General features: G+C 41.5%; 1 protein-coding gene across 2 annotated transcripts; it reads right to left on the bottom strand.

Annotated features, from left to right (window-relative positions):
- Positions 1-27,176: 27,176 nt before the first annotated feature.
- On the bottom strand, positions 27,177-99,452 carry Rai2 (retinoic acid induced 2). 2 transcript variants are annotated; one of them, XM_045140570.1, is made up of 2 exons: positions 99,267-99,452; positions 27,177-29,160 (listed from the first exon to the last, which is right to left on the bottom strand). In XM_045140570.1, the coding sequence occupies exon 2, from the start codon at positions 29,134-29,136 to the stop codon at positions 27,547-27,549; it is 1,590 nt and encodes a 529-aa protein (XP_044996505.1). In that variant the 5' UTR covers positions 29,137-29,160; positions 99,267-99,452; the 3' UTR covers positions 27,177-27,546. The 2 variants fall into 2 exon arrangements, with proteins under 2 accessions (XP_044996505.1, XP_004667978.1); XM_004667921.2 differs by lacking the exon at positions 99,267-99,452 and adding an exon at positions 98,672-98,910.
- Between the last annotated feature and the right edge of the window lie 44,727 nt (positions 99,453-144,179).

The raw sequence follows: 144,179 nt of genomic DNA, 5'->3' as shown, positions 1-144,179 counted from the left end.
ATTGAGTCACTCACTCTTGTATTCACAGTGTATACCTGTAAGAAAATGGAAATGATGAAGCCACATGTTACTCCTAAAAAGCAAGATTGGCAGGCAAGATTTCACTAATCTGTGAAGTATTATGTAGTATATGAATATGCCTGACTTCTAGATGTATTTTACCATTGCAACATCTTCAGATTCTGTGAGGTATGATTATTAGTGGCTTGGGCATGCTTTACCTCATGATTTTTCCTTCTTCCAAAACACCTAATAAACTCTAGTAAGGAGGAAAAGGAAACTGTAGGAGTTTTTGGAAATGAAACATGGGGTAGGGGACATGCATCTAGCCCCTTTAAGCAAGTAGTTCACTATGAGTCGAAACTAAAGCAGCACAATCTCTGCCAGGGGAAACAGCTTTACTGTGAATTTTATTTTTTTCAAAAAATGATCATGTCGGGCTGGAGAGCTGGCTTAGTGGTTAAGTGCTTGCCTGTGAAGCCTAAGGACCCCGGTTCTAGGCTTGATTTCCGAGGACCCACATTAGCCAAGTGCACAAGGGGGTGCACACATCTGGAGTTTGTTTGCAGTGGCTGGAGGCCCTGGTGTGCCCATTCTCTCTCTCTCTCTCTCTCTCTCTCTCTCTCTATCTGCCTCTTTCTCTCTGTGTATGTCACTTTCAAATAAATAAATAAATAAGAATAAAAAAAAATTTAAAAACGTGATCATGTCAAGTAACTAGGAAGTTAGGTAGAAAAAAACCCTCCTCTCTAAAAGTGTAAATAATTACAGGCACTTAGCATAAAGAAGTAAACGAGATACATTAAGCCCTGACCTCAGGAAGCTTGTAGTCTATCTAAGAAGATAGTGTTAAAGCTAAAGATGCCTAAGTCATAAGCATTGAAAAAGTAGCAAAAGTGAAGTGGCCAACGAGTGATACATCAAATGACAGTTGCCTGAGTGTACCTGAGGAAGTGTTTCTGCCAACACTTAAAGGATGACAGGCAGTTGTAATAGAGGTATATGTAGAAGATAAATGACACTTAGCAAGATTGAGATTTGATACTGACCTGCATCTCCTCTAATAAGCGTGCAGGGTTCCTTTTAAAATGTCATAAGCATAACTAGTGATCTTATTGAAAAACCTGTATCATTTTCCCTGTGTTAAGCCAATTGTTCCATTGACCAAATAATCCATCTCTTCCTAAATAGTAATGTTATCACCATTATTCTATATTAAATCCTTACAAAATATTTCCAAAACAAAGTGTATTTGCTATTTGTATGGAACAAAATTTTTCCTTATCTTAACATAAAAGAACCAATACTTGTGATCTCAAATGGTGCTTTTGAAAATTTTGTTAACAGCTTCCATAAGTATAGACAATAAAACTATGATAAGTCCCTCCCTACATTGCCATTCCTCCCCTCTCAAATCTACCTTACATTGAATCTCCTACACCTTACAATTAATCTCTCTTTCATTTTGATGTCATTATGGCTAGAAGTCTTTGAAACGCTTAGTTGGTTGGTGCTACCCAAGGATATTTATAAAAGCTTACATGTACTATGTCAGTTAGTACTGTAGTAATCTGAAGGTGTTGTCTATGACTGAATGATATATTCCCAAGATGGCACTCTGGAGAGTGACCAATTCATCCCAGTTTGCCTAGGATGTTACTGGTGTTAAGCACCTAAGTCTAGAATCTTAGATAGCCCTTCAGTCTCAGGGTGATTAGTCACTCTAAACACATTGCACTCGCTATTGACAGGAGGCTACAGTTATTCTCATAGAGCTGTTCTCTCATGATGATAGCTAATTATCTCCAGAATTGAGGCTACAAAGTCTGAGGTGACCGAAAAGAGGAGTGGGACATCTCAGAATTTTTCACAAAATTGCATGCACTTTAAGTTACAAAGAATATATGACTTACACAAAGCAAGTCTCTTCTATCATTAAGTATGAGGCCACAGATAGTTACATCTGTCATATTCTATTTGTCATGCAGATCAACCTTGATTCTTCAGCAGAAGATTATACACACTGTGACCACCAGCAAGTCCAGACCACTTGATGTTAGCTTAGCAGTTGATGCCATACATGAAAAATGTTGAGGGCTGGAGAGATGGCTTAGCAGTTAAGCGCTTGCCTGTGAAGCCTAAGGACCCCGGTTCAAGGCTCGGTTCCCCAGGTCCCACGTTAGCCAGATGCACAAGGGGGCGCACGCGTCTGGAGTTCGTTTGAGTGGCTGGAAGCCCTGGCGCGCCCATTCTCTCTCTCTCCCTCTATCTGTCTTTCTCCCTGTGTCTGTCGCTCTCAAATAAATAAATAAAAAATGAACAAAAAATATTTTTAAAAAATGTTGAACAGAACCAGTAACTAAAGAAATTCAACATAAGGTTACTGGGAAAATTGTTCAGTGGTTAAAGGTACTTGCTTGAAAAGCCTGTGGGAATTCAATCCCAAGGCAATCATGTAAGCCAGACAGAAAAAGTGGCACAAGCATCTGGTGTTCATTTGTAGCAGCAAGAATATCTGACATGCACACACACACACACGAGAAGAAAAAAATATAAATAAATTATTCATTATATTGGCATGTTATAATATACATGTTTGCTTTCCTTTTACAAATTTAGTGCAGGTTAAAAGCTCATACTACTCATGCTAATAGGATATACATTTGGTATAACACATCTAGAAGATAGTTTGACATTACATGTATAAAGCCTGGAAAATTGCCTATGAATAATTGCACTATTTCAAGTTTATCCTAAGGAAATACCTAACTGCTCAAAGATTAAAGATTTAGTAGGTCAATTTGTCACAATATTGTTCAGAATAACAAAGAGTTAATAAGTTATTCTACAGTAAAGAAATTGCATAAATTGTTACATTCATTCAATGGGATACATTACAACTTAAAAATTACATAGCGGAAAGTCATTTACATGGAAAAATATTCATATTATATACTGAACAAAGCAAGTCACAGATGAGAATTTGTAGCATTACCTCTCTAGAGTATTGTTGTATGTTTATATACATATATCTACATATCTTAAGGATATTCTAGCCAGGCATGGTTGTACACACCTTTAATTCCAGCACTCCAGAGGCAAAGTACGAAGGATTGCCAACTTAGAGGCCACCCTGAGACTACACAGTGAAATCCAGGTAATCTTGGGCTAAAGCAAGACCATACCTCAACCCCCCCAAAAAAAAAATTCTAGAAGATACACATAACCATGTTTATAGTAGGTATCCTGGGGCAAATGGGATTCTGGGTATATATCACTTTATTTTATTTATCTTTGCTTTCTGATTTCTCAGAAGTGTATTGCTTTTATAATAATTTAATTATAAAAACACAGCTACATCATCTCTAAATCACTGTGTAAGATAAAAGAATATAAAATATGGCCATTTAGCAGGAAACAGGAAGAACAAAAACAGAAAAGCATGGTATATGAGAGAAAATTAGTTTAATGATTTTAATAATTATAAGTAATTAAATGCCTACATTAAAAAATTCAAAGGTTGATTTTTAAAGCAATTATACATTTGTACATACATTTTCATTTGCCTTAAACATTAAAAAAATAAAGGGATCAACAAAAATAAATTGCAGGCAAACAAAACGAGGTTACAGTTACACTACTGATCTAGGCAAGGTAGTATTAATCACAAGCAAAATACAAGCAGTGCAGTAGGACATGGTAAAAGGTTCATGTAAAGGATCATGAACTTGTGTACAATGAAATACACAGAACCAAAAAGGAGAAAGCAAAATCATTTAGACCATATAGAGAATTTGATAGAAATACAATAGGTATGGAACATTTTTAGTTTTGGCCTCTAACAGAAAAAAAAAATGCAGATATTGATATAAAGACAAAGTATTAATAGATCTCAGATTAAACTAAAGAATAGACTTCATCAGGTATAGTGGCCCATTCTTGTAAACCTAGCACTTAGGCTGAAGCCTGAGGACCATGAGTTCCCATAAAGCCTGGACCATAAAGTGAGTTGACTCCCCCTCCAATAAAGAACTATTTATGAGTCCCTAGAACTTTCACAATTCGGAATGTCTGTTTTGTTATAACAACCACTGTGACTAACAGAAAACACAGGCTACAGTCTGAAATATTCATCTAGAAGTTAATGAGACTCTTCTGAGGGACTAGCAACAAAAAGATTGTCATCACCACTACCTTTCTAGCCAAAACTTCCTTCCTGAACTTTTGGAGTACCAGACGTGTATTCAGCTGTTGGCATTGTCCAACTTCATGTCCTCAGACAATTCTTCAGCATCATTCTTGGATTCTTTCCCATATTTGCCTTTCCAGCTCATCCCTTTCCAGCCCATGCTCTCCAATTGACAGCACCTTCACCTACTCATACATCTAGTGTTACAAAAGAGTGACTGCCAGTATCTGCCATTGCCCCACAATACTGAAGTCACCAGGACTCAGGCAGTCCACCTGCAATTGAGTACTCTGGGTTTCTATACTTCTAGTACTCTCTTCCTGATCTTAGAGCCAAGTAGACATTTCAGAAATGTTAAGTCCTACCTCATGAGCACATCCAGGGGCTCTGTATTTGTTAAAGTTATCTAAAGGAACAGAACTGATACAGTGAACATTGATAGATAGATAGATAGATAGATAGATAGATAGATAGATAGATAGATAGATAGATAGATATATGGTCAAAGGAAATTTATTAGACAGGCTTACATGGTACAGGTTAGATAATCCAAAATAGCTGCTTGCATGTTGGAGAAGCTAAGCAGCTAGAAACTGCTCAGTCCATGAGGAAGGATGTCTTAGCAACCCCAATCTTGTTTGGAAGGCCTGGAGGATTCCTGAAGAGCCATTGCTTTTCAGTCCAGGTTGGAAGGCTGAAGAAACTGTGTTCCAGTGTCCACAAAGGAAAGCAGCAACAGGAGAGAGGCACTCACCAGCAAGGTACAAGAACAGGTAAGCAAAAGCATTGCCTTTTCCTAATAACTCTTTGTATATAAGCTTCAACCAGCAAGGCTGCCCACTGTGAGGGAGGGTCTTTACCCTTCAGCCAGTCCTTCCTGAAAATGCCCTCACAGATCTGCTCAAGAAGCATGTCTCTTACTTGAGTATTTTTTAAAACATTTTTATTTATTTATTTATTTGAGAGAGAGAGAGGGAAGAAGAGAAGCAGACAGATATAATGGGTATACCGGGGCCTCCAGCAACTGCGAAAGAACTCCAGATGCATGCACTGTTTTGTGCATCTGGCTTATGCAGGCCCTGGAGAACTGAACCTGGGTCCTTAGACTTTGCAAGCAAACACCTTAACTGCTAAGCCATCACTCCAGCCCTCTTACTTGATTCTTAATCCAATCAAGTTGACACTAGAGATTAACCATCACAGATCACAGGCTGGTATGTTTATTTCTCCAGTAGAGGAAAGTGGATACTTTAGGGATGATATTTAAAGGATTCTTCTTGAAAACCTAAGTAGACAGCATAAAGAAGATTGCTTTCCATCTTTGTCTCTACATCTCTCTCTTTCTCCCTTCCTCCCCCCACCACACAACCAGTTGTTAGGCTCTCTTGCTTCCTTCTCCAGGAAACAACTGATACTCTTCATCCCTTTTGGTCTCATCATTTTATTTTTTACTTTATTTTTATTTTTATTTTTTTGGTTTTTCGAGGTAGGGTCTCACTCTAGCTCAGGCTGACCTGGAATTCACTAGGTAGTCTCCAGGTGGCCTCGAACTCAAGGTCATTCTCCTACCTCTGCCTCCCAAGTGCTGGGATTAAAGGTGTGCACCACCACACCTGGTGGCTGGTCTCATCATTTTAGATAATAGCTACCTGTGTTCATAGTCAATAATGATAAATGTCTGTTTCCAGGATATTATTCACATAAGCCTAACACCATTCTTTTTCTTTTTCTTTTTTTTTTTTTTTTCCCAAGGGAGGGTCTCACTCTAGCTCAGGCTGACCTGGAATTCACTATGTAGTCTCAGGGTGGCCTCGAACTCACAGTGGTCCTCCTACCTCTGCCTCCTGAGTGCTGGGATTAAAGGTGTGCTCCACCACACCCGGCTCCTAACACCATTTTTTAGGTTACATGAATGCTAGTGATAATCATAACCCTCAATACTTTAAGATGACTCTAGCTTCTCTGGCCCTCCATTTCCTGCTACATAGTCGTCCTTGCCCTCTATGACAAATAAAGGATCTTTATACTGTTCCTCCTTTCTAAACTCAGCTCTTCTTCTCACTTCCAAATATCTACAGTTACTCTTTTCTCTCAACTAGTAAAAATATTCCATTCACTGTGATTCCTGCTGCTTAGTATCCATACCCTTGTTGATCTCTTCCAGTGAGTTTGAGCTGAATTTACTGATGCTCCTGAATGACCAAATGATGTAAATTCTGGCGTGAGACTTCAATGACTTAAGTTTGGTCTTAGGCAATTGCTCCAATCCCTTGTTTTTGGAGAAGCTAGCTATCATCGCATGAAGCAGGCCTTTAAGAGGTCTCTGAAGAGCCCACATATGAAGTCCTTGTTCAGCCTACAACGTTGGCAGTAAGCGGGAAAGTGGATTCCCAATCCATCACCCATAACAACATTATAAGAGATCTGGGCCAGAATCACCCAGCTGAGTTATAATCAGATTTCTGACATAATATGTTTATTAATACAAAGTAAGCATAGCTAAAACAATGGCTTTCAATTTCTTCTCCCTTACTTTTAAAGGCAAAAATGGTGTTTGATTATTTATTCTCTTTTCTCTAACCATCAACGCCAAGCCACCTTACCTAATTTCCTCTCTTTACCAATACTAACAACCAAAACTGGTAGAAAGCTGTTGCCTATTAGTACTACGATATTCTTGGTGAAGTACTGATCTCTCAAATCTGTACTCCGGAAATGTTAGTCTAAAACCTAAGTGAGACTTTGAAAGAGTGAATGTATTTTTTTGAAATGAAAAAAATAAGGCAGTTTCTTTTTAGTGCCTTCAATATTTAATACGTACAACCTGTGCTGACAGTTTATTTTTTTTAGGAACTCTCTGTTGTGGAGTGGGTGGGTCCTATTTTCACTTGTCTTTCAAAGCCTGCTTATGGCTGAATGATCTCAATTCCGAGGAAGAATAGGATTGTGAAAATATGTTTGGGAGCAGTTATGTATGTACATATAGATTTTATTTGACCTTTTCATATTCTCGTTTTGGCTCTTTAAAAAGAACTGTTTTCTTTAGGAAAACATGTAATTTAGATTTAACTAAGAAACACCCCAGAGAATTATGTAATAAACAACTTTATTTTAAAAATGTTTTATTTTATTTATTTTAGGGAGAGAAAGAGGCAGAGATTGTGTAAGAGAGAAAGAATGGGCACACCAGGGCTCCTAGCCACTGCAAATGAACTCTAGACATGTGCACCGCTTTTTGCATGTAGATGTACATGGGTGCCGGGGAATCAAACCTGGGTCCTTAGGCTTTGAAGGCTAGTGCTTTAACTACTGAGCCATCTCTCCAGCCCATGGCTGATCTTTGAAGGCAAACACCAGGTATTCCCAGAACTATGTGCACCCCACTGAAGTATGAGCAGACTGATGAAGACAAGGATGCTTAGTGACCTCAAAATGATATCTTTAGTAGGTTTTTTTTTCCTTTTAGAATTTTTCCCCAGTGTTCTGAATATCTACCTTAGCTGTGCAAGAAACAATTCTGTGAAATAAATGAAGCTGGGTAGCTTTCCTTTGTGCAGGGGGAGCATTATCTTTGTAAAGCAATTGCACTGGCTTTCTTCGTGGGCTAGCCATATGGTCTTGTCTCTGCTCAACTTTTCCAGGACACACACACAGTTCAGGGAATCTAATAATGGATTCCAGCTATCCTCTGGGTCATTATGCAAATAAGAATATTCCAATGCCCCTCCTCCAAATAATCCCCTAGGGCACTCTGTAATTCATTAACTTTTGTTTTAAAAACCCACACATACATTCCCTCTCACGGTGTTAGGTGGTCTTAATAGTGCACTATTTTAGAGTATGGCTCTACTTTGAGGGTTAAGAAATGCATGGTTTTATGACCACATTTACTTAAGTACTTAGTCTCATGAAGCTCTTAAAATAACTGATCATAAGGCCTATTCCCCCACCCATATTTACACACTTTATTTAGGCAATTTGATTAGGTGTATATAAATTAAGATTATTTTATGTCTTTGAAGAATTGGATGTTTATCATAATCTAGTAACTCCTTCTAACTCTGATAATACTTTTTTTAAGTATTGAAACCATTGCTTAAGTTAGTTCATGAACTTGAAAAGGAGAGAATGCTTCCTAATTCCTGCCATGAGTCAGCATTACACTAATAGAAAAACTTGACAGTAACATAACAAAGAAGAAAATTATAGACCAATATCCCTGATGAACTTAATAAAATTCTTGTAAATCAAATAAAGAATACTTTGAAAATATTATCCACTTTGATCAAGTAGGTTTCACTCCAGGGAGGCAGGGATGGTTAAACATATGGAAGATAATAAATGTAATACATATGACTTAAGAACAGAAATCACATTATCATCTCATTAGATGCAGAAAAGACCTTTAACAAATCATCTCTTCATGATTAAAATAGTGGTGGGCTGGAGAAATGTCTCAGTAGTTAAATGCACTTGTTTGAAAAGCCTGATGGCCTGGGTTCAGTTTTCCAGTACTTCAGCACATGCCTGTGCCACTTTGTGCATCTGGCATTTATTTGCAGTGGCAAGAGGTTCTGGCATGTCTATTTAATTCATATTCTCTCTCTCCTTGCAAATAAATAAATAAAAATGAAAAACAAACATTGGTGAAGCTAGGGATGGAGGGATCCCATCCCAACATAGTAAAAGCTATATACAACAACCCTAAAGTCAATATCATGCTAAATGGAAAAAATAAAACTTGAAACATTTCCACTAAGATTAAGAATATGACAAGGGTATCCACTCTCCCCACTGCTATTTAACATGGAATTTGAAGTCTTAGCTACAGAAATACAACAAGAAAACAAGAGAAAAAAATAAAAGGCATACAAATTGGAAAAGAAGAACCAAACTACCCTTATTTGAAGATGATTCTATACTTAAGAGATTCTACCAAAACCTCCTAAAGCTAATCAACACTTTCAGCAAAGTGGTAGGATCAAACGTTACATACAAAAACTCAATAGCCTTCTGATATATTAATGAAAAACATACTGAGAAATAAATCAGGGAAACAGTCCATTCACAATAGCCACAGGGGGGAAAAAATTCTTGGAATATCCTTAACCAAGGAAGTGAAGGACCTCTTTGGTGGTAACTTTTTAAAACACTCTTCTCTCTCTTGCTCTGCCTTAAATAAATAAAGAAATAATATATTAAAAATGAATCTACACCCCTTTCACCTTGCACAACAATCAACTCCAAATGGATCAAAAATGGATGAAAAACCTCAACATAAAAGATAATACTCTGAAATGACTAGAGGAAAAAGTAGGGGGAATACTCCAAGATCCCAACATAGAAAATATCTTTTTTTTTTTTTTTTTTGGTTTTTCGAGGTAGGGTCTCACTCTAGCCCAGGCTGACCTGGAATTAACTATGTAGTCTCAGGGTGGCCTTGAACTCATGGCGATCCTCCTACCTCTGCCTCCCGAGTGCTGGGATTAAAGGCGTGCGCCACCACACCCGGCTTGAAAATGTCTTTTTCTAGTAGCCCAGAGAATAAGACAAACACTCAACCAATGGGATCATGAAAGTAAAAAAAAAAAAAAAAAAAAGCCATTATAAAGCTAAGGAAATCATCTCTCAAGCCAATAGACAGCATACAGAATAGGAGAAAATCATCTCTAGGTATGTGGTAGTTTGAATATATGGCCCCGAATATATTCAGTGTTTTGTTAGTTTGTAGTTTGCATCCACAGCCACATGGCTAGAGGAGGTGTCACTGGGTGAATCTTAAGGTGTGTTGGTGGGTTTATGATTTCAACCTAGTAAAATCAGAGATGAAAAAGGCACCATCACAACAGATACCAGAGAAATTCAAAAAATCATAAGGATATACTATAAGAACATATACTCCACTCAGTTTGAAAATCTGAAAGAAATGGATGATATCCTTGATTTATATAACCTAACAACATTAAATCAAGATTAGATTAAACACTTAACTAGACCTATAATAAGTATGGAGATCCAAGCAGTTATCAAAAATCTCCCAAATAAATAAAAAGTCCAGGCCCAGATGGATTCGCTGGTGAATTTTACCAGACCTTCATGGGAGAACTAACACTAGTGTTTCTTAAACTTTTCCATAAAAAAGTAAACGAAGGAATCCTACCAAATTCCTTCTACAAAGCCATCATCACCCTTATACCAAAACCAGGCAAAGGTAGAACCAAAAGGAAAATTACAGACCAATCTCCCTCATGAACATAGATGTAAAAATTCTCACCAAAATATTGGCAAACATAATACACGAATATATCAGAAAGTTAATTCACCCTGACCAAGTAGGCTTTAACTCAGAGATTAAGGGATGGTTCAACATATGCAAATCTATAAATGTAATATATTATATAAATAGGCTGAAGGACAAAAATCACATGATCATCTCATTAGATGCAGAAACAACACTTGACAAAATCCAACATCCCTTCATGAGAAATGTCCTACAGAGACTGGGAATAGAAGGAACATATCTCAACATAATAAAGGCTATTTATGACAAGCCTACTGCCAACATAATAGTAAATGGAGAAAAACTTGAAGCTTTTCCACTAAAACCAGGAACAAAAAAAGGGTATCCACTGTTCTTCTTTTATTTAATATAGTACTGGAAGTCTTAGCCATAGCAATAAGGCAAGAGACACTCATAAAAAGGATACAAATTGGAAAGGAAGATATCAAGTTATCATTATTTGCAGATGACATGATTCTATACATAAAGGACCCTAAAGACTCTACCAGCAAACTTTTAGAGCTGATAAACACTTATAGCCATGTAGCAGGATACAAAATAAACACACAGAAAACAGTTGCCTTCCTATATGCTAACAACAAACGCAGAGAATAAAATCAGAGAATCACTCCCATTCACAATGTATCTAAAAATAAATAAATAAATAAATAAAGTACCTTGGAATAAACCTAGCCAAGTAAGTGAAGGATCTTTATAATGAACACTTTAAAACACTCAAGCAAGAAATGGCAGAAGACACTAGGAAATGGAAAGACATCCCTTGCTCTTGGAGTGGAAGAATCAATAATTTGAAAATGGCAATCTTACCGAAAGTAAATTACACATTCAATGCAATCCCCATCAAAATTCCAATGGCATTCTTCACAGAAATAGAAAACAATCCAGGGCTGAAGAGATGGCTTAGCAGTTAAGCACTTGACTATGAAGCCTAAGGACCCCGGCTTAAGGCTCGACTCTCCAGGACCCACGTTAGCCAGATGCACAAGGGGGTGCGTGAGTCTGGAGTTCATTTGCAGTGGCTGGAGGTCCTGGCTCATCCATTCTCTCTCTGTCTTTCTTCTCTCTCTGTCTCTGTCTCTCTGCTTGCAAATAAATAATTTTTTTAAAAAGAAAAACAATCCAAATATTCATTTGGAAGCACAAAAAAAACCCTCAATCTAAAGATATGCAAAGTGTTCCTAGCTGACGTTTTTGAAGTGTGCTGTGCTTTATGGCTTTTCACTCTTAGACTTGTGCTTCTCTATCTGTGTTTGGTCCTGTGAAAGCAGACCAGCTTCTTCTGCCATTATGGAGCTTCCCCTGGATCTGTAAACTTCAATAAATCCCTTCCTCCATAACTGTACCTGGTCTGGAAGTTCATCTCAGCATACCCTAAGCTGTCTGCTTCAGAAGTTGGTACTGAGGAGTGGGCTGAGATGAACCTGACTATGTGGATGTTGATCTTTTGGAACCTTTGTTTTGGAGGAATGGGCATGGACTTGGTTTTTGCAACTGAAGATGTCTTCTGCAGTGGTAAGCCAAGTTTTATGGACTATTCTGATGAGAGTTTGAGAACGCTAAATGCAGACAGTATTGAACTTCGAGGCTTGGCTTATGAACTTGCTTCGGGGAAGGAAAGACTGCAGTGGACTTTGTTGAAATAGGGCTACTGGCTTAAGGGCTGACTACTTCTTGCTGCCCAGGCCCAGAGAGTTTGAGCAAGGTTAAGTTTGCAATGGACTGATGTGCTTGGCTAAAAATAATTGGACTGTTAGATTTAAGATTTTTAAGTTGGAAAATGAGACTGGTCTCAGGTTACTGAACCTATCGTCAAACACATTAGCAATCTTAAGGAAGATGGCCCAATTGCTTTATATTAAAACAATGGAAAGGATGTCTGAAGAAAGACTGTCATAGAAATGCAAACTCTTCTGGAAAGAGTTGACTGGAGTAGGAACCTGCTTTTCAAGGTTAACATTTATTTCCTCCCTGAATTAAGAATATAGCTATTTCCTGCAACACCTAGTATTGGTTTCAGAAGCATGAAAAATGGGAGAGTAGTGGTCTTGAATTGCACATCATTCCAGGAGCAGCTGCTGAGATGCTGCATGAAGCAGGGCCTGATGACCTGATAGCCTGAAAGAGCCTTTGGAAGATGGACCATGGCTTGCATGGAGACCGAAAGAGGCTTTGCATATACCAGGACTTACAAGGGCTACCAAAGAGCATATTGTTGGCCTGGGATGGAGTGTTCCCTGGATATTCTGTCCAGCTGGAGAGATGGAATTGGAAAATCTTGAAACTGTCAGTTTCTGATTATATTTAACTTGAACTGCAGAAGTATGATGTTTGTTTGATGGTGGTTGAGTTTGCATTGTTTCAGTCTCTCCTTGCTATGCATTATACCAGTTGAGAAAATGTTTACCCTGTGCCTTTATATGTTGAAAGTATTTAACTTGTTTGATTTTACAGGACTTACTATCTTAAATTGGTCCAAGACTAAGGAGAACTTTGAAATTGGACTAAATACATTTTACCATGTGTGATGTTTGAAATCTATTGAGGGTCAGGGGCAGAGTGTGCTTATTTCGAATATATGGTCCCCAATATATTCAGGTGTCACTGAAATGATCTTAAGTTGAGGTGGTAGGTTTCAGATTTCAATCTAAAGATAAGCAAAGTGTGCCTAGCTGGAGTTCCTGAAGTGGGCTGTGCTGTGTGGTTTTGGCTTTTTGGCTTGTGCTTCTCTGTCTACTTGGACCTGTGAAAGCAGGCCAACTTCTTCTGCCATTATGGAACTTCCCCTGGATCTGTAAACTTCAATAAATCCCTTCCTCCATAACTGTGCTTGGTCTGGAAATTCATCTCAGCGAACTTGAAGCTGTCTACTACAAGGTACATATCTGACAGAGAATTAATATCTGGAATACACAAAGAATATAACTCAACAGCTCCCTCTAGTCTTTTTTCAGGGCTCTAACCTGGCTTAATAAATTCCTTAAGGATTTGACTTTTGCTTACAAGGGGCAAGAAAGAGAGCACTGTAGGTTATCTAGCCTCCTCACCCCTACCCCTTCTGCTGATTTTCCTATCCTTCCATCTCAACGGGACTCTGGGCACAGCTTTTTAATGACTCCCTTTCCCATTTGCTTCCTCACAATTGAAATGTCAAATATATGTATACCGAAATGCCTCAGAAAGCAGGACTAATAGTGACCTGGATTCAGGACTGTAGAGTCCCCATTGAATGGGCCACATAAGCAGAATGGCCTGAACCTGGATAGAGGGCAGAGTGCCATGACGCCTGCCCTCATGGAGATTGGAAAGGGTGAGGTACAGAAGGCTGCTTCTTCACCTAAGCAGAGGCTCTCAAGGATGCCACATGTGACAGTCAGGAAGTCTGGTGGGGTATGAATTCCCTCTGGAAACAGCAAGTGAGAAGCCTGAATAGGAGCTGTGCAAGTGTCATCCATCAGTGTGGCCTGCCATTATGGGAGGAGGTGACAATTAGGATCACTTCCAGATAGGAGCTCTCTGATGATGCCCCCATTTTGCGACACAAATAATCCATTTTCTGGACCATTCTCCCTCAGGGGTCATAAGCCCTGAGACACAAATTAAAATTCTCAGCAAATTCTTTTCTACCTGAGACTACCTGTTTGTAGGTAAAATAAACGTGGGGAGTATGTGCTGAACCTCACCATCAGGATCCAATTTCACGGCTCTAGGACTCAGCCTCATTGTGTGTGCTCCAGCTCTTCTGACAATGACAATGTGATCTTATTCAAGGTGCTCCCTCTGGTTTGCCTTGTCGCTTGCCCCCTCTGCACAGCCCACAATGGAACCCCAAAACCCACTGTGGAACCAAGGAAGGCAAAAAAAAAAACAACAAAAAAAAAACCTGGAAGAATACCTGGGCTTGGTTGGACTGTGGATTCCACCCCTTGGTGCAGCTACCAGAGCTACATCTAGGAAAACACTACTCCTAGGGACACTTGGTGCCTTACAATGGAAGCTCAAAGGGAAGGTTCTTGCTTTCATTTGTTTTGTTTGTGTTTTGAGGCAGGTGTCCTCTATGTAGCACCGCTTGGCCTGGAACTCTAACACAGCCTGCTTTCGGCTGCCTCCTCCTGAGAAATGGGATTGCAAACGTTTGGGGTCACGTCCTGTCCACTTGTGGTACTTTTTGGGAAGGACCTACAGAGAGACATGACCCAGAGTCCAAGGTATGCATTAACTCCACCTAGTGGATTTGTAGGAGCCCTTGTGCGTTCTGTGGTCACAGTAAGCTGCGAGATCTTGGGTCGCGTTTCAAAGTCATGGCCTCTTTAGGTCTGCCCAAAGACAGTGGCCTGCCATCCTCAACCACAGGGAACATGGTTGATCTAGACCTGCCCAGCTGGTATGGGCACCGAGGGCCTCGATCTTGGCAGAAGTGTTGGAATGCAGTAGACATCGGCCCTCCTCGTGGATGGCTGCCCTTGCGAGTCGCCTGTGCTGTGCCAGTGCCAGCACCAGCCAGTCCCGCCCACGTTGTGAGGAGCCATTGAGCCCGTTGCGGGTCTCCACAAGTGCCCCTATGACACAGGTGCAGCCAGGAGAATCAGACGCCACTGCAGGGCGTCACGTGAGGCGCCCCTGGCGGGCCTCCCCACTAAGGCAGGGGTGCCAGTTTGAGCCAGTGCTCCCAGCAGCTATCTTCCCTTCCCCAGCTCTCTGGGAGATTCCGGGCCCCTCCTTTCTCCTCCGCCAGTTTCTAGACTCACACCACCTTTTAGTGGCTCTGCAGCTCCATGCACGGCAGGCAGTGGGCACTGACCTTTGGCTTTTATTTCAGCCCGGCTGGAAGAGGCATTGCACAGCCACAGCGCAGCGAGCCTGTCTCCCAGGCTAAGCGGGGTGTGGCTTTCACTAATGAAAGCCAATGGGCTCCTTGCTGAAAGCTTGGACCCTCTGGGACTTTTCAAAGTGGACTTGGCATTGACGCGTGTAAGCTTTCCAAATCCCCCGTTGCTGTCAATTCCGCCAGCATGGGGCGCTGTCTGCCAGCGCAGATGAAGTGAAAGGAGGGTGATTTTTAGCTAGACTGTGGGAAAACTTACTTTGAAGCGAAGGACCCTTTCCCCTGGTGGAGAGATCAGCAGTTTTTGAACGGGATAAGCAAAGGGGTTCCTTTTTATGCACTCCCCTCACAAACTCTTTTCTGTAGTTATTTCAAATTCAATCTGCTCTCCACTTATATAGCACACATGTTCTTATGCAGTTACTCATATATTAGAGTGTGTTTAGCATTTGGGAGGCAGAGGTAGGAAGATCGCTGTGAGTTTGAGACCACCGTGAGACAATATAGTGAATTCCAGGTCAGCCTGGACTAGAGTGAGACCCTACCTAGAAAAAAATAGTGAGAAAGGAAAAGGGGGGTGGGAAGCCAGTAAAGCCCATTTGAGAAAGCTCTGTTACTTGAGCCAGCTGATCAGGACGCAGGCTTCTAAGTCAGAACAGCCTCCCGTGTACTGAAATGAGGCCCTTGCATGATCAGTTGCCTATGGCCAGGGACTTGTCCATGGGCTTGGGGGCCTGAAAACCCCATCCCTTCCTGGTGTTTCTCCACTGCAATCAAAGAAAGGGCATGCAGGGGCCATGCCCATTATCTCAACAGTTACTGTGAGAAAGGTCTCCAGTCATGGCTTTAAGGATGGGGAAGCTGAGGCTCAGAGTGGTTTAAGACCATATAACCATTTTAATTCCCTGGCCACCTTAGCTCTGTCATCTTTCTTTCAGTTCAAGTCTATTTGTCTCTTTTATGGATTACCTCATTTTCTTTCTGATGGTCAAATGATCAACTCTTCCCTTAGACCTACAGGAAAGACAGTACAATGACACCTACATTGGTTCAACTATTAGTCAGTAGTCTGAAGGAAGGCATGGAAATGTCTGGCTAGAAACCGACCTTTCCAGAACTAAGTAGATGTTAACAATCTCATAGCTAGAATGAAAGGCTTTGAAAAATCATGTACTCCGGTGGCCTTTGTTGGCCTTGCCCACCATTACTATCTATTAACAAAGTATAATATGAATGAATTTATTGAACACTCATCATGTGCTCATATATGGAACACTCTGTCCTGGGTGTCCTAACTACCTTCACTTGTGGATTCACTTAACAGTTTATTACTTCCATTTTATCTATGAGAAAATGGAGGCAGAGACAGTAAGTCACCTACTCAAAGTCGCACAACTCAAAAGGATCAGAGGTGGTAATGAAATTCACATTCCATGGCTAACATGTCAATACTACTAAGTCCTATTCAGGGTCTCTTAGCTACCTCTTTGTAGTGACAAAAGTGTTTCCAATTCAGAAACACCTTGTGTTTTAGTATTATCCATATTTCAAACCAGAGAGATACCTGGATCTATACTAAGATTTAAAGGCTCCTTCAGTTGGTTGAAAGATTTATAATATTCTTATTTCATTATTACCCACTGGGACACATGACATGATAAATTGGGATATAGAAAGAAAATATTTAACCACTTTATATTGGTTTCATTCCTACAAAATTTTGATTTTTGCACATATTTTATATTGTACATATTTGTTCAGTAGCCCATACATGTAGTTTATTTTTTTAAAAAATCCACAATTTCTGGGAAGGCACATGCCAAAACATTTTCTTTGTATGTCACTGATAAGATTTTGATTATTGCATACTTGTTGAGATATATATATCTTTCGAAATAGGCTCTCTCACTGAATCTGTAACTCACCATATTTGGCTAGACTAGCTAACCAGCAAGCCTGAGAAGTCATGGCTCTGCTTCTCCAGCATAGGATTATAGGCCTGCCATCATGCCTGGCTTTTACTAACTGAGCCATTTCCCTAATATTCCCTAATATCTCTCTCTCTCTCTCTCTCTCTCTCTCTCTCTCTCTCTCTCTCTCTCCATATATATATATATATATATATATATATATATATATGTGTGTGTGTGTGTGTGTGTGTGTGTGTGTGTGTGTGTGTGTGTTAGTCCAGGTGTAGTGGTGCATTCTTGTAATCCTAGTACTTGGGAGATGGAGGCAGTGGGATCAGGAGTTCAAGCTCAGCCTTCCTCTGCTACATAGTAAGTACAAAGTCAATTTGGGCTACAGGCAGCCTTGTCTCAAGAAGCCAAAAAAATGCACTTTTGTAGAATGTGTTTTGTTTTGAAAGCATAGAGAAATTTGTTTTATCTAGATTACCATATAAAGTATTAATTGGCTATGAGGGGAGTATTTCTTCATGGGTTCCTTTCAGTGCACACATTTAATGAGGACCTCCTAATATAAATACTGTGCTAGACATATCTAATACAACGACTATGACTTTGGTCCCAGAGGACTTAATGGGGTAAGTAGACAGCCATGCTGTCAATTGCAGGGATTGGATGCACAAGGAGCTCTTAGCTTATGCTGGAACAGTCATGGAAGCTTTCTGAAGGAGGAGGTGTTTTGAGCTAAACCTTGAAGGAATAGCCAGACTAAAGAGATGAAAAGGGAGTGTCGGGGGAGGGTATTCAAGGGTGGAGCATAGAGTCCATTGTTCAGGACTGCTAATCCCTCTGTATTCTTGGAGCTTACATATGGGAGAAGCAGAGTTGTGGCCTAAAGGCTGGGCTGGAGCCTGACCTCAGAAAACCTATTGACATGTGAGGACAAAGGTATGGGTAAATACTCCTCTATGATATGTTAATTTCCCAATTACCAAACGATGCTGGTGTCAGCATCAAGGAATGATTTAGGATGCTGAATAAAAGTCTTGCCCCAGTCTAACTGTGTGGGCATTTTAAGAATCCTGTGGTGTGTGCTGGGTCAATTACTATTAGTGTGGAAAAAAAGAAATGATGGATTTGAGGAAAATTGAGAAGGCTAAGTCAGGAAGATAGGGAGCTATAAAATGAAAGTGAAAGAGAAGTCGTGGAAAATATATCTATGTTTCCACTTGAGCAACCAGTAAGAAGGTAATAATAGAAAACCTGCAAATGTGCATTGGATCTGAAGGAGTAGAGTAGTAAGGAATGGAGAGGTGCAGCTTAGTTTTGGCGATAATGAGTATGACATCTCCCCCAGTGAAGACAGCAGATTTGAATGAAAGGGAGAAAGAAGTCAAGGTTGATGATAGAGGGTAGTAAACACAATGACGTTGTTGGAGGCAACTATGAGAATGTATGAGGTCACAATAGGAGGCGGGGAGCACGAGAATGACCGTGGGGCTGGGCCATAGCCTATGATGTAGAAATAAAAAGAGGAGGGAGAGGTAGAGTGTCAGCCCTGTTATCTGATGACAATGAATGGAAGAGATCAGAGACAGAGAAAAGGAAGACAGAGACATTCCAGAAGAACCAAAAAGGCAGAGAGAAATAACTACGAGGTCAAGAAGGTGAAGCCTGAGAAACAACCATGGCTCCCTGGACAATTATTGTCACTCTAAAATAAAGCACATGATGTATCCATAGGAAATATGTTGTTGTTAATAATAGTAGTAAGAGTTAAATAAAATAATTAAGCACAAATAATCATTTCTAGGGGTTTGAAAAGAAAAAGGAAAGAGGGAAGGAGAGAGAGAGAAGGACGGGGGAGAAAGAGAGAAAGAAGGGAGGGAGGGAGACTTGTTGAAACAGTGCTTGGAACTTCAATAATTTGGAAATTGATATCAACTTTCATGGTCTCAACAAGGGCAATCTTATGACTGGCAAGGAAATAGAGTATGTGAGCTGTACATAAAATGTGTTAAATACAGTGTTCCAAAGGTCATGTGGTGCTTGCACAAGTCACCTTTGCCTGGGATGGAGAACAGCTCAACTTAGAAAGGCTTGAGCTTGGGGAGGGGCCAATACAGCCCAAGTGACACATAGGAAAGCAGAGAAAGTGTTATGTGTTATGCAGTTCTTGAGCCTCAACCAGCTACTGTGCACTCTTGACCAAAAGTTGAGGGCACTGTGCTTACCCTTACTGTATAGGCTTGCTCTAGGACAACCTACCCCCCAAAGGAAAGATAATGGCTAAATAAAACAGGATTCACTGTATTTGCCATGTTCCTCCCCACAGTGATAGACAGAAGAGAGGACCTGGACAGACCTCCCAAAGGAAGCACTGGGGTTCAGCCTTCCAAATGAAGAGGAGCCACATGCCAGGGGCGATAGATTCCATGCTGTGGGTTAGTTCAGGGATAAGAGCCACTTGGCTAAAGCTGATTTTCAAGACATACTCTGCTGTCATGGAAGCCAAGAAGGGCAAGGTGAGAAAAGACATTTTTTTAAATTAAAAATATCATTAGCATACAAACAATTAGGTTTCATTATGGCATTTTCCAAACAATTTTTTTTGTTTCCCTTCCCTCTCCATTTCCCTGCTTCCCTTCACTTCATGTCCCTTTCCCAAACTTTGGCTCCTCTTTGCTTTCATGTCATGGGTGTCCTTTTGCCCATCCCACCCTTGTCAACACCTCTTGCTCCCCTTTTGTGTCCTCCTATCTTGTTTCATAGCCTGTGTCCACTCTGGCATCTCCTATTTACATGCAGAGACATGTTAAAAGTTAAGATCCACATATGAGAGAGGACATGCAAGTTTTAATTTTTGTCTTTCTGGGTCTGGGTTACTACACTCAGTGTCTTTTCCAGTTCTAGAAATAAGAACAAGACATACACATGCGTACACACGAATGAAGGAGACAGAGAAGAAAAGAAATGCTAGTGGACATGGGCACTGGGATCAGAGAGCCAATATCACCTAGAGAAAAATAGTCCTTCTTCCTTGGACAGCTGGGAGGGCATCATGTCTTTCTAGTCCAGTCCAGTCTCCAATGCCCATAACAATAACTGAGTCAAAGAAAGGTTTCCTATGCCAAGATGGTTAATGTGTTTTGAAAAGATTCCCATTGAAAACAGTTGCAATAAAAGGTTTCAGAGCTTAAAGAATTAGCCCTCCATTATCTGGCTCTCCCACTGCCTGCTAAGTAGCATTTCCCAGCCACACAAAGAAAATAGACTGTTCTCATCCACCCTCAAGTACCCCAGGAGCACCCATTCACTGAAGAATAGTTGATGCCCTCTTTCCAAATAATGTTATCCATGTGTTAACACGATTCCCCCAAGGACTTCTGCCAAGCAAGACCTTGTTAGCTGGTTTCCGCCAGTACTTGAAATCATAAAGCTGCATTTAAAGAAAAATCACTTGCTAACAACAACAACAAAAAGAACCCCACAAAAAACCTGTTAACCCTGTATACAGGACTTGGCCTCCCAAACACTGAAAATTCCTGAGCACATTTGAAAACATTTCAATGGCTGCATTGCTATTGTGACCACTTTCCACTGTTTTTTGCTTACATCCTGTGATTGGCAGGTGCAGTCTTTGTTTTATGGGGTCAGTGCTTGCATCCTTGACTGTTCCCAGCTCTCCATTCAGGGGTAGGAAATCACAACTGGGAACCTGGTTTCCTAACTCTGAGGCCACAGGTCATTGGACCATGCATGCCATAAATGGTCCCTCTGTCCCTGCATAAGAGATAAGACAAAATAGTTGAAGTCATGTAATCCTGGTGTCAAGAGTCCTGATGAAGAAATGTAATATTGGGGACAGTATATGATGCCATTGCTGGGCAGCAGCTTTGCTCAGCCATGTGTGAACATCCTTCAGACCAAAGTTGCTGGCAGGTGAGACTCCAGAGCTAATTGGCTAGCTTCATAACTCTGTGTGTGTGTGTGTGTGTGTGTGTGTGTGTGTGTGTGTGTGTGCACATATATCTGCACACATGTTTGGGTGTATATAAGTGGATATGTGTAGGTTCATTAGAAGACCAGAGGACAATTTTCTGGTGTGACTCCCTCAGAGGCTGTCCACCTTTTATGATACAGGGTCTTTCACTAGTTTGGAAGTCATCAAGTAAGGCTAGCCTGGCTGGCCAGTAAGGCACCAGGGATCAACCTGTCTCCACTCCCCAAGACTGGAGTTACAAGCACATGACATCACACCCTGATGTTTTTTACAGTTTTTTTTTTTTTTTAATTAGCCCTGGGGATTGAACACAGGTCCTCATGCTTGCAAGGAAATCCCTGAACCCACTGAACTATCTCAATTCATGATTTCTTTAATACAGTAGTATTTCTTCATGAGACTTGCCTTCAATTTGAAGGCCTGTGGCCATTTAGAGTTTGAATCCTGATAGAGAGATGGTATGGATCAAGCTGATGGCCTGCAAAGGCCTGTTCAGGGAAAACCATTTGGGCAAGGGGATTTCAGATTTCAAGAAGTGAGCCATTAGGGATGATAGACCAAGCAACGTTCTGATAGTAAAGAAAAACCTGGTTATTTCAGATATGTGGGTTCCAATGAGCAGTGATAAAGTGTATAACCAATTAAAGATGGTGGGCCCCATGGGAAGCAGGGATCTAGTAACATGGATACAATTGGTCAAAGATAGAAAGGAACACTGCAGCTCTAGGAGATTTTGCTGGAATCCATAATCAGTTCTTACTTCTATCTGGGGTTCTTTTATTGCTTTTGTAAATGATAACTTTATTGAGATATAATTCAGATACCATACAACTGACCCATTTTAAAGTGTACAATTCAAAGGGATTTTGAAAGTATATTCACAAAGTTGTACAACCATCACCACAATCAACTTCAGAACATTTTTCATCTCCTATACCTGGAGTTCTTGACTTTACAAAGTAGATGGTAAAATTTGGGAACAGGCAACCAAGATGATAAAAGGTTTATAAAGTAGGAACTCCAAGAAAGAAAGAGAAGATGGGACTTTGGAGTCTCAGGGAAGGAGTCTATAAAACATCTGGTGCTTAAATAGGTTAAGCACTAAAAATAGAGATTTGGCTTTTGTTTCTATTAAAGACAAAACACTGGGCCCAATTATAGCAAAAGAAAAAAAAATATTTAGGTAAAACATAAGGACATTTTAAGACCCAACTTCCTGGAAATGTTTGTAAAGTCCCAGATTTTGCTATCCTTCTAAATAAGACTAATAGTCATCACAGAATGATTTTTGAGTAATAGGTCCTTCTAGTTTGGGGGTTCTAGTAAAATAATGATGCTTCCCATTAAGACTGATGCAGTGTCTACCCTTCTCCTTGACTGGAGGGAAGGTTCATAACATGGTGGATGAGTGAAAACCTCTGGACAGGAGAACAGTGGCACCGAATCTTAGTTTCTTTGTCAGATCAGCCTCACAGTAATAAAGCCAAAATTATGAGTGAGGCATCAGAGAACACAGCTCCACATCCTTCTCTTATTGGTTGTTTCATCAAGGACATTTAACCCTCCACTATGGGACTCCTGTCAGACAGACCCTGCAGGTAAAGCAGTGGTTCTGGATCAGAGAGGACTTTGTTCCCCAGGGGACACATGGCAATGTTGGGGAGAGATTTTTGTTATTTTGTGGGAAGAGTTCAAGGAAGCCACTGAGCATCCTGCAATGCATGCGACCTCCTCCCACGACACAGAATCATCCAACTTTGAATGTCAACAGTGCTGACATTGAGAAACCTTGAGATAAATAAAATTCAATTCCTTCTCCCTATAACTTCAGAACATCCATTTTGGTATTTCTTAATGTCACCTGAAATGTATCCTAGTGAAAATGGCTATATTGAAGAAAAATATTCAAGATGTCTATTTGAAGTGACTATAAAGAAAACCACATAGGGATATCAATGTCATAAGAATTCATTACATACTTATTAATTGCCCAGCCTACCAAGTCTCACATTTCAAACATTACTCAGTAGAGGAGGGTCTGTTTTCTAGGTGACCATTACCATATGTATCAGTAGAGGGAGTCTAGTTCTCTCTGTATGTGCCTAAAGCATACAGTTAGATACAAAATAGCCTTCCAATTGAGTTAATACAATAAGCCTCAAAAATCCACTACTTTTAACTTGGTTTTGCTCATAATTTAGCCTTCCATAGCTAAAAAATCTCACTTGGCTTGGAAATCACCTGGTCTGTAACAATTATAGGTGGATTATTTTCAACGTTTGTGAATTTATTCTTTTAAGCGCTCACATACTCTATCAGTATCAAATGAACAAGTATGTTAACTAACTGAGATTTATTAGGAAGGTACCCTAATACACCCTGTATTGTCTCACTGATATGGGAGGTCAGTTATCTGACCTGGTAGATGTGAGCTTTTGTGGAAAAGTGCCTTTTTATTTAATGAGGAGTAAAGTCTGCCAGAAGGTCCTCTAACACTTTCCCCCTGCTGTTAAAGTTTTCAGCTTAGCAGCTTCTAAGTGTGGCTTTTAGGGGCTTGGCATCTCCACCCTTCAGCTTGAAATCTCCCCTTAAGCATTGTGCCAAGTGCTCTGGGCGTTCCAGTTAACTGGAATGGTCTTCAGAATAATTGAAAAAGAATCTGTAATTCACATTCATCTCTAATTCATACTGGTTTTTGCCCCCAAAGAGTCAAAATTCTTGTGGGTTCATTGGGTTTCAGACCCAATATTTAAGAATATCCCAAAGTACATAGTTTTGAGTTGTTGATGCTTAGAAACTAAAAGCAGAAAACTCTTCTGAGCCTCAATTTCCTCCTTGTGAAATGGAATCTAAATCCCTTCCTGCTGTTTTATTAATTATGCTATTTATGAAGATGAGTATATTGACAATTTATTTCAGTAATTTTCTCTCTCCTCTCTTCCCCTCCCTCTCTTCTCCCCCCTTCTCCCTTCTCTCTATCCCATTCTTTTCTTTTTTGTTTGGTGTTTTTCATTATTGCAGATTTTTTATGCTGAAAATATGACAGTTTTGCCCTTGAATCTTAACAAATCTTCTTCCACTACACTTTAGAAATTTCTACTCATTGACAATGGCTTCCTTGGGTAGGAAAGCAAGTATATCTTCTTTAATTCTTTTCCCCCCTTTAGATAAACTAGATTTTACTCTACCCTAGGATTATTTCCCAAAACTATGGATCTTCATGACTTGCTTGCATTTTTTAAATCATTTTTGAACTGAAGTCATCTTGAAACGTGTAAGGTAGTATTGACATTTCTGGGGACTAATCATATTTCCTTTAAAAAAAAAAAAACAGAAAGGCTGTTCTTTAGGCTAGTTAGCCCAAAATATTTATGAGGAGAGATGGAAAATGGAGTCAGAAGAAAAGTCTGGTGGAAATGCTTTGTGGCTGAAACCTGAAGATAAGTTATCTGGAGACAGTTGTGAGGAATACAGAGATAACAGTGACCATAGGGCTGAATCAAGCAGAAAAATGATGGTGCTGGAGAGTTTGCCAGTGACCCACTTTGTGAGTCCCCTGAGGATCATCTTCCTCAGACTAGGAACCACAGTTCCAGGCTGCTAGCCTTAAAGGTTGATGGGAAAAGCTGCAATCTTTGGACCGGGGAAGGGGTATGTAATTAAATCATCAGGAGCCCCAGGCTTGCTCTTGCCACAGCAATGCGCTCTCTCTCTCCCTCTCTCTCTCTCTCCCTCTCTTTCTCTCTCTCTCCCTGTCTTCCTCCCTGCCCCTCTCTCCTAGCTAGTATGTAGCTAAACAGATTGGATTCCAATTTTAATCAAAGGCCGGGAAGAGGAGCAGTCATAGGGTGCTGTTGCTTCAGTTGCACAAACCTGGCTCCAACACAGTAACTACTCTATTTGCAGCCTTCATCAATGTCACTGAGCAAGCCCCCCAACGCTACTGCAAGCACCAACAACAGAACCTTCTTCCCCCAAACCCTCAGCAATGAATGGCCAAGACCATACACAGACACACCTAGGGTTGGAGGAGGCCTGTTCCAGGAATCCCTCTAGGGCTCCCACTGCCTAGGGGTGGTTATGGATCCAACCTTCTTCACCAAACCAGAATTGTCATCTAATGACAGAAGGGCATCCCCCATACAAGAAAGAGAAATCTGTGGTTTGAGGTTTATAAGGTAATTGCAGGTTACAAATTCCTTCTTTTCCACTAGTATGCCCCTCGCTTTAAGCACTTGCTTCTAAGGACAAATTACAAGTTTTGTTCCCCAAATCCAGATAAGCAGTCCAAATGAATTGTGAAGATATGGGTCCTTCTGGCTGGGCTAGAAAGGCTCTATAGTGCTGTGTGCAGCAGACACTACTCTAAGCCTAGGGAGAAACGACAGCAGACAAATGGGAAACACTAGCCCCTAGGCACATTTGTGTTTGATTTGAAACTAGAATGCATGTTATACTCAGGAAACACAGCCAGCAGTCCACAGTGGAGAAAAACTGGGGAAAGGACTGTACCATGCAGAGACAGAAAGGATGGAGTCCAGCTGATACTGTAGAATGAAACTGGTCAGCCAGCTGAAAAATAGCTACTGGGTCATTGAATAAAGATATGTTAACAAGCCAGAAAGAGAGCAGGGGAAAACTCCACTTTCGTTGTATGGTACAGAACAAGCTAAAACTGTAACTCTATCCACCGAGGTAATGGTAATGAAAGAACAGTCTTGCAACTGCTTTTCCTCCTGTTCCTATTCACGTTCACGGTAACAGCTGGATCCATCCTAATTGCAAGAAGTGAAAGAAAGCTTTACGTTTTAAAGCAGGCGTGCACTAATCAGTCTCTCGCCAGCACGGTTTCAGACACCAGTGTGATGTGCCACCTAGCAGCTCTATTTTAAACACATGCTCACAGCTTCTCATTTGTGTGGGTGGCTTTGTGTTGTCAGGAAAGAGCACAACACATGTTCTCTCCTTCCAAGTGCATCACTTCCATCAGTCAAGGAATGGCTTACTTAACCCACCGCTTTTCAGGCTTAGCACTATTGACATTTGGGCTCAGGTCACTTTTTTTGTTGGGGTTTTCTTATGCATCATAATATATTTAATAGTGCCCCCAGTCTACCTTCTAAGATGCTCCCCCACCCTTGCAGTTGTGACAACTCAAAGCTCTCCAGGCATTACCAGACATTGCCAGATGTCCCCTGGAGCAGGGGGTGGGGTGGAGGTGGCAATCACCCTGATTTGAGAACCACTGAGCTAATACTCTAACAATTACTGACTTTCTCTTCCTTTCCCAGTCCCACCCACAAAGATCTCTAATCCAAGGCTGGGAAGAACATGTGAAATAGATCTCAGTTCATTAGAAACCAACTTCCCTCTGATTCTGAATGTTCTGCAGTAAGATGTTCAACTTGCAACAATTTCTGTTATCAAGAACAATGCTCATATCACCCTAGAAAAGCTAAACTCTGAGAATGGGGGTGGGAGGGGAAGCAAAATACTTTTGCTTTGCTTTGAGACAGTGTCTTGTTCTGTAGCCTAGCTGGCCTTGAACTTACAACCTTCCTGCCTCAGCCTGCAGAGTACTTAAGATTACAAGCATGGGGCACCATATCAAGCAAAAGTACATTTTCTTCTCAGATTCATTTGTTTTAGCATCTAGAAATTCCAGTCATGGGGTTCAATAAACTCAAGACCTATGTGAACTCAAAACACTCGAAACTCATCTCCACAATTTTACCAACTAAAATATGCAAAGCCCAGAGGGAAAAGTGACTTGCTTTAGGCCGTACATATTCCTAATCCTCTGTTTATGGGGTACAGGACAATATTTCTCAGTGTGCCTGAAGAGCTTAGGTCTCTAAACACTGATAAACTGCAGCTCTTTATAAACAAAAGTTTGGGCCAACCATGACAGTTAAGAAATGTAAATTTTATAAATGACAGAATACTGCAACCAATTAGTGCAAACAAACTTTTATTGTGAAATATTCATCCTACCCTTTATTAGGTATTACATCATCAAAGCACTTTGTGGCAATGAAAATAGCTTTTTTACCCCTCTGATTCACCCAATATTCCATTAAAGCTGCAAAAAATGTGCAATCTGCTTGAAAAATAGGTTGCTCTTATTTACTCATTTGTGAAAAGTCAAAAATTAAAAAACAAAATGATACTAGCTTACAGGGCCTCTACAGCCAATTTGCCTTTCTGTTCTCCACCTACTCCCCAAAATAATTAACAAAGATATTTTGTTTTAAATGCCTTTTTAAAAAAACCAATGCACCTTTCCCCATGTTATACTCATAAATTTTTTTTCAGAGCCCTTATTTACTTTCTTGGAAAAAAGGTGGCCAGCCTTTGTTTTTTGATTGGGAGCATATGTATTTCCTGGGAGTTCACTTTCTTTAACTTTATGCTCCGGTTTTTGACAGGTTTCCTAAGAGGCTCAGCATTTCCCATAGATTCTTCTCCTTGGCTGTTGATGTCATATCCCTGAAGCACAGAGTCTTCTCTTTTGAAGGAGAAGTTCTTGGTGGACACACCTGAGAGGCCTTTGATCTTACCACAGAAGATGGTAGGCATAGCGTCTTCAACTGAAACAATGACCTTAGCTGCTTGGGACTCACTTACAAGCTCAATGTTACTTTCAGCCTTGACCTCACTGCTGGGGTGGCTGGGCTGGCTGACCATCTCAGTGGCATTGCTGCTGCTGTTGTGACCATCCATCATGGCTGAGGCCTCGTGGAGTGTGCTGGGGGCGAAGGGCATTTCCATGTTACTGGGATGTTTCTCCATCATGGTGTGACCATGGTCATCTGTGGACCTGCTGCTGTCATAGGGTGTCTCAGAGGAAGCTTCAGACTTCCGATGGGCTGCCAGAGACAGGTCTAGGGCTGCGTCCTCTTGGAAGATTGGGGGGCTGGCTTCAGCAGCCTTGAGCCAGGGCACTGACTTCATGGAGAGATCCAGGGCCTCATTCTCACTCCCCATCTTGATGACTGTGTGGCGGCTGAGCTGGAAATACTCCTTTGGCTGGAGGATGTCTAAGGGCTTCAGTTCATCCTTTTCCAGAGGAGCCTGGGCGCCTTTAAAGGAGTGTAGACTGAAGGAAGGTGGTGGCTTGGGGAAACTGGGGCTGAACTTGGATTCAGAACTCTGAGGCACTGGGATGGGGATGGGGATAGGGACTGGCACTGGCAAGGGAACGATCACAGGGTAGGGTACCAAGAGGGTGGCTGGTGGGACCAGGGGTGACAATGGGGAGTTAAAGGGCTGTGGAGGTGCTGGAGCATACCCAGGAGGAGGCTGACAGGGTGGAGGGCCTAGAGAGCCCTGGGAGGGGAAAAAATTCTGCAGCACAGCTTCAAAGGGCAACGTGGACTCCTGTGGCTGGCTGGGAATTCTCAGGTCCAGGAGCTGAGGCTGTGCCTCGGGGTCCTCAGCCCCTTGGAAGAGGTTGTTGTGGATAGAACTGGAGGAACACGGGGCCTCCTGGGGCAAGACCAGAGGGGAGTTGAGGTGCTGGAAAACGTGCTGCTCCAACACCACAGGCAACTGCACTGGGCCCTGCGTGGTCATGACGTAAGTGGCGTTGCCATTGGGGTTGAGCTCTGGTGCAGAGCTTCCCTCCACTTGCATGTGAATGGGCATCACCACTGGGCTTTCCCCAAGGCACAGGGGCTGTAGAACAGTGGCCGCCACCTTCAGAGCCATGCCACTCTGGGACTCAGCTGGGGGGTTCAGAATGGATGGGGCCGGCACAGTCACCAGAGCCTTCTTTACCAGGTCAGTGGAGTTGATGTTCCAAGCCTCAGTGGTGATCAGCTGGGCCATGCCATTCTCCAGTCTGTTATTGGCCAAAGCAGGAGAGGAGTCGTTCATGTCCATGGACAGGTTCTGGGACTGCAGGTCATCCATCACTTGGCTCTGATGCCACTTGGCCTACAACACAGAACACACAATATGAATCTTTCTTAAGAGACTGTTTAGAATTGCCTTATGAAATCTCTACAGTCTTTAAAACATTTCCATATCTAGGTTAACAGGGGAGCACAACTCAGCTCCCTATGTATACATTCACATTACAGATATTTCCTAACATGCATGAACACACCCATATGATCAGCTGTGGTTGGAGAGACCCAGTTTAGCAGATGCTTCAGTTATAAACATGAGTGATGTAATCTCTAAATACCCAAGTGATGTTAAACAGGATATTTTAAGCCTAATACTCAGCTTATATCTTTAGCCTTCAACAAAAACAATGTTCCGTTCCACATTGCTATATCAGAAAATTAAGCTATACAGAAATTTGACTTGTTCAAATTCACATAAGCAGTGCCTAGACTTACTTTTGCCTAAGGAAAAATAAAACGTTTTGCCACATGTGAATATTCTTTGTACCACTAATTATGGAATGATTTTAAATCATGGACAACTTCAGAAAGCATTTCATAAACTCTGTAGCACTAAGTCTTCCAAAGGAGGTATGCTGTTTGAAAGAGCAGCACATTTACACAAGGGTCGTTGCAGTTGTCTCATGGTCTCCCTCCAACTAATGACATTTTGAGGAATGGAAAAACCCATTCCCCAAAGCAATGTGAAGATGGAAAGACTTGCATGACTGATCAGGCCCAGCATCACTTTCCTAATCACCTCATCTGTCCATCTGTCTGAACAGCAGCCTTTCCCAACATCTAGCTGCCAAGAGGAGAGGATGTTGATGGGATGGACAAACAGAACATTTACTGGGAACAAATATTCTCAAAGGTGAGAGAGATGTTCTTGATGTCGGAGGCATGTATCAAAGACTTCATGGGAGGCAAAAAGAAGCCCAGCACGTGTGCTTCCTGGAGGAAGCAGGGCTGTAGCTGTGCTATGGCTCTCCATGGAAACACGTCCATATTTAGCCTCGTTACCATGGAGAAGGCAGGCACCATATCTAACTCAGGGATCTGTGTAGCCCTGAGGCCTGGTTGGGCTCAATAATAATTCAATAATCCTCAGTTTTGTTGAACAAGCTTGGGGCAACTCAGATTCTAGACCTAACCATTCTTGCTTGTATAGGCTTTAGTCCTATGGTCATCTTTCTCTCCTTTCCTCACCCCCAAATTGCCATTACAATCCCCCAAATAAGGAAGAGAGGTAGGGCAGTAGCCTGTGGTGTTAGAAATAAATGAACAATGTCTCACTGCAGGAAGGCAGCTTTAACAAATGAACACTCTGTGATATTTCTAAACAACCAAAATGTGTCAGGTGTGGAGAACAAGAAGTTTTTCTGAGGAAGGAGTAGGGGAAGGGAAAGAGGAGTTAAAGGGATAGGAGAATGGAAAGGATGGGGGGAGAACAGAGGCGTGGGAAAGAGAATGGCAAGGATGGTGTGTAAATAGCTTTGGTAGGGTACACTTCAGTGCTCCTAAAGGAGCATTCTCGGGGCCTTTATACCTATGGGCAGAACGCCTTCTGGAAACCACAAGTTGACTCCGTATGCTGGTGGTCAGTAATCCCCTTTGAGTAGAATTTGGATGTAGCCTGTGTCCAGAAAGGCTAAGAGCTTACCTCATCTGAAAGGCCTGGTTCTTCATGAGAGAAGTGGCTCTTAATTCAGCCTAGAAAATGTCAGATTTTCAATACACCATTCATTCCCACACAAACATGGATTCATTAATCCATATGATCAATTTATTTGCATGCTAACACTCTACTGTGGTCTACAATTGAAATCCTAAACAAGAAACAAGGTTCCTGCTTTTATGAAGACTATGGTATAGTGAAGTCATATGCCTTTGGTCAGATAGATATTTGTTAATGTCAGAAGGCACCAAAGACATGGCAGAAGAGACGGTAGCAGCAGCGGCAGGATAAATCTTTGTTTCACTGGTACACAGCCTTATGAAGACCCTATGAACCTAAAGCCTCCTCCAGAAGGGTACAACATGTCCCTCACAGTGGCTAGAGCCCCCCAGGGAGAGATGAGGAAAAGCTGAGGTGGGATTGATGATGGTCAAGGAAGTCACCCACTCAAAATCAATTTTGATGGCCAGGAGAAAGCTTAGCAGAAGCCAAGACTGTTTTCTGATATCTTTGGGCTTCCTGTGTGTATGCAGGGAAGCAGGGCTCGGGTTATCCAGCTCTGAAGCTAAAGCCCTTCTAGAAATGGTGGCCTCCATCTATATATGCTTCCCTCAAACCAAAGGGAGAGAGGGAAACCTTCTGGATGGAGAGGGAAACCTCTATCTGCTCCTTTCAGACACCTTCAACTCAGGTGCCAGCTCGCAATGCTTCATTTCCTGGGAAACACCTCCATCCCTGCCTGACCCTGATCTAGGCCTGATACTTCCTCCAGAGCCCTCCTTCTCCCAAGTCACTGCTCCTCTCTCAGGCAGCAAGAACCAAAAACATTGCATGTTTGTTATGTGCCACACTCTCTGCTGAGAACTTCTCATGCATGACTTTGCTCAATTCTCAGAATGACCTTGCCAGAAGAGGTCTAGAATTATTCCCATGTTGTTGATGAGAAAACGGATTTCATAGGAAGTTTAAATAACTAGCTTAATAGTATGCTGAGGCTGGAGTAGAGTTCCAGGCCAATCATAGGTACTTTGGCCAAACCCATTCCCCAGAAAAAGGTGAAGCCTTAAGGGGGATATGACAGTTATCTTTGTTCACCTCTCTATGAATTTTGGCAAGTGTAATCCCCACAGTCTTTCCTTCAAAACAGAGTGCATGTGACTATGGAGGCTGGAAGGAAAGACTACTTGAGCCTAAGATCTCGTCAAAGTGGACTCCAGGTTCTTCTCAGAAAATTCATGAATCCATTATCTGGTCTCTTTTCTTGTTTTCTTCTACATGGTCTTCTTCTGTCTCCCTTCTCAATAGAGACCCTGTCCTTGAGTGCAGCCTGAAGTGGCTTTGGTGGTACTATTGGAGGACTACAAGCAAGGAATCCTCTCAACCTACTTCCATATACCCTTTTGTCCCCAGGTCACAATAGGAAGGCTCACAGAGGGCTAGAGAGATGCATTAGCGGTTAAGGCACTTGCCTGCAAAGCCTAAGGAATCACGTTTGACTCTCCTGATCCCATGTTAGCCAGGTACACAGATGAGGCAAGTGCAAGGTTGTACATCTGTACTGGATGGAGCAAGTGTTTAGAGTTTGATTGCAGTGGCTGAGGCCCTGGAGTGTTAATACTCTCTCTCTCTCTTTCTAAAAAAAAGGAAGGCTCTCAGGTCCATTTTTAGGGTTTCTTCATCTCTGGAAACAGGGCTAATAAGTGGAATGGGCTGCAGGCCAGGCCAGTGAACAGGACGAGGGAAGCAGTTTGCAATATAGAAGCAAAGGGAAAGGAAGCCGTTGGTCAGAGCTGTCCTTTAACCTCGCTGGACATGATCATCGTCAGCCATAGGAATCTCAGGAGCACCATAAGCTACTTCTTTGGAGAGCCACTGGTCCATTGGGACAGGCTGTGTTCTTCCACTCAGTCTGCACCAGCTACAGCACTGTACCTAGGGTTACCCGGGCAAAACAAATGGGAGCATAGCTTCCACAATGCAGCTTCCACATTCATAAAGGCTCTATCTCTTTTCCTCTGGTACCTACCTCACCGCCCCCCCACACACACACATTGTTCAACCTGTCAGCAGACAGCTCCTCCAGCTCTGGGTCAGCAGCCAACTGAATCGAGGTGACCATGTGTGGAGCTGGTGCTAGAAGTCCTAGTGATGTGCTAAGAATCAAAAGCAGCTCATGGATTGAGGGTTCAAAGGGCAAGTTTCTGCCCCTAAGGATGAGTCCAGAAGGCAGCTAATCACTGCAAGGAAGGAGAAGGCCCGTCCTTCCCACTCAGCCAAACTGCTGATTAATGTGGGCAGAAAGTGGGCTGGGGACCTCTTGAAATCGAGGAGCATCACAGCAGCCACTGAATTATTCTCAAGCAGAGGAGGTGGGGATTTCTCCAGAGGTAGCAGGGAGCACTTTGTGTTTGGGTTTTACAAAACAACATTTTCAAATGGGCTTAAATGAGGTCACCCAATCAGTCTGCCTGTGCTATTATGGCAGTGTGTGTCAGAGAGACAGAGATAGACAGGCAAGCAAATGGGTCCAGAAAATGGCAGCTGTATGGCTCAGTAGAACATGGAAATCTGAATGCTCATGTCACTGGAATTCCTTATTCTCTTGGTCCTCAGCCAGTTGATAGGGCCTAATACCGATTTAATCTATATATCCCCAAGATGGATACTTTAAGGTAAGTGGCAAGTAAGGAAGGGTCTGGGATAGTACCTGGGCTTGGAAATTGTGGGGTTCAACAATTGTTATATTACAAAGATCTAATTAATAATGCTGAGACCAATTCTTTCTTTTATCTGACCCTCAGCCTGGAGCCCTCTGGCTCGTATGTTTACCTAGTTCATTGGTCAGACTTTGGAGGTTAATTTTTAAAGTCACTTCCTTTCATCCACCTTCATTGAGCACTCACAGGAGCCTCAAAACTTTGTCTGGTCCGGTCCCTGTCCCCATACTGGCTTGCCTATTTCCTTATTTCTCCAGGAGTGAGAGATTGTCTCCCTCCTTGAATCTGTCACTGTATTTAGTGAATAGTAGGTGCCTAAGAAGTGTTTTCTGAATGACTTTGTATGTGAATGAGTAATTCAGGCTCCCAGAGCCTGGTATTCTTATCCACATCCTTTGGTCTCAGGACAAAGAATCATGCTATGTTTTAAGAGGCAAGGGCATTAAGAGCTCCTTTTACCTATTCCCAATCCTTTTACTAGATGAACAAACTGGCCCTGAAAGCCTGAAGCTCACTAAGGATGGTTGCTACAGACGTCCCCAAGTTCTTTCAGGAAAGAGAATATGTTTAGGCCCGAAGGAGAGTATGACGACAGCAACTAACTGCCTTTATAGCAAGGGGCTATAATGAGACAGTAGGTATAGAAGTACTACATGGAAAGGAAGAGCCCAGTGGATGGGAGTCTGAAGCCTCCCTGTGTTGGTCGGCCATACCCAGGACAAAGAAACAGGATGATTGCTTTCCTTATAAGGAGCTACATTGGCGAACAAGCTGACCTCAAGCACATCCCCCGGGTATTCAGTCAGTGGCATGTACCACATTTGCATCCACTGGGTACCCACACAAGCCATGCTACCTCTCAGGCACCTCTTCCAGAACTTTGCACATGAACCTACTTCATCCAGCCTGTAGGCTTACATACATGTTAATGTTTTTATAAAGAGATCTCATCCTTAATGTGCCTTAATTTAAAAAGCAGAACACTTGACCACTCAGATAATTTAGACTATTTTCCAGGTCCTAAAGTTCATCTATTTCTTGATTGTGAACATTTAGTATTAATATTCTCTCTCTCTCTTTCTCTCTCTCTCCAACACACACACACACACACACACACACACACACACACAGAGGGGGAGAGAGAGAGAGAGAGAGAGAGAGAGAGAGAGAGAGAGAGAGGTACAAACTCTCCCACATACATAGACACAGAGAGAGAGAGAGAGAGAAAGATGTATGAACTCTCTCTCTTTCTCCCCCCCCCCTCTCACATACACACACAGACATGCTTGAAAATATCCCATTATCCTTATCCCTAATGTCTTTAGCCACACTCTCAATTATCTTGATGACCCTGAACCAATTCAAACGGAATGGAGCTCAGAATGTCCCAGAATGAGATCCAAAACCCATCTCTGACCAAGTTTGATTATTGAGCCAGGAATCTACAGGGCACATGAGGAGGCCCTCTTAGAGGCCCAGCTCACCTTCTAGAGAAGGGTTTGATTATACTTTGTGAATTGGAAGCATCATCACCATAGAAACCACTATAGAGATTATCACATGTTGCCTGAACTGAATCACCAGGAACCTGCTAGCAAAGGCTTTTCAAGTGGCTATCTTAATGTGGAGAGTAGGTGGGAGGGGGCTGACTTCATAGAAACTCCAGATAGAAGCCACTGTTGCCTGAAAGCCCTGTGAAGCCCTTGAGATTACTGGACTAAGATCACTCAGAAAGTACTCTTAGCCTCAGAGGAAGCAACTTTAGTGACCTGAGATACTTTGGGCAGATTAAGGATTAGCAAAATCTGCTCTTTTAAAGTCTCTTCCTCTAGTCCCTATCCCACTTTGAATTGTCTTGAGGAGCCATGGCCTCATGTCTGCCCTGGGGGATGCTCTCCATCTCCCCAACAGGCTGCAGATGTGGCCTGCTCTTCTATTCCACTGAAATAAACCTCTTCTAGATTTTTTCTAATGAAGACCATTTTCTTCCCTTAAAAACAACCATTCTTTAAATGATTGTCACATGTTACTTAGTGACAGTAAGACATTCTGAGAACTATAGTGCTGGCTGATTTCATCGCTGTGCAAATACCACAGAGTGTGAGTGCACAAACTGGTTATGATGTTACTTGGAGATAAAATTGTATGGAACCACCATTGTGCCTCAGTCCAGCATTGATCAGAGCATTGTTATGTGATGCATGAGTGTATATCCTGGGAGTTTTCTCAACATATGTGTTTCCCAATGGTAAAACACTGATTGCTTTTGTTTTTATGGAGCATTTATCAGCTACCAATTATCTCTGGTTAACGTGGGATTGCCTATCTCCTTATTGCTTAAAGCAGGGTCCTTGGAGCAGCTGCAACAGAATCACATGCAAGTTTGATAGATCTAGGTGATTTTAATGGACGATCAGGCTAAGAACCCTTAATCTAAAGCCAGAGTACAGGATAGCTAGGGAACCCAACCTTCTTAGTAATTAATTTTACTTTACAGAAACAACTAAAACTATCATCATTTTCAACTCCCTCAATTTCCCCTGAGCCCTCACAGTGTCTCTCCATGTGCCCCACCCCCACAAAGAGGTGAAAAGTCTCTCCCTATTGCAAGGCTGCTTACTAGAGACCTCTGCTAAGAATACTGCACCCTGCCATCCATTACTTATTCTGAGGTTCTGAGTCTATTTTCTATTTTTGACCTAGAACTTACATCACACTTTCAATGAATAACCAAGTCATGCATAAAAATTGCCAACCATTCACTATGACTCAAAAAAGAACATATTTTTGTTCTTGACTAATATGTATGTATGTACATGAATATACATACATACACACATATTTTTTCACCACTCAGGGCATAGAATGCACTAAATATCTAAGAAGTAATTACAACTGGGTAAGAAATTGCTTTCCTCTCCCTATAGGGTATAATAATTGTCAATGACTTGCCCCAGTGACTGAATTTTTGCAGCTTTAAATACCAGCACCGGGCCTTTTTAAAATTTTAATCAAAGCTATGAACATAATTACCACTTGAACACTTGAACACATTCCCAAATTGGTTAAAATATAAAGAACACACAGAATAGTCACCTGCCTTGTAGTTGATTGTCTTTTACACACGGAGAGCTATACAGCCCTCTGAGGGGAACACGATGACCCAAATTAACTTTAGAAATGAGTCACCCAACCCACTAATGAATTTGTTAAAACCATAATGGCCACACAGATTTCAACCCCTGTGGGATAAGCAGTAGTATGAAAAAGTCATGTCAGAGAGGATAGAGTGAAAACATTAGGTCTGAACTGGTATTAGCGGAAAGTGGAAGAGGTGAATCCCAGCATCATGGAGTGGCCATTGACGCCAAGAGTTTCAAGATCATCTTGAAAGGAGGTGGAGAGTTGATGCACTGAGGTACCATAAAAGTCATTTGTACTTGCTTTATCATCTCATTACTATTGTGGTAGTACATGTGGTATATAAAAATAAGAAGACATATGTAATATAATAATGTGTGTATGGATGGATGTGTAACCCACTATATGTTCACTTTTTTCTGACAGGACTATACAAATGAAATGTTATCATTTTGCAAGAGAGGTCTCAGTGAGCATTCCAGAGTTTCTCAGCTTGAACAAGTCCAGATGAGGCCCTAGCCCAGTCTACCCTTCCTGTTTTGTAGAGTAGGAAGCTGACACTCAGTGGTCAAGTGACTTGTTCAAGTTCACAGAGTACAGTGTACACTGGGTATCAAACCTGTGTTCCTACCCTGAATCATGTTACCTATATACTCTGCCTTCACTACAAATGACAAAGGATACTGAGGCACATTTGAGTCTAATCTGTGGAGTACAGGAACCTGAGATTAGAACATCTCTATTTAAATATTTTTGTTCATTTTTATTTATTTATTTGAGAGTGACACAGAGAGAAAGAGGCAGATAGAATGAGAGAGAGAGAGAGAATGGGTGCACGAGGGCCTCCAGCCACTGCAAACAAACTCCAGACGCATGCGCCACCTTGTGCATCTGGCTAACGTGGGTCCTGGAGAATTGAGCCTCGAACGGGGGTCCATAGGCTTTACAGACAAGCGGTTAACCGCTAAGCCATCTCTCCAGCCCCAAGAACATCTCTATTTTAACTGGCACCTAACACCAGAGTACATGGGAAAGTTTAATGCAACTATCAAAACTTCCAAAAAAAAAAAAAAAAGATTTGGTGAGCAAGGAGCTTCTTCAAGAATAAATAGCCCCCTTGAATTGTTGTCATTGAAATAGAAATCAGAGAGTCAAGACACACATGATGGGTTAGGGCAATAGCTTAGTGGGTAAAGCACATGCCTCGCAAGCATAAGGGCCTGAATTCCATGCCCAGAATCCATGGCAAAAGGCCAGATATGGTAGCACCCATTTATAATACAAGCACTGGGGATAGGTGGATCCCTGGGGCTCACTGACCAGCTAGTTTAGCCCACTCGGTGAGACCTTTCCTCAATATAAGATGGATGGTAATGAGGAACAACACCTGAGGCTATTTTCTGGCTTCCACACACATATACACAACCACACATACATAATAAAAAAGGCACCCATGAGATTTTCATGACTAGTATAAAGCTCTTAGAACTCAGGTAAAATATCTACGGTCCTCCTCTCACTCAGATGCCCTAGAAGCAAGTGGATCTTATGGGGTAAGAGTGAAATTCAGAATTCCCCAGAGCTACAGAAGAAGGCACTGGTTTAGGTATGAAGGATGAGCAGTTGTTTGCAACCAAATAAAACTGGAGGAGGGAAGCCAACAGTTCACAGGCCTGATTTTTTTTTCAAGTCTTTTTTGGGTCCTACCAGAGCAGAAGAGGAGTATGGGAGACTGACGAGAAGGCACTGAACCTCTCTGGTACATGTCACATTGCGTCCATCAACTACATTTTAGCCTGCCTTTAAAAGGTCTGCAGTGATCTTTGGGACTACATAGGCCTTTGTGTGGGACAAAAGGAAGATATCAGATCCATTCATTCATTCACTCTTTCAAACATGATTTGGGTACCTACTGTGAGTCAGGCCTGCATTAACTATCCTTTGCCTGAAACCACTTTCTCTGAAGGTCCACTGCCTTCTCTCTTGAGTCCATTCTCAAGGCCTTAACCAAATCCATATTCTCCCAAGGTTATCAAGCTTTCTCCAGGGCTCCTTCAAAGCCCATATTTCTTTTAGAGATAAAGGAATAAGTATCTAAAAGAAGAATGTCAGTCCTTAGAGAATTTTGGAGGGTAAAGCTGTCTCTAAGGAAACAGGGTGCTTATTTTCCTCTGAGGGCTTCCCCTGACATGAAGAGGGAAGATGTGCCCCCTTAACACTGCACGAGCTTCCGTGGAAGGTGAGAAGCCTGCTTCAGCATCATAGGAGAACATCAGGAAGTACTCCGGGGATGACGGTGCATGTTTATCTGGATAGTGGACTGTGTAAGTCACCAAGTAGTGGTCCTTTCATTTATCCAGGGCTCTACAGCTTTCCACCAGACACTCAGGCCCCAAACATCCTCATGTGCCTGAACTCTCCAGTCTATTTTCACAGAAGTCCAAGTCATGTTTAAGGTCTCAAGCCAGGGTCTATCATCTGAAGAGCTATAGTTTGAGAATTTTTTTTTTTTTCTGGCAACAACGAAACTTCTTACATTGGGAATAGGAAGAGGGGGAGAAAACCTGCCTCTTGAAGAGAAAATACTTCTAATCAGATTGAGAGACAAAGGTTAAATTTTTGTTCTGGGAAAAAGATTGTTTATAATCCTGTGTCATTAGCAGGACATTTTCCAGAAACCAGTATGCCAGAAATAGACCCTCTGAGGGGTCACTGGAAGGAAGGGGGTGCAGAATTATACAGCACAAAGGATTGGAGTTTAGGTTTTCTCATTCTTTTAAGACTTGTGAACCTCTCATCAACCACTGGCATGGAGAAAATTCTGGCTCACCCCTGGGTACTAGACCCTTATGAGAATGCTTAGGAGGGAAGGCTTTGAGCCTAGACAGTCTGAGACTCAAACTTCAGCTTCTACTAACTTTGCCAGCTGTGTGATCTTGGGCAAGTTAATTATAAGCCTTGATTTACTTCTATGTGAGAAGAGAATTAAAAAAAATAGGACTGGAGACAGAGCTCAGTGGATAAAGTGCTTACCACTGAAGGCTGAGTACTTGGACTCAGTCCCCAGACCCCATACAAAAAGCCAGTGGTGGGCTTCTGTAATCCTCACACACGTTGGAAGATGGAAACAGAAAAATTTCCTTGGAAGCTTGGAAGCTCATGGTGAGTACAGCAGTCAATAGCAACATTGAGAGAGAGAGAGAGAGAGAGAGAGAGAGAGAGAGAGAGAGAGAGAGAGAGAGGGAGACAAGGAGAGAGAGAGAAAGACAGAGTGAGCCTCAAATGAGGCAGAAAGTGAAGACTGACCCCAAAGTTGTTTCCTGCCTTCACACACCTATCATGGAATATAATCACCCACAATCACACATCAATGAACACACACACACATCCACAAAAAATGAAGATCTCTAATGCAGGATGGTTATAGCAATTAAGGAAGTTAATCTAAATGAAATGCTTGGCACAGTGCCTGACACATGGATAGTGCTCAGTAGATCAAGGCCATCACCACTGTCCTCATCACTTTCTTCATTGGCTGCATCATCATCATCATCACCATCATCATCACTATGATAACTCCAATTTACATTGTCTTCACATTTATTATTCTCATTGCCATTGTCATCATATTTGAAATAGTAACATAAAACCCAAGAAATAAATAAGAACATCTATTTCTCTTTCGAACTGGAAATTTAAGGAAAAAGAACAGTAGCTAGGACTTCATGTGTCTGGCTTATGGATTTGGAAGCACTTTCAAAGGTCTTTTTGGCTATGCATAGTGTGATGGCTAAAGTCTGTTGGTAACTTGGTCAGATTAGGAATCATGTAAGGCACACAGCCCTAGGCTGGGTCTGTGAGGGCATCTCCAGGAAGAATTGATGGAGGAAGGAAGAACTCCCAGCATGAGCACCCTTACAGTGACAGACTATAGCTAAAGAGGTTCCAGGGAAAGTCATGCCTTCTGCCTGGACGCTTTTACAACTTACAACTGGTGCACAAATCTACCATGTTGCTGCTATCTTTGGTGGGCACTGGAACCCAGCTTCATCAGCCTTTCAATGTGAACTGAAGACCAACAGCTTTCCAGATATCCCACAGGCCTTTGGTGCCAGATTGGGACTGCTGAGACATTCATTCTTGTGGACTGAGAACCTACCAGGTTCTCCAAGTCTCCAACCTGTGGTCAGCTATAATTCAACTGCTCAGCCTGTGTCCTGTAAGCTAATCTAATAAATTTCACTTATAATACACACTCATTCTATGGTTCTGTTCCCGTAGAGAACCCTGATTAACACACATAGTTTCACTTCAGATCCTTCAGTTTTCCTTCTCTTTTGCACAAGGGCCTAAGTACTCTCTTTCCCTACTTTCCAGTGGTAATAGGGTCATTTTGTCACTCACTAAGTCAAGGGATGTATGGAGGAGTAGAGGAAGAGGGGAAAGATAAGAAGGAAAAATGAAAGAGATGTTCTGGAATGGCAGAACTAGGAGGAGAGAATATTAACGAGTGTTCATAGGTCCAAATGAGAGAGAGATTGCTTTGCCAGAAGAATGCTAAAGCGCTGAAGTTGAGGGAAGCTGTGCTAATAACGTGGGATGAGAGTTCTTTGATAGGCAACAAGGACACCATGTCAAGCTGCAAGGCTGTCACAGCTTGGTCCCTCCACAGTGTGGTGGAAGAAGATGTGCAAGTGGAGCAACTCAGAGCATTGGGGTCTTACTGAAAAATAGTACATGGTTCACAAGTACTAGCAGCACAGGTGCATAAGGAAATTGGCCCTCATTTCTCCCCTGCTGTCAAAATCATCACGCACATTCACTTAGGACTTGGCTGTGCTATCTGTCCTAGGACAAAATAGTATCAATTCACCTTCTATTTGTTTCTAATCAGTTTTGTCTCCCTTCACTTCCTATTCCTTCTTGGGCGGTCAGGATTTAGTATTTCCCATTAAAATTGGATTTTCCAGAAAGAAGCTGATAAACTCATCCTCAATGATCCGTCTAACTCTCACTAAGGTACATGACTGATAAGGCTCAAGTATTATGCTCCCTTTATTGGTATAACAAATGGAACCCAGGAGTGATAGAGCTATGGACAGAAACAGAACTCTAATTGAGGAATTTCAAGACATCAGTCATGAGGAAGAACCTCCCATTTGTCTTGATGTCTTTCTGTAGAAACAGGTGCCCACAACTAATGTCCAAGTTTGCTGCTTCTGTTAAAAGTGGAACATGGGGGGTGCTGGAGAGAAGGCTTAGCAGTTAAGGCACTTGCCTGCCACCCCTAAGGACCCAAATTTGATTCCGCAGTCCCCACATAAGCCAGATGCACATGATGGCACATGCATCTGGAGTTCATTTGCAATAGCTAGAGGCCCTGACATGCCCATATGCCAATTCGCTCTTATAGATATTTTTTTTTAAGTGGAACATGACTCTAACCTTTAGGCACTAAGAGCTAAGAAAGGACATAAAAATGAATCAGTTATCCAATCCTTCACAGATTCAATTGGTGCACATTTATTTTTCATCTAAAATAAACTTACTGATTGTGTGCCTTTTAGTGTGGAGATGTTAGCAGTATCCACAGTTGTCTATACTTCATGGCACAGGACCCTCTTACTGAACTGGCTGCCTCCTGAAACTCAGTTCTACCTTGCTAGGTTCCCATGCAGAAGTACAGGACTGCACCCAATGCAGAAGTACAGGACTGCACCCCATGAACAATGTGCTACCAAAAGGCTGCAACCACAATGGCCACTGGCCAAGATGATGAACATGGCGAGGAAGATGCAGAGAGGAGGCAGTTGGTTTTGAGTGAGCCTAACTGGCTAGTTATCTTAGTTTGAGGTTCCCCTGTGAAAAGACCACAGGCAAGTATTTGACTGAAAGAAGTGCATTTAGGATAAGATAACAAAACACCAATAGAGGTGTGAAGCAGTGATTCAGGAAAGGAAGGAAACCAACTTATCAAGCAAGCTATCACTGTGTGCAACTGGAGCTCTGTTCCACTGAGGAATGCCAGGAGACAGTGCTGAATGCATTCCTCAAAGCTATGTCAGAAATTAGGGTTTAGACACCAACTACAATCACGACTGATCAAGGGCTGTTCCTGGAAGATGTGTTCATTACTTAGTACTGCCAGCTACTATACCATGCAGGGCAGGCCAAGTTATTCCTGAGACAAAACCAAACCCCCAAAACAAACTTTCAGGGAAAGACACAGGTATTTATAGGGGCAAATGTGAGTGAACATGACAGGGCACCAACAGTACCTACTATATCAACTATGCCCTGAAAAGCTCCAGTGCTTACTATGTGATTAGCTGAATATCACTAATTGAGCCCCCCATGACCAGGTGTTTCCCCAATGTGTGGCACTTTTATGCCCAATATGAAGAAGACACAATGCTATAGTAATGATATCCATGCCGCAAAGGAATCGGGTCATGAGGCATGTGACTCGTGACCTCATAAAGAGAAAGGCACACAGGAGGACAGAGATGACTATCTTTCCAAAAGAAAATGTTCAAGTGATGATCAGCTTAGCTGACGTACTCCTTTGCTAAAATATAACTAGCCTCTCCAGAAAGTTCCTTTAATATTATTTGTTTTGGCTACAATACAAGATGTTCCTGAGATGAATCACAGAGGGAGTTTTCTTCTCTGCTGATCTTGTGTTCCAAGTCAGACACGCCCCCCCAAAAAACAATAAATAAACACTACTGCATCAGCTGCATACTGCCTAAAAATAATAATAATAATAACCTTGACCTGAGAAGTACGCAGACAATGCAGGGAAGGGGAGGGAGAGTGTTCATCTTTTTAAACAGGAAGACTTCTTTCTGTTTTCTTAGAAGCATCCCATCTGCCTGGAAGCAGCACTCTCAAGAGCAGGACAACACACTTTGGAAGAATCTCTGCAATGGTGAGTATTTTTTTTTCAAGTCCCTAGAACTTCACTATATTTATCCTAAAGCAAATATCATGGTTAGACCTAATGTAGCATAAACAATGCAAAGTTGGAGAAGGGAAGGAACAAAGATTGGCTGCATAACATCTGGCTAGTTGGCAATGAAGATTATAGGTGTTATTTCCTATTTGCTTTAGGGGAAAATATGCCTTGGGAATGCATGTGTTTATACACACACGCACACGTCCATGTGTGCACTGATGCTAGTCAAGTAGGAATGAAGCCACCTGTCTTATTCTAATGCTCAAGGGTGATGCCCAGATCAGGAGTCATGTGGATTCCTGTTCTTCCTTGCCTGTTTCATGCAATGATTTGTTCCCTCAGATTTCCCACCATGAAACATTTATTGCCCCGGTGACATGTGCACTGGACCTTGCCATGTTAGCAGGATTTCAGCAGAAGCGGTGGTGGAATAGAGGAGGGTGTTCCAGAAATTCCAGGATGGAAGAAAGGAACAAGAGGACAGGTGTGTACAGGAGGGGCCAGCTGGCTGGGCAGCTGGTGCCCAGGGCTGATAAGGTCTTGTGGAAGAGACAAGAATCCTAAACACATTAGATAGGGGCCAGTTCTTCCAAAGATGTTCAGTTCCACTCTTCCACAAGTGACTGTGCAGTGAAGGATCACCAACTCAACCAACACAGTTTTAACGTCTTCATAGGTTGCAATGAGCAGGTGGCCTCAGTTCAATGGTGAGATCCTTAGGTGAAGAGGAAAGGAAGAAACAATCTCGTTTGCAATTTAGTTGGCTAGCTCCCACAGCACAGCTTCCCCGCTGTCTCTCTTGGACGCACTCACAGGATGATAATGATATACCATTTACCAGGCCCTGCCTTACATGCCAGGCACCCTGCTAGGTACTCTGCATTTATTTTCTCTTCTCAGTTTTTCAGCAACCCCAGCAGATTGGTACCACCTTAGTTTGACTTGATTTGTTGGATTGTTGCTTCTCGATTCCTTCCACCAGCAGGAACAAAGCTGTGAGTCCCCTGGAAATGATTGTTTTGATGGGAGGGAGGGACAGATCTTTCTAGAACATGAACAACATTCACTGCAGGAAAGGCAGGTCTAAGGGAATGGGAGAAAATAGAGAACAAAGTTTCCTGGTAGCATGTGTTGGAAGAGGTGGAGCAGGGAAGGGCAGAAAATGGATGTTGTCTCCTGTCTGCAAGCAGAACTTAGAATTGCTTGGCCTTCTTCTTGACCTTGGACAGGCCTGTCCAGGTTTAGTTTCCTGGCCCAGCCTTGCCTGCATTTCCTTACCACTGTCACTGCCACTGGTAGCTCCCCGAGAGACACAGCCCAAATCAAGTGTTCCTTTTCCTTTTCAGGGCTCAATTCATGCTTTCTATGTGTACCCCAGACATCCATGTATTGCAGGGTTAGACTTCTTTTTAATGGAGTTTTAAGCGGAGGGACCTAATGGGGGGGGGGTTTTAAGTTACTAGAAGTATGCACACAAAGGAAGGAGATAGGATATCCCAATTCTTCCTCTTACGTTCTTCTTCACTTTCAAACTAACAGGTGAATGTTTTTTTTTAAATAAAGATTTTACTTTTATTTATTAATTAGAGACACAGAGAAGGAGGGAGACACAGAGAGAGAGACTGAGAACGGGCATGCCAGGGCCTCTAGCCAGTGCAAACAAAGTCCAGACGCATATGCCACCAAGTGCATCTGGCTAACGTGGGACCTGGAGGATCGAACTGGGGTCCTTAGGCTTCGCAGGCGTGTGCCTTAACTGCTAAGCCATCTCTCTAGCCTCAGGTGAATGGTTTTGGGCCCCAATGTGCTACCTTGTCACAGACAGCAAAGGAACTGGACCAACCATAGACTGAATCCTCTGAAGCTACACACCAAAATAACCTCAGCTTTCATGATTGGCTCAGCTGTTGGCAATAGTAATGAAGAGTTGAATATGCCTTGGGACTAGACTGTATCCCAAATAAGGGCTGATTCTCATTCTCCATATAAATAGCTGTGGTTGACTGAATTCACTGGACATGTCCCTCCTTCTTCCTATATTGCAGATTCCAGCATCCCCTGAAGTTAGGCGTGATCGTGTGTCTGAGTGCTAGCCAGCAGAGGGTGAGTGAACGTAATGTGTACCCTTTCTAGGCCTAGCTCCTACAAGCCTGCTCTCCATATGTAATGTTCCAATCCCTTTCTTTTTGCTTCAGCTTGATGAACAAGGGCCTTTGGCAAGCCACTTGATGAAGATATTATAGCACAAGTCTTGGCTTGGAAGTGGGATGCCCATCATCAGGAATATCCATTTGGGGCTTGAATGAAATATCAACTTCCATTAGGTTTGAGCCTTTGTACGCTTTCAATTTGTTGAAATTCATTGAAACGGCAGCTAGCAGCACCACATCTTGCGTAGCACTTCCCGGGACCCACAAGCATGTGTGTGTGCACCAAGCTGTGGGTAGGCAGACTGTCGCCACTGTCTAGGGAGTCCTACTGACTTACTGCCTCCATGTTCAGGAGCCTCCCAAAGCTACTGGCTGAAACCGAGAACCACAGAACCATCCAGATGCCCCAGCTTCTCCCACGCTAACTTTCCTGTTGTGAAAGCACCTTTGACTCTCATCTTCCTGATTTGAGTCGATTTATTAATGTGGACTCAGGGATGTTCTTTGCTTGGTTACTGAATAAATAAGCCACTGAAAGAGTGTTTCATCAGCACTCACCAAGCAGACGGGAGCAAGAGAGCTGCCTCGGGGAGTAGGGTGAGGCAGTGCTGCAGCAGTCTTTTTCCAGAGCCCTACAGCTCCTCAGACAGCCTCACCCATGCCAGTGGATGGGGCACTAGAGGACGTAGCAGCACAACACAGGTGGGCAGACCCGGGAAAGCAGGGCATGCCTGGCTTCTCACCAGAAGAAACTGCTAGGAGAACACTTCTTCCTCTCTTTGTACCTTTGGCAGCTTTGCTGGCTTGGAGCACAAGGAAGCCTGGGACTTCTGCCCTTTCCTCATGCCAGGTTCCTTTCAGTAAACTCCTAGGGGATTGTCCTCTGAGGGAGTTCACCATCCATAGCTACAGGGTCTTCAACCCCTTCCTCTTGGTACCATATTGATTTTTTTATTTGTAATATTTTTATTATTATAAAATATTCATCACATTACATTTATCATTTTAATTATTTTTGATATGTGTCATCCATAGTGCATAGTCTAGCAGGAAGCTCAGTCATGAGATATGTGCTATCCATAGTGAATAGTCTAGAAGTAAGGACATTCTCCAGATATATGCTTTCAATAGTGACCAGTCTGTAACAGGACATACATTCATATTGTTTGGATCATCACCATTGTCAATCTCCAGAATATCTTCTATCCTCATTCTCTCAGACAAAAACTCTATTGAACAGTCAAAGGCCTGTGTTCATTTGAAAATACCTTGTTGTTTATTGTTTCTATGCATTTGACTATTCTGCATACATAAGGGCAAACACACAGGAGGGGATCTTGTCACTGATTTTTTTTTCTTTTGGCCTAATATCTTTAGTGATCCTTATCAGTGAAAGTGCATATGAAAACATCCTTCTTTGCTATCCATTGCATTGAGGGTACCTGACACATTTTGTTTGTCCTTCAGTTGAGCAATATATGAATACATATAATACCATATTGATTTTTCTAGGCAAATATTTCCCATTCAAAAGAGTCTCTCCACCCACTCACCATTGCCCAAGAGAGTGTTATCACCAGCATCCATCTGCCTTTTTAAAATTACTTATTTTTATGAGAAAGAATGAGAGATTATTAGTGTGTCAGGGCCTCTTAATCCTGCAAATGAACTCCAGATGCATATGCCACGTTTTACATTTGGTTTTATGGGAGTTATGTGGAATCGAACCCAGGCTGTCAGGCTTTACAAGCAAGCACTTTTAATGGCTGAACCACACCCATAGCCCTCTTCAGCTCTTTCTTTTTTTAAGATTTTCATTTATTTTATTTATTTATTTGAGAGTGACAGAGAGAGAAAGAGGCAGATAGAGAGTGAGAGAAAGAATGGGCGCACCAGGGCCTCCAGCCACTGCAAATGAACTCCAGATGCGTGTGCCACCTTGTGCATCTGGCTAACATGGGTACTGGGGAATCGAGCCTCTAACCAGGGTCCTTAGGCTTCACAGGCAAGCGCTTAACCGCTAAGCCATCTCTCCAGCCCGCTCTTTCTTTTTCTTAAAAAAACAAACATTATTCCTCTACTTCTTGTTTCTTCTCCAGTCATGCTGACCAATCTAAAGACACATTAGAGTGATGGCACTAATCAGAACATTTCCTACACAAGTGGGGCTTTCATGTCCAAAGGGACCATGATAGACAGCTACACATCGCTTGGATGAATCTCCAAACCATTTTATGGGAGGAACAGCATTTATTTGAAGCTTACAGATCCAGGGGAAGTTCCATAATGGCGAAAAAGAGAAATACCACTACTACCAAAAAGCAAGAGCAAAAGAAAAGAAAAGAATTCCCAGGAAACTGCTTCAAAGCTGTGATGTTCCCTACCCGAGCTTCATGTTGTCCATAAAGGATAAAACAAGTTCTTAACTTAACCAAAGCTGCCATTTTAAAGATGGAAACTGAAGCAGGAGAGTCTTTCATTAGAGAGTATATTCAGGCAGTTCATTCTCCCTTAGAGGTGCTAATATTGAAATTAAGAGGAAAAAAGACCTTTTCTTTTCCAATTATGAAGTTACAAATACCATTTTGCCATCCAGGCCACTGGCTGAGGCATTGTGGGAAGGGCGGAGGGTGGCATAGGAGGTAGGAGAGCCTGTTCTTAAGGTGGAAAACTCTTGGCGCCTGTCATTTCAACTTTGAGCTCTGATACTTAGTGGCTGGGGTCAGTCACTTAACAGCACACATTTTATTGAGTCAATTCAAGGGTTGAATACTTCAAAGGCTCTGGTCTCAGGAGACCAGCAACTTTCATATTGTGGAAGCGATTCACTTGAAAACAACAAAATCTTCAGTTTAACTCATACCAAAATGAACTGTCTGATTTGAATCAGGAGACCCATCCGTTGTTGGTATCGTCTGACCTACATCTAGAGCTACATTGTTGAATCATTTTAGGCATGTGTTAGATATCTGGAAATTTTGTTTAAACGTAAACTTCATACCATACTATCAGTTTGGGTCTTAATAAAAACATAGATTTATAATCTTTAAAAATAACAGCAGCCAAACCGCAGTTAACCCAGGCAGACACTTTGCATATCGTAGGCTGGAATTCAGATTTTTTCCTCAGTGACACCTCCTCCAGCCAGGTAGCTGGAAATTCAAGAAGCTTTAATAAACACCTGAATCAACTGGAGGACATCCATTCAAACCACCACAGGAGCCATATAAATATGTTCTGTAACTTTCCCCATCATCTCAGGAAGTAGGCAGGGACCATGTCCACTTTATAAATGAGGGAGGCCAGACTTATTGCAAGCACTGTAGTAAATATCAAAGGCTAATACAATTCTCTCTAGGCCCAAGTTCCTTGGATCAAGACACTCTTGACTGGGCCCTGTGGTATCTGTCCCTTCAAAGGGACATTTCTTCTTTGTGACTCAGGAAAAGCACTAATCTTTTAGCCACAGCTCTAAACAAGTTCCAAGAACATACATCACCCAGGCTGCAGAAGCTTCCATCCCTAGGCTGCCACTAAATTCCCATGGACTCATTCTTTTCCATCAGCATTTGAGACCAAGGGATGTAGTTCCATTGAGATAGTGCTTGCCTAGCATGCACAAAGTCCTGGGTGTGATTCTCAGCACCGCATAGAAGCAGTGTGATGGCACACGTGCTTGTAATCGCCGCACTCTGGAGGTAGAGTAATTCTTGGATACATGGTGAATTTGAGGCTAGACTAGGCTGTGTGAGACCCTGTCTCAAAAACAAATGAGGTTTTCTAAAGAGCACTAGGCATGTTCTGAACCGAGGGATAAAACTGTTTGCCTAATAATGCACATGATAGTGATGTGTGTTGATTAATCTCTGGTTGTCACTTTGACAAGATTTATAGTTATCATGGAAGCAATCTCTGGGCATGCCTGTGAGGAGTTTTCCATGTTAGGTTATTTGAGGTGGGACAATCCACCCACAATGTGGGCAGCACCATTCCACAGTGTGGGTGTCCTGGATAGCATAGAAAGGAGAAAGCTATCTGAGCACCAGCACTCCTATCTTTCTCGGTTTACTGATTGTGGACATGGTGTAACCAGCTGTGCTTCCTGACCCTGCCACCCTGCTATGCCTCTCATACCATGAGAGGGCTGGATCTCTGCAAACTGGAGACAGTTTTAGTTGTTACAGCTTAGGGAAAGGGTGATACCTGCAGACCAGCGATGCCATTAGATATTCCACAATGCACAAGACAACCTGGCCCTGAGTGCTTGCTCTGACAAGGTTGAGCATTTGTGGGAAGGGCTCCCCCTCTCTCTCTCAGTCTCATACTCTGAGCATAACATTGTCACACAACAAGGAGAAAATTTCTACCCTAATAATTCCTTTGTCAGGTATTCTGTCCAGTAACAAGAAACCTTCCAAGGTTCAGGGTCCATTATAGAAGAGGTGGCAGAAAGAATGTAAGAGCCAAAGGAAGGGTAGGACTCCAGACATAAAATGGCCTGGATATCTATGACCTCACAGTGCCTAACACTACCTACACACGACCATCATAATAGGAAGAAAAGGTCATGACATCACAATAAAAAAGGGACTGATTGAGAGGGGGAGGGGATAGGATGGAGAGTGGAGTTTCAAAGGTGTAAGTGGGGGGAAGGAGTTATAATTGGGATATTGTTTACAATTATGTAAGTTACCAATAAAATGAAATAAATAAAATTTTAAAAAAGAAAGGTAACTAATACCTGATGATGATAAAGGTCAAACTAGGGACATTCAAGATGTATAATATATATTGGAAGTAATATTTTAGAGGTAGTCCCTCACCCTTATACAGACAAGACAGAGGTGGATGCCCCAAGATAGTGAGGAGCTAGCAAGCCTAGGCATGGCTCCCCTTCTTGCCACCTGATGGGTCCCAGGCATGGCAACCAGTCTTCGAGAACTTTCTCTACGCTGATATACTTACTCATGGACTCTCAGTGTCTGTGCTTGCCTCGGAGACATGTCCTGTGGCTGCCGCGGTGAGTCTGAACTCCCTGTGCAGAGCCCTTCTCTATCCTGACTCTCATCTGCCTCTTTCCACCACCCAAGGCCTCTCTTGGGTTTTGGCCTCCAGCTTGACCCGCAGCAGCTAACAAATTGCCCTCAGGGTTGGAAAGACTTCTTTAGGGACAGGGATCATGAGTGGAAAACTCGTGTCTATAAAATTTTAACATGCAGTTTACTTCCCACAGGACCTTCTCAGTGTCTGAGCTGGCTATGATGGACATGGATGAAAATTCTTTAAACTGTTCTTAAAAAAAAACAAAACAAAGTAAAACCCAAGTGACTCTCATTGAGGATATAGAAACTAAGCCACCACTTACACACTGTCGGTAAAATGTTACCAACCACTTTGAGAATGGTCTGGCTGTTTAGCAACAGCTCAGTGACTCTACTCTGGGGCATCCTTTTTTTTTCCCCCAAATTAAAACCTAACCACAAACTACTTGTGCACAGAGAGTCATAGTAATTCTATTCATTTAACAGCCATGCACTGGGAACAACACACATGCTTTCCAACAGGTGAACAGTAACTCAGTATACTATCCTCACATGAAGCCATGATATGATGCTTCCTACAAAGACATAACTTGCAGCTCAAAAGACTGGGCTGAGCCAAATAAGCCAGATACAAAAGTCTGCACACTATGGAAATTTGCTGATGTAAAATGGAATGATGAACCAAAATATTTATATTTCTGACATATAGAAACCAGAAAAAGGTGGCTGTGGGGAGGCATGAGGGGAAATGGATTGGAAATATGTCTCCAATGAGCCTTTCAGGGTGGGGTTTTTTGCCTCTTTTAGGTGGTGGTTAGCAAGATTTTTCAATTGTCAAACAACCATTTAGGGGCTGGGGAGATAGTTCAGTGTTTAAAGATGGTTTAAAGTGTTCAAAAGGGCTGGAGAGATGGTTTAGAGTTTAAGGCACTTGCCTGCAAATCCTAAGGACCCAGATTTGATTCCCCAGTACCCATGTAATCCAGATGCACATGGTTGCATGTCTGGAGTTTGTTTGCAGTGGCTAGAAGCCCTGTCATCCTCTCTCTCTCAAGTAAAGAAATAAATGAATTCCTTTAAGAAAAAAAAAAAAAAGATGCTTAAAGGTTCAATTCTATGGCACCCATGTAAAGCGAAATTTAAACTGGCACATACTGGGCGGTGAGGCCAGTTAAATCCAAGCTGGTAGGCCAGCTAAGCCTGACATTAGGTTGCAAAAGATACTGTCTCAAAGAAGTTGGAGCATAGGTACCCAAAGTTGTCCTCTGACCCCCACTTTTGCCCTATGGCATGCATACCCATACACATACACTCACAAATAAATAAATATATTTAATTTAATTTATTTATTTATTAGAGAGAGGGAGAGAGAGAGAGAGAGAGAAGTTGATAGAGAGAGAATGGGCATGCCCAGGTCTGCAGCCACTGAAAATGAACTTCAAATATACGCACCACCTTATACATCTGGTTTACATCGGTACTGGGGAATTGAACCTGGATCCTCTGGCTTTGCAGGCAAGTGCCTTAACCGCTAAGCCATCTCTCCATCCTAATGAGTGATTTCTAAAAGCTAAGAACTGATGGGTCTGTTTATTTATGAATCATTTTATTTTATGCAACTTACCCCTCAGTAGGTAAATTGCTTTAAGAGTGAGACATGAGTTTGGATTCCCAGAACTCCTACAAAGGTGAATGCAGTAGCAGCCATGTGTCTGTAATCCCAGCATGCTCACAGTGAAATGGGAGATAGAGACAGGAGAATCCCTGGAAGCATCCAAGCAACAGACAAGGTTGAAAGCAAGGACAACACTTGTGGTGTGACCTCCACACACATGCTGTGACACCTGTACTAACACACATGCACACACATAATACAATATAGAAAAAGGGGCCAGAGAGTTTGCCTAATGGTTAAGGCACTTGCCTACAAAGCCTAAGGATTCATGTTCAACTTCCCAGATCCCACATAAGCCAGATGCCCAAGGTGATGCATGTGCAAGGTCACACATGCGCACAAGGTGGCACACACGTCTGGAGCTTGATTACAGTGGCTGGAGGCCCTGGTGTGCCAATTCTCTTTTTCTCTCTTGCTCTTGCTCTCACTCTCACTCTCTCTCATAAAAAAAAAAAGCCAGTCTGTTGGGCTTGCCTCACAAAAAAAAAATAGAAAAAATAAGAAAGGCATTTAATACCATGGAAGAATTGCAGAAAGAACATGGGGAGTACTCCACTGCTCTCCAGACATGTACTGTGGGTTTTGGTAACCCTGAGACACATGTGGAGTATAGGCAGCTGGTAGCAAGGAGCAAGGACCTCCCAAGACAAATGCCAGGTTTATTTCTTTAAAAAATCAGGTACAAAGAAAGCAAAGATATCAGTCCCTAAACACACTCACGATAATAAAACTACAGAAGCCAGAAGAAAAGCCAGCCCAAGCGTACAAGATAGACATTGGGCTCTGAGCCAAAAGTGCTTACTAGGAAATGCCAATGCTATATGTTGGAAAGGAGAGAGAGTTACCAAAACAAGCAAGAGCTAAAATGTGTTGCCCCTTGGACAAAAGATACTGCTCCCCTGAAGGGTCCTGTGCCAAGGTCTTGAAAATACTAGTACTGAGGTTTCTTACATGTGTCTTAGATGTACAGAAATATGCCCACTGTAGTAACAAGACAGATAGGAATGCATTCCCTACAGAAAAGTTTCCTGGGCTGGAGGGATAGCTTAGCCTTTAAAGCATTTGCCTGCAAAGCCAAAGGACCCAGGTTTGATTCCCCAGGACCCAACGTTAGCCAGATGCACAAGGAGGAGCACATATCTGGAGTTCGTCTGCAGTGGCCGGAGGCCCTGGTGGGCCCATTCATTCTCTCTTTCTCTCTTCCTCTCTCTCTATCCTCTTCCTCTGCCAAATAAATTAATCAATAAAATAAGTCTGCTTTCCTATTTGGCATGGTGAAGAGGAATCTTCCATGCCCCAGTAAAATACTGGCCACAGACACACACATGCGCGTGCACATACACCATGTTCAGCACTCAAATAGCAAACAGAAAGGAAGCTTTCTGATCTACTGACACAGGTGAGAACTTGGGGGTTGAGCCAGCATACTACTCTGGTTATGCCCCGTTAGACCTGTGTGGCTTTAGGAAGATGACCTGACCTCTCTGAGCTGAAGTGTTCCTTGATTATGAAATGGAGAAAATTATACCCACCAGTGAAGGATAAAATGTCTAGCAAATATAGAGTTATAGTTCATTCCAGTGAATGTTCCAAATTGTTTATGCCAACCTTTCAACAGCAGCATCCTTTAAGTCAAATCAGAATTCTTTTTTTTAATTTTAAAAATTTGTACACAGTCTTTGCATAATCATAATCCATTGCTCCTAACTCTGGTCCATGCATGGTCTACTTTTTGGCTGCTATCTTACTTTATAAGTTTCTTTTTTCATTTATTTACTTATTTAAGGAGGGGATGGGCACGCCACTGCAAACAAACTCCAGATGCATGTGCTACCTTGTGCATCTGGCTTACATGGATCCTGGGGAATCAAATCTGGATCCTTTGGCTTTGCAGGCAACAGCCTTAACCACAAAGCCATCTCTTCAGCCCTATATTTCTTTTAATATTATAAAATTTAAAATAATCCAATAACATTAATGAAGCCATGTTAACACAGGAATGTGGGTCTATTGTACCATTTTTTCTCTATTGTATGTCATTAGCACTCTTATCTTGGTCATATTATCCTTTCTAATGACACTAAACACTTAGAAGAAAGTAAATCAAGGAAAGTGGATTGAAAGTACTATGGGGATAAGGATTGGAATACGGAAGTAGAATTCTCTAGGCAAAGGCATAAAGGAAGAAAGATGATAGTGTGGTATAATAGCCTTCCAGGCTCCAAGAAGGGGGAGGGTGGGAAGATGGGAGGGATGGAGAGATAGAGGGATGCAGGGAAGAAAAGAGAGAGAGGTAAATCCTGGGTGTGTGTGTGTGTGTAGGAAGGAAGCTAACAAATTCCATAGTAGGAAAGGGATGTAGACTCTAGATCACATGTGATCTTCTGACTTTCATTTCCTAGTACAATCCATTTTACAGCTGAGGAAACCAAAGGCCAGAGTGGTGTCTTGGCTTAGTAGGGTTAGAGTTAGAAATACAGGATCTCTGCATCTTCTGTGACATCACGCAACCCCTTGTACTCTCAAATGATTTGAATTTCACAGAATGCCTTTAAGCAGCCTTCCAGCAATGAAGTGACAAGCGACATTCATTCTTCTAAGCAGAACTTCTTTACTATGAGAAAGATTATTTGAAGATGATCAGGATTCTGATATTCTGTAATGACTATCTCCTTAGGGCCATGTATGTCAAAATCCATGTGAATATTTCTGAATTATTTTCTTATCATAGGTGATATTTATTCATAGGAGAAAAAATATCATAAATATAGTAGTGATATTCCTTGAAATTTGAGTTTTATGATTACAAAAGCAAAATAATTTGCTTTAATAACCTACAAATAACTGAGAAATACACAAGTTAAGTAATGATTTTGCATGTATTATAATAACATGCCTTTAGTTTAATAACTGACAAGAATTCTTATTCCTCATGATGTGGATGGAAATATTAAGGACATGGGCATAATAAAGGTTCATCTTTGGTCTTTCTTTTGGTACTCTGAGCTGAATACAAGATAAAAACAGGAGAGGAATCCATGACTAAAGTCATTTGAGTAAGTCTGACCTGAATTCTCTATTAAACCTTCAGAGTAAATGGATTTATCAAATCTGTTTTCTTCTCTGGCTGGCTAATCCCTTCCTTCCAAGAGCAGGGTTCAGCCCCTCCGCCCACTCACTCATCTATGGCCACAGACCCACGTGCTGTTTCCATTTTGCTTCTCCACACTGGGCTCTGATACAACTGCAGAAATTATGACTCAAGAGATCACAATTACTGACTTCCGAGAGCCTCTGATTTCTCCCAGGACAATAAACAAATGAGAAATCCTCTGTATTTTCAAAGACAGACAAATCCAGGCTGTTTCTGAATGGCACCCAGGCTTTTCTCTGCCTCTCATTTTTTTTTTTTTTTTCCTGAGGACTCTTCTGGAACTGTGCAGATATGAAAGTGCTAATGGCAGAGGGACTTGACATCCCTTGGCACAGGTAACAGCCATCTGCTTTTAGTTACTTCAGCTGTCTCTCCATAAGACCATGACCACTCGGTCCAGTGGTGCAACAAAGGTCACTCAAGCTATTGGCTGATAAGCAGGTCAGTGACTCTCTTCCTGAGCTCTCGGCCCTGAGCCACTCTGCCATGATGAAGGCCTAGGGGTGCTGTTAAAGCTCACAGGTGTGTACTTACTCATTCTTTGAAGTTCTAATCTGAAAAAGAAAACACACGTGCTAAGGTATAAAAATTCCAAAAGGAAGCCATCTAATTTGTAGGATACAAGTCCTACTTAATGGAATGAGACAGAGGCATGCAGCTTAGCCACTGACTGGCTGTCAGAGTATAATCAAGTCTTCTGATCTGTGTGTTTTGGTTTCCTCACTTATACAATGGCAGAGGCAATAGCAGTATGTGGACAGAACAGGGATGTTAATGAGAATGAGTCAACACATGCAGGCTACTTAGAAATGTTTCTGGCACATGTTAAGCACTCAATAGAATTAGGTATTATTATCATAATAAAAGATGGGGGACAAAGGAATGCTAAACAGAGAATTATATTTGAAATTATAAATAAGCAATAAATAAGATAAAAAGGAGGTTACTTTTCTTGTCAACAGTCTTCCCATGGCAATGGTTAATCTATTCAAGCAAAAGCCTGGCAGAGATGGCCTTTTATGGTCCATCCTGGGCAATAAGTATGGGGAAACAGTAACTACTAACAAGTCTAAAGTGACATATATAAGGTCAAGAGCATAGGTGATAGATAGAAGCCTGATAGGTGTTCACTAAGCCAGACCCCACACCACCCAAGGAAAAGGGTATGGAGGGACAGTCAACTCTGGTCACACAACAGACTTAACAAGCCACAGTCCTGACCAGTGAGATCCAAATCTTCCAGAGTAGAGTCTAGGCATCAGGATGTGAGGAGCTCTGCAAGTGATTCCCACAGCCTGAGCTGAGGTCCCCTCATCCCAAGTCTGCTCCCCCTCCCTACCACATGAATAGAGAGATTTATTCTGCCTGGCTAGTCCTCGGGAGGCCCAGATACAATTTCAATGCTCTTCCAAAAAGGCAAAAAGAAAGCCTACCAGCATGGGTAGAAAGGGATGCACACTTATTTCTGGGTTGGTAGTACTTGATATACATTCTTGGTACTAAATCAATAGGTAAATGAAGAGATAAGTGAGTGAGCGAGTGAATGAATACAAACTGTAACAAATGTCTTTTGATAATGAAGTCAATTGGTTAAAAACTTTAGGGAGGGTAATTTGAAAACATTCATACCTACTGACCCAGAAAATCTGCTTGTTGGAATCACCCCAAGGAAATACAGTCCCTGGTTGGCTTTCCTCCCAAGGACCTGCCATTCTCCTTAAAATGATCTAAGAGCTCTGGAAGGGGAAAGTGAGCATTCCAGGCAGGGTGACCATTATCTTGCAAACTCACTTCCATGGGGGGGGAGGTGATAGAAGGGCACCTCAGGTAAGGCGCATATTGTTTGTCATCCATTAGGGTTTGGGATTCACAGACTTTCACATGAGAACTCGGTGCAGACTAAGAATTCAATGGCTGAAGACAAAAGAGCTTCTTCTCCATAGAAGAACGGCTATAGAAACATTCTACCAACCCGTAGTTTGGGCACTACAATAACCTAGGCAGGGCTTGGTGTCTGTTTGTCCCCAGGATCAGTCGTCCAGAGTGAGCTGGTCACCAAAGGTGCCCCTGTTTGGTTAATGAGGTGACTCGACCTTGCAAGTTGGGAGAAACAAAACATTCTGGAGCCTTAGTCAATATATTGAAGATGGACTTCTACTTTAGGAGCTAAAAAGTATTGCTTTCTGGAATGGGATGACCTCACCTATGAGTTCACCCTGAAAGCAAAATCTCAAGGTGAGTCCCTCAGGACAGGGTATCAATTTGCCATGCAGATGATGAGGGACTTTCTCCCCTGTGTGTGTAACAGCATTAAAATGACGGAACTTTAAATTAGGAGCTGGAATCAAGAGGAACACATTTTTCAGCTATGCCTTTAAAAAGTCTAGCCATCCCATAGGAGCCTATTAGATGTTGTGTTAGGGGTACGTTCTTCCTAGTACTTAAGAGAAAAATAGAATCATCTTTAAATTTAAAAACATTCCCTGGATAAGGCCACTTATAAGAAGTTTAGTCCAGAAAAAATATTATTCTTGTGTTACAAAATCAAAGCAGGGGAAGAAAAAAAAAAAATCAAAGGGGACCATCAGTCAGGAAAAATGTATGGGTTCCAAAATGCTGTGGGAGACCGCATAAAAACATGGTAATATTTAAGCTTGTGCTAAACATACTTTTTTCTATAGTCACTTTTCACCAAGAGCGAGTTTATATAAGCTTTGTCAAATACCTCTTTAAGGATTTATACCAAGGGATTTCCTACCATTCTTGGGCTTAAAAGTTCAAGGAAGGTTATGGAACTGGGTGGACTTTGCAAGTAAAAGGCCACACAGAGGACAGGCACAAAAGCATAGTATTGAAGAGGTAACAGTTACTCCTCTGTGCCTCACTTCTCATTTATAAGGGTTCTGAGAAGTTGCCTTGAGTCACAGGCGATAAGCAGCCATTTTGTAATGCATATGGGCCGGCCATAGCTTGTGTGGAGGCTCAGAGGGCAGGCATGTGTGCATGCATGAGTGTGTGTGTGTGTGTGTGTGTGTGTGTGTGTGTGTGTGTGTGTGTGTTTGTGAGAGAGAGAGAGAGAGAGAGAGAGAGAGAGAGCTGGTACTGATCTACACTGGCAAGCCACTAAAGGAATGGGTGGTAGGCAAGTAGTGGCATCTTGGATCTCATCACTATTCCAAGAAGTTTTTTGTTTTTTTTTTTTTTGTTTTTTTCTGAAGAAGGAATAAAACCCAGTAATTCCTTTCAAAAAAACTAACCAAAGTAGTGTTTAGAAATGGTGCTAACTTATGAATCCCATCACAAGCAAAGGCCTATTCGTTGATAGAACTGTACATTCTCAACCCAAAAGGCAGGGAGAACGTCTGTTCTCCACTTCTGGATTGCAATTGCCAGTGCTCGGGTCATGACGACCTCCATGTCATCTCAGACCCACAGGGAGAATCTCTTGGCCCTCATCCGACTCAGCTCAGCAGTGATCAACACACTTACTCATTCCCTTTTGAAAACCATAAATCAGATTGTTTTCCTCATCTGTCTAAACTCTCCAATGGAATCTTTTGTATTTTATAATAAAAGTCAAACCCTAAAGAACCCTGATATGACCCTATGTTAACTCTTTCAAGTCTCATCTCCTGTCATTTTTCTCTTTGCTCAGAATACTTATTTTTATTGAGGCTACCAAGCTTTTTTCCTGCCTTGTGGCCTTTCCACTAGCTGTATCCTCACCTTGGAATGCCCTTCCCACAGCTGGTTTCTTCTCAGCCCTTACATCTGAAATCAAAACAACACTCTGTTTTGAGAAGGTTCTATGACCATCTGTGACAGCTTCCGCTTCCACCTTTGTTATTCTGTCTCATATCAATCTCTGTGTGTTTTTCCTCTGGGACCTATCACATCAGTGAACTATGTATTTTTTTTTCTTCGTTTTCTCTTTACAGTCTGTCTTTACCACTCTAAATTGGGTGACAGCTTCTTGGGGACAGAGGCCTCATATGCCATGGTCATTCGGTATCCTCTGCACCCAGAATAGCAACCAATTAATAATGGCTCACAATTAATATTTATGTGGAGGAAGGAAATGGGGTGGAAGAGAGTGTGAAAAGAGAATCTTCTCAACTAATATACTCAAGGAATGCCTCAGATTTCTCAGAGAGGTTGGATGAAATAGTGAATAATAGGTTCAATAGATTTTGGGCACAGCTAAAGATGTGTAAAGTTAAGTCATTGTCATAGAGGATGATGAATTAATGAGTAAATTAGCATTCACATGTTTTTTTAATATTTTATTTTTATTTATTTATTTATTTGACAGAGAAAGGGAGAGAATGGGTGCACCAGGGCCTCCAGCCACTGCAAATGAACTTCAGACATGTATGCCCCCTTGTGCATCTGACTAACATGGGTCCTGGGGAATTGAACCTGGGTCCTTTGGCTTTTCAGGCAAATGCCTTAACCGCCAAGCCATCCCTTCAGCCTCAGCATTAACATTTTTATGACTAATACACATTGCATGGTCATGGGACATAGCTACTGGGATATAGAGCACTTAGCCTTGAGACTGTATAGGAGAGCCTTGTCCCATAGGAGGCTATGCTCCCACAGTACCATCTAGTGCCGACAGGGAGAAGTGAGCAGTGTGAGTGCCTTGGAGGACACAGAAGGTTGGATCTAAGCAACTGAAAGGGAATGGTGGGGCCCTGTCCAATAGCAAATAAACATTTGGTGAATGGCTGTATTTGCCAGAGCTTTTCCATCCAGATTCTTTATATTTTGTTTACAAAACACTTGCACAAAAGCTTATCATCTGCCAGGTACTGCATTAAATGTTCACAAATAGTCAATCTGCATAAGCAACAATTCCAACCACTACTTTATAAGCATGGGCATTGAGTCATGAAAAAAAAAATAAAAGAACTTTCTGTCAAGTAGCAGAACTGGGACTTGAACTTATTGTATCCTTGGCTTCAGAGTCCACGCTATTAACTAGTAGCCTGTGATGCATAGGGTATCTCAGGCTACACCACTGTGTTCCAAGGAGCAGCGAGAGAAAGGAAAGAATTGAATAGGTTTAAAAGGTAACTGAGTACTTATTAATGAAGGAAACCCTGGTTAGTGAAGTTTTATAAATTTCATACACTACATCCTGGTGCCATCTCTGCTGGCTGAGGGAAGAAAGAAGGCTGAAGTTTTAAGACTCCTCCCAGCACTTCCAACCTAGTGTTCTTGCTCCATAGCAGATCTCTTCCTCCATCCCTGTTTCTACTATAGTTCTAAGACTGTGGAATACAGATGGGAGCAATTCTATTCTTGCCCCCAAGGAGACATTTTTCATTTTCACAATTTGAATGGGGGAGGGCATCTGGAGGAAGCCAGATATACTGTCAAGGAAGTCCCTCCCTCACCCAAGCAAAGAATCACCGAATCCCAAATGTCAATATGGTCGGGTGTGGTGGCACATGCCTTTAATCCCAGCACTCAGGAGGCAGAAGTAGCAGGATTGCCAGGTGTTCGAGGCCACCTGACACTACATAGTGAATTCCAGGTCAGCTTGAGCAAGAGTGAGACCATACGTCAAAAAACAACAACCACCACCAGAACAAAAATAGTGCAAAGCAGTTACACTGATCTTGATCCAAAGATTACCTTTCAGAAAAGTATTAAAAATTGGTAGTGAGGCCATCATCCACGAACCTATGAGAAATACCAGCCAGAATTCTGTTGCACCTCTACAAAATCTTCAGGGAAAAAGAAAGGACCTGCTGCCTGCCTCCCTCTCTCCTGTTTCCTAGAATCACAGCCACTCCCTTCTGCCAAGACACAGACAGCAGCCCTCAGCCACATGGCACATAGTAGAAGCTGCTAATACCTATATCATTTGGCAGCTTCTTAATGCTCTTGGCTTTGAATTTGGGATTCCTTGATCCCTTTATCTTAATTACATCCTAGAGAAGAAGAGAACTTATGTATAATTCACCAACAAATGGTCTTACCTTTGATTATTTTCAAACATGCCAAACAAGAGTAGAATTGTACATACAGTGCCTTCAAGCACATTTACAGGGTTCTCTGGGGAAAGGAGTGGACCTGGGTGAGTGTAACCAAAGCTGAACCAGTTCTCTAAGCTAGACTCCCACATCAAAACCCAACAAGATTAAGAATGTACTTTATGGATGATAAATAGAAGAAAATTCAGCTAGGCCAGATAGTTCCAGCCTATAATTCTAGCTGCTTGACAGGCTGAGGCAAGATGATTCCAAATTCGAGGTCTTCATGGGCTACAGAATCGATTCAAGGCCAGCATGGGCAACTTAAAAACACCCTGTCATCAACATAAAAAAGTAAAGAGAGCTGTGACTACAGGTTGGTGGTAGGACACTTGCATAGCATGTGTGAGGCCTTTGGTTCAGTCCCCTGCATCCAAAGAGAATGGAAAGGAAGAGGAGGAAGAAAGAGAAAAGAAGCAGTGACTCCTTTGGATCAGGTGGAAGGTGGAAGAAAGCAGGGGAACTAGGTGGTGTGGTAAATGCCAGAGAACTAGAATCATCTATTGACTCTGTCACTGTGCTATGTATCAGCTGGGATCATCACTCTAGTCTCCCATGTGTGAAATGAGGTTCTAGACACTTCTATAAAGATGCTGCAAATGTCAGTAGGAGGTGTAAAAGGGACTAACACTGTGCATGGATTAGGGTGGAGCCTTTTAAACTTTTTGTTTACTCACTAACATTCAAATTTTTATTCTCTTGTCACTATTTATCCTTTCAACTATCTCAACACCTGAGGGATCCAAAAGCTATTCATATCTCTGGCTCATCAGCCAAGGAGGAACTGGGTGTACTTATAATGCAGTAGAATAATGATGAATACAAATAATCTTTGAGAAATACTCTGTGTGGTTTGATTTTCAGTTATTTGGAGGAATTTTATAGTTGATTTGTATTTAAAACTGGAATTGAGTTAATAGATAAATATACAATCCAGAGTCAATGGGATGTACTAAAAAGCTATCTTATGCTTCTTAATTTGAAAGAAAATAAAAGGTCTATGATGGTGTGGATATGATCCTACTCAGAGAAATAGACCAGGTCAGCAGTTCTCAAACTCAGCACTCTCCTGGGGAGCTCTCTGAGCATACAGATTTTCTACCTGACACCCCAAATGCTGACCCAATAGATCTAATAGCATTATGGTTTGAATCTGAAATGTCTTCCACAGGCTCATGTTGTAAATACTTGTTCCCCAGCTGTTGGAATATTTTAGGAATCCATAGAACATTTAGAAGGTGGAAAGAACCCTTAGCTGATGGAAGCAGGACACTTGCGGTAGGCCTTTGAAAATTAAAGCCAGGCCCCTAGCTCCAGTGATCTCTCTGCTTCCTTAATTGCTGTGATATGAGGAGCCCCCACCATATGCTCCCAGTGTCTTGAACTCTATCATGCCTTCTTCTCCATAATGAACTGAAGACATGTGCCAAAATGAAATCTTTCCTCCTTGAAGTTGTTTCTGTCAGATACTGTAGTCACAGCAATGAAAAGGTTGGGTCCAGGAATATGCAGCTCCAAGAACTTCCTGAAGATGATTCTAGGGTCACATGGACTTAGCAACCTCTCATTTCCAAATTGTTTTCAAATTGTGTGAGCACCCTACCAACTGCCAGCCACTATTTAAGAACCTTACATGTCTACCAAAATCCTGAACCAAGATGTTTTGCAAGCATTGTTTGAACCTCCATTTGCTTTTACATCCAAGGGAGTATTTTTAAATATAAGATTTGTTTGCCTTCCAGCAAGATGCTCTACATCATTACTACCAATTAGGCAAGTTCATTTAAAAGCTTTGAATCCCATCCTTGCAAAATTCCTCTTTGCTCATCCAACTTTATGTCTAAACAGTGCAGCTGATGGCTGTACAACTCCATTTATGAATTCCACTCTTGTAAATGTATTTCCAAATTTGTTTAAGAATTTTTTGTCTGGAAAAACCAGGGCTTCTGGTTTTAATAAGAATATGATTTAAACATAGTTATCCAGGTCACTGATATTTCATGGCTTCCCAGAATACAGACAGTGTCCAGTGCCTAAAGAGTACCATCTCTTTAAAGACAACCCCACCTTTTTTCTTACAGAAGACCTACAGCTCCACAAGCTCCCTTTTCACCCCATTTTGCCTTTAGAAAGAGCAACATAAAGAGCTGGAGAGGGATGGAGAGATGGCTTAGTGGTCAAGTGCGTGCCTTTGAAGCCTACGGACCCCGGTTCGAGGCTCGATTCCCCAGGACCCATGTAAACCAGATGCACAACGTAGCACATGCATCTGAAGTACGTTTGCAATGGCTGGAGACCCTATCACACCCATTCTCTCTCTCTTTCTCCTTCTTTCTCTCTGTCTGTCACTCTCAAATAAATAAATAAAAGTAAACAAAAGATTTCAAGACAAAGAGCTGGAGAGATTACTCAGTGGTTAAGGCACTTCCCTACAAGCATAAGGACCCTGGTTCAATTCCCCAGTACCCACATAAAGCCAGATGCACAAGTGGTGCATGTGTCTGGAGTTCATTTACAGTGGCTAGAGGCTCTGGTGTCACTCTAAATAAATAAATGAATTGATTAATTGATTTTAAAAAGGAAAGAGCAACATGAAAACTGAGGCCAGACCAAATGAAAAGAAAATCTTGGCTTCGGCTCAAATTCACCAACTTCACAATGTGTCCTCAATGGTACCCAGCACCATGCCTTGTGCTCAGTAGGTGCTGAATCACTAAATTGACTGGAATCACTTCTTTAACAGAACTCCTGTACCTGCCTTTAACAAAATCCAAACCAAAGAAAACCCAAACTGCGACATTCCACAGTGTGCCCATCTGAGAATGTTCTATTGCGTAATCAACAAAGTAATAGAACTTTATTTTTAGCTACTGGACTTCACAGGGATGATCATAGTCCCCTTTCATCCCTAACCTTCACATGACATTCTTATGATTTGCTTTTATAATTTGTATTGTTTTTTTTTTTAAAGAGACTCCGTCAAAGATGGCCTCAAGCAGATTTAAAACAATACTAAACAACAAGAGAAATAAACCAGATGGCAAAAAAATCATAAATCAGGCCAAGCCGCGCTGAACAAGCTACAAAGGAAGGCATCATGAAACCGTAAAGGAATGAGGTACTTCGTTCCTCATGGGTAAGCCTCCATTATTGCTTTCTTGCAGAGGAAAGCTCGGAGGTCATCCAGGGGAGGCTAGAGTCCTCCCGCCTCCCCTGTCTTCAGCTGGACTACATGAGGGTTGCAAATCCCTAAGGGTCAGTGCTCAGCACTGACTAGCAGGGCATTGCTTTCTATGTCAGAGAAGAAACATAGTTTGGGAGGAGCTCTGTTTTCACTGCACAGTGATAATGGTTGGGAAGGAAGAGGAGAGAGATAAGGAAAAGAAGAACTAGGAGAAGAAAGAAATTGACCCAATATATCTGCACTATTCCTAACACTTAATGTTAATAACAACAAAAGCAAACAAACAAACAAGCAAAAAACTCCTCTCTGGGAAAATCATCTATTTCTACCCCTATCTTCTAAAGAGACACAGAAAAAAAGGACACACCCTTAAAGAAACACCATCAGCACCTTCTGTACTGAAGAGGAAAAGAAAGGGACTCTAAAATTCAAGACGGCCCTGCCTGGCTGTGTGTCTGACACTGGACCAAATGTTCGGACCCACCCATGGCTTTAATTTGGGAAAATTTGTTTTGCCATGGAATTGCTGTGTACAAAGTACAACATTCAGGAGTATGGTCTGTCTGTCTGTCTGTCTGTCTGTCAACTTGTGTTGGGGTGGTTTTCCAGCACTTACAACAGATTCCATGTGTTCGTACTTCCTTAAAGAGGCTTTAACAACAAAAGCAGTCGCTTAGTCTCTTAGGCAAGAGGACATGTCCATTAGTTGCAGCTATTTAGAAGTACATGCTGTTCTGTTGTAACACAACAGGCAGGAAACCCAGCACTAGCTTTGCAACCCTAGAGCCCTGTTTACAAACATACTGAGTACACTGTCCTTGCCCCTCTATACTTTATCTATGTGACCTGAAAAGATATGGAAGGTTTGCCAGGGCATACGTATCAATCGGAATTTATGGGCATGGTCAATGCCAAGAGCTCCTGTTCACTGCATGCTGACTGCTTTGTACCACCCAACAGAGGCACTTCAAGTAGCAAAATAAATACTGCTACATGAGTGGGAATCTAAACAGCACAATGGGTTACATTCATAGGCCTAAAACTGTGTAGTTCCTTATCAGCCATCCTCTGTTCCACAGTCACTATGAACCCATCAAAATTTGCTGTGAGGTGCTTTTCTACTCTGCTTTACAACTCTATGGATATACTAAGGAGACATAGGGTACCAGCAGTGGATTAGCTTCCTGACCTACTTCCACAGAGATATTTTCCCAATTAAAGCCCTCCTTGCCTTATTATCCCCACTGAGACACGAACTGCATTGTGTTATAATCACTTCTTTAAATCCCACCTTTCTTTCCAGAGGAAGTACTCCAGAAGAGAGGCAGGGATCACCATGGCCTTGTCAGCTACCATTCTATCACCTGAACCCTACAAAGTTAGTGGTCGATAATAGAAGCACAGTAATATGTGTTAACTGAATGAATAGATAAGTGTGTGAAAAGGGATCCTTCTTCTTAGGTGACCACCCATCTTGCTTTGCCCTCTACTGAGGGGCTTCCCAGGCACTTGAGCTTTCAGGATTCAAACCAGATCAGTTCCAGGGAAAGTGAGATAATCAACCAGCTGACCTTGTTTTTTAACCATCCCAACCACTAGATACACTTTGCAGACCTGGCCCTCCAAGGGGTTCAAACCCCAGCTCTGACACACCTGTGCTCTTAGCAGTTCTTCTCAGCTTCAGGTGGAGGGAGGGGTAGCCTTTTTGTGTGTGTGTCCTTCTCGGTCCAGTGACAAGTGACTACCATAGCCATTCACGAGAAGGAACAACAGTTTGTTTACCAGATTCAAAAACTGGGCTATGTCAGAAGGACCAGCAAAACTAGTCAAAATGAAGTTGTGTACCTGTCCAAAGGTAGGCAGGCTGAAAGATACTTACACACTCCAGATGAAAAGCTCCTCCTCTCCCTTCCTGGATGCCTGCAAACCCTCCCTGGGACCCATGTGCCATCTGCTCCCTTTGCTCACCTGCCTTCTCCATGTCAGAATTAACAGAGATAAAGCACTAAGCCCATAGTCCCTCTACATTGTTTTTCCTTTTCAGCAATATGACAAGATAACCTGGAGCTGGCTTTAGTCTTAGGAGAAAGATAACCTAAGTTAGTCCTTGCCACTCCAGGTCCAGAGCAGTTGTTTATGCAGTGGTGAGTCGATGTTGCCACCAGTTTGGAACACGTTTACCCACAGGCACGTCATGCTTGCTTATATCTAGGATGTCTTTCTATAGATAATCTGGAAACCGCAAGTTAAAACTGAAGGCAGGAGAAAATCCAGAAACAATGCAATTGTCCACTGGTAATCCATAAACTTCCATATCATCTAATGGAATGTTACCAAGAAATAACTGAGAAGAATTACTATTAGATGCAGTAGCGTGGATGTGTCTCAGATACAGTACTGCTGTAGTCAGGCTCACATTGCTGGCAGAAATCACCCGACCAAGAGCAGCTTGTGGGAAAAAGAGGGGAAGCTCCATTATGGCAGGGGAAAACAATGGCATGAACAGAGGGTGGATATCACCCCCTAGCCAGCATCAAGAGGACAACAGAAACAGGAGAATGTGCCAAATACTGGCAATAGGAAACTGGTATAACACCCATAAGCCCTCTCCCAACCATACACTGCCTCCAGGAGGTTTTAATTTCTAAGTTCTTTCAGCTGGGGAGATTAGCATTCAGAAGACTTAAGTTTATGAGGGACACCTGAATCAAACCACCAAAAGGACCTTGAATGAAAGAAACCACACACAGAAGCACATATTGTCCAATGTACTTCATATGAAGTCCAAACACAGGCAAAATTAATCTGTTCTTTTAAAAAATGTTTTTTATTTATTTATTTGCAATCAGGAAGAGATAGACAGAAGAGAGACACATAGAGAATGGACATGCCAAGGCCTCCAGCCTCTGCAAAAGAACTCCGGACACATGTACCACCTTATGCATCTGGCTTGACATGGGTACTGGGGAATCAAACTGGGGTCCTTAGGCTTTCCATGCAAGTGCCTTAACCACTAGGCAGCCTCTGCAAAAGAACTCTGGACACATGTACCACCTTATGCATCTAGCTTGACATGGGTACTGGGGAATCAAACTGGGGTCCTTAGGCTTTTCATGCAAGTGCCTTAACCACTAGACAATCTCTCCAACCCCAAATTGATCTTTTCTATTCGGAGTGAGGGTAGTAGATAACTTGAAGATGGAAGAATGGAGCTGTTCTGATTAGGAAGTAGACATTTTTGAAGGGATGAGAATGCTTCATACCTTGATTTGAATGGTGCTTTTACAAATGCATATATTGGCAAAAAGATTATTAACTTGTACATTTAAGATAGGCGTATTTTATGCTGAAATGAAAAAGAATGAAACAAGCAAAAGATCAGAAGCAACAGAGGAGATTCTTGCTTTAACCCTGATCCAGCAAGCCACTTAACCACAGGGAAAATATTCTTACCTCCCCTGGAAGTACATTATTCTACCTACCTGCTCTGGCTGTCAAATTAAATTAGATGAAACTGAGTGGGGTGGTTGTTCAATCTCATTTGTTAAATGTATGCTCAGAAAAGGCAATGCTGTCAATCCCAATGAAATTAGGGTTTGTCACATGAAGGAAATGGGGTGTGTGTGTGTGTGTGTGTGTGTGTATGTGTGTGTTTATAAAAGACAGATTTTTGCATTTTCGATTCACTCTCATATATCTTTCTAGCAGCTGTATCTCTCAGCCTATTAGTCAAGGGCAGGCACCCAGCCAGCTGTTTGCTGGATTCAACTTCCCCGTACAGGATCATTTCAAAGGTCGTGTATATGTTAATTTACTACCTGGTTGTTATTTAAGAGGATTTTATTACATCATTTTATGTTGATTTATTCTTTCTCCTCCTGTAGGAAATTCTGGATTCTAGCATACCCAATGGCCCCAATGGCAGAGTTAGCTCTGACTAAGTAGGAGACTTCAAAGGCATCACTCTTGTCAGTTTTCAAATTAAACACGAACACACATAGGCAATAGGTTTGGGTCAGAAATGATTATGATTGCCATTGTTTGGAGCTAAAAGAAAGAAATAACATAAGCAAAAGCCATATTCTTATATATAGGAGAGAGGAAGCAAAAGAGACCCCCACAGCATGTCCTATATAAATGATTGTTTGTAACAGCAATGCCCATATGGTGAATTTGACCATGTATAGGTCTTTATCATTTGGCTTAATTTCCTTTGGTCCTGGGGAAAACCTAAAGGTTTAACTCTTTTATCATAAAGTGGTACAATTTCATTTCTCTATGAAGTCTGTAAAGCCAAACAGTTTCCTAAAGCTGCGCTAATTCAGAAGAGAATAAGACACCTCCAGGGGTTTAAAGGGAAATTCAGGAGAAAATGGGGCAAGAGAAACAATATGTAACATGGTGATTCCAGATTCTAGGGCAGCTTGGAGGTTCCATTGTGTGTGTGTGTGTGTGTGTGTGTGTGTGTGTGTGTATTTGTGTGTTTGTGTGTTGGTGTATGTAAGAAGATCCTGTGTCTCCTGACTGTCCATTTGTCAGGAGATCTGGGAAGGTTTCTGTGGTGGGACCCCAAGGAAGAGAGCAACAGTGAGAAAGGCAAGTGGCAGGGTGACAGTCAGCCATGAGAAGAAAGGTCGAGAGCGATAAGGCTCTTCTAAAGCACTTATTTGCTTTCAGATGATCATCTCAATGCCTCATTCATTCCCCTGCCCCTGTACCTGTAATCTGTGAGTGCCCCCCCCCCGCCATATGTGTTAGTGTTGGAGAAAAGAATGACTCAAGCACAAAATCGTCAGTGAGTGATCACCATTGTTCTTCTGCTCAAATGTCACATTCCGGCGTCCCTACGCTGCCATTCAGAAATCTATTAGCAACATAGCAGAGTCAGGAACTCCCGTGACCTACTTTTACCAGACAGTGGATGCTTCTAATTCTGCAATCAGTGAAACAGCAAAAACGATTAGAAATGTGTGTGGCATTGTGCCTGATCAGACCAGGCAAGTACAGCCACTGGGGAAAGGTTAATAAAATGTAACTTAAACAGCTTGTGTGCGTCTAAATTTGCCCTGGGCCATGAGGGGCACCAGGTGAACAGAAACACTTCAAAAATCCCAAATGTATGGTATCCCACCACCTCTAACTATCCTATAGCCTGAGTTGACCTGAACCCTCAAAGTCCCCCACGTAGCCCCCTTGCTCCATCTGTGACATAGACACCGGCAAGTCAAGCTCCATTTCCACAGCTTGACATTCTGCCCTCTCTGAATGCGATAGGCCTCCAAATCATCTAGTCCCACTAAGATAGGCTCATGTATTCTTTCTTCCTGAACTGCGAACTCCAACTTCACTTACTGAATACTATCACTAATTCTACCCTTCCTATCCCTTCCTTATGTTAGGCAGAAAAATCCCCCCTCCAAGGAAAGATTTTAAAAGGAACTGGGGCTGGAGGGATGGCTTAGCGGTTAAGGCATTTGCCTGCAAAGCCAAAGGACCCATGTTTGATTCCCAGGACCCACATTAGCCAGATGCACAAGGGGGTGCACGTTCTGGAGTTCATCTGCAGTGGCTGGAGGCCCTGGCGTGTCCATTCAATCTTTCTCTCTCTGCCTCTTTCTCTGTCAAATAAATAAAAATAAAACAGCAGATAAAAGGAACTGGACAAACTACTTTGTGTACTTATGATTCTTCACCCCAAGGAGATTCATCTTGGGCTGGAGAGATTGCTCAGTGGTTAAGGTGTGCTTGCCTAAAAAGCCTAAGGACCCAAGGCTCAATTCCCCAGAACCCACATAAAGCCAAATGCACAAGGTGGCACACATGTCTGGAGTTTGTTTTCAGTGGCTGGAGACCTTGCCAGGCCAATTCTCTCTCTGTCTCTTTCTCTTCCCACCCCATAAATAAATGAAATAGTTAATTAAAAAATTTTAAAGGGAGGATTCATCTTGGAATTCTTTTTAAAGGTACATGTCTATATTACAACTATATTTGGGAAAAATCAAAAGAAAAACTTCATTTAAGAGTCTTCTGCCATGACTGGCTATAGCGATGCATGTCCAAAATTTCAGCACTTGGGAGGTCAGCACAGGGTGATCAGGAATTTTGGGTCAGCCTCAGCTAGATAGCACATCATTTGTTTGAAGCAAATCTGAGCTACATGAGACCCTGCCTCAAAAAATAAAAAAAAAAAGAGGGCAGAGTGGAGAGATTGCTTAATTTTTACACAAGCCTACTGCTTCCCATTAAAAGCATGAGGGCCTATGGCAGCCTGAGACTGTCTGAGTTCAATTCTCTAGTGCCAGATGTAAACAGCTGGATGTGGCAGTGCACACCTGTAACCTCAGTCCTGGGAGAAATGCTGGGGTTCACTCCGGAATCAAGAAGCCTCCTTTCAAGGAAAAAGCAGCAAATGAGTCAGGGAGAGGACACCCTATGTTCTTCTCTGGCCTCCACGGTCATGTGCACACACAGCACATGCAAAAAGTGGCAGCGGCAGAGATGCACTTCCCATGCAAACATTAGGGTGTCTGAGGGCCCGAGGTTATCTGAACTCAGTTTCCCAGCACCCACATACATAGCTGAGTGTCGCCATGCACATCTGCAACCTCAGTCCTATGGGGAGCAGAGATCAGAGATTGGGCTTCAAGGAAACAGCACACTCTGGAATTAGTAAGAAACTTGTTTCAAGGAAACATAGAGATGCGTGATGGAAGAGGGCCACCTGATACTCTCTTCTGGCCTCTGCATACATGTACTACAAACACACATCTGCACACATACAAACACATAAAGAAAAAGACTCCCCCACTCCCAACAATTCAGAACTACACTTGATTTTATTTCGTTTTTAAGAAAGCAACCTATCATGATAGAGATATGATTTGGGTCTCTTCCTTTTCACTTGGTATTTTATAAGGCATTTTTCTCAGGGACAGACAGAAGCTTAGAGTCCTCTTAAGAAGAAATGCCCATCCCCGTTCTCTCTTCCTGCTTCCCCGTTCCACCCACCTCATGTCTTAAACGATTCCATTTCCCACTCATTTCTGTAGTCACACATCCATCGTACCAGTATTGAGAGCACCAGCACCAGGGAGCAATGGGACCAGGGCTGTCTCCCTTCATTGCAGCTTGAAAATTAAATACTCTTTATTATTATCCTCCCTTGGGCTAGCTCCTAATCACAAGCTTCTCCACAGCAAAGGTACCAGGTAGAGACTTGATTGAACTCCAGAGTAGGTGATGCGAAGAGTGTCATGGAATTGGCAAGACTCCCAAACAAAATTAATGCATGTGCAATGCCAGAGGCCATGTCTCCTCAGGGTGGGAGGTACAGTTTAATTTGAGACCCCTAAAAACACAGGCTGAAAGCAAGATGCATGTCATTTAGTGAATGTGGGGACCCAAGCCAGGAAGGGAAGGCAGCCCATCCATGGTGTCTATGTGTTAGGTGTGTTCATGAGCAGTTAACTGCTGTGGCCAATGAGGCTTCATCCCACTAAAAATTAACCTCAGGCATCTCTCCACTGAGGGAAAGGAAGCTGGCATCTGTCTTATAATTCCATTGCTACATTGGCTGAGGGCTGCTCCTAGGGACATAAGCTCCCAAGTGACTTCCTTGTCTGGGCTAAACATATCTCCAGGGCCAGTCCTGAAGTCCTGGAACAGAGCTGAAGGACTACCCTGTGGTCACCTTGGCAAGCAGAAGTGAACACTAGGGACATGAGACAAGCCAGCTTCTGCTATGAAGAAGGGAGGGCAAGGGTCATTGGGAAGTCTGGAAAGTACCACGGTAGAAGGGCAGGCCTACTACCTCCTCTTTCCTCCTTCTCTGCAATCCTTCCTATTGTCTTGTGGATGGCCAACAAGGTAGATTTTCTCAATATCCTAGTTCTTGCAAAATAAGTCAGATTGTCTTTAAAATTCTCCTGTATGCAATAGGCAATTTTTTGGCACCAGGGTTCAAATCACCACCCACCAAGTCTGAAATAGCCAATGGCCCCTCCAAAGATCTCATGGACCCCCACAAACCAATTAATCACTGTGAAACTAGGCTCCATAAACACTGAAACCCTCAGAAAGAATGTCTGTTTTGCCACAGGGTGCTGTATCCCAGAGAGGGGTCTCCCTTCCCAATATAATACTCTTATCACCCAAGGGAGAGAAGTAGTCAGATTCAAGAAAGGCCCCAGACAACTGACTGTTGTGTTCTTTCTGGGAAGCCTGCTAGGCTATTTAGAGGTTTTGTTGTTGCTATTTGATTTTTGGCAAAGGGTTATTTTTTTTTTGCAAGCTCTATCTTTGTCAAATGCTATCACAGGCAACATTAAGACGGTTCTACATATGGCCACCAAAAGACATGTTCAAGAATATTCATAGCAACTCTATTTCCAATTGCCCTAAACTGGAAACCACCCAGATGTCCGTCAGCAGGAGAGTGGATAAACAAACTGTGATACATCCATACAATAAGACACTATGCAGCAATAAAGAGGAAGAAACTGAATACAAGCAACAACACCGAATGAATCTCATATGCATTATGTCAGTGAAAACAGCCTGGCTCAAAAGGCTACAAACTTCAGGATTCCATTTATATAAAAATCTAGAAGAGACAAAACTAATTTAAGGAGACAGAAGTCAGAATAGTGCTCGCCTTTGTGGGATTTTGACTTGAGCGGGGCTTAGGGAAGCTTTGGGGAGGGCTGGAGCTGAATTCTGTTTTGATGATTCCCTGAGTGAACACACATGCACATGGCATCAGCTCAGAGTTTGTGTATACATAGTTTGTGGTTCTATGGTATAGGATCTGCTTAGCTTATACAAGGCCTTGGGTGCCCTCCTCAGTACCACAAAATAATGATACTCTTCATGCCTTACAATACATGTGAAATATCTCAAGAAGGCAAAAATAGAATAATAGGAAAATAAGTAAAAAGAAAGATCAAATAAAATCAGACAGCTCTAGAAAACACTCTGTTGTCCTCTCTCTAACTGTGGCCAGTGGAGACTTAAGCCCTTTGCTGGAGCCTGCCCTCCTGAAGGAGAAGATGGATGAAAGGGTTCTCTGGGTGAAGCTAGCATTTTGCTGCCACAAACAGGAGACAAAGGAAACATGGCCCTAAGTGAGCACAGAGTCTTTAATAGGCATCATAAGTGGTTTAGGGGATTAAATCAGTGCACCCTCAAAAAAACACACATTTATATAGCTCATCCCATTCATATCCATTCTATTCCACAACCCACATCACCCTAAAATACCATACATTCCCACATGCTGCCATACCAGCACACCCTTAGTGGGTACACAGAACATTGCACACAATCAGTATATTGTGCATTCAGATACACAACCCCATCACACTTCAAGCATGCACATATGTCCACACACACACAAACACACACACACACACACACACACACATACACAGAGAACATTGCACACAACCATTACATTGTACATTCGAATATACAAGCCCATCACACTTCAAGCACACATGTACATGTATGTACACACACACATATGCACACACACACACACACACACACAGCAGAGGCAAACCCTGATCTTCCCAGGGACAGCTCCTAGCTATCTAGCACTGTCTATGTAATCATCTCCTACTTCTCCCTGCAACCACGGCCACTGTCATTATCATTATCATCATCATCATTGTCGTTTCTGGAATATCCCTCACAGACAGGGACGTCTCAGAGCACACACAGCTGTGCCCACAGACAAAGACATCTGCCTGGAGCCACCTGCTCACCCTGAAAGCTGTCCAGACACATCAAGTTTATGCCTCCTTCTGAGGAGTGTCCTGCAACCAATAGCCTCATCCCCAGTAGGAACCTTGGAGTGACAGCTAGCTAATCTAGACACCCTCCTCCCTCTCTCATTTGTCCCACTGGCCACTGCAGTTAGGAGCTTGGCTTCACTTCCCTGGACCCGAATCAGCCCTGACCTTTAGAACAATGGTAACCTCATTGCCAGGTAGACGCAGAGAAGTTAATCTGTGTTTGAAAGGTTCTACCTTCTCACTTTGGGATATCAGTGCCTCCTTACTTACAGCCTTTGTCCTGGGCTTGGGACACAGCTGTAGCTTTCTGAGATTCTGGAAACTGTTTCTTTTACCACTCTTAGCTGCCATAACCTGAAGAACTCAATCCACTGTGTGTGTTTCCATGTCTGAAGACTATTTTATTCTTCTGCACAAATAGGTCTCACATGTGAAGACAGTAAAACATCATAGTGCCATCATAGTGCCCACAATTTCCCTGTTTGGAACCTATCCTCAAAGATGTATATGCATACAGGTTTGTCACAGTTCTTTCATGTTAAGAAAGTCTGTAAACAGGCCAGAAGGCTGAGGTAGTATGATCACTGTGAGTTTGAGGCCAGCCTATAGCTACAGAGTGGGTTCCAGATCAGCAGGTGATAGGGTGAGACCCTACCTCAAAAAAAAAAAAAGAAAGAAAGAAAGAGAGAGAGAGAGAGAGATTGGAAACAACCTAAATGTAAATCAATATAGAACTGATTATCACAGATTATTACACAGAATGTTACCCAGTCATAGAAAAGGAAGACACCAGTTTGGTAGTCAACATGGAGTTAAGGACTAAGGATATTGTTTAAAACTAAACTAAAAAGGAAACTCACATTTTTTTATACATGTGAGCTGATTTCTCTAGAGTTATTTTTCTCTGATAAGATTATAGGAGAGAGCTGGACGTGGTGGCACATGCCTTTAAGCCCAGCACTTGGGAGGCAGAGGTAGGTGGATTGCGGTGAGTTTGAGGTCACCCTGAGATTACATAGTGAATTCCAGGTCAGCCTGGGCTAGAGTGAGACCCTACCTCGAAAAACAAAAACAAAACAAAAAAATGATTATAGGAGATTATTTATTTTTATTTTGATATTCATAATATTTGTGTGTGTGTGTGTGTGTGCGTGTGTGTGTGTGCGTGTGCGTGTGTGTGTGTGTGTGTGTGTGTGTGTTGTGTAGTGTATGCATTCGAATGGGCCCTTGCAGTGGTGAGGTACCCTTACCTTCAGTGGTCAGAGCAGAGAGCCCTTCTGCCTGTTCTAATTTGAATTAGAGCTTCTTACTGACCCTGCACCTTGCTGTATTACTCCTTCTCCACAAGCTCTAGGAATGTTGGGCCTCCTCTCTCATAGAACTGGGGTTACAGATGTGCATGGCCATGCCCAGCTGTTTATGTGTGTCTTGGTGACTCAAACTGAAGCAGTCTCTCCAGTCTTCAGGCCCTCATGCTTTCACAAGAAGTGTTCTTGGGCTGGAGAGATGGCTTAGCGGTTAAGCGCTTGCCTGTGAAGTCTAAGGACCCCGGTTCGAGGCTCGGTTCCCCAGGTCCCACGTTAGCCAGATGCACAAGGGGGCACATGCATCTGGAGTTCGTTTGCAGAGGCTGGAAGCCCTGGCACACCCATTCTCTCTCTCTCCCTCTATCTGTCTTTCTCTCTGTGTCTGTCGCTCTCAAATAAATAAATAAATATTTTTTAAAAAAGAAGTGTTCTTAACTGCTAAGTCTTTTCTCCAGCCCCAGAATTTTTTTTAATATGTTCCTTTCTCCAGTCAAAAATACAGGATAAATGCCAGATCTAGGCACACACCCATAATTCCAGCATTCAGAGGGCTTAGACAGGATTATTGAGTTCAGGTCAGCCTGGGCAATTTAGTGAGACCCTCTATCAAATTAAAAAAAAAAAAAAGAGAGAGAGAGACCGAGAGTTTGGTGTGGTGGTGCATCCCTGTATCTCAACATTTTGGAAACAGGGAATTCAAGGTCAGCCTCAGACATATAGGTAGTTGGAGGCCAGTCTGGACTAACTTTCTCAAAAAAAAAAAAAAAGACAAGAAAGAAGGAAAGGAAGGAAAGAGGGAGGGAAGGAAGGAAGGAAGAAAGAGAGAGAGAGAAAGAAGGAAAATGGGAAAGGAGAAGGAAGTGAGGAGGGAAGGAAGGAAGGAAAAATAATAAGCTAAAACATTTTCCCAAAGGGCTCATCATTGCCCCACATCCATTCTTTTTAAAGTCATGCACTATTGGTACTCAGAGGCAGTGGCACCTTTGAAGCCAGAGAATTTAACGATAGGTCCCAGCATTTTACAGTTGTAAGCACTGGACATGTGGTAGAGCTTTTCCTCACTGAACCTTCCTTCCCTCCTCAGTTTTACTCTCTGTGCCAACCCTGGGGCAACCATGATGGGAAGATACTCAACACTTTTCCTCTTAGAGTTTTACCTACAGCTATAAAATGAGGGTGAACTTTGCATGGCTTTTGCAATAATTCCTATTATATAACAATTTCTGATACATAAAAAACCTTTGAGAACTGTCAACCACTTTTAAACAAAACCCAAGAAGGATAAATGCGAGGTAAGGTAAGCTATCTAACAATTAAATCCAAACTTGTAATGGCTCAACCATTTATTTCATGCTGTAATGGGCCAGAGTGAGTGCTCCAAATCAAAAAATTTCTAGACAAAAAGACTGTGCCATCCTTAAAGGTTGCTTCCAGAATGGCCCTGAGAATTTGCTCCATCTCAGACAGCCTGTAGATAAGGAAGGATCTTGGAAGACAACCTGGAATGTTTTTTTTTTTTTGTTGTTGTTTTTTTTTTTAAGATTGGACCAGAGGTGTGCCTTTTCCATTTACCAATCCACTTTCCAGAGCTCTGACACATGGCCATGCATACAACTGCTTAGGATGCTGGGAAATGTAGTCTAACTGGGTATCCAGAAAGCTGTACTTAACATAACCAGCAATCACAGTCACAGTGAACCAGAGAAGGACATATATCTTTTTGTGTTTGTATATGTTCCTTTGTAGCCAGTCTATGAAAAGCTGATGCTCGAGGAAGCTTTTACTCTGAGAAGCTCAGAAGTTTTTGTACTTTGCTGATGTTTTAGCCCCCCCGCCCCACACCAGGACTGCAAGAAGACATCTTTTCAAGATTCTCTCTCTTTATTTTATCAAGGTTGTCCTCTTTCCATCTGAGATATTTCTTAAAAAGTGCCAGCCCACAACTCTGACTTTCACAAGATTTAAGAAGCTGTCAAAAATAAATGCTAGCTCAGCCCATCGTATTCTGTGTGAAAGTGATGCTACCACACATACATCTTTGAGCTAAACACTATAGACAAGAAACTCTACTACACATACACTGCCACCCTCCCTGCTAACTGTATATGCTAGCCAGGAAACCTGTACACTTAATTATCACAACTAAAAGGGAGTGTCATTTTCCCCCTTAAGCTGTCATTCTTAAGAACCAATACTTTTGTGTATGTCAGTCGGAGGCTTACATTATAAATTAAAGGGTCTGACACTTCATTCTGCTTTTCTTTTCATTCAAAAAAATTCAGAAAGTCCATATGTGTGGTTGAGACAGGGGTAACATGTGTCCAATATAATACAATTAATTTGTTCATTCACCTATTGAATCAATATATATTGAGTGACTCCTCAGTTACAAGTGTCAGGAGTCTCAGGCTGAGGACATCACAATAGAAGGCACGTTGGTTGTCTGATGGGAGAATTAGCTATGGGCACACACAGTTACAATGCTTCAGGTATCTTGCTGTGGAAGAAGCATGGGTTAATCACAGTAGAAGTACAAGAAATAGATTGTTAGAAAGGTGCCTTGAGTCTTTGTTATATCTGTGACTGCTGGGCAGACAGGCATAAGGTTAGTCATTAGAAATCTTCATGTTCTTGTTAGATGAAATTACTGCACATGTGAAGAGAAAGTCCATGCTCCAGGACCTCTAGGGCACTTTATTTATGCTGTCATTAGAAAAAAGAGGAAGCACAATGCTACTAGCTACAGATGTTGGATTCCTTTCTGTAAGCTAGGTATTGTGCATACTTGTCAGTCATACCATCAAGCAGACATTACCACTGCCCATTGTACAAAGGCATCAGTACAGCCCAGACCCAGTAAGACACTTGCTATCTGATGTATTAATCAGCCTATCTGAGAACATGGCCTGTTCTACTCCAAAGACTGGGCCCTTTCCATTTCATCCCTGTACTGCCTCATGGAAAAGCAGGGAGGGAAGGCCCAGACTCTCAGGGAGTTCCTATAGCTTGGTCTGACTGCTGGGGAGAAGCAGCGAAAGGTGGTGGAAAGAGGTAGGCCACATGAGCCTAAGTGTACCTTCTATCAGTAATGTGAAAGCTATCATTATTCATTCACTAATTTACCAGCATTTACTAAGCAACTTCTCAGGCACCAGGTACTGTTCTAAGTGCCAGAGGTATATGGCAATAAATAGGTTTGGGTGGGGGGCAATGGAAAAGGATATCTATATCTATCTATCTATCTATCTATCTATCTATCTATCTATCTATCTGATATTGGTCATACATGAGACACACTCTTCATGTTGATAATTAGAATGATGAGAAGAGACTCATAAGGACATGAACCAAATATGCTAAAAGAGACAATCTTTGGATTATTACTTTCTCTTCCTGTCATTTTTGCCATACTTTGAAAAACAAAAAAACTAAGGTTTGTCGTCTTCATTTTCTGATTATATAAGAACAACATTCACTTAGAAGAGAGAAAACCAGGAAAAGAGGCTTCCTTGCGTTCCATCCCTTCCTTTCCTGACATTTAGGCAGCAACTGGCAAGTCAGCCAGATAGTGCTGCCTTGCTCCTGTAGTAAGACCGACTGCTATCTTATTTCAACACACTAGCTGATTATTTCAGAATTCACTCACAGGGGCGGCCACAGGAGGAAATATACACTCATCACTGAGATATTAGGAACTGAATCCTGAGCTTGATTTTTCATTAGGACATCAGGCCATTTTTCAATTAAGATAGGTTGATCTCTTTCTGTTCCTTTTCTTTCCTTCTTTTTGTGATAAAGGGCTGATGTGTAAAACTTCTTTTTCCTTCCTTAGAACACTCAGCTGTGCTTTTCATTTTAATCTACTTGCCTGGGCTCCTATGAGTGTCAGCGGAGCTGAGCTGGTGAGCTGTGTTACCACAGTCCTCCTGGTGCTGGGAAGGAAACCGCAGCTCTGTGAGAACAATGCTGCGGAAAATCTGTGAAACCCAGTTGAACACACCGAGGGTTTGGATGAAAGGGCAGGCATTACTCACGGCGGCTTTGACAGTGAGAGGGGAGACAGAAAAGCCACACAGCCCTTCAGCAATGAATGTGCCTGGATAAATCGGTCAGGTCTAATCTAGAAGCCAAGGGAAGAACTGTCTAATGTCTCGATATAGTGCATTCCTTGCATTCACTTTTTATTAAAAGTATTTTCCACGTTCTTGAATAAAGGAGATTCCCACCCTACTCCCTGTAGCATTAAACCTAGAAATGAAAATATCCTCACTCAAACCAACCAGGTCTGTGAGGGGCCTAGGTTCTTAGCATAAGATTCTGTTTCCTGCTAGAAATATTGTTTCAGAAAAAAAAAATAGAAGCAATGATAGAAGGGCCACAGGAAACATCTGTGTATACAAACAGGCCAGCTCACTAGGAATAAAAATGCATTATGCATCACAAAGTCTAAATATTTTTATTAACATAGTTTGTTAACCAAGAGTTGAGAAATAAGTTTCCCTAAGAGCGCCCCCCCCAACCCATCAAATGCCTGTTTCATTATTTCATCTTATTCTTAGGAGAGAAATAACTCTGAAATCTTATCTTAGATTTTAGCAATGAGTTTTCTATTAAAAGTTATTTCTTTTCCATCTCAGGCTGAGCAAAGCTCTGGGCCAAGGGGGTTAGGGAATTTGTTTCATAAAACTGACAGCTTGGCAAGCATTCAATCACTTGCACTCCACAGCCCAGGAGAACAAATAAGTCCTTTTCTGATGCCGCTCCAGACACATTACGATGTATGTTCCATCGCTTTCTTCCCGCCTCTGTACTGTTTGCCTCCTGCAGCCAAAAGAACAGGGGGCAGACAGCACAATGAGAAATATGACGAGACCTGGGGGGCCACCAAATTAATCAATCATAATCTCATTTGGAAGTTGGAGAAAGAATGTCAACATTGGATAGGCTGTTTCAATGACTGGACCTGGCCTTGCTTTCAAAAAGGCCAATACATTTGGGGCATCATCAGCCATTTTGTTGTCAAGTCCTCAGTGCTTCTGACCATATGTCCTTGAAAGGTCTGATAAAGGCTTTGATAAGGCTGAGAAGCCAAGCTTGGTAGCTGACTTGGCGAGAGGTGCCGCCAACAGCAGTCGGCTGGCTTGCAGCTTGGGCATCATCCCAGGTAGTAGAGAGCAGTCACCTCAAATCCAACAAGAACGCATCCTGGAAACTTCCAGTTTAACAGTCTCAATGCAGAGCAGCCACAGAAAATAGCCCATTGCAAAATTTCTCCCCTCCCCATCTCCTATAAGACTCTACTCCCTCTTGGTATTCATGCCCCAAACTATAATTTGATTCTCAACCAGGTGTGGTGGCTCATGTCTGTAATCCCGACACTAAGCATGCTACTAAGGCAGGAGGATTATCAGGCTAGTCTATTCAAGCTAGTCTGGGCCACACAGTACGTTCCAGGCTAACCAAGGCTATAGCGTAAAACCTTATTTCAAAAAAGCAAACCAAAGACAAGAAAAGACTTTTTTTGTGAGACACAGCTAGGCTGGTGGGCAGTGACTACTATTGGCAAGGGTGATGGAGATGATACTAGGGAATTCTGAAGGCTAATGTGGTTCTTGTCTCCATTGTGATGCTGTGCTGTTTTTAGACATTCTTCAAGCAGTTTGATTAATATGTGCACTTTTCTGTATGTATATTGATAATATAGATAAAACTACAAGGACAAAAATCCTGGATGGATTCATTTTAGGTTTTTAGAGTCATTACTCTGAGTGAACTATGTTGCCCCACTACTAAAAATGCCAATTCCTTTAAGGTACATGTGAAACTAAAAGCCTTCTTAAAATTCTCATACTATTATTTAACCTTTCACTCACCATGTCATTTCTGCTTGGGAAAGAATATACCATAGACAATTTTGCTGTGACTGATACTGCTTCCTCATATGATAAAATAGGAGGGTAACAGATAAATGACAAAGCTCATTGTCATTAACTGACTTGTGTTAGGACAGGGTAGTGCCCTAAAGAGAAGCATCTTTCAAAGTCTCAAGTCCCACTGGGGGTCTTTGTCACAACTTCACTATCTGAGCCACGTGGACAGAGGAATCTCATTCTTGCCTTTCTCACACCTTTTTGTATTTTCTTCTTTCTCTTATTTCTTTGAACTGAATTGCTCCTAGACTGCCTGCCCCATTTATTCCTACTGTGGAGGGTTCAGATGCCAGCTCAAGAATGAATTGGTGTTCTTAGATGAGTGTGCCACCTCTTTTTGATGCAGTTTCTTTCCTTTCTCTAATATTTAAGTGATCCATAAAAATTAGACTTATGTATGTTGTGCTATGTGATGTTTGAATGCATAAGCACATTATGTATCATTCAAATTTAGGTAAGCCTATCTGTCTTTTCAAACAATTATCTTTATGGTGAAAACATTCAAAGTCATTGCTTCCATTTTTTTTTTTTTTGGTCTATATTTTTGAACATAGCTGAAGGCTTGCACCAGGCCTTAAGGGGGGAAAAATCCCCTTCATTTGCTTCCTATTTAAAATCACTCTTCTGTGCCAGCAATTTACAACATGTTATGTGTTTATTTACTGAGGTTAATTTTGCAAGAGATAGTTGTGATAGGGGTAGGGAAGGGAAGTTTTTGCAGATTTAAAAATTCTAATTTATTTCCAAAAGAGGTAGAGATAACGGAGGGCTATAGTCACTATGGAAATAAAGGCCTGAGTAGTCAGTAATGCTACCAATGACACTGCTTTTGTCTGCTCCTACAAAAATAAGTATTTTCTAGACATAATTTCACAGATGGAGTGCTTCATTCGGCTCCCCATCACTGGAACAAGCATTCAACCAGACACAGCTTATGAGAGGAAGGAGTTTTATTTCAGCTTACAAATCCAGGGGAAAGGCCATCCATGGCCAAAGAAGCTGCTCATCTCCATAGATCCCAGCAGAGAAAACAAGTGCAGCAAGTGAACACCAACACCATCAAGCCTGAACTGCCAGGACTCAAACTGTTCTGAACACCCCTAGTAGGGCTAGACTGAAGGCCCGCCCCCAAACACCCCTTAGCACTGCACTTCAGTGGAAGCCCACAGTGGCATGCCCCCTTGTAGCCTGCTAGGGGCTCAAGTAGGAAGTTTAACCAAAAATGCCTGTATCTCTGGGACCGGATGTTCAAACTGCCACATGCAGAAACATACTAAGTAAAGAAACTGCCTTTCTCATCCAGTTGAGAATATCCCCATGTCCTTTAAGATTTGCAAGTCCCATATTCTAGCAGAACCAAAGGATATGTTCACGCATCTGAAATTCCCCTTAAATGTACAACAAAGACCTCAGAAAGGTAGGGTAACACATAGTCTAGTGTCTGGAGAAATGAAATGCAGTGCTCAAGCTACTATTGCAAAAGCAGCCTTTCTTCTGGAAGCAGAGAAGCTGTGTGAAAGGGCTTGAGCTATGTTCTTCCTCTTTCTATTCCCAGGCTCCCTTTCTGTTTTGTAGCGGCATCTTCATGCCAAATCTTCAGGCTGAACTGTCTCCATTCCTTTGGCCCCACCCAGTTCAGCTGTCCATGTGGCAATGCTTCACTTGGTGTCGGGGGGGGGGGTGACTGACTCATGCTGATTTGCCCAGGACTGTCTGTGTTTTGAAACTGAAAGTCTCATATCCTAGGAGCCCTTCTCACTCCAAGGCAAAACAGGACAGATGGCCAGTCATGCTAGTGGAAGGCCACCAGCCAAACCCCTCCTCCTGACTGGGTCTGGTCAAAGCCTGAACCAGCAGGATCACACACATCCGCCAGTGTTAGATTCTGACCTACTGAAAGTGTATGTGTCTGTAAATTGTAGCTACTGAGGGTAGGTGCTCCTGGTTCTGGCTCTGTCTAGCCACTGTGGGCTGTTTCCCCAGAGTACTTTTGTAGATCACATTGTCTTCAGAACTGGGGGCTCAGAGGATGACATGACTAACTCCAAAATTTTCTGGATGCTTGCCTAGGCCTAGACTTCCACCATCCCTGACTGCATAGTGAGGGTTGGACACAGGTACCCCTTTCGCCAGGTTTCTTGGCCCACCTAGAGGCCTATAAGACCAGTGTGCTGTGATTATTTCACTCCCAGCCATCCCCAAGCTGCTTTCTGGATCTAGTTCCTAACCTCCCCATCCTTCGTCGCTTTCCATGGATGAATATCACAGGGCCTATTAGTTTTTCTTTCCTCAACCTCCCCCAGCCTCCACCCCAGTTCATTCACCACTGTGCAAAAGATCCTTTGCCTGTGTTAGATGGTGTGACTAGCCTCCTTGACCTTGCTCTCGATAAAGTCTAAAACCTTGCTCGGGGCTGGCATTCTGATGTGGACCTGCCTGCCCTTTCTGTGTATGGCTCAGAACCTACCCTTTTGCCATCTTGGTTTCCTTACCCACAGGTGACAATAGCTGTTTCTAACAAGTACTGTGCAGTTGAGGTGGAAGCTTGGGTTTAGAGGATGTGTAGTCCCTCATCCCCAACCTTAGGAGTGGTAAAAAGAAATGAAGGGCAGGACAAAAACAAAAAGGCATGGTCTTTTCCAGAAAGAGGCAAGCAGTACATTTGAAGCAACTGCAGAAGCATCCAATAGGGATGAAGGCTGAAGAGCTTTCTACTTCCAGTCTTGCCAGGGCACTGACAGTAGATGCAGCTTGCCAGAGGAAAGAGGACTCAGCGCTGGTAGCGACAGTGGCAAAGGTGAGAGGGGACTGCACTCTGAGAATTGCAGGTGTCCCTGTGTTTCCCCAGCTCAGTCATGGGTAGCTGGCACACACTTAAGTGGTAGGAAGCATTCAAAGCACATGGGTTTTTCACATTTTTTTTCAGCCAATTAATGAGGACAGACCTCTAGAAATGAGGTCACTGAAGACTTGCTTCCAGAAATATCAATGCTTTTTATTCAGCATATTGTCCATATAAGTGCAATGGGTATATTGGCAGGAGCCAAGGAGGGCTGGATTGTCTGAGATTGTGAAGAAAATGAGCTTTCAGAAGTGCTGTCTGGCTCAAGAGAATGCATATTGACATGAGGCCAAGTCACAAAAAAGATATCTGATTTCTGCTCTCTACACCAAAACCAAAACCAAAACCAAAACTGAGGGTGGGGGTGGGGCATAATTATTCAGAGAGAAAAAAATAATTGTGAACACTAAGATAAAAAGATGATTTCGCATTGCTGTCCTCTTTTTTTTGGGGGGGGGGTTCGAGGTAGGGTCTCACTCTGGTTTAGGCTGACCTGGAATTAACTCTGTAGTCTCAGGGTGGCCTTGAACTCATGGCGATCCTCCTACCTCTGCCTCCTGAGTGCTGGGATTAAAGGCGTGCGCCACCACACCCTGCCTGCTGTCGTCTTTTTTTTTTTTTTTTAATTTATTTATTTGAGAGCGACAGACACAGAGAGAAAGACAGATAGAGGGAGAGAGAGAATGGGCGCGCCAGGGCTTCCAGCCTCTGCAAACGAACTCCAGACGCTTGCGCCCCCTTGTGCATCTTGCTAACGTGGGACCTGGGGAACCGAGCCTCGAACCGGAGTCCTTAGGCTTCACAGGGAAGCGCTTAACCGCTAAGCCCTCTCCAGCCCTGCTGTCCTCTTTTTAAATAAGCATTCATAAGATAAACAATTTAGCTGCTACTTTCATGAGAAACTGTGACTACTTCTTTCCACCTGTATTTTTTGAAAGTTTTAAAAAGTATTTTATTTATTTGTTTACTTATTTATTAGAAAGAGAGAGAGAAAGAGAGAACATGCCAGGGCATCCAGCCCCTGAAAACAAAGTCCAATGAATGTGCTTCTGGCTTACATGAGTCCTGGGGAATTGAACCTGGGTCCTTTGGCTTTGTAGGCAAGCACCTTAACAGCTAAGCCATCTCTCCAGCCCTCTACTTGTATTTTTTTTTTTATATAGAAGAAAAACCTCAATATCATTCCAATCCAGAACAAGTGTCAACACAGACCACATCCACTTTCCAAGGACCTTTCCCAGCCCTTTCAGGTTCAGTCTTGCCCTAGTGAAGCTGTCTTTGTGTCTCCAAAACGGATAGACAATAATGAGAAGGAGGGAATGAGGGATGAGGGAGAACCCAGCTTCATTATCTGTCTCATTGGCATCACTGGCCTTCTTTCCTAGTTAACTTCTCTGTCCCTATTTGATCACAGGCAGCAGCAGATGGGGCAGCAAATGGGCCTCTCTACCAGGGCTTTCCATGACTCATCAGGAAGCTCAGGCCATTCCTAGAGACCATGCCACTTCCTCCACTCTGCATCTGGCTCTCCATTCCCTTCCAAATTGCTACACAGTAAAACTAATGGTTTCTAGAACAGTTGCCAAGGGAGTCACCAAATCTGACTGTCATCCAATCAAAGGTGAGATTGGAAGAGGGTTGGCTACCTGCGATAGCAGCGGGAAGAAAAAGAGCATTCTAAAGGGCATTACAACTTCAGCACCACTGGGCTCTGTGCCTCCCAGAAAAGGGTGAGCTGTACTGGATCAGGAGGGAGGAAGAGACATGCACAAAACAGGGAGCAGAGGGGGCAGAATGGGGCCATGGGAGAAGCATATAGTCTTGTAGTCTTGTGCAATCTAGTGAACTGTTACTAGTCCCATGGAATGAGTCAAGTTCAATATGAACAGCATGAAAACTTCAGGCCCCAGCTATGCTCATCACATTTATAGTGCTCACTGGTCACTTATAGGTAGCAGCTACTAGAATGGACAGTGCCAGATATTGTCATCCCTGAAACAAGTTCTACTGAATCAGGCAGTATGAGGTCTGGATTCTACTGCCTAGGCATTGTGTGATCAAGCACAAAGTACTGACCCCCTCTGAAAACCGGGTCCTCCTCTGTGACATGGAGCTTAAAATATCCACCAACTGGAAATGAATAGTACATAGAAATCACCTGGTACGACTGTCCAACTCATAGCAAGAGCTTGACAAAGGAGAAGGAACAGTTCTGTTCCTATGATTCTTATTTTGAAAAGTTACTGGAGAGGTAGATGTCTTAAGGAGTTGGACAGTCTACCCTGGCTAAGATGAGCTCTAGCCACTATGTTTTCATTGCAAAATTCAGAGCTTGTGTCAGAAGGACTATTTGGATGAGACAAAACAACAGTGAATGGTATTCTGAAGCCCTGCCCACTTCTCACTGGCAGCCTGAAAGGTAGTGTCGTGATCCTGAATACTGAGGGATTTTCCAGAATGATATGCTGTGCGTGTATGTAAGTAATGTGCGTATGGGCACAGACATTCCACAGTGCACGTGTGCAGATCTGAGGGCAGCCTCTTCTTCCACTTTGTCTGAGACAGCATCTCGTGTTCTTGGCCACTCGGAAGGTCAGGCTTGCTGGCGTGCGAGCCTCAAGATTCTCCTGATTCCAATTTCCACTGCCATAAGCATGCTGTGATTAAAGATGTGCTCCACTTTGCATCTGGCTTTATGTAGGTGCTGGGGATCTTCACTCCAGTTGGTAGGTTTGTAGAGCAAGTGCCTTTAATCACTAAGCCATCTCACTGGTCCAAGCCACAATTCTTAAAGCCAGAAAGCCTTGTTTTGTAAAGGGTTTTCTTTTCTCTTTTTGTCACTAATGCCACAAAGCCTAGTTAGTCCATTACACAGGACTTCAGGCTTTAGTTTTGTCATGCAGAAAGGTGCCCAAGAAGACTTAGAACCTTCTTGCTAATCCTCTCCACCCCACCTCATCAAACCTACACCCACACACATGAGAAACTTAACCCAGCCCAGAGCCCTTGTACAACCTGGAGTCAACCTCTCATGATACCCTACTGAAGGCCAGTCTAGGCTCTAAAGAATGTGTCATTGTGGGGTTTTATTTGAACTCATCAGGAAACGGGGAGTCACTGAATGTTTTTCAGCTAGGATGATGAGATCAGCAAAGTGCTTTTGCATGGGGAAGCTGACCAAAGCCCGTGGAACAGTTAGGGAGCAACAGTAGAAATCAGACAGAGCAGGGAGGATACTGGGGCAGTGCACGGGGCAGTGTGGTTTTGAGAGCTACATTCATGGCAGTGGTTGGTGGGGCTGAGGAAAAAATAGAGCGAGTTCAAGCTTGTGAGACCTGGTAGCAGTGTTGACATTAGAAGCCAAGGAGAAAGGATGCAGGCTGCATGCCTAGATGTCAGTGGGTGATTGAGCCAATTTGGCCCTCAAACGCCCCTGAAAAAGCAACTCTATCATTCACATAGGCTTTGGGTAGATCCATCTCTTTATGGGACAGGGACCAGAAGAGTCAGGTCAGGGACACTCAGCCATAGTCTTGTGACCCTTGTTCATGTTATGTTTTCTCTGGCTTAGAAACCTTAACAAAAATTCTCCTTTTTATATTTACTCAGACCCCCTTGAGTAATCCCAGAGATCTCAATGTTATGAACAAATAAGTAACATTTTTTTTTAAATGGAGGATAACAAGAGTTGGACAACTTTTGACTTTGTTAAATAACAGATACTAAAATCCAAATGTCATTTATCTTTCTCCATCATAAAAAAGTCCTTGATGTCAAGAGGATAGCACCCCTTTAGAATAAGAGGAAGCTCTGTCAAATGGAAAGTGTCTGGCATGTGTGTGTGTGTGTGTGTGTGTGTGTGTGTGTGCACGAGTGCACGTGTGTAGGTGTGCATGCACATGTGTTTGCATGCATGTGGAGGTCATAGCACAATCTGGTTGTCATTTCTCAGGAAAGCCACCAAACGTTTTTGGAGCTGGTGTCTCTCATTGGCCTACAGATCCCCAACTAGACTAAACTGACTGGCCAGTGGTCCCCAGGGATCCTTCTGTCTCTGTCTCCTCAATTCTGGGATTACAAGCAAACAAACCTTATACCAGAACATATTACATGGCTTCTAGCCATTGCAATTGGGTGTTCATGCTTGCACATTAAGCACTCAATGACTAAGCTAGCTCCTCAAACCCAAAGGCTTAGCTTTTGAAAAACATAAATTCACTGCCTTTTTACTTTTCTTCCATTTCGCTATGAATAGGCCAAAATCCTATTCCGTGTAGACAGTGGTGTGCAAGCTCAAGGGGCCTGTATGGTTTTGTGACATTCCAAAATGGTTTCCCCCAAATCATTTGGGCTAGAGGCTTCAGCACTGATGATCTCAAATCTGACTACCAAGCTCCAAAGAGCACACATGAAGCTTGAGGTTCCTGGTGGGGGTGCACTGAATCTGGAAAGACAGAGTAGAATCCTCCTTTTTCCATCCTTCTTACAATTCAAGTGATATGCCACAAATGGTCTTACAATCATATTTTCTCATTCAATAATTTCCTATTCAGTCTAAAGGGTTTTTGATTTTTTTTTGTAAAAGGAAATTGCAGCCAGAGCTAATTGCTCAATATGAAATGTATCTGGACATTGTTTAGATGTTGGAAAGGAAACAGTAACATTGCTAGCTTTAGCAATGAGGAGAGCATTATTTTAGAGGAAAAAAAAAAACTAAAGGTAAATTAATAGGAAATGTAGCCCTGTATAGTCATCAAAGCTTTACTATGAACAGTAACTAGCATCACCCCACTTTGAGCTTTCCTTAGAATTTGTTTTATTTATGCAAAAAGAAATTCATCAACACAGGCTTAATCCATTCCTATCCATTGATTTGTTAGCCAATCAATAGTTTCTATAATCTGAAAAAAAAATCACCAGTTCCTATGACCCTTTCCAAGGGAGACTGTGTTCAGCTATGCTTAATAAAGAGAAAACCAGCAAGGACCATCTGGAAAACACTCTTCCGGAGTCACAAAAGATAGTGGCAGCCTTTGCCCAACCTGCTATAAATAAGTGTCTCAGGGAAAAAAAAAAAGCAAGCGATTTTCAAATCTGTTTCTACTTAATACAGCTGCAATAGAGTTTATTTAGCTTTTCCCTATAGCAGGAAGGCTGTTTGCATTTTTATGACAAGGGTCTAAATGTTTTTCACAGCCATTTCCATTGCCATTATTTTGAGGAACAACATACCACTCGGACCTGTCTGTTTGCTTCTGCAGCACACACCAGTGGCCCCAGTGGCCTCTGCCCCACAACACCGGCCTCTGAAGCTCAGATTTATGATTCTGCTTCCTCTTCCAGTGTTGCAACCATCACCCAAATCCTAGCCTGCAAGGAGCTGGCAACTCAGAATGACCAAGTGTCACGTGCTACAAATCAATTATTTATCTGCCTGGGTCCAGCACACTGTGTGGATCGCAGCCAGTTCACTGGCTCTCCCTTCCAATGACAAGGAGGGCTCAAGCCACTCTTCAAATGAAGGTGGAATCACCAGGGAAGGTGCACTGCTGGCTTGGCAAGTCCCTAAATGCTCACCTGTCCTTCCCTCACCTCACTAGCTGAACCTTCACAGTCCCTCTGCATATAACACTCTGAACTCTGAAGATATTCCTCAGAAAAGGTCAGCCTATCTCTAATGGCTACAAAATGCTGTAGTCACTGTTGATTTCTGTGCTAAGCATGGGCCCCTCCCGTAGCATACCTAGACACCCATCCTGTTCTGAGAAATGGATATGGTAAGGGTTACCTGGGAAACCCTTTTCCTGTGTACAGAGGAGTCTACATCTCTGCCTTTCCCCTTCTACATATGGACAAGATGTGGCTTACCTTCAAAATGCCTTCCTATAGGAATACATGACCCTCATTTTCTAGTCTTTTAGGAGATCACTAAAAAGAATATGGCTCAAGGATTTTCCTGGTGGCAACATGTCATGTCTCCCTGCTGCCCAGAGGAATTGTGTGTGGAGGAGTTTGCCAAACAGAGGTGCTCATGCACAGAAACAAGTTTGTGAGGGAAGCCCAGACTAAGGGGGCTAGAGGCTCTCTCAAACTGAATGCCCAATGATTGAAAAAAAAACAAAACACTACCTACTCACCATTAGTTTTTGTTCTCCAGAATACTGGAAAACACAGAAAACAGTGGTGGGCAAAAAGGGTGTCACAGTCTGAAATGAATCTGTGATAATGTTAGGAGCAGAGTGCTCACAAGTACACTAAAGGGCTAAATTAATTGGCACCAACTTAGGAAGCTACAGGAGAAATGACAGCAGAGAGGGTGGTGGTGGAGGAAGATGCCTATTGGCTTTGATGTCTTGCCTGGAATCAGGTGCATATGAAAAAGAAATTAGGGAGGCATAAACCTGTTCTTCTTTATGAAAAACCAGAGGAGCTGCTAGTTCTTACAATATGCCCTCCAATTACCTATGACTGATTCAATTACCTGCCTTAAAAAAATCCTCTGTGCTTATACAATCTTATAGACCCTTCCACCAACCTAAGAATTAAAATCAGGCACATACATGACCCACTTCCAACTGTTAATTAATCACTCCTACAAACTGTATATATGAAATTCAGAGTGGGGTGTGTATCTTTTATTATGTCAATTTGGATATTCTTTGAAAACCACAAATTACTTATTACATTTTTATCTATATCCACAGTTCTCAACTGTGGTGATTTTTGTCCCGAGTAGACCATTTATTAGAGTCCAGGTAGGGGAAGAGGTGATGCTACTGGTCCTTAGTGAATAGACGCCAGAGAGACTGCTAACCGTCTTGCAGGGCACAGACCAGTCCCTGGAACAAAGATTGACCTAGTCTGAAATGTCAATAGGGCCAAGATGAAGAAAGTATGGTCTAGATAAAGCCAAATATGCCAAGCTTTTAACATACACAATCTTGGCAGTCAGCAGAAGGGTGGGCGGGGGAGAAAGCTTCAGAATCTGAGGTTACTTTATATATGTGTTGCCTAAGGACATATTTATTGCTCTTCCAAATAAATGAAATAGATTCACAGTTGAAATCTTGGAACATTAAAGGTATATACTGTGCATATTTCACCAGTCTAAATGGATGGAAATTAATATGTCATAAAATAAAATGATTATCCAGTAATGTTCCATGCAAAACCAAAATCAATAAATTGTATCTTTCTTAACCTGCAATTAGGGTTAAAAACAAAACAAAAACAAGGAAATGCCATTCTTTGCCAGTTCTTGCTAGCTGGGTGCACCCTTCTGAGCTGGAGGCATCAAAAAAATAAACAAGTGGACAAAAACCTTTTTTTTTTTTCTAAAGCAGATTTTTGCAGAGCACAAAAAGCTTCCTAAGTCATTCTGTTTTATTTATGTAGATTCAATCACTCTTTAGTGAGCAAAACATGCAGCCCATTCTCTTGGTTATGCTTGCCTGGCTTTCCAAATGCCCTCAAAACTGGGATGATGAATCACATACTTTGGCCCCACTGTGCCAATTAATGGTACGCAAAAGAATTCCACATCGCCAAGATGGGACTTGCTGTCTGGTGTGTGTGGTGGCAGGAAGGTGGGGGAGGACCCTCCAGCAAATTGCTTCCAAATGACCTTAAGAACAGGTGCTGTGGTTCCCTTGAACTTCTTTAGTTCTGGAATATTCTATGTGCATCTGCAGTGCCCTCAGTTTAGTGGTGGGCGACAGTGAAAAAGAAAAAAGAAAGAAAAAAGTAAACTCTGCTCTTAGGCTAGCTTAGACTTCCAGGGTTAAATTGGTAAGAAAACACCAGCTGAGAAATATGCCATTTTGGTCCTTTCAAGCTTCCATTCATTTCTCTGAATTATAAAGCAAAAGCGGTCTTACATACAAAGGTAAAAAAAAAAAAAATAACAACAAAACCGCCCCAACACACCCAGGCTTGGCTGCCAGTGAGGCTTGCTTCTGCTGCTGAAAAAGAACAGTTGCTCTCGTGCAGCTGGAGGAGTTTTTCCAGGGAACTGGTAATACCCTGGCTGTTAATGAATTATTTTTCGCCAGAATGTCGGATTCTTCCTGTGCTCCAGTAAACAGTCTGCTTCTTCCATGGGAAACAAAACCAGCCCTTCCGAGGAGCCTGAGGAGGTCAGCCAAGGGTTCCCTGTGGGGGCAGCGCCCTCAGGAGCCAGAGCCACAAGCGCCTGACCTATAAATCACCACAGTCCCAAGTTCATTATTCCATCCTTCTCCCATCTATTCATGCTGTGCCCAGCGCCCAGGGATAGGCCTAGGAATGCATAGCCAGGGCCGAGATGATTCCCACAGGGCCAGCCGAAGTCCTGCTTTCATCCCCCTGAACTTTCCTTTGCTCAGGTACCCTCATGTGCAGCACTATTGGGGGTGTGACATTCAGCTTCTGGGAGTTAGCTAAGAAGGCCTTTGGTCTCCCTCACAGAAACTGCATGCCCTTTCTGTTGCTTTTCCACAGCTGTCAGAGAGTGACTATGCACATCCTCGTTTCTCCTTTGAGGTTGGCCCAAGCCCTGAATAACCTACTCTCGCAATGACGATATCTACTTGGAACATTATTCTCCAAGCAGAAATCCCCGGGATGGATTTTACTAGAGACTACTATGAGGACTGAGGATTGACCTCAGTTGAAGAGTGCTTTTCTAGCAAGAACGAAGCCTCGGGTAAGCCCCCAGTATTGAAGAGAGAGAGAGAGAGGGAGAGAGAGAGAGAGAGAGAGAGAGAGAGAGAGACTACTAAGCAGGTGTCAAAGAATCACTGATTCAGGTACAAGAAACTCTGTTCTGAGCAAGTGAGGGCAAAGGGAAGGGCCCGTTTTGTTCAGCCAGCCTGGTCTTTGTACCCCACCCCCACCTTGCTCTCTGAAGTATGATATAGGCCCCCAAATGGCACCTGAGCTACTGAAAGTCAAGATCACCCAGTGTCAGCCATTGTGGCTACTGAATCAGCACTAGGCTTTCCATCTGCCATGGAGACAGAGGATGTTTAAGCCCCCCAGCACATTTGCAGGTGCTATGGCATCACAAGGTTAGTGGTAGTGTGCTCCAGAGCAGTGATGTCTAGTAGAAGTATATATGCGCTGGACAATGTTCCAGTAGAGACAATAAAAATTAAAATAAACAGGTAACATTAATTTTAATTTTATATCTCATTTAGCTGGTGTTTTCAAAATATCCCTTCACCATAATATTGCAATAGAATTTCAAATTGTGAATGAGCTAGTCTGCATTCCTTTTGGTACTAAGTCAGAAAAATCCACTGCATATCTTACACCCATTGCACACCTTAACTAGGACTAACTCCCTTTTAAGTTCTCCACAGCCACATGCAGTTAGTGGTTATTTTATGGGACAGTACACATATAGAAAGTTTTCATCACCATAGAAATGTCTATTAGGTGATGTTGAGCTGAATGATTTATAAAGCTTTGGACAGTGACATGTGTATGCAAAGTATGCTCCAAAATTCTTGGTATGTATGGAGTTGTTATGACAGGAGAAATTGAAACTATGAGGGCTGAGATGTTTGAAGAGCCCAGTCTTACCCTGAGTGGAGAAGAAAAGGGGATTTGGGGAAAGGTCCTGTAACCATCCATGGCCTGAACATTTGCATCCCCCTAAAAATTCATTATATTGAAATCTTAATCCCCAAGGAGGTGGTATTAAGAGGTGGGGGCCTTTGGGAGATGATTAGATCTTGAGTGCAGAGCCCTCATCAATTGGATTACTGCCTTTATAAAGGGGACCCCAGAGGGCAGGGGGTGTAGCTCAGTGGTAGAACACTTGCCTTGTATGCACAAAGACCTCAGTTCAGTCCCTAACACAAGAAAGAGAGAGAGATAGAGACAGAGTCCAGAGAGCTCACTTGTGCCTTTTGTCATGGGAGGATACAATGAAGTCACCACCTATGAATAAGAAAAAAAAAGTGTCCTTACTAGATAGTGTATTTGCTATAATGTTCATGTTCACGTTCATATTGATCGTGGATTTGCCCAGTCTCTACAATTGCGAGAGATAAATTCTCAAATTCTCATTGTTTATAGGCCATTGTTCGCAGACTGTTATATCTAACAGCCCAAATGGACTAAATGTGTATATGACAGTACCACCATCACTGATTTAGGCATCTGCTTCCTCAGATGCCTCCATCTTAGCTATTCTGATTTGTTCAGGACAGAAGCTGGGATAGAAGATCATCAAAGCCATGTACTTCTTTCAATAATAATTGTGGGTGAGCAATCTAATTTGGTGAAGCAGATAAAGAAACATGATCAAATTACATGCCTCCGTGTCTGTGCCTGCGTGTGCATGCGTGTTTGTGTGTGTTCTTGTCCACATCCAGTAGTAATAAACAGCCCAGTAGTATTAAAGTGGCTGCAAAAATGCCCTCCTCACCAGCTGCCATCAGAAGATAGGGGAGAGGTAGACTCAAGAGGTACATCAAAAATTCAGTACCACCTAAAAGAGACTTTGAGTGCGGATGGAGTGAGATAATGGGCACCAAAGCAAATGATCAGGGGGGCTGGAGAAGCGGTAATCACAGACATTCTCCAAAGACAAGAGCTCCCAACTCTATAGGAAGGATGTCCTCCTGATCACCAAATCAAGCTTAATTCAGAATCCTGCACAAGCTTTTATGTATGAGAAACGTGAAATTAGCCATCTTGCCCCCTCCTGGATAGCCTCATTCTCTGAGGTCCCACTCATATTCTGATCAGAGAAGCAGCAGTCAGAAGCCCTTCATTTGTGGATTCAAATCCTGGTTCTCTAGTGGCTTTAGAATTGCCAAGGGACTAAGGCTACCATCTGATTTTTTTTTTTTTAAAGCAGGCTCAGGGACATGCTTTGGTAATGAATTTGCATAGCAAAATGCCCTCTTCATTTCTGTTTAGTGAGATACATTAAGGAATCAAAACTCTCTCTCAATCACCCTTTGGTCCCACCATGGATCATGAATGAGCTCATCATGTAATCTGTCCAAACCTGTTTTTCTTTTTTTTTTTTTTTCATCTACAAGATGCAATTAAATACTGCCATTCTCATAGTCTCACATGGGTGTTGTAAAGATGAAATTGGGACTTACTGTCATAGAACTATTAAGGGCTCAAACTGAAGCATGACATCTAGACCTGAGTCTTCACCAAACATACAACCCTCTGAATTTCTTTCTGCTGGGTCTCCCTTGACGATGATTTACAGCTCCCTCCCCAGCACCATTCACTCCATCAGCTTCATCATTTGGTCAGTCAACTCTCATTTATCTAGCAACAGTGGGTGTTGCAGATTCCTTAAGGAAAGAGCATTATCTTTCCTTCTGTTGTAGTTAGAAACTGATTTGGATAGATGTACTTGGCACATAAGTGACTGGACTGCCACATCCATTTGTGGGCTCCTTTCTCCCCAAATACTAATGGGGCACTATATTCTATGAAGGAGGTATAAGTTGAAGACTCTAGCCTTTGGGAAAAATAAGAGATTTTGGGCACGGATAGAGGAACACACATAGTCCCTTTAAATCATAATCACCACTGGAATCAGTCTCACAACTGGAAATTTCTGAATATTATCTGTTAACTAATGCTTCATGGGGGGGGGGGGGTCACAGGGTCACAGGGTCACTCAAAAGGTTTGCCACTTGTGAAGTGCCTGGAAGACTGAGGGCAAGAACAAATGTTAGCTTCCTTAATTTATTTCCCTCCACTCCCCTCCTGCTCCAGCGCCCAATGTAAGGTTAGGGGAGGAGCCAGAGAACACACACTTGTTTTTTCTTATTGTTGTTTAGGAGCACGTTGAGTGGGACTGTGTGCACATCCAGAATAGCTCCATTTTAGGTCAGGGATTTGGGGAACCAACCTTCTCCTCAGCCCTTGGGTCACTAGAGGTAGAACTTTATAACTGCTGGCTCCGGAGCTCTCCAGGACACACCTGGTCACACTCCTCTCAGATTTGCTTTTTTTTTTTTTCTTCCTGCTCAGATGGCCCTGCCTCTGTACCTCTGCTTTCTGGATATAAAATTTTGCAACCTATTCCTACCATGCCTTGCCAACTGCCCACCAACCAGTGCTCTAGCCTGCATTTGGCACAGGCAGGAAGGCTGCTTTCTCATTCCAAGGATGAGCAGGTTTCCTTGGGCCAAGCCTCCCTGCAGGTGGTCTGGGATTCTTCGAATAATAAAAGAAACCCCTGCGAGGCTGTGGCTGAATGGTTCCCCTGGGCTGGTACCCAAACAGCCAGTAACCCCAAGTTCCCATGTGACTTGGCCTCACGGTGTCAAGGCCACCTTGAGCAGGTACCTAGTGGGCATCTGGTAGGCTGAGAAGCGAGTGCCCAATTGCAGAACGCTCGTGTTTGTGGGGAGGGGCTGAGAGTTTGCGTGGGGGTGTGACTTCTCTGGGCTCCTAAGGAACCGAGAAACTGGGATGCCACCAGGCATATGCATCTGTGCTTCCATCCCCCTCTGGCTTCTGCAAGTGACACAGTTCCTCAGGATCCCTTCTGTCAGAAAACATGAAGGAAAGCCAATGCAGCGGGATCACAGTGACACTGCGCCACACTGTCCATAAACTGTCCCACTGTGCCCCTGGCCCAACACCTCCCCTCCATTGTAATAGAGGTTCGGCTACAGCACGTTTGCAAAGTTAGCTTGAAGTCTCATGGTCTACCAACAGACAATTCTAGTGAGTCAAAAAAAAAAAAAAAAAAAAAAAGGCAGAGAGACTCTAGAAAACGGTGGGAAAGGCAAGGGAAACCCTGACTGAGGAAGGGAGGCTAAGAACTGTTTTCTCCCTGCTGGCTGCTTTTTCTCTTGGTTCTAAAGGGAGGCTTCCAAGAATCTGCTAAATGAAAGGATCACAGCAGAGGATGCGAGATAATACTAAACCAACAAAAACAAAGACCAAATGAAACAGAGCGAGCCCTGAGAATACGCGGTTATCAAAACTTTGTTCGGCCGTATCTATTTATCATCGCTGCACACCCGGGCTCTGCGGAATATCATTCTGTTGATGTCACTTATCCTCAGCAAAATATTTACACATCCTTAAAAACGCCAGATGAGGGGGGCTGGCCCTCTAGCTGCCGCAAGCCATTTCTCAAGTCCCATTGCCAGATCTGGGCAGCCCGAAAGGTGGGGACGGGAAGGCTGGTGGCACTCGTGGGTACAAGGTAAAATCTACCAAGAGTTGCAGGAACGCCGCCACCCCGGAGCTGAGCCCCGTCCTGCCCTGCCCTGCCCACCTCTCCTCTACCTGACACTGCAAGCCGCAGCCACATCCCGATATGGTGTGGGCGCCTCCTCCTCCTCCCCCGCCTTTTTCATTGATTAAGTTCCCAAACCATTGTTAAAGGCGGGTTGCCCGCTCCTCGCAAAATGGGCTAAATTCATTAGGCTTTCCTCTGCCACAAAAGGAATATTCATAAAAGTTTGGCAGGCAGAAAGGAAGGCTGACTGCGTGCCATGGGGTGAGTGACAATTGGCTCCTCCCAAAGCCACCTTCTTTTTCCTTCGTGCCCCATCCCTCTCTCCGTGCCTCCGTCGTGCCCCAGACCTACTCCAGGGACTTCTGATAGGGAAACACAAAGCAGCAGCTGTTGGGCAACATTTCGACCCCTCGCAAGCAACTGTGGTGGGATGCCATTTCCCCACCCAGGCGGAGCTTATCCGGAACAATAGTCAGGCTTTAAACGGCAAACAAGCAAATACACAGAGCACAACCCCAACCCTGAAAAAGCCAACGCCGAGAGAGAAGAGAGGCAATAAGTCCCTCCGTAGCAAAAGGCGCCACTGAAACGCACGCAAAAAAACGCAGCGAGAACGATGCTCCCTGCGTGCCTAACATGGCAGAAAGCCCAAGCTGGTGCGGCCACCCCGGGAATGGGCATTGGGGGGCACAAGGGCTCCCAGGGCGCCGACGCGCACTCACCCGGCTCCAAGGGGATGCGGGACTGGCTGAGTGGCACAAAGAGGAGCCGGGCACGATCTGGCAAAACCCAACTTTCCACCCGGCTCGCCAGGGCCGCCAGATACGTCAACAGAATCCATCTTTCGAAGGGCCTGGAAGGCGCCGGGTTTTCCCGGCCGGGGCAGAATGGCAGCTCCAGAGACAGCCCGGTGCAGTGCCCAGGCACGGAGTGCGCGGCACGCCGCCCTCTGTGCCCAGTGCCAGCCCGGGTGGCGGCTCGAAACCCACTTCGGGGCCCCCGCCCCACGGTCCGGCGCCGCCTCCCCAGCCGTCCCCGGCCCCCACCAGCCAGTGCGCGGCGCCGGCAAGCCTGAGCGGGGCCTGGGCGCGTCGCACGGGTGGCGGCCTGGGCTCGCGTCCCCGCCTCCGCCCGGCCCGGCCCTCCCCGCTGGCCCTGGACTCCCGGTGCCGTCCTGCCCCCGGGATCAGGCCCCTCCCCGGGCGACGGGCCCCGCCGGGCTCGCCCAGTACGGCGCGCCCCCTGCGTCCGGGTGGCAGGTCTGTCTCGGGAGGGCGGGGGTGACCCCGGCCCGCACGGGCGCGTCGCGGCCGCTACCTCGCGATCGGGGCCACCGCCTCCAGGAAGCCGCGGGGGTGGTCGCGGGTGTGGGAACTCTGAGGTCTGGTCTCGCCGCCGGCCGCCTGAAGGGGGTGCACAGCGGTGGAAGCCTCCGTCACCGCTGTCACTGAGCCGCTGTCGTCGTCGCCGCTGCCGCCGGTTGTGCGTGAGCGTGTGTGCGCCTGTGTCCGGGCCGAGTGTGTCTGCGTGTGGCGTCTGGCCTTTACTATATACACCAAGGGGGTGGGAGGAGGCGGGGAAGGGGAGGGCTTGGGGGAGGTGGCGGAGGAAGGGGAGCAGGAGGGGAGCGAAAGGGTACCCGCGGAGGCGGTGGCAGAGGAGGGACAGGTGATCTCGCCCACGGGGAGGGCGTGGCTGTGGGCGGCACGGGGTGACTGGAAGCTGAGGGGTGTGGGGGGCGTGTCGGGAAGGCCTGAAGAGCAGGGACCCCGCTGCCACATGGTGAGCTGGGGACTAGTGCAGACCCCAGGATGAAGAGAGAGAGAAGCAGAGCCCAGGAGAGAAAGAAAGTGGTTGGCCGATAGAGACAGTAGAGGTGAGAAGGACCTGAGATCACCCTAAAATGCCCATTGCAAAGCAGATCGATTATTCTTCTCACAAGATGGGACATTAGTAAAAACAAAATTAGTCCACAGACAGAGTCTAATTTCTATCTAAGAGAAGATACATTTGTTAAATCGAACATTTATTATGTGCCTAGTGTGTGTCAGATAACTGGACTTAGAACTGGACTTGCAGAGGTGACAAATGCGTGGTTAGTGAACTGTAAATAATTGATTTGATCAACAATATTATTGATCATTAAAACTCTTGTAAGCCTGAATCTTTCAAATGTTTTAAGAAGGCAAAGGAAGCAACTACATTGCTTTAATGAATCCCTAATGATATAGATTTTTTTTTCCTATTAATCAAAACAGGATGAATATAATTCAGAGAGAATGGCAGAGGTGGAATTATTTTAATCACAACAGAGGACGTTATGAATGTAGTACTCCTTTGTATGGTCAAAACTCCTCAAGCCCCAATCGTGTCTTCCCTCTAGTAAAATACGATATGGCCATCACAACATGAAGTACAGAGAGCTTTCACCTTGCCAATTCATAAGTAGTATAGAAACCCTCATATGTATCTGAAAGCTTCCACTCTAACCATGATGTGATGGAAGTTTAATGTGGTAGTAACTATGGCTAAATTATGACCTACGTGGGTACTTTCATCTCTGTGGAGTCCTTTCTCCAAGAGAAAGGTATTAAAAGTTATACATTGCAATTGCATTTGTGCAAAGATAACTAGCATTATCTGTTTAGTTTCTTCATCCTAAAAGATCTCTTTTTTAACTGATTAAAAAATTTACAATAGGGCTAGAGACATAGCTTAATACTTAAGGCACTTGCCTGAGACACCTGGGGACCAAGGTTCAACTCCCCAGATCCCATGTAAGCCAAACACATGCTCAAGGTTGCGCATCCACACAAGGTGGCACACGTGTCTGGAGTTTGATTTCAGTGGCTAGAGGCCCTGGCATATTCATTCTCTCTCTCTCTCTCTCTCTCTCTTATAAAAATTACACAATTTCCTTGACCCCCTAAAAGTATTGTGGGCCCCAAGTTCTGTTTCCATTTTGTATAGGGTAGGTCATCATCATGGCACCAATCTTTAATACTGAATTTCCTCTTTTGAAAAAGAAGCTACATTAACACTTGTGTGGAAAGACAGGAAATTCAAGTTTGAGAGTTGATAATCATATCAAAAGTACATACCATGCCTTGTTCATTTCAGCCAGAATTTGGGGAGTTAAATTCCTGTAGAGTAAGTAAGGCTACCCATGGAAATATTCTCCTATGAATACTTCAATAAACTCAGTAGGCAGAAACTTTGTCTGTGGATCTTGTTACTGTTCAGAATTCTTAGATCCCCTATGTGAGGCTTCACTTATTGGTCAGAATCTACCTTGAATACAACACAACAGGGCCATTACAAATGAGTAAGTTCACAGGTGAAAGACCCATAAAGGTTTTGCGTGTGTTGTGCGGGTAAATGTCTATATGATAGGGACTGATCTATATCCTAGAAGGCAATTACTAGCTTATTTCTTTTGTTGGCTTTGCTACAATGTTGGGTTAATGTTTGATCCTCACTGGCAGTTGAGATTCGTCCTTGCTGCCCTTTGAGGGCTATTTTCAAGAAAGATTATATTGATTCAGATTTATGCATAATAAACATGCACCATGGCCCCCTCCCAAATAAATGGATAGCTGTACCCTTCCCCATTGCCACTGAGGCTGCCCTTACAGAGAGAAAGGAAAAAGAGCAAAGGTCTGATTTGGACGGGGCCAGAGGGTGGTTTGGGACAGAAACGGGATATTAACATACAAGAATTATGTTTACACAGTCAAAGGACTATTTAAGAAAACAGATGGAACAAAGACATATCCAAACAGTAGGAAAGCAAAATGACAAAAATCCTCCAGCATAGGTCAGTGTGGTTTTTGAGACCTGTAATTTTAATATTTGGTGATTAAATAAGAACCCAGGAATTTCTCCATTTTAGATCTGATTCTTCGATCTATATTCTTATTCCTCAATACAGTAAGCACCTCCTCATAATCCAGCTTTCACCTGCTTACCAGATGGGCGATTCATTTATTTACTAAAATAAACTTCTATTAGGCACCTACTGGTTATTTAGTCACTGAATTAAAGACTTCAGTTAGTGAAGTGGTTGACACATGGTCTCTAACCCTACTTTGCTCAGATCAATGAGCAAACTGTGGATAATATACTATCATAGTCTGTGGTACACAATGAGTTATGGAATTGGCTGGGTGAGCACCTAAAAGAATTGACCTTTCACAATACTGGGAAGGGTGGGAAATGATGCTGGGCTAAGAACTCGGGAAAAGCCTCATAGACGTGATGACAGTTACTGAATACCAGGAGAACACTCCAAAGTTTTCCAGTGTAAGGAGAAGGCAATCGGAGTAAAAGGAACAGTGGGTACCAAAACTTGGATGTGGGCATGCCCTAAAAGCTAATTATATTTTGTGAATCTGGAATGGCAGCTGCGTGAAATAACAGAAAGTAAGGAAAAGGAAGGTAGGTGTTACTTGAGGTCTCCAGTCTGTCCTACAAAGAATATTTCCATTATAATCAATGGGAGGCTTTAAGTAATGTTAATCAATGTAGTGACAAGAGACATGGATTGAGGAATGGCCTTGTTGTTGGTTGAAGTGAATGGCCAGTTGCAGAGAGGTAAATTAGGCAGCATGAAGACCATGTGAGGCAGGCTGTATTTACAATGATTAGGACTCCAGTAGAGGTAGTGCAGGGAGGGGTGAAGAATAGGAGCTTGAGCCAAGTGGTACTGAGGATATAGACTCAACAGGACATAATGATGGAGGGAAGTGATGGGGGAAGTTGGAGTGGCTGACTGAGGTTTCAGGCTGGGTGGGTGTATATGCTCACTGACATAGAGGTCCAAAAGAAGCAGATTTGGGGCTGGTGATGATGAATGGATGGGTTCTTCCAGAAGCAGACCCTAAGATAAAGAGTGGAGTGCAGATAGTTGATTTGGAGGTAAACAAAACACCAGAAGAAGAGTGAAGAAGAGGAACAAAAAGGTGGCGGTCCATAGTTTGGCAACTGGCCCTTAATCTCCTGTGCAAACGCTTGGGAATTCATGTAAGACATAAAGAAAAGAAGTTAAGGACTTTCTAGGGAATGCTCCTTTTCTGTATAACTGAGAGAATCATTCGCCAATATAGAGAAGATGCTGGCTGCTGGATGTCCTAGGAGCACAGAGAAATGGTAGCATTTGGGAACTATGGATCAAAGGCCATCACTGTCTACTTCAGGGAGTTCTGGCTAGCACATCTTGAATCTGAGGGCCTGTTGGGTAGCCACATACAAATGTCCACTAGGTATAGAGAAGAGAAGGTCTTGAGTTCAAAATTTAAGCAGGAGACCTACATTTTGGCATTGTTAGTCCCTGGGTATAGGTATAGGTTGAATCAGTGGAAACTAAGGAGCTTGACAGAAGAGATATGACAACTGAATTTGTGACTGAGCCCTTCAACCTATGCACACCAACATGACCTGTGTGAGTATGCTTAGAGTTTTTGAAAGCCCTAAAGTTTCAGATGACAGAATGTGTCTGAGGAAGAAGGTCCACCACTTTCAGAAGATTATTAAGAGATATATGTTTTATTGATGTTAAATAATGTAGTTAAAGCTTTCTTTTCAAATATTTTGGTGGTGAATAATACTCACTGAGTGACTAAATGAGGTGGGCATTTGGAAATATTTATCATGATGCAAAGCAATAAATACTGAAGAAAATATAAGAACCAGTTTTAGCCTTAACTCAGGCTTAGGGAAAGAGGATGGAAAGCATTCAAAGAAATAGTTCAGCACAAATGAGGTTTTTATCTGAGAAATGTTGAGAGCTCACAGGGAAAGGGAAGTGTTTCCATATTTTATAGAATGGTGATGGTAACAGAATGGTGATGTCTAGGGTGGTCTCTATGGGGTAGAAGTGTGAAGGCTTCAGTGTGCTTCATTTGAGGATTTTGATGGAGCTGGATTATGGTCTTTGGATAAAATAATCAAAGACTGCATCAAAGGAATAGTAATTTGGTCCTTCAGTTAGGCGATCAATAAGCATACTCTGAATAGCTATGACTACAATCCTAAGCTAGATGCTAGCACAATATTGTACCATCTCTATACTGCAGCGAAGTCACTCAGAATCCAGACCGAGCTCTATCTAGTCTCAAAATAAGTACAGTATTTCACTTCATCTCACAGAGATTTTGAGAAAGAGTCATGAGTGAGAAGCTGATTATAAAGGACTTTGCTCCAATCTGGAATCCTCTTTTCATTTATCTTGCTTAGCAGAACACTGATATTCAGATAACAATGTCTCTCCAGCGCAACTGATGTACCTTAAAAGTTGACCCTAGCTTTTGGGTGGCTCTGTTTGATGTAAGAGAAACTACATCCCTCCTGCTATAATATGGAGCAAGTAGATGCAAAAAAAAAGTTTTTTTGGGGGGGTCATGGATAAATCATTGCTCTCTAGGGGTATGTGGTAGTTTTTAGTGATTGTCAACTTGATAGGTCTTAGAATCATCTGAGAGGGATTATCTTGATTAAGTTAATTGAGGTGGGAAGACACACTTTAACTGTGGGTAGAGTCTTAGACCTTATACAAAGGACAGCCCCTGGGCTGGAGAGATGGCTTAGCGGTTAAGCGCTTGCCTGTGAAGCCTAAGGACCCCGGTTCGAGGCTCGGTTCCCCAGCTCCCACGTTAGCCAGATGCACAAGGGGGCGCACGCGTCTGGAGTTCGTTTGCAGAGGCTGGAAGCCCTGGCACGCCCATTCTCTCTCTCTCCCTCTATCTGTCTTTCTCTCTGTGTCTGTCGCTCTCAAATAAATAAATAAATAAATAAATAAATAAATAAATAAATAAATAAATAACAAAACAAAGGACAGCCCCAGCTGAGTACTGACATTCATTGCTCTGCTCTGCTTCCTTAGTGCTAGGCTGAATGTGACCAAATCCTGCTTCCATGCTTTCCTTGTCATGATGGATTGAAAACGGAAATAAGTCTTTTTTCCATTAAGTGGAATTTTTGTCAGGTATTTTGTTCCAGAAATGACAAGTTGACTGATACAGAGGTTAGACTTCCATTTTCCAATATGGTTGTAAGGATAATATAACCCAATTAGCAAGTGGCATAAGAAGCATGAAGCAAGTGACCATTTGATTTAGCACCTAAGCCAGGACACTAGTGAGGGTTAAAGGAGTTACTATTAATAATCCTGTCAAGCCCAAAGTCATATTTTTTTTTCTTTTTTATTAGATATGGATGTATTAAGTACATAAACAACATATAATGTACCATACTTTCCCTCCTCCCTTCCCTTTTCTATGTTGGGGATGGGAGTCAACCCCATAGGGATTGTGAGTCATGTATTCTGGGCTGGGGGAGGAAATGTCTCTGTGCAAAGTGTCCCCACTTGTGGCTCTAATAATCTTTCCACTCCCTCTTCCACAAAATTCCCTGAGCCATGCTGAGAGCATTTTTAAGAATACTTCAATGATAAGCTCTTAGGAGCCTCTGCATCTCTGGTTTGGTAAGTATTGAGTGTCCTCAGTATCTTTCTCCATTACCCTTGTGCTGATATCAGCTTAACTAAGAAAGTACCACTCTTGTTCATTTCCCCAGTTCCTTTGTGGTTTCATTTGGGGCCAGGGTAGAGTGCACTGGGTCTTTTATCTCCTCAGGTCCAGCACCTGTCTGAAAAATAGAATGAAGTCAGCACTGGTTAAATGGGATAATAATTTGGAGAGAATTAAAAGGGGGTAGATTCTCTTATAGCCCAAGGTTAATGGGAGCTTGACAATGGAAAGCAGAATCATTATCTGGATATGATTCTGACTTGTTTTCCAGTTCCAGATATAGTTTCTTTTCCACTGAGTGGATCTGTTAGCCAATCCAAGAGCAGTTGGTTACCCACCATTGCTGTGGGCCACTATTGTACTCATGTAAGCCTCATGTCAGATTGCTTGCTTCTGAGTCACTTAGACTTTGAGTTCCTTGGGCAGATGTTGTCCATTTTCCCCTGTTAGCTCATGTAGCCCCTTCCAGCACTAGATAGGTTAACTGTCATGGGACTGGCTCTCTTCCAGATTCCAGCCATTTCTCTCCATGGTCCATGTGGACAGCTTATGGTGTCTTCAGCAGTATGGTCTTGCCATAATCTCTGGTGGGTTATCAAGTGCTCTGACAGAGGTCTGTCTTGTTTGTTTGGGGAGATCTAGGAGGCCTCTTTGATAAGCTTCTCATTGTGGATGTAGACCACATCCTGGTACAGGGAATTACAGGCCAGCGCAAAAGAAATAGAAAAAAAAAAAGAGAGAGAGAAAGACAGAGAAGAAAAAGAAACAGAAAAATTTGATGTTAGGTTTCATCTCACCCTCTCCAGGGCCCTCGATTCAGGTGCTCCCCATAAGGTCCTCTTGAGGGTTCCACTTTTTAGTCTGACTTCCAGGATATAGGATTCTATGGTACCAGTTCAATTTGGGTTTAGTTCAAAGGCATAATTTGAGTCTTCCCAGAAAACCGGGATAAGTAGTCACTGTAATATCAATAACCAGGTCTATGAAAAGGTGATGCTGAAGGCAACACACCCAAGACATAGAAAGAAATTAGGACCATGACTGGTACTGAATCAGGATAATCAGCTCAAGATAGGCCCCATCCTTACATCCTGTTACATAAGTGCATTGTTTTGTAGGTGGGTTCTTTGGATCAGAACTCTATTGTTGGCTATGAAAACCATACTAAGGTCTACATGCTATAGCAGGATTTTTGTTTTGCTTTAGTCCTCCACTGGGACTAAAAGCCACTCTCAAGAGCAGAGGTTAAAGAAAGCCAAGTGTTGGTAAGAAGTGGATTCGGAATTTGTATCAGAATCTGACATTATTATTATTATTATTATTATTATTATTATTATTATTTTGGTATTTCGAGGTAGAGTCCCACTGTAGCCCAGGCTGACCTGGAATTCACCATGTAGACTCAGGGTAGCCTTGAACTTACGGTGATCCTCCTACTTCTGCTTCCTGAGTGCTGGGAATGAAGGCATACACCACCATGCCCAGCTCAGAATCTGACTTTAAAGATGAGTGATAACAGTCATATAAACCAACACATGGTTGAAATGCATGGCTTTGTGGAATTTTTAAGGGAAGCTGTGAATGTGGTGGTTTTCATTCTATCAGCATCTGCAAGGCTCATGCCTCTGACAAAACAGGGAGACTCCTATGCCAGGTTTAGGAGAATTTGTTTTTGTCTCCTGCTCTGTTAGCACCATAAATGGCTTTGAACAAACTGTCTTCTCTGTTGGAGACACCTATTCTTTAGAAGCATAGTAGTTATCTTTCCCCTTATGTCTTGCCTTTCTTACTTGATGTTAAACATCAAAGGAGGATGCTGTGTATATATCTCCCACAGAATCTACTTTAGTTCTCTCATGTATGAGGTCTTCAGTATGTAATTGTTAAATTCATTGTTATCTCCCTTCACATTTATGCTTTGTCTCCTATTCCTAAGGAGCTTTGGTATCCATTGCCTCCTACACACATTATAACCAAACACACCTTCCTTTTCTAAGAGGAGAGGGGATATGAACCGAGAGGGCTTGGGGTTAGACTTGTTGCCATCACCTGAGGCTACCAGGGTTTGCCCAAATCATCAGAGAACCCTTTATAAATCAAGTGAGAAGCCCAGTTGCATGAGGCAGAACAGAATCCATATAAATTAATTATCTAAGGACTAGAAAAACTATAAAGTCAGGGCAGATACTTGGAGTTAGAGGCATGAGATAATAAAGTGGGATTTCAGTTCAGTGGAAAAGAGACCCAGGTTTGTATGTGGGAAGGAAGTGACTTCCTTGGCTAGATGGAATATATGTGCTAACTGTGGCATGAGTGCGGCACATGAAGAAGTAGGGATAGGATATCTTAGAAATGACACCATAGTACCTAGCTGTCAAACGAGGCAATAAGGCTCAGAGAGGATGTGTACATTAACACACATGCACATACATGTGCATGCACACACACCTTTATGTGTGTCAGTTCATTTGCCATATGTTAGGCTTGCCATTCTTTGATAAAAATTCACTCACAAGTGAGCTACACTGAGATTGCTGAGACACTCCAGTGCTGGATTGTCTTGTTAAAGTGGGTAACCAGCTGTGATATATAAATGGCCTCAGTTGCCCCCAAACCACTGTCTTCAGCGCCTTGCAATGTGGTAGTGCAAGAGTCTAACTCTGCAGCAGTATAATGGGTGAAGGACCTTGGAGAACTTTCTTACACAGCAACACACTGGTTTTTTGAAGTTATTAGTTTCATAACAGATATATCCTGTCTGATTTTGCTAGGACACATTTCATTAAAAACAATGAGAGTGTGATAGTCAGTTTCCCAGATGATCTCTTTTACAACATCCATGGCATGCTCACACTCCCTTTCATGTGTCTGTGGTCTATTAGGTTTGTTCTATTCCATCCATTGAGATTCTCAAATGTAAATAGCAATGTTTCTGTGGCTTTAATTTTAGGAGATGAAAGGAGTTACAAAGTTTCATCTTTAAAAAGACAATATCTAATACAAAAGGGACTTATTTCATTTTTCATTTCCTGGCAGAACTTCTCAAATTATAGAATTTTGGGCTAGTGGATTGCTCAGTGGTTAAAGGTACTTTCTTTACAAGCCTGACAACTGGAGTTCAGATCCCCAGAACCCATGTAAAATTACGTATGCAGTGGTGCAAGTGTCTATATTCCAGTATACCTATGACAACGGGCAGCAGAGTAAGAGGAATCCAAAAGCCCTCAAGTTAGATATTCTGATTTCCCACTGGCAAAACTAGAAAGACCTTGTATCAAACAAGGTGCAAGGAGAGGAGCAACAACCCAAGGCTATCCCCTGACCACATGCATACTATAACGTGCTCACACCCATGTGTGTATATTACACATATACAAATAATAAAAATATGGAATTTTGTAATTAAACCATTGAAAGTGGGTTGTTAGAAAATGAACTCAGGGCCTCAGGCATGCTAATCATGGTCCTTGCCACCTAGCTACACTCCTATTAATAGCACAATTTTACCAGGAATGCAAGATTCAAACTTGTTTTGTCTAGTCTGGTTAGCATTTTTTACTGCAGTACTTCATGTATGTGGCCTCTTTGTGACAGATCAATATCTAATTGCTCTCAGAAGATTATTTACCATGGACTTCTGCTCATTTTGACACATCTCAGGCAAAGTCTCTAATACTGTCCATATCTAGGATTAGCCTTGTCTGATTTCTGAGCAAGACTATAAGAAATTGGGTCTGAGATGGGCCTGAATTCTCTCATGCAGGCTTCTCATATTCTTGGGGAAAATACACTAGGCATCATTCAGTCACAAAGCCATAGCCTTTGCCAGTTGTCATCTCTGTGACCTCTTTCCACATTGGAACAAACCACAGAACTAGGCCTATGTAGCTGAGTCTCTGCAGAGCTCTTAAACTTTTCAGTGTACATGTATCTCCACCATGCAACCATGCCTACTAAAGTGTTCCCCCTAATCTCTTTTGCACACATGGCTATGTACATTGAATAGTACATATTTCTAATTAACTGACATGTTGCCATAAGTATACCATTCCAAAACTTAGCAGACATGCTACATAAACTGTGGACCAAACCATCCTGGTTCATTCTCCCTGCCATGCATTCTATTAGATCAGTGCAGTGATTTGAATTAGATGGCCCCATAAATTCATGTGTTTTTAATGCTTGGTCCCCAGCTGATGGTACTTTTAGAGGTAGAGTATTGCTGGAGGGCGTGTGATGTTGAGAGCAGGGTTAGGGGTGTTACAGCCAACTCTACCCTTGCCAGAGCTCAACTCATTCTCCTGCTGCTGTTGTCCACCTGATACTTGGAAGGAAGTACAGCCACTTCCCTAAAATCTTTTCCCTGCCATTATAAAGCTTCCTCTAGAGACTGTAAGCCAAAATTAAAACTTTCCTCCCACTATCTGCTTTTAGTAAGTTGCTTTCTCTGAGCAACAAGAAGGCAGCTACAACAGAAAAATTGTTACCAGGAATAGGGTTGTTGCTGCAGGAAACCTGACTTGTGGCTTTTGGCATTCTGATACTGATTTATAGAATTTGAAACCTTGGCATAAGAGATACTTTGTAGAGATTTATGGACCATGTTGGTCACATTTGAAAGAACTAACTGCAGAAAGAACTGTGGAATGTGAGACTTGCTTTGTGAAGGAAAAAAAAAATTGTCATGACTAGGCTACAAGCAATTTGTGTGAGATACTTGCTGCATTCTGCCTATTTCATAAGAACTGGAACAGGGTTTAGAACAAATGGACAGGTGCGAGTAGATGGATTTGGCATAAAAATGAAAGCTGGGCAGGAGACAGCAGCCTGATTCAGCTATAATTGTTTATTTGAAATTTAACAATCATTGAGATTGGACCATCTGTACTGTACTGGAACAGCAGGAAGAATAGTGACACTCGAAAGTAGTGGGGACAGAATGCTGAAGGAGTTTTCCTGCTCTTCTAAGTTGGTTTTATTCCCTGCCCCTAGATTCACAAATATTTGTAGCTCACCTGCTACTGTAGAGTATAAAAGTTCAGGAAATAAATAGTTGTTGGATGTGCATGGTGATTTTGTTGGAGAAGGCCAATGGGATTTGGGCAATGTCAGGCAGAGTCTTTGGAGTTGCTGCATGGAGGTCCAATGGAGCCATGAGGATGAACCATGGGTTGCAATCAGATACTCCAGGAATTTAGAAATGCCAGGACTGTGATATGACTGACTACCAAGGAAAGCTGATAGCTGGGATTAACTTTTCCCTGGGCTCTGGGCAGTCCAGCTAGAGAGGTGGAATGAGAACCCCAGAGACTTCATTACTAGTTATAGATGTCAGACTTGCATCAGCAGGATTGATATTTGACCCCTCCCCCAACATTTTTTAAAGGTCTTGAACTAGTTCAATCTTACCTTGCTATGCCCAATACCACTTTTTTTCAGTGTGAATACTTACTCTGTGCCTTTATGTGTTTTTGGTTTTCCATGGTCATGGTTAAGTATGCTATGGAGTATTTGAGCAATGTTGGGATTGTTTAAAAAAAAAAAAAACTATGGGAACTTTTAAAGTTGAATGCACTGCATTTTACATGATGGATGGTCATCAGTTCATGGGGCCAGGGGTGGAATGTGGTCATTTGAATCATATTTCCCCCATAAACTCACCTGTTCTAAATGTGTGATCCTCAGATGATGGCAATTTAAGACGTAGAGGGTTGCTGGAGGAGGTTCTTCTCACTCTCTTATTGCAGTTTTCCATCTGCTGTGGTAGAGGTGATGTCCAGCTTCTGTTCATGCTATGCTTTCTCCTGCCATAATGAACCTTCTCCTCAAGATTGTAAACCAAAATGAAAACTTTCCTCCCATTAACTACTTTTCATTGGGTGTTTTCTCCCAGCAACAAGAAGTTAATTACAATCATCCATGTCCAATCTAGGGCCTGTGAGCTACATACATCTTAGAATGGCTATGTGGTGGCTTGAATCAGATGTTCTCAATAAACTCATGGGTTCTGAATGTTTGGTACTTAGGTGATAGCAATTTAGGAGATGGAGTCTTGCTGGAAAATGTGTGTTGCTGGGAGAAGATTTAGGGGTTTTATAGTCAGCTATGCCCCTGCCAGAACTTGGCTCATTCTCCTGCTGTTGTTCACATGATGTTGGCAAGGAAGTGATGTCGACCCTCTGCTCTACCATCTTTTCTCTGCCATCATGAAACTTCTCCTTGAGAATGTAAAATGAAATAAAACCTTTCAACTCATCAGATGCTTTTATTTGAGTGTTTTATCCCAGCAATTAGAAGATAACAATAAGTGCAGACCTCAATTCATAATAGCTAAGAACTGGAATCAACCCAGATGCCCATCATTAGACAAATGGGTAATCAAGATGTGGTATTATCTACATGATGGAATTCTATACAGCAGTAAGGAAAAATGACACAATGAAATTTGAAGAAAAATGGTCGAACTTGGAAGAGATCATTCTCAGCAAACTCACCCAACCACAGAAAGACAATTGTCACGTGGTCTCAATCATCTGTGGTTCCTAATCTGGATCTGCCCGAGATGCTGACATACCAAATAGGTATCTTGAAGACCAGACAATAGGGAAGATGGTTTGGGAAGGGAAGGGAAGGGTGGAGGAGGGGGTCACAAAACTGGACCCAAATGGAACTGTACCATAAAATCCTATATCCTGAAAGACTGACTAAAAGGTTGAACTTCATCAGCTCCTCAGAGGGAACACCTGAATCACAGGGCCCTGGAGAGGGTATGATGAAGAATAACTTCAATCATCTACTATTTCTCTATCTATTTTCTCACTTTCTATTTTATATTACCTATATTTTTTTCCTTCTTTTCCCTTGGCACTGGCCTGTAACTCCCAGTAACAGGATGTGGTTAACATCCATAATGAGCTGTTGGTCAGAGAGACCTACAAGGTTTCCCAAAAGAAGACAGATTTCTTTCAGAGAACTTGATTATCCACCAAAGGTTAATGGTAAGATTCTACTGCTGAAGACACCATTTGCTGTTGGTGTGGAGTATTGAGAGACCTGGCGTAAACCTGGAAGAGAATCAGTCCCCAGACAGTGAGCTTGTCTAGAGCCAGAAGGTGATATATGAGTGACTGGGGGAAAATGGCCAACATATGTCCAAGAAACTTGTGGTCTAAGCTACTCATCAGCAAACAGCCCGATGTGATGCTCACCCAAGTGCAAAAGTGGCACACAGCCATGGTGAATAACCAACTGCCCTTGAATTCACTAATGGATCTGCTCAGTGGAACAGAACCCATAGATGGAACTGGGAAACAAGTCAGAATCATATCCCAAAAAATTAGCCTGCTCTCCAATATCAATTTCTCATCAATCTTGGGCTACAAGAGGACCTACACCTATTAAATTCTCTCTAAACTAATGCTAGTTTTCCCATTTATCTATATCTGACTTTACTCTTTGTTGGAAAATTTGCTTCTCCTTTTCAGATGGACACAGAACCTGAGGAGAGAATCAGCCTGTACCACCTCACCAGGGACATAGCTGAAAACACAGAGTATCTGGGGAAATGAGCAAGAGTGCTACTTTCATGTTGAACCTGGTATCAGCAAAAGGGTGAAGGAAGTAGACACAGAGAACACTCAACTCCAACCAAACCAGATAACCAGAGACACAGAGGCTCCCAACACCTCATCACGGAAGAAGACCTAAAATGAACCCAACTTGGCTCAGGGAAATTCACGGAAGGGGGGGGGGGCAGAAAAATTGTTAGAGCCACAAGTTGGGACATTATGCACAGAGACATTATCTCTTCCCTATCATCGCTAACCCCACAATGCATGATCCACAATCCCCATGGGGATAACTGGCAACCCTTGGGGGGGCAGGAAGGAGGCTAAGGATGTTGCCAACATGTGCTCTTTACACACTGAGTATATACATATCTAATAAAGAAAAAAATAAAATTAAAATAAACAATAAGTGCAGACCAACACATTTGTGAGTGATGATATATCACAATGTAAAAAGGTTAAACATGTACGTGTTAGATAGATCATGCACACACATGTACAAGGGTGGTACATATGTCTGCAGTTTGTTTATAGGGGCTGAAAGCCCTGTCTTAGCCATTCTCTCTCTCTCTCTCTTCCTCTCTCTCTCTCTTTCTCTCTCTGCCTCTATCAAAATAAATACAATAAACTAAAATGGAAATGAATTTTTCATTATAATTTTTCTTTAAAAATCACATATATGTATAACAGGACATTATAGTTCCAGCACAATCACCTTCAATGGTCTATATATTTCATTCAAGTGTTTCTCTTTATTGTAATATTTAACTGAAATAATATTATAGACCATTTTAGTTCTGCTTTTATCCTCCTAATATATTCAATTAATAAGCATTTCCCATGATTTTCTGATGATATTCACTAACCATAACAAGCATTGTCACTGATTGCATACAATTTTATTAAGTGAGTTCATTATCATATATTTTCTTACCCCCTACTATTGGAAGTGTGGAGTATGTCTGAATTCTACTATTATTAAGAGCATTATAATTTCTAACTATATAGAAATGTTCTCTAATAATGATTATTTTTTCAGAAAAAGTAGACAAATATATTTCTAGGGTAGGCACCAAAACATATATATGTTGTCAAAATGATTTTTAAAAGAATATTCTACCTACCCCTCAAAATATGAGGTCTGAGAGCACATACCTCATGAATACAAATTAAATCATTTTGCTTTAAAATGTTTTTCTCTGTGAGGGAGGTAGACCATTTTTGTTTGTGTGTTTAATACTTATATATCCAAATGAACAGTCAGTTAACTGTCCTCATTCAGTTTTTAGTTGACTTTTAGTGATTCATTCTTATTTTTATGTACATGGACTATAATTATCACAAATAAATGTTTGTCATAATGCAACAAATAAATATTCTATTTTCTTTTTGTTCCATTAGGTTATGCTATTATTTTGAATATATAAGTTTTAAATTTTGTATATTTAAATTGACCCATATTTTATATTGTAATACCTTCTGTTATTTTGGCAAAAACTAATATGCTCTAAATAATTCTGTTTATAATCATTTAGAAGTTCTTTGTATTTACCGTTAGGGGGGACTATAAGTGCATCTTTTTTTTTCCAACCAGTTGTCCAAATGTCTCCACATTCCATAATAAGAAATTTTGTAATTGATTTGTTTTCTATTTTTAGCAAATATTAGGCTGATATTTAATAGATTCTATTTCTGGGATGTCAGTTCTGTTTTGTGACTCTGTATTTTTAAGTAGAATATTTTATTTTGATATATTTATAGAGGCCCTTGTGTGGTGGTTTGATTCAGGTGTCTCCCATAAATTTAGCCATTCTGAATTCTGGGCTCCCAGCTGATGGAGATTTGGGAATTAATGCCTTTTGGAGGCAGTGCATTATTGAGGATGGGTTTATGGGTGTTATAGCCAGCTCCCCCTTGAGAGTGTTTGGCACACTCTCCTGTTGCTGTGGTCCATCTGTTGTTGACCCAGAGGTTGATGTCTACCCTCTGATCATGCCATAGTTTTCCCCTGCCATCATGGAGCTTCCCCTCAAGTCTGTAAGTCAAAATAAATCCTTTTTTTCCCCACAAGCTGCTCTTGGTCAGGTGGTTTTTGCCAGCAATGCAAACCTGACTGCAACAACATGGAACTATAAGAAGTAATGCAAAGAGACCTTTCTGTACTTCTTACCCCGCTTCCCTCAAAATCATTCTTTGGTACCACAACCAAGTATGGTCACATATACAATGTACCATCTTATTCAGATTTCTTCAGTTTTTATTGTACGTGTGTGTGTGTGTGTGTATGTATACATGTATATGTTTGGCTTTATGCAATTTTATTACATGAGTAGCTTTGTGCACACACATAACAGTCAAGATACTTAACATTTCCAAGACCACAAGAATCCTTCCTACTGCCCTTTAATAAGTACACCCACCTATCCCACTCTATCCATAACCACTGGCCACCAGTACTCTTACCCATCTCTACAATGTTGTCATTTCAAAACAAGTTATATAGATGGGATCATGAGCATGTAACTTTTTGGGACTCACCTTTTCCCCTCAGCATAATACACTGGTGACTCATCCATGTTTATCAACAGTTGGTTTTTGAAGAGTAGCATTCCATAGATGTATATGCCTTGGTTTATTTTGATATTCATCTGTTGGAGTACATCTGGACTATATTTCTGTAGGATAAATTCTCAAAAGTTCAATGGCTGAGTCATAAGGTAATTGGATAATTTTTTTTAAGAAACTAGGAACTGTTTTATAGAGTGTCCATGACATTTCATACTATGACTAGAAATGTATGGGTCATCCAGTTTCTCTATATACTTACCAGTATTTGGTCTCAGAGCCACTTTTATTTTAGCTACTATAATGTGTAATCATAGCTAGTTGTGGTTTTAATTTGTAATGATTTTAAATGCCTTTACATATGCTTACTTGCCTTGGTGTCCTTTGCAATGAAATGTCTGTTCATATCTTTTGTTATTTTATAGTGTGATTATTTGATTTTTTTGAGATAGGGTTTCATTTTAGTCCAGGTTGACCTGGAATTCATTATGTAGTCTCAGGCTGGCCTCAAACTCATGATCCGCCTACTTTGGCCTCCCGAGTGGTGGGACTAGAGGCATGTGCCACCATGTTGGACATGACTGATTGTTTTATTGCTGAGATTTAAAGTTGTTCATACATTCTAGTTATTAATCCTTTGTCAGATATGTGCTGTGAAAATATTGTTTCTGTGTCTTATCTTTTCACTTTCTTAATAGGGTCTTTCACAGATCAAAATATTTTATTTTGATTGGCTATATATCAAAAAAAACTATCCTTCTTTGTTCAGTTGATTTTGCATCTTGATGATTAGGAAACTCAAAACTCACTCTTCAAAGTGCTGAGAGGAAGTGACTATTGAGGGCTCAGCACTAAATGAGACATCTCTATCACCCCCTCCAAGGCTCATGGACATGACAGACAAGGCAGAAGGAATGTTGAGAGCCAAGGGATTGGAAGGAGTGCTGTGGAATGCTGTCCAGTGGCCATGGCATTCATGTCTTAACAGTGGCTCTTGTTATCCACACATGGCATTCATGTCCTAACAGTGGCTCTTGTTATCCACACAAGACCTGTATGATATTGTGCTCATCAAAATTCTGTCATGGATGGTGGAATAGGAAAAAAAATTAAAATAAAAAAGCACCAAAATACAAGAGGAAGTTGGAAAGAAGCAGGATGTGAGGGTGATCTGGCTGCAACATCTATCACCCCATTAATAGCCAGGATAGAAAGAAGAAGTGGTTCAATGTAAAGGGAGGGAGAACAAGAGAAGTTAAGGGTTGGGGTGATGATTAAAATACATTATGTACATGTATGAAAATTGTCAGTAAATAGTTTTATGAAAAAGTAAGTGGACTACTTATATCACTCTATTCCTATATTCTTTATTCTGTTGCATTATCTATTTGTTTATCCCTTCTCCCCAAATGCTATCATGCTTACCATAAGTATAGATAGCACTAACATCTTCTTTTTCCTTCCCCTTACCATATAAAATTCTCAATAGCCTTTTTTATGTTTGCAGAAACTTTGCTGGGATTTTGACAGAAATTGTTTTTAAGTTTACAGACCAATTTTGGAGAGATGTAATGTCGTTATTATGTTGAGTCTTCCAATTCATGAATGTGAATACATCAACATTTACTATACACTTTCATAAGCACTTCACAAGTTTCAATACACAAATCCTGTATATATTTTGTTAAATTTATCTCCAAGTGTTTCATTTTCTTTGAAAAAATGTAACTAATAGTATATTTTAAATGTTTCCATATATTTGTTTTCAGTATATTGAAATAAGATTGATATTTAGTGCTCCACTTGTATTATGTAGCATTCCTGAACTCAATTATAATTATTAATTCCAGGAAGTTCCTTTTATAATGGAGATTCCTTAAGGTTTTCTACATAGGCAGTGAAGTCATTTGCAAATATGATAAACAATATATATCCTTCCTTGCTTTTATGCAGCAGCTAACATTTTCAGTACTATGTTAAGTATGATATACTAACTTTGTTCCTGATCACAGCGAGAAAGTATTGAGTGGTTCAGTGTTAGGTACTTTTTGTCAATTGACAATAAATTTCCACCATTTGTAACTTACTGAGAGCTGTTAAATCATAAATGAGTATTGAATTTTCTCAAATGAATTTTCCAAATTAGTTTATATTGATTTCCTGAATATAATTCATTAGCCTGATTAATGTTGAATCAGACTTTCATATTTAAAATATATTTTATTTGACCATTGTGTATTATTTTTATAACTTACTAGATTCCAGTTATATTTTGTTGAGAGGTTTTGTGACTAAGTTCATGTACAATGTAGGTATTGAGTTTTCCTTCTTCTAGTGTTTCATCTGCTTTTAATATTAAGACATTTGCCTTACACTGTAAATTGGGAGGTGCTCATCCTTTTCTATTTTCTAAAAAATATTATATATAATTGATATCAATTCTTTAATATTTGGTAGAATGTTCCATTGGAGCTGACTGAGCATGAATATTTCTTTTGTGAGAGTTATTAAATCACACATTCAGTTCATTTAGTTGCTGTATGACAATTTAGATTATCTATCTCATGTTATTTGAGTTTTGGTAATTTGAAGTTTGGGAGCAATTCATGTATTTCTTCTAAATTGTTAAATTTATTGGAGCAAGTTGTCTGCAGTATTCAATTATTTATCTTTCCAGTGTCAATGAAATCTGCAGTGATATCTTCTCTATCATTTTGCTTCGCTTTGTTTTCAAGATAGAGTTTCACTGTAGCCCAGGTTGACCTGGAATTCACTCTATAATCTCAGATTGGTCTTGACTCACAGTGATTTTCCTACCTCTGCCTCCCAAGTGCTGATATTAAAGGCATGTGCCACTATACCTGGCTCTATCATTTTTTTATATTGAAAACTTACTGCCTACTTTTATTAATTATTCTAAAACCCTATAGAACCTTTTTGTTTTTTTGGTTTTTCAAGGTAGGGTCTCACTCTACCCAGGCTGACCTGGAATTTAATATGTAGTCTCAGGGTGGCCTTGAACTCATGGCAATCCTCCTACCTCTGCCTACTGAGTGCTGGGATTAAAGGCACATGCCATCACACCTGGCTATAGAATTTTTGATAAACTTGTTTTTTTTATTTCATCTTTTTGTCCCTAATTATAGTTTATTCATTTCTGATTTTTATTATTTCCTTCCTGCTTTTGGGGGGCGGGGTTTACTTCTTATTTCCATAGCAATTTAGGTTACTGATTTGAAACTTACTCTAGCCCAGGCTGAACTGGCTCTCACTCTGTAGTCCCAGGCTGGCCTGGAACACACAGTGATCCTCCTGCCTCTGCCTCCCAAGTACAGGGATTAAAGATGCGCACCACTATGCCTGGCAACATTGATTCTTTCTAATGTCAGTTTTTGGTTCTGTGAATCACCATATAAGCACTACTTTAGCAGTATCCTACAATTTTATTTATTTATAGTTTTGTTTTCATATATTCCCATGTATTTCTAAAATTTTCTTAGGATATTCCCTTAAATATACAACTTATTTAGAAGTGTTGCTTAATTCTCAGATTTTTAGAATTTTTTAGTTATTGACTTCTAATTTGGTTTCATTATGGGCAGAGAGCATGCTGTTATGATGCCAATATTTTTAAGTTCATTTAGATTGGTTTCATGGGGCTGAAGAGATGGCTTAGCAGCTAAGGTGCTTTCCTGCAAAGACTAAAGACCCAGGTCCAATTCTCCAGGTCCCACATAAGCCAGATGCACATGGTGATGCATATATCTGGAGTTCATTTGCAGTGGATAGAGGCCCTGGCATGCCCATTCTCTCTCTCTCTCCATCTCTAATAAATAAATAAATAAATAAATAAATAAATAAATAAATAAACATTTAAAGGATTTTTTTGTTTGTTTGTTTTTGTTTTGTTTTTGAAGGTAGGGTCTCATTCTACCCAGGCTGACCTGGAATGCACACTGTATACTCAAGGTGGCCTTGAACTCACAGTGATTCTCCTACCTCTGTCTCCCCAGTGCTGAGATTAAAAGCATGTGCCACCATGCCCAGCAAGTATTGGTTTTATTACTGTAGATATCGTCTATTTCAGTGACTATTACACTAATGCTTGAAGCAATGTCTGTCTTGCTATTGGATACAGTATTTTTTTGACATTGTGATACTGCTGCTTTGTCATGTTGTTTAGTAATTACATCACCTGCTATATTGTGAATTTCTATATGTCTCCTTCTACATCTAGTAGTTTATGCTTTATTAATTTTGAGCCTTCATTGTTTGATACATATATATTCTTGGTACATTTACCAATTATGATTAGGCAATACCTTGCTCTAACTCTAGCAATTTTCCTTGCTTTGAAGTCTACATTATCTTATAGTAATATGGGATATCATATCCTGAGTCCCACGAAGTACAACAGCAGTCAGAACAACCATTATGTGTGAAGCACTCACCAGATACCAGGCACTATGTCAAGCATTACAAAGTAATTTTCTTTTTCATTTTGTGCTTATGATGAATTTGTATTTGCATCATTTCTTTCTGGCTCCTTTCATGACCTTATTTTTCCTTTTCCTTTTCAGAAATTAACTATGATATATGTTGATTTGGATTTGTAATTATTCTGTTTAAGGCTTACTCTGTTTCTTATGTCTATCTACACAAGATTGCTAAATGTGGAGTTATAATGTTCTTCATGCCAACTCTTGGTCTCCTGTCCTTTTAGAACTTGATGACATGCATTTTGTCCTTGAATATTGCTCTTTAGAGCTATTAAAATCAGTTCATTTTGCCATACATTGTCTCTCTGGTTTTAGGACTGAGTGATTTGAATTAATTTGTTCTGAAGGTCACTGATTTTTGTACCAACATAGTTTCTCTATTATCAAGTCTAAGTAACAAATTACAAATTTTTGGTACTGTACTTTTCAGTTGTGACATTTCCATTTCATTATTTTGTAAGTTATATTTCTATTGAGAGTTTTCTATTTTTCATTTATTTCAAAGGAATTTGTCATTGTTGAAACTATTTTATTTTGATGTGATATATAATTTATTATGTTAGAAGACTATATGTCCTATTTAATATTTTATTTTAGCAGGCAATCACCATGCTCAGGTTTGGATTACAATTCTTTATAGATGTTTGCAGATTGCAGTTACAAAAAAAAAAAAACCTTAATTTTCAGAGCTTTTGCGGTGCTTATTGGTGCGTTATTTTGGTGAGATTCTGAGGCTCCCACCATTTCCTGGTGTTGCTGCCTGAGGAAACAAAAGGGTTCCCTCAGGTAAGACTACCTTGTGACTCAAGGTGGAGGAAAGCAGTTTATGACCCACAGGGCTATATAATGTTTTCTGGACCAGGCAATTCTTGTGTAGGTCACCCACACAAGAATTGCCTGGCACACCTTCCCTCTTGCCAGTACCAACCTACCACCCAGTGTCCTTCAACAGGAGACAAGTACCTCAGATATGTCATAGGAGGATAAAACTTCCCTTTGCTATTTGTTTTTAGTGCTCCTTCCTCCTTGCCAGCACTGCAGGCTCACTTGGAATTGTCAAAGGGGCTGCCATTTGATCTAGGGGAGCAATCAGTCTATGTTGGTTATTTTATTAGCTGTTTTTCTCATTGCTATGGTCAAGCTATCTAATGGAGAAAGAATTTACTTGGACTCATGATATCTTTTAAAGTGTGTGTGTGTGTGTGTGTGTGTGTGTGTGTGTGTGTGTGTGTGTGTTCACACCAGGAACTCTTGATGCTGTAAACAAATGACTACCTGGCTCTATATAGGTGCTGGGGAGTTGAACCCAGTCCAGCATGCTTTGCTGGCAAGTGTCTTTAAATGCTGAGCCATCTCCTGAGCCCCATTGGCTCATGCTTTAAGGGAATACAGTCCATCATGGCAGGGAAAGTGTGGGGGTGGGAGCTTTCACACATTTGGCGGATCAGGAAACAAAGAAGGAGAAATGCCAATGTTCAGCTAATTTTCACCTTTCCCCTCTTTTATTCAGTCCACACCTACATCCCTTGGGATGGTGCCATACATAGCCAGGGCAGATGCTTCATTCAGTGAATCCTTTCTGGACAAGGTCTCATAGAAACATCTAAAGCTGTGCCCGAGGTATTCGTTAATCCAGTCAAGTTGATAATCAAAATTTATGATCACCTTTGTTTTGTGTTGCTATATGGAGTGTCTTCAAGCATCAGGTCCGAGCTGCCTTCTCCTATTGAGGAGAGTGAATATAAGATACTCTGACGCAGCATGGTTCCTCCAGTCATGAAGTCCCAGAACAGCTTACCTCCCTCATCTTTCAGAATACTTCTTTGATTGCCTCGAGACTTTTCCCCCAGGGTTAATAGATGTCCTTAGCAGGAAGGAAGGAAGGAAAAGAGGGGGGAAGGGAGGGAGGGGGAGGGAGGGAGGAACAGGGAGGAATGAGTCCAAATCATCTTTTCCTTACCAAAATTTTACCTTGTTGATTACTTATTTTAAAAGTAAAAACCTAGATAAATAAATTAAAAATAAAAATAAAATATTTAAAGGGCTGGAGAGATTGCTTAGTGGTTATGGTGCTTTCCTGCAAAGCCTAAAGACCCAGGTTCAATTCCCCAGTACCAATGTAAGCCAGGTGCACATGGTGGTACATGCAACTGGAGTTCCTGGACAGTGGCCAGAGGCCCTGGAATGCCCATTCTCTCTCTCTCTCCCTATCTCATAAATAAATTCATTAAAAATAAAATATTTTTAAAAGTAAATAGCAATTCAAGAAAATAATTATGATGATCATGTGATTGATATTAAAGCAATTTTGACATAGAATGAAAAAGCATTTTTAAATGATCTGCTCCAGGTATCAAATATATTATGTATGCCATTAAAAGTAGGCCAAGTAAATGAGATATTAGAAAGATTATGAAGACAGCCTTGAATCCAAGGGTAGAAAAAATACTATGAAGCTGGGAGAAGTTATTATAATATTTGTTTTATGATGGGATTAGGGACCAGAAGATCAGAAGCATTAGGTCGCTTGCCCAAAATTGCTTGGACATTTTGCTGGAGGATAGTTGTAGAATTCAGGATTGTGACATTCCAAGACCATGGCAGCAACACACTGTTTCCTAGGGCACTGCTTTCAAACTCTAAACACAACATTTGCTAGAAATATTCTGTGACAGTGAAGTGAACCTTTTGCCTATCTGGAAAATGACCAGAAAGTTTCAATAGAAACAAATGTTTACTAAATTCAACTAGTATTAAATGTCTGTTATTAATTGCCACTTAATCATGCTGCTTGAAGAGCACTTAAGTAATGTTCATGAATTCATCTTGAGATGGTAATTACCAAGTGGAGTGCTTACTCTTAGAGCAAAAGTATTAAATTATTATTGGCATTTGTATATGTTTGTGAGCCCCTAGCTTTAACTTCCTTTATGATTATCACTTCTAAAATTTATCCAAGGATGATTTCTAATTAACTTTTTACATTGTCGACATGAGCTAAACATTTGTTCTCAGTATAATATATAGGATTTCAGATAGCAGTGAACTACTTTCTTATAAGATATGGGATCTTCATTATATTTCTAAGACTTGACCCTATCATATTTATAATATAAACCAATTATGTATTCTTCCTGAAGACACATGAGACAAGAGACCTTACTCATGCCTCCTCTCCACCAAAACATCCTTCAGGAAACTATCTCCAAATCTAGTCACAGTACAGAAAGCCTCCCTGGATGAAAATTAGATCTGCTTAGCTGTGCAATGCAAAAAGGCTACAAATTTAAAGCCAGGCATGGTGGTGCACTCCCTTAATCCCAACACTCAGGAGGCAGAGGTAGGAGGATCACTATGAGTTTGATGCCTCCCTGAGACTACATAGTGAATTCCAGGTTAGCCTGGGCTAGAGTGAGGCCCTACTTCGAAACACCAAAAAAAAAAAAAAAGTCTACAAATTTGACAATTACTCAATGATTGTTATACTAAAAAATATAAACACTTCACTGGAAATAGATTAGGGGATCTTTAGAAAAAACTGTATTACCATCTTCAAAATGTTTAGATGCCATGTCTCCCATTCCCCTGTTCAGTACATTAAATGGCTTCCTGGCCTCCTGAAAATGTGTTCCAAGTTTCCAGAAGTGTCTACCTTAGAGTCAGCTAATATTTCTGCCTGAGATATAACAAGATTCAGGGGTCTTAGCTTCTTGCCCACATATCTCATAATATTCATGATAAAAGTTATGATGTTTTGGTCATTTGAAAGCTCATTTCAAAGCTGAGCTATTCAATAATAACTGCAGAAGGAGGTGAGAGGGCAAGGGTTTGAGTGTGAATAATCAGATTTATAAATTACAAGTGTAATAATTTGTTTGTTAGCATAAACTATTACTCAGTTGGGAAGAACTTAAGATTCAGGTCCACAAAAAAAAACACTCAAATTATTCATCATAAGGAGTAATACATTCATTTACAGATTATGCTCTAGTATCAGTAATTTTATAATACAAGGGACTAGAAGTCAGTGTGTCCCTGCAAATCTGGTTATGGGGAACAACATGATTAGTTCTTCTCTTCATTTATTCTAAATTGTACCATCAAACAAAGTTTCAGAATATTTCCCTATATGAAATATTGCCCTAATATGAGAAGACTAAATAATCTATTATTCTTATATCTTCAGTGTGGCCAGCTTTGTATTTCCAAAGTTAGGTGGAGAGAAGATTTGATATTAAAGAATCATTTGATTATTTAATACTAAAAGTACCCAAATTACTGCTAATAACCCAAATGTCTCAGTATTGATATAAATGAGGTAAAGTTAATCCAAATAATTCCTCATTTTACAATTCCAGTTACTTATTCAGAGTCACTAGCTTCCTGGAAGTTTTCCCTCTCCCAAACAAGTATTCCTGGATATCCTTGGCATGACTTCACAGGGAATACATGAACCAGTATGTCAGCTATAACCCCCCCCACACACACACACAAACACACACCATGATTAAAATTTCCTTCTCTCCTACAATGGCTTCCTACGTCAGTGTCATCTGCTCAGATGAGGAGTGAAGGCTTCTGCCTACTGTCACTGCTGCTGGTGGTGAAAATTCCAGCTTCCCTACTATGTTCATTCTCTTGCCATACTCTCAAAATAGTCCATGAAGCAATAGGATGGAGACATTCTGTTTTGGGCAGCCATCCAGAGAATGTCTCTCTTCTCCACTGTGTGATATTTTTTGTCACCTGAGCTCCAAAGCAAAAATACTTGTGCTTAGTCTCACCAAAGTATGTCATGAAATGGCTCCTTCTATGTCAGATCTCATTACCTTTCTCCACTAAGGATCAAAAACATGCCACAGAATCAGGGAAGAACATTCCAAATTTCTCTGGCTTCCTCTACCTCCATACACCATGCATCTAATTCCTCTTTCTTCCTTCAGACATAGATCTAATAAACTCAAGACCTTATGTACAATAATTCATGGAAATTCAGTCTACCCTGCCACCTTCCATGGTAAGTGACACCCTGTTAATTAGCATATCCATTATTGGCCTCAGTCCTCTACTTGGCATTGGCTATTTAAATAGGGCTTTAGATTCTCTAGCAGAGTGGTTTCCAAAATGGAAAGATCAAACCTCAGAGGTGAATGATATAATCCTTGTGGCATAGAGAGCAAATGTTGGAATGAATAGATAGCTTAATAGATTCAGTTGTACTGCTATTTAATATGTAAATTGACACCAGTGTCCTCCCTGTATCTGTATGAAAGGACGATATGTCCCATGTGGTCTTGAGGAAGGAGGGAATGTTTCACTCTAAGAATTGATCCTAGAGCCCTTCTGTGATTGTACCTGTGATTTCAGCATATTTCAGAGTGTTACTATTTGTGCATTTCAGGAAGGTAACATTAAAATTTACTTATTGCAGTTGTAACTAATTAATAACCCTCTAAAAATAGAAATGCCATTTAAAAGTCCCTGCAAAGTCATCAGAGGTCAAATATTGTTCTTAATGCAAGTATAGCAAACCAGGGAAAATGACAAAACTGACAATTCTCCTACCCTATCAGGAATTCAGTATCAGTCAGGTTATACAAACTAATAGCGTTCTAATTAGAGTAGTAAAACATAGAAATTGCCAAAGTGTATTTTAAACATGCTTGTGGTGGTTTGACTCAGATATCCCCCATAAACTTGTGTGTTTTGAATACTTGGTCCTCAGCTACTGGTAATTATGGAGATGGAGCCTTGCTGGAAGAGGTGTGTTGCTGAGGGTGGCCTTTGAGGTATTATAGCTCAGCTCCCCTTTTGCCAGACTTTGGCTCACTCTTCTACTGCTGTTTTCCACCTGTGATGGCAAGGAGGTGATGTCTAGCCTCTGCTCATGCCATGCTTTCTCCTGGCATCATGAAGCTTCCCCTTGAGACTATAAGCCAAAATTAAAAATAAGCTCATCCTATCAGCTGCTTTTGGTCAGGCAAAACAAAGGTGACTACAGCAATGCTATTAACATTTGTATTGGCTTGGGGTCCTCCAAAACAGAGTCTAATATGAAAATTTATTTGGAAATATCATACTTTGGAGGTAATCCCAGGAAATACTTATGAGTAGCGAAGTGACTGACAAAAGCAAGAAAACCAATGAAGAGCATGTTGATGGGTGGGTTACCACTTTGCTGCAATCAGATTGTCTGAACTAATTTGTCCTTCTAAGGTACCAGGAAGTTAGGGTATTTCTCCATGGACTTCCATCACAACTTTACTGGTTAGGAGTCATTCCTGGCTTGTATGGTTCCTAGCACTTCAGGTATCTACAATATATGGCAGTCAGTCTTTAATAGTCTAAAATTTAGAAAATGCTTTCATACAAAGAAACATAGAAGCAGTTTCTTGTACTGGAACCTCCTGCTAAGAGGACTGCTAGGGTTGGGTTCTGCTGGTGCCTGCTAGTTCAGTGACTCTTTGTGTAATATATCATGTTTGTTGAGCTATTAGAAAATAAGGGTAGAGAGCTAGGAAGATTAGCCAATGATTTAGAGTGCTTGCTGCTTAAGCATGAAGGCCTCTTGGGCCAGAGATTGCCAAATTCAACTGTCCAGAACCTGTATAAAATGGAGCTTAGAAATAGAGGAGGATACTAGAGGATCAATGGGATTTGCTGTTGTATAGCATCATTAGGTTGAGGGAGAATCCCTGTCTCAAGGAAATACATGAATGAGAGATAAGAGACACACAACATGGTCCTGTGGCCTTCATTCACATACACATGGGTACATGCATCTGCACACACACATGCACATATCACACACACACATGCACACACACACACACACACACACACACACATTAAAAGTAAAACAAAAGCTACTGGAGAGATTGTTCAGTGGTTAAAGTACTTGCTTGCAAAGCCTAACAACCTGGGTTTGATTCCCCACTACCCAAGTAAAGCCAGATGCACAAAGTGGATCATGCGTCTGGAGTTTATATGCTGTGTCAGGAGATCTTGGTGTGTCCATACTCTCCCTCTCTCTCTCTCTCTCTCTCTCTCTCTCTCTTTTCTCTCTCTCTTACTCTTTGCGAATAAAATGAATAAATAAAATATTAAAAAATATAAAAGGAAAGAAAAAAGATGAGAGTAGAGCCTGGCATGGTGGCATATATTTATAACAGAAGAATAATAGGGACCAGGGCTGCATAGCGACCAATCTGAAAAGAAGTAAGAAAGGAAGACAGGGAGAGAAGGAAGAAAAGAAGAAAATGATAGTAGGAAGAAACCACAATTTGAACCCCATTTAAAATATTATAGCATTTGGGGCTGGAGAGATGGCTTAGCAGTTAAGGCATTTGCCTGCAAAGCCAAAGGATCCCAGTTCTATTCCCCAGGTCCCACATAAGCCAGGCATCTGGAGTTCATTTTCAGTGGCTGGAGGCCCTGACATGTCCATTCTCTTTCTCTCTCAAAAAAATAAATAAAATATATTTTAAAATATATTTTAAAATATTAAAGCATTCAGATTATTCATTCTGTATTTATCATTGCCCTTTCAGAATGTATCTTTATCTATGCATAACATAATATACATACATAATACACCATAGCAGCAGAACACAAAAATAACTTGGAAACAAATATATCTGTATTCATTCATGCTAAAAAGAATTTTTTGCTAAAAATAGATGGCTGGATCCAGAAAAGCTCCAGTGTCCACTCCTGCAATAGGCATTAAAAATCTCAGAATAGGGGCTAGAGAAATGGCTTCGTACTTAAGCGTTTGCCTATGAAGCCTAAGGACCCTTTTTCGAGGCTCAATTTCCCAGGACCCACTTAAGCCAGATGCACAAGGTGGCACATGCATCTAGAGTGCATTCACAGCGGCTGGAGGCCCTGGCATGCCCATTCTCTCTCTCTTGCTCACTTGCTTTCTCTCTCCCTCCCTCTTTCTCTTTCTGTCTGTCTGTCGCTCTCAAATAAATAAATAAAAATAAACAAAAAAAGTCTCAGAATAACTTATGAGCACTTCTAACATGTCCTGTTGAAACACCCCAGGCCAGAACAGAATCAAATAATAAAAACCAATAAGCCCCTATTTTTGTCTTGGTGATGGGGAGGTCCTATAAAAGACCCTCTCCCTCTGCCTTCACAAAAGTTCTAACTATCTGGCTGCTTCTTAACTTCTTCTTGGGTGTCAAAGCATTTAGTCAGGTTGTCTTATATTCGAAAATGTCAAAACATGGGTATCATGGAGTATAGGGAGCAGAGGAAATGATAAAAGGAGATGGTCCTGAACTGGTAGGACTTTCATTGCAGCTTTATTTAATCAGTGAATTCAGTCAGGATGCTGTCCCTGTCATAATGTTAGAATGAGAGGGTCTCCGTGTTGTAAAAGTTCACTTTGTAAGGCATAACAGTAGGGTTGGGTGGAAAACCACAGAATGTACTGGTTGATCAAATTGATCTTTCTCATTCACCATTTAGTGGCCCTTTGTTTTATGTAGCCAAAGCCAATAAAGCTGGGTAAATCAAGGATTTTCTGGAATCTGGTTTATTTATTGGTAATAGAGGTATCAGCATTATATATCAATTATTCACAGGGTGTCCAGAAAATTAAAACTCAAGAAGAGAGAAATGCTAGAAGATTGGGGCCATGAACCATCAGCTCTGTTATTCTGTAAGGGCCATGGAAAGTCAACTTTTGGAAGGTTGTAACTTCTTTGCAGACCTAAAAGCTAAACTGTGCTCAGCAGCCTAACTATAGCCAATAAACAGCTATTGACTGAGCATGTCATTCCTAGTAGTAACCTTGCAAGTAAGGAGGACAGGCAGGGCAAGAAACGAAGAAAGTAAAGAAAGAATAGGGCAAAGAAAGGAGTTAACTTCCACAAAGGCTGAATATAGTCACTCTTAAATGAGGGAGGCAAACATGGATGTCACTCAAGAGCTTAAACCAAAGCTGTGATGATCAAAAAAGCATCCAGGAAGATGTGAAATCCATGATCAGAAGGATTGTCAGAACTAGAGGGTTTATTCCATCAGACTGTGGGATCCAATCATCCAGGAGTCGGAGTCAACATGTCTTGTGTGGGGATGAAGAGCTTATCTTTTTAACCAGTTACAACATGATACTTATGTGCTGGTTTGGAAACCAGACTTTGAGAACTACATGTCTGAAGAGTTTTCCTTATGGAGAAGGGAGAAGCATCAAGGGTTGACATTTTTAAGATGTCAAGAAAAATAAGAGAAAGAGGACTTCATGTTTAGGAGGATTCCAAAGTGAAGAGATTATATAATAAAATAGTGGAAGACAAGAATGTAAAGCATTGGTAATTTACTCTATACACACATGGGAGTCATTGAATGTCTTTAAATAGTGATAAGATATGATGGAATCTTTATTTTAGAACTATGGGACCTATCAGCAACTGATGCTTGACTTTTCATGAGGAATCTCCTCTTACCTCTAGCGGGCAATGTTTTACACACACACACACACACACACACACACACACACACACACACACACACAAATTCTATCCAAATACAACTTAGTGAAACAGTGGGGAAATTGTTGGTGGTTCCTTATAGGAGCACAGACAATTTACAGGCCACTACACCACCAAAAGTCTCCCTTGTTCTGCACATGTTCACTGCTTATGTCACAAGGGAGGGAAGAAGAGGGGCTTCATATTCTTTGTAAATTTCATGTGCCTTGAAAGACCTCTCCCTGTCCATGAAGCAATGCTAGTGGACCGAATTTTATGTGCATGTCCTGAGGTTAATCACAGTAGCTCAGATTGCAAGATGGAAATGGCTGTGTCAGGCACAGAAGACAGAATTATACAGCAGCAGTATATCTCATTGTGTTGATCAGGACAGGGGAAGAGATGGATGCAGTCTATGAATTTAAGTTTTAAAAAACCATTTATATGCTATTATTTCCAAACAGAAGTGAGGAGAGCAGGCTTCTTATATTTTAGACGAGGGTTATATTTTGGTGAAAAACTATGGCCAGCATACTTGAGGGAAAGAAGACAGAGGTAAATATAGGGAGTCTGTGCTTTGGACTGCTATGATTCAAGTTTTCCTAACAAGTGACAGCATGGAAATCCTCAAGTCTGTTTAGAGTCTTTGCCAATTTGATGGGAGAATCTGCACAGTTTCAGACAGTAAGTTGATCCACGATGGCCTTCAATCCAGGAGTGAGGAATTTTCTGTTTATAGTTTTGACTCAAAAAGGATCCAAATTGCCCCACCCTGGAAATTCATCATTAAGGGGGAATTTTTGATGTTAAAAATGGTCTATAATAAGATCGCATTGAATTGTCTTCTTTTTCCATCTCTGAAGAAAAACATAATTTATGTGACACAAAATTTACGTAAATCAAAAGAATTCTGCTGTAAAGACACATGTACGCACATGTCTGAGCATGTGTATAAACACACAAACACATACATATACACAGAACATTGAATACTGGCCAGGGTTTCTGCTCTAAGTGAGCTGCTGGGCATATTCTTCATAAAGAAAACTCAAAGTGGGTGAACCTGAGCCATCTATCTGTTCAGAACATTTTGAAAAGTAGGTGAAACAGGAGAATGAGACACAGGGTGAATACTTCGACAACAATCCAAAGCTCTTTTCAACAACAAAGTCATTATGTCACATTGATGTAGCTATCTAGGAGACACTGAGTGATGCAAATCCATGGCCCCTGCCTGAGGTTTCCTAGGGCCAACCAAAGGGTAAGTCAAGTTGAAAATAAACCATCATCTCCAAATCTTCTTTGTTTTGTTCTTATTGAATCTATTTATTTATTTTTTGTTGGCATATCATCTATTTATATATCATTCTGACACTTTCAAATACAATTTGTTTTTGTTGATTTGTATACCATTTCCTATCACTAACTTGCCTACTCTCCAAATCTAGCACACACATACTCACAGCATCTTCACTCCTTCTGTTCTTTGTGTTCACTTTTGGTTATAGTTCAACCTGTTTAGCTCTTGTCCAATAATTACATATGTATATATACACACACTTCTAGATGTTATAAGCTGCATATCATATAGAACATGCACTTTTGGTCTTTGTCAGTTTGAGTCACTTCATTTAATATGACTCTTTCCAGGTCCATCCATTTTCATGCAAATTTTATAATTTAATTTTTCCATATTGAGGAATAGAAATCCATTGTGTACAGATATGCTCACCCACAGAAAGGAGGGCAAGGCTGCTCATCACAAGGCCCCAGTGAGCAGTAGATAGCTTCTCTGTGTGCCCAACCCAGATGGGCTGCACATCCTCTGCAAGAGAGACCAGGCCCTTTACCTTTACTCAAGTAGATCATCCAGAGTAGTTCAGGCCCAGTGAATGTGTGATCCAGACATGTGTCGGTCACTGGAGCAGTCCCAGCCACAGCCTACCCTGTATTTCCCAGTGGAGCTGCTATTGCTACATTCTCAGAAAGACAAAGGTATTATCTCCAGATATTCCTACCAAGAATGCCTAGTCCCATAGTTGAAACCTCCAATTAAAACTACACAGTGGAAACTCCAGAAAAAGAATTCCAAAATACAATTATGATAAGCATATATAACAATTTTCAAAAGGGCATGAATAAAAGTCTGAATGAAATACAAGACAATGAACTAAACTAACTCAGTAGACAAGAAACTCTGCTTTGTTCTTGTTAAAGCTACTTATTTAGTTTTTTTGTTGGTATATGAATGAATTCTAAGGGGACACAGTCAACTAAATGCAATGGTAAAGTCAAACCCAAAAAGGAAAATAGAGCATAATAAAGTGATAGAAATGTTGAAGGAAAAGCTAATGGACATAAAAATGGAATAACACAATTAAAAAGCTCACAGGAAAGCCATATTAATAAATACATAATGGGAGGACAGACTATCAGGACTTGAGAACTAAGCAGAGGGTGTAAATCAGGAAGACAAAAATCAACAATAATTTCAAAAAATGTATGAACAGAACGTGAGATAAATGTGGGACACCTTCAAAAAAACTAATATTCCAAACCATTGTCATGTAAGAAATGGAAGAACTTAATGTCAAGGGCATAGAAAGTTTATTTTATTTTATTTTATTTTATTTTATTTTATTTTATTTTATTTTATTTTATTTTATTTTATTTTATTTTATTTTATTGAGGTATGGTCTCACTTCAGCTCAGGCTGACCTGGAATTCACTATGTAGTCTCAGGGTGGCCTTGAACTCACTGCAATCCTCTTACCTCTGCTTCCCAAGTGCTGGGTTCAAAGGCATGCACCACCTGGCCCAGCTCATAGACAGTATTTCAAATAAAATTATAGAAGAAAGATTTCTAAATTTTATGAAAGAGAGTCCCATCCAAGCACAAGTCATACAAAAAGACAATATCAGAGAATAAATTCCCCACATCACATTATAGTTAAAACACTAAACACAGAAAACAAAGAAAGTACTAAAATCTGCAAAAGAGAAACAGTTTGTCACTTACAAGGTAAGCCCATCAGATTAACATCTGATTTGTCAATGGAAATCCTAAAATCCAGGACTTAGAATGTACTATATGAAATATAGAAAGACTGACCATGGGTGCTAAGCCAAACTACAATGTCCCCCAGAATTATTCTTCATAATAGAAGGAGAAAGAAAAACTTTCCCTGATAAAACTATGGCTCAGGTAATTTTGTGGAAAAGGGGCATAAAGCTTATAAGAGTAACAGGTTGAGATATCATGCCTAGAGCCATTCTCTCCCCCAAGAAGACTGACTGCTGCTCCCACAACACATTACCCACAACCCCATGGGGAATACCTGCAACCCCACAGAGGAGCGTCCCCAGAGGAATGGGAGTAAGGACAAAGGAAAATAGGGTACCAATGCATGATGCATCCATACAAAATATGTTGTTAATAATAACAAAGCTAGCTATATGAATATATGATCACTAAGCTCACCCTAAAGAGAATATTGCATGGAATAATTTTACTGAAGTGAAGAATAAACATATTCAAGAGGGCATAGGAAGGAAAACAATAACCAAAATTAGAACAGTTGTTAAAGCAAATGAAGGACAAGAAAATACCAAACTCTACAAAATCATCAACATGACAGGGATTAAATAGCACCTTTCAATAATAGCTCAATATCAATGGAAAAAAACTCATAGTCAAGACACAGGTTAAAAAGGCTAAATCAGAAAATATGATCCCATCCACTTTCTGTATTTAAGAAATGCACCTTACCATTAAAGATAGACATCACCTTAGGGATGAAGATAGAAAAAGATATTCTATACAAATAGATATAGGCAACAGGCAGGTGTGAATATACTAATATATGACAAAATAGACTGGTAATGGAAAGAAATAAAGAAAGCCACTTTATACTTGTTAAGGTAACACTCAAGTAGAGGATATTGTAATTATACACATATAGGCACAAAACACAGGTGAACCAAATTTTATAAAGCAAAATTTTCCAAGCATAAAGTGGGACCTCAATCTCAGCACAATAATAGTGGGTGACTTTAATACTCCACTATTGTCAAATAGAAAGATCATCTAAACCGAGAACCAGTGGAGCTAAAGGACAGCAAAGATCAAATTGACTTAAGAGACATCTACAGAAATTCCACCCACTCTACACAATACACATTCTTTTCAGCAGCCCAAGGAACCTCATCTAAAATAGATAGCATTAGGACACAAAGCAAGTCTCAAATTTAGGAAAATTGACATAAATCCTTATATTCTATCTGGCCACAATATAGAAACTAACAATAAGGGAAACAACAAAAATATACAAACTCATGAAGATACAACAACACATTATTGAACAATGAGTGGGTCATTGATGACATTAAAAAGGAAATCTAAATAATTCCTAGAAATTAATGAAAATGAAAACAAAACATACGAAACCCGGACACAAAGAAATCAGTCCTAAGAGGGAAGTTTATATTTCTAAATGTTTACATTACAAAAGTAGAGGGATATCAAATAAATAACTTAATGATCCATCAGAAGGCTTTGAAAAATCAGGGACAATTCAAACCCAAAAGTACCAGATGGAAAGAAATAACCCACATTAGTTAATAAATCAATGAAGCAGGGGACACTGCTATACAAAGCAAGCAGCCTGACAAGACGTACACATCTGTGTAATGGAGCCACCCAGACTAGGCGGGTAGCCAATAGCTTACTGATTGGGTAAGAGATTCGCTAAATGGAAAGGAATCCATGGCTGGAACTTGGTACTGAAACAGAATCCTATTAGACTTCAAGGAGAAGCTCCCACTAGTTTTTGGCTACGAGAGGCTCCACCCATCAAATCTCTCCAAATTAACAATGCTTATCCTCTTTAGCCTATGCTGACCTCACTCTGATGGAGAATCTATTTTTCTTTTTCAGAAGGCAGCAAGAACCAGAGGACAACAAAAATCTATTAACAAGACATGCAAAGATAGCCGAAGGCAGATGAACCAGCCCTCACACATCAGCTAGGACCCAGCTGAAACCACAGAGGAAATGGTGAGATGAGCAAGAGTGTTGCCTTCATGGTGAGCCTGACAACCTGCACCAGGGTGATAGATACAGACACTGAAGAGACTCAAAATGTACCAAAATAGAAATCCAGAAGCTGCTGAGAGCACAACACTAAAGTAGACTTAAAACACACACACCATGGCTCAGGGAATTTTGCAGAAGGGGGATTTTGAAAGATTGTAGGAGCCACAGAGTGGGAAGGAATATCCAGGGGCATTCCTCCCACCCCAATGATTGACTTCTGCTCTCCCAACTCATAACCCACAACATCATGGGCAATACCAGCAATCCCACTAAGGAGAGCCCTCAGTGGAATTGAGGCAAGGAGGAGGAAAATGATCGTACCAACACATGATATGTCCATACAAAGTTTCTACTGAATATAAACAAATCAAATGGCAGGAAATTCTGGGGAGGGTGTAGGGAAAGTGGGAGGTATACTTATTTACTGTTGATGAGAGTGTAAACTTGTACAGCCACTATGGAAATCAGTATGGAGGATTCTCACAAACTTTAAATTGTATCTTCCATATGACCCTGCTATAGTACTACTGGACATATATTCTAAAAATTCTACCCTTCACTAAGGAGACACTTGCTCAGCCATGTTTTTTGCTACTAGGAAATGGAATCAGACCAGATGCCCATTAACTGATGAATGGATAATGAAGATGTGGTGAGTATATATAATGGAATTCTCAGTGTTAAGGAAAAATAAAAATTATGAAATTTTTAGGAAATGGATAGTTCTGGAAAAAAATTTTACTGTTAACCCAGGCTCATAAATACAAAGGTCAGTAGTGGCACATGCTGCAAATGTGAGGCTAGCCTGGCACTACAGAATGAGTTCCAAGTGGGCCTGGCTGCAATGAGACCCTATCTCAAAATAAAAAAAAAAAAAGAATATAAAAAAGAAAGACAAAGGTCACATCTTCTCTCTCATATGTGGATCCTAACATGGAATAGCTTGTTTCGTTTATAAGTTGTAGTAAACATCAGTAGTAGTGGTAAGGAATCTAGAATGATGCTTGCAGAAAGGAAAAGCAGGGAGGGATTAAGAGAGGAAATAGTAGACAGACAAGTTAAGGGACAGAATACAGGGAGTAAAAAGTTCTAAGGGGGAACAGGTGAAATTTAGGGAGAGGAGAGGGAGGGATCACAAAACTAAAGGCAGTATGAATAAGTACTATAAAAAATCATTTCTTCATTAGCTAATTAAAAAGGTATAACTTTATTAATAAAAGAGAAAGAGAGAGAAATCCTCATGGGATAGAGAAAGTTTTATGCTAAAACCATATGGTGTTGCTACTAAATACCAGGGCTACAGATGGGTCACCCTCCCACACAGTGAGCTGCTGGTCAGGAATGTGCATGAGGCCTACAGAACAATGCAGGTCATTGCCAAAGCACTTGGTTACCCACCAGAATTAGATTGTAAGACCTTATTGCTAAAGACACCACAGGACATTGAGAAATCAAGCTGAAATTGAGAAGGAACCCATTGCCCTGCTTCCCAGCTGTCATAATGCTAGAAAGCTCTTATCAAGATACTGAGGGGTAAAAGTCATCAACAGTGTGAACAAGCAGTGGATCCTGCAAGCTACAAAACCGAAAAGCAAGGATCATAAGTTATGGGGGTAGTAAACTTCTCTATGACTAGGCTGAGGCCCTTTAAGAGAAGGAATTCATACCTAGTACTTAGTACCAATTCAAAATCCTATGTCTTGGAAAGTCATAGACCCTTAAAGGGAAGCTCCCACTGTTCTTTGACTAAATGGAAAGGTTATGTTCACCCAAAGGCCTTCTAAATATATGTTTATCCCCTTTTACCAATGCTGTTCTCACTCTTGCTTGGAGAACCTGTTCTTTACTGATGGTGCATAATACTGAAAAGACCCAAGAAAGATGCATCAAAATTACAAGAAGAGAAAGCTGAGAACCTTTCACTGAATGAATAATCTCTATCAACCTACCAGAGTCCAGGAAATTTTGCAGAGGAAGTAGTGAATCAAATATGATTCCTGTTCTCATGGCTAGCCTGTGAACATCCTTTATGGAGATGGACATAGACACTGAGGAGACTAAAACTCATCAAAGCCCCAAACAAGAGGCTGCTGGGATCTCAACACTAAAGATTTCTGACATGCCCTCCAAGGCTCAGGGAACATCATGAAAGAAGAAGCCAAAAGAATGTGAGAGCCACAGATTGGGAAGGTGTACTGTGAGGTATTATCCTCATTACAAGAATTCAATGGTGTATTTATGACCCCATAGTGATTACTGATGCTCCCCACTAAGGAGTACTCTCAGTGGATTGGGTGCTGGTAAGAGGGGCAGAAGAGGATAACCTGATGGGGATATGTGATGTTTGCAGTATGTTCACATATTAAATTTCCCAATATAATTATTTTTAAAGTATCCCATTATGTGTCTGTACCACATTTTTATTATCCATTCATCTGTTTATGGCATCTAGGTTGATTCTAATTAGCTATTGTTAATACATAAATATGGATGTTCAAATGTGATGTAGAATGTGGAATCCTTCAGATTCGTGTCTAGGAGAGTATAGCTGGGTTGTAGTCTCCATAGCTTTTGTTCTTTTCAGTTCTGTCTCTTTCTCTGTGGTTTTCCCCCATTTCCTGCTTTTTCCTTCTTCTTTAGCCACTACCCAGCTCCCTATGGGTTGAATAATAAATTAGCACAAGTTTTTTTTTAAAAGTGTTTTGCAATAATGTCTTACTGCTTTTTGTCCTCAGTGGTTAGAGGGATGGTAGCCTGGTATGACTGCCCCAATTTTAAAGGCAGGAAAAATAGGAGTACTGGTTCAAGTGAATCTTCAGAGATGAAAGGGTTGAGATTAGTACCTGCTTCTTTTTACCCTGGCAACTGAAATAAATACAAGAACTAGACTACAGTAATTATTTGGGAAAGAATTGGAAGACATCATTCTTGGTGATTTTCTTGTAATGAATGTGGTAAAAGAGGAGATAGCTATTGCCAGTTGTTTTATTATTCAGTGGAGGTTTAAGACATATTTCTGACTTCTTTGCTACATCCCCAGTATTTTCATGCATAAAATTCAGCTAAGGGCTGGAGAGATGGCTTAGCGGTTAAGCGCTTGCCTGTGAAGCCTAAGGACCACAGTTCGAGGCTCGCTTCCCCAGGTCCCACGTTAGCCAGATGCACAAGGGGGCGCACGCGTCTGGAGTTCGTTTGCAGAGGCTGGAAGCCCTGGCACGCCCATTCTCTCTCTCTCCCTCTATCTGTCTTTCTCTCTGTGTCTACCACTCTCAAATAAATAAATAAATAAATAAATAAATAAATAAATAAATAAATAAATAAATAAATAAATAAAAAGTTAAAAAAATTCAGCTAATACAATAATTAGTATCCAAATTTTAGGGTCATTGTAAGGATTAAATGTCTTAAAACATATTGAGGGCTTGGAAAAGTACATGACATCTAATAAGCACTCAATAAATTTATAATGATGATTAGATCAACAACGATTTGTTTTAAGGTGACAGCCTTTGTAGTCACATGTTCCAAAAAATGTGTGCTCACAATGATTAGATGAAAAAGAAGTTCTTAAAAACTTACTGGAATGACAACAGGTAAAGACAGAGTGAGTGGGTGGGGCCAGTGTTCTCCCTAAACAACTTGGAAGGCTTTAGCCTTATTTGAGATTATTGGAAGTACTGTGGCTGAGTGTGCTACAGGAGCAATGAAACCCAAATGGTGCAGATGCCATCAGACTCCTGTCTCTTATTGTAGCAGATGCCATTTCACAGGCACTAGAAAGCCAAGACTCTCCTGTGATCAGGCCCTGATTTGACACTCAAATTTATCTGTGACCACTAAGGCAGTCAATGGAGCTTAACACACTTTTGTTGCCTCTCCTACATACGCCACTCAGTTATCTCTTTCCTCCCACGCATTAAATCAACAATTTATTTGCTCTTTCCTCATCTCTCTCTCTGTCTCTCTCTATTTCTCTCTCTCTATTTCTCTCTCTCTATTTCTCTCTCTCTCTTTCTCTCTCTCTCTCTCTCTCTCTCTCTCTCTCTCTCTCTCCTCTTCTTGGAATGCCCAATCCTTTTTAGCATATCCCTGAAAGTTCCATTCCACACCCACAGCAAGCAACCCTATGCACCCCACTCCTACTTCATCTAGTGCCCATATGAACTGGATCTCCTGTGAGGCTTTACAATCTAAAGCTCCCTTGAACTGATGGTACTTATTTATCTACTTAGTCTTACAGAAATTAGCATCATCTTTCCACCAGATAGACTTTAGTTGTTCCACAATTATTTACTTAGTTTATTTTATATTTCTTTTTATTTATTTGAGAACAACAGACAGAGAGAGAAAGAGAGGGGGGAAAGAGAGAGAGAAACAGAGAGAGAGAGAGATAATAGGCATTCCAGGGCCTCCAGCCACTGCAGATGAACTCCAGATGCATGTGCTACTTTGTGCATCTGGCTTAAGTGAGTCCTGGGGAATCGAGCCTAGAATTGGAGTCCTTAGGCTTCACAGGCAAGCGCTTAACTGCTAATCTATCTCTCCAGCCCTTATTTTATATGTCTGTTTAATATTTTTATAATAATTATTATTACTGTACTAAGGAGTTAATCTCAGGCTTTGTGCATGTTAATAGAACACTCTGCTACATCTCTAGGCCTTGTTTTACTTTTATTTTCAGAGTCTCACTGCTTCCCAGACTGGCGTTGAACTCAGTCTATAGCCTAGGTAAGCCTGAAATTGGCATTCCCTCTGCTTCAGTCTTCCAAGTAACTTTGATTGCAGACTTGCTCCTACTGGGCCTAGATAGTGTATTCACATTTGTATAAAAGCCTCCTGGACTTCCACTTCCAAGAAGATAAAGTACACATAATCTTTCCTGCCCTCGTTCTAAAGATAACTAAAACTCTAGACTTTACATATAAAACTGACATAATAACACTTTGAAAGGTGGAAAGAAGGAAAGGAGATTGGCTTGGTATTTCAGGACCTGAACAACAGCATAGGGATGAATGTCATGGGTTTTCTTTGTGCCTCATATAGCCTAGACTTGGACATGAAGCAGCTGGTAATTTGGTAACATCAATAGGAGCAGACAAAACAAAAAGACCCAGACAAAAGCTGGCTCTCTCCAGCCAGTGTACTAGGAAAATGCCTAAGAAGACAGAACGTTTTGAAAATAACCACTGTGCTCCAGCCAAACACCACAAAAAAAGCATAGCTTCTCCTTCTGAAGAAAACCAGAGAGGGCCAAATGGGCAGTCTAGACTTCCACCATGCAGAGTTATAATGAAGACTCCCACCTTCTCACATAAGTGGCATCAGAAAATGATGAGTAAGAATCAAGATTTTTATCTCTATTGACATCCATCTATGGAAATCCTATACTCTCCCCATCCAGTAGTAATGAAGTACACCTTTCTATCCATTGAGTAGTGTGGAAGAAGGCTTAGTGGAAAGGCATGGCCTTTACTACCACCCAGTGGTAATGAGGTCTCCCACCCAGAAAGCTGGAGGCTACATGGGAAGTTGGAACTTTCCTAAGATGACAAAAGAGGCTTAGTAGAAAAACTAGATCTCTGTGATTAACTGGCAAGAACAAATGACACCCCCACATGTCTTGCTAAAGCAGTGTCAGAAGCCAGTTAGAGCAGAACATTTAAGATCAAAATTATCGTGGTATAAAGGGTCCAGGTCTCATTTAAAATTCAGTTATCATACATGGGAAAAAATCAGAAAATCTCAACATGAATAAAAGTGAAAATTGCCAGTTTTCAACATTGACGTAGTACAGATGTTAGCATTGTATGACTACACTGCGAGAAGCTCTCAGGGCTGTGGAGATGGCTCAGTGGGTTAAGTACTTGCTGATCACAAGGACCTGAACTCAGATCCCCAGCCCCATAGAAAATACTGAGTATCAAAGAAAGCCTGGAGTCCTAGGGCTAGGATGGTAGAGACAGGAGGCTTCCCAGGGTCTGCTGGCTAACTTGTCTAGCTGAATTGGTGAGTTATGGGTTCAGTCACAGATCCTATCTTATAAAAATATGCACAGAAGTGATAAATAAATACATTTAATGTTGACCTCTGGCCTCCACACATTCACGTGCATCCATATGCCTAAGAACATGTATACACACATGCATACACAGCACACAGACATACACATGCCTTAAAGGAAGCTATCATAAAATGCCTCAATGAGGAATTACAAATATAATTGGAAAAAAAAAGCAAAGGTAGAAAGTCTCAGGAAAGAAAGAAAAAATGTGGGGCTTGGGAGATGGTTCAGCCAGTAAGACCACTTGCTGTGCAAGTGTGACAACCTCAAAGGGCTTGCTTCACTCACGAGTTTGATCCCCAGCACCCATGTGGTCACGCATGCCTATAAACCCAGTTGTGTGAGGAAGTAGAGACTGGAGAATCACTGAGGCTCACTGGCCAACCAGTCTGACTACAACCAGCAGCTCCAGGTTCAGCTGGAAACTCTGTCTCAAGGAAACACCCAGAGGAGCAATAAAGGATGTTCTCTGGTATCTGCATGTATGCACATGAGACATTCATAACTGCACACACATGTTCAGACATTATGCATGTGCATAATACTCAGAGAGAGAAAAAGTGTAAAGAAAATAAAACACATGAAATTTACAGACCTTAAATTGCAACAATCAAAATAATGAACTCAATAGATGGGTAAAATAACAGAATTGAGAGGACAGAGAACATAACCAGTGTATTTCAAAAAATAACAATAAAAAATACCACTTCACAGACCAGAAAAAAATAGACTATAAAACATTTATAACTATAAGAAATAAACTAACATCTAGGTCAGAAAAATCTTGAAAGGAAAAGAGAAAACTTATGGAGCTGAAAATGTGTGGACCTATCCTCAAAGAATGGCTGGAGGCTCTCTCTCTGGTACATAGACCCCTTTCTCTCTCACACATTTTTTATATTTTATTTATATATCAATTCTTTATGTCTCTCTTTCTCTTACCTTTTTATCTCTGCCCCCTTCTCCTTCTATGTCACTGCAATAAAGTCTTAGATCCAAGAAAAAAATGAATGGCTATAGGAAATTTAAAACAGAAAGGAAACAGGAAATGATAAACAAAGAAGTCTTATAATATTAGGAAGGAAGAAAAACAAAAGAATAAAAATGGCCAGAGACATTTTCTAATGTATGCAGAGAACATATTTAAGACAACTATATTTGCAACAAGAGAGTAAGAAGACATAAAGGGGGGGTGGTTGGAGAGTTAGCTCAGTTGATAGTGTTTGCCTCCCAAGTATGAGATCCTAAATTTGATCTCCAGAATCCATGCAAAAATATGCCAGGCATGTCAGCACATACTTGTAATACAAGTGTTGGGGCTGCAGAGACAGGTGGATCCTTGAGGGTTGCCAGGCAGCCAATCTATCTTACTTGGTGTGTCTCAAAAATGGTGTGTAGCACCTGAGGAATGATACCTGAGGTGGTCCCTCTGGCTTCCATGTACACACACCTGCACATGCACCCACAAGATATAATGAGTGGCTACATGTCTATACTAAGTTTAAATGGTAAAATATCTACTAAACCATGATAAATTTAAGATCTATAGTGTAGTACCTACAGCAACCACTAGAGTAGTTACACAAAGAGATACACTCAAAAACACTATAAAGAAATTAAAAACTTTAATACAGAGCTAGAGAGATGACTTAGAAAAGCCTAAGGGCCCAGGTTCGACTACCTAGAACCCACTTAAGCCAGATACACAAAGTGACACACGCACACAAGTTCAATTGCAGTGGCTGCAGGTTCTGTCACACTAATTCCTTCCCTCCACCTCACAAAAAGTGAAATAAAATTTTACAACTTTAATATAAAATATTCAAGCAACCTAGGATAATGCAGGGAGAAATCAAAATAGCATAGAAAGTAAAAAAAAAAAAAAGAAATTATAAAATGATAGGTTTAGGCCCTAACATATGATTAGTTGCATTTAATGTCACTGGCCTAAATGAGCAAATCAATAAACAGAAATTGGTCTAGTGGATTAAAAAAGCATGACACAAGTATATTTTGTTAATAAGAAACAACTTTGAAATATGTTATAAACAGATTGTAAGTACAAAAAGATGGGGAAAATGTATCATATAAGGATTATATTAAAGAAATCAGAATTATTACATTAATATTAGATGAAGTAGATTTCAGCTTGAAGAAAATTATCAGAGATGTTTTCTATAGTCATAAAGGATCAACTCACCAAGATTTGATAATCTGAAATGTATATATATATATCACATCACAGAGCTTCACAATATAGTGAATATATACATATATATGTAATTGAAAGGAGTAGACAAACCTAGAAACACTAAAATTTTCACTCCTAATAATTGATAGACCATTTAGATAGAAATTTAAGCAATGATATAGATGACCTCAGTATCACCAACATTTAATAGCATTTAATAAACATTTATGCAGTACCTCACCCAACAATAGAAGTATATTCTTTTTTAAATTCTATGTACCAAGGTAGACTATATTTTTTCCAAAATAAACCTTTACTCATTAAAAAAATGAACTAATAAATATTATGTTCTCCAACTTTATTTAATTAAAATTAGAAAAAAGTAAGATATCAAGAAAGCCTCCAGATAGTTTGTGTATAAATAAAATGTGTAACGGTACTCTGAAGCCAAAAAAAAAAAATTGAATTAAAAAAATATGTATATATAGAAGAGTGTGAGTTTGAGAGTTTGAGGCCAGCCTGGGACTACAGAGTAAATTTGAGATTTCCAGATTACCCTAGGCTACAGTGAGATCCTATCTTGAAAAGAAAAAAATATACATACATATTATAAATAAATATATATGATATAAATTAATAACATATATATATATATATATATATATATATATATATGTATATGTATATTCCAACTAAAGCTCTGAGTGAAATTAATAGCACTAAATGTTTACATTGGAAAAGCAAAATCTCTAACAGATAATACAATTACCTACCACAGGAACATAGAAAAGAAAGAGAAAAATCAAACCACAGCAAACAAAATGATGAAAATAATAATAGCAAAAATCAATGAAATTGACAACAGAAAAACAATAGGAAAATCAATTAATGAAACAAAATGCAGGTTTTATAAAACAATCAACAAGATTGACAAATTTCTAGCAAGACTAATAAATAAAAAGGAATGAAAATACAATTTGCTAATATCAGGAATTAGGCAGGGCTTATCACAACAGACCCTCAGACATCAAAAGGATAATGAAAATATACTACTAAAACTCTCCCTGCATAATTTTGATAGCTTGGATAAGATGGAGCAAGTTTCCAAAATTGCAAACACCTATGATTAATCAATAAGAAATACATTATTTGAATAGCCCTAAAGCCATTAGAAATACAATTTATAATTTTAGAACTCCTCCAAAATAAATTCATAAGTCTAGACAATTTAATTGCAGAATTC

The sequence above is a fragment of the Jaculus jaculus genome, chromosome X (genome assembly GCF_020740685.1).
Source record: "Jaculus jaculus isolate mJacJac1 chromosome X, mJacJac1.mat.Y.cur, whole genome shotgun sequence".
NCBI classification, from domain to species: domain Eukaryota; kingdom Metazoa; phylum Chordata; class Mammalia; order Rodentia; family Dipodidae; genus Jaculus; species Jaculus jaculus.
The sequence above is the reverse complement of the archived record's forward strand: the minus strand, read 5'-3'. Positions and strand labels throughout refer to the sequence as shown.

Coding starts and splice junctions, on each gene's coding strand:
- Rai2 (XM_045140570.1), bottom strand. CDS start 29,136: ATGGATGACCTGCAGTCCCAGAACCTGTCCATGGACATGAACGACTCC.